At 44.6% G+C, this 119,164-nt stretch overlaps 3 protein-coding genes across 10 annotated transcripts; all 3 read left to right on the top strand.

The window, feature by feature from the left end:
* The first annotated feature begins 6,279 nt into the window (after nucleotides 1–6,279).
* On the top strand, nucleotides 6,280–76,443 carry Rprd2 (regulation of nuclear pre-mRNA domain containing 2). Of its 4 annotated transcripts, XM_042681395.1 has the most exons (12): nucleotides 6,320–6,673; nucleotides 37,020–37,149; nucleotides 45,068–45,168; nucleotides 46,104–46,181; nucleotides 47,422–47,474; nucleotides 50,140–50,266; nucleotides 52,689–52,864; nucleotides 61,484–61,766; nucleotides 63,241–63,498; nucleotides 66,569–66,769; nucleotides 69,941–71,122; nucleotides 71,263–71,440. In XM_042681395.1, the coding sequence occupies exons 1-12, from the start codon at nucleotides 6,469–6,471 to the stop codon at nucleotides 71,349–71,351; spliced, it is 2,883 nt and encodes a 960-aa protein (XP_042537329.1). In that variant the 5' UTR covers nucleotides 6,320–6,468; the 3' UTR covers nucleotides 71,352–71,440. The 4 variants fall into 4 exon arrangements, with proteins under 4 accessions (XP_042537326.1, XP_042537327.1, XP_042537329.1 ...); XM_042681392.1 differs by having other exon boundaries at nucleotides 6,280–6,673; nucleotides 69,941–76,443; XM_042681396.1 differs by lacking the exon at nucleotides 46,104–46,181.
* A 7,424-nt stretch (nucleotides 76,444–83,867) lies between these two features.
* Nucleotides 83,868–100,807, top strand: Tars2 (threonyl-tRNA synthetase 2, mitochondrial). 2 transcript variants are annotated; one of them, XM_042682162.1, is made up of 18 exons: nucleotides 83,868–83,958; nucleotides 84,240–84,436; nucleotides 84,760–84,883; nucleotides 86,595–86,719; nucleotides 89,103–89,220; nucleotides 89,327–89,391; nucleotides 89,615–89,693; nucleotides 91,718–91,864; nucleotides 92,044–92,142; nucleotides 92,546–92,763; nucleotides 93,434–93,596; nucleotides 93,830–93,967; nucleotides 94,100–94,177; nucleotides 97,817–97,917; nucleotides 98,119–98,220; nucleotides 98,393–98,465; nucleotides 98,911–99,025; nucleotides 100,378–100,807. In XM_042682162.1, exons 1-18 carry the CDS (start codon nucleotides 83,887–83,889, stop codon nucleotides 100,524–100,526), a joined length of 2,163 nt encoding a protein of 720 aa, XP_042538096.1. In that variant the 5' UTR covers nucleotides 83,868–83,886; the 3' UTR covers nucleotides 100,527–100,807. The 2 variants fall into 2 exon arrangements, with proteins under 2 accessions (XP_042538096.1, XP_042538095.1); XM_042682161.1 differs by having other exon boundaries at nucleotides 83,868–83,967.
* A 432-nt stretch (nucleotides 100,808–101,239) lies between these two features.
* Ecm1 (extracellular matrix protein 1) lies at nucleotides 101,240–107,707 on the top strand. Of its 4 annotated transcripts, none has more exons than XM_042682251.1 (10): nucleotides 101,240–101,661; nucleotides 102,985–103,047; nucleotides 103,132–103,233; nucleotides 103,367–103,447; nucleotides 103,539–103,616; nucleotides 104,803–105,131; nucleotides 105,328–105,702; nucleotides 106,236–106,456; nucleotides 106,619–106,706; nucleotides 107,383–107,707. In XM_042682251.1, exons 1-10 carry the CDS (start codon nucleotides 101,592–101,594, stop codon nucleotides 107,611–107,613), a joined length of 1,638 nt encoding a protein of 545 aa, XP_042538185.1. In that variant the 5' UTR covers nucleotides 101,240–101,591; the 3' UTR covers nucleotides 107,614–107,707. The 4 variants fall into 4 exon arrangements, with proteins under 4 accessions (XP_042538185.1, XP_042538184.1, XP_042538187.1 ...); XM_042682250.1 differs by having other exon boundaries at nucleotides 103,536–103,616; XM_042682253.1 differs by lacking the exon at nucleotides 101,240–101,661 and having other exon boundaries at nucleotides 102,986–103,047; nucleotides 103,539–103,620.
* Nucleotides 107,708–119,164: the final 11,457 nt, after the last annotated feature.

Here is a 119,164-nt window from a genome sequence, read left to right as displayed (position 1 = left end):
GGTCTTCAGATCTCAGCTTGCTGAGTACTTAGAGCCATTGGCACCAGACTCAAAACTTTTTGTTGTTGTTGCTGATATTAGGGTTTGAGCTTACCCGCTCACTTTTCATGTTCTGCTGTCCTGTATCACTTGAGCTATGCCGCTAGCCCCCCCTCCCCTTTTTTTTTTTTGGCCAGTCCAGGGCTTGAAGTCAGGGCCTGGGCACTGTCCCTGAGCTTTTACTCAAGGCTAGCACTCTACCACTTGAGCCACAGTGCCACTTCCAGCTTTTTCTGATTATGTGCTACTGAGGAGTCGAACCCAGGACTTTGGATTCGATTAGGCAAGCACGCTACCAATAAGCTGCATGCCCAGCCCCTATCACTGCTTTTTTTTTTCAGTTGGTCATGGGCCTGGGCATTGGAACTTGGCCTGGGCACTGTCCCTCAGCTCTTCAGCTCAAGGCAAGCGCTCTACCACTTGAGCCACAACGCCACTTGCGCTTTTTCTGTTTATATGGTGCTGAGGATTCGAACCCAGGGCCTCATTGTGTGCAAGGCAAGCACTCTACCACTGAGCCACCTTCCTAGCCCTTATCACTGCTTTTTATTGGTTATTTTGGAGATGGAGTATCTCAGACATTTCTACCTAGGCTGGCTAAAAACAAGATAGGTCTCAGCCCTTCTTGAGTAGATAGGATTAAAAGCTTGAACAACCAGCAACAGGCTGCCTTAAAACAGCTTTTGAAACTTTCCAAAGCCATGTTCCAGTAGCTCATGCTTATAATCCTAACTCAGGAGATTGAGATCTGAGAATTGTGGTTTGAAGCCAGCCTCAACAATAAAATTTGTGTCTCCAATTAACCACTAAAAAGTGGGAAGTAGAAGAGTGACTGAAGTGGTAGCCAGTCTTCAGAAGAAAAGGCTAAAGGACAGCACCTAGGACCTGAGTTCAAGCCCCAGTAGGATCACACAAAAAATGAAAAATAAGGGCTGGGAATGTGATCACTCAAGTGGTGAAGTGTTAGCTTTGAGCAAAAGAAACTGGGTCAATGCCCAGGACCTAAGTTCAAGTCGCAGGACTGGCAAAACAAAAGTAAGTTTACAAGGAAATTGGGCATCAGTGGCGCACCTGCAGACTTGGTGGATAGTAATAGTCCAGGCAGAAAAGTCTGAGGCTGGGGCCCATGCTCATACATGAAATCTTAGCTACTCAGAAGGCTAAGATGTAAGCATTGTGGTAAGAAGCCAGACCAGGCAGGAAAGTCTGAGACTTTTGCATCCAATTAACCACCAGAAAACTGGAAGTCGCTGTGGCTTAAAGTGGTAGAGCGCAGCCTTGAGTGATAAAGCTTAGGGACAGTGCCCAGGCCCTGAGTTCAAACCCCACAACCACTACCACCAACAGAAAAAGTCTCAGAGACTTAAGCTCCAAAATAATACTAAGGCCAGACTGCTGCAGGTGTGGCTCAGGTGGTCAAGCTTGGAGAACAAGCAGAGTTCAATCTTGGTAATGGCAAAAAGAAAAAAAACACATTCACACTCCAGAAATGAAATAGAGATTAAGTCTAGGAAAACATCTTAAGAGATTTGTGTGAAGACAACCACAAAAATCATGAGAAATTAAATGTCAAAACATTACATGTGGGGCTGGGAAGGTGGCTCAGTCGTAGAGTGCTTGCTTTGCATGCATGAGGCCCTGGATTCGATTCCTCAGCACCACATAAGCAGAAAAAGCCAGAATTGGCGCTGTGGCTCAAGTGGTAGAGTGCTAGCCTGGAGATGAAGAGCTGAGGGACAGCCCCCAGGCAGGCCTTGAGTTCAGGCTACATGACCAGTAAAAAAAAGAAAAAAGCCAGAGGTGGCGCTGTGGCTCAAGTGGTAGAGCACTAGCCTTGAGCTGAAAGAGCTGAGGGACACCGCCTAGGCCCCATGACCGGACCCCCCCCCAAAAAAAAAAAAATTACACATTCCTTGAATGGAAAACTCAATTTTGGAAAGATAAAATTCTTCCCTACTTGATCTCTAAATGTAGTGGCATTCCCAACTAAAACTGCACCAGGTTACTTTATGGAAATTGATGGGTTGAAGCCACGTGCTGGTGGCTCACGCCTGTAATCCTAGCTACTCAGGAGGCTGAGATCTGAGGATAGCGGTTCAAAGCCAGCCCAGGCAAGGAAAGTCCGTGAGACTCTTATATCCAATAAACCACTAGAAAACCGGAAGTGGCACTGTGGCTCAAGCAGTAGGGCGCTCACCTTGAGCTGAAGAGTGCAGGGACAGCATCCAAGCCCAGAGCTCAAGTCCCACGACAGACAAAAATTTTTTAAAAAGGGCTGGGAAGGTGGCTCAGTGGTAGAGTGCTTGCCTTGAATCCATGAGGCCCTGGAGTTTCTGCACAGCTAAGGACATAGTTACTAAACTAGAAAGACAGCCAACCACTTGGGAAAAGATCCTTACTAGCAATACATCAGACAAAAACCTAATAGCTAATATATACAAGGAACTCAAGAAACTAACCCCTCCTAAATAATAGTGTAATTACCAAATGGGCAAGGGAGCTAAGAAGAGATTTCTCAGAAGAAGAGGTAAGAATGGCAAAGAAACATGAGGAAATGCTCACCATCCCTGGCCATAAAAGAAATGCAAATCAAAACAACCTTGAGGTACCATCTTACCCCACTTACATTGACTAATATTTTGCATTTTTTTGTTGTTTTTTTGTTTTTGGTCTGGTCGTGGGGCCTGAACTCTGGGCCTGGGCGCTGTCCCTCAGCTCTTCAGCTCAAGGCTAGCGCTCTACCACTGAGCCACCTTCCCAGCCCCTAATATTTTGCATCTTAACAACAAATGCTGGTGGGGATGTGGAGAAAAAGGAACCCTACTGCACTGCTGGTGGGAATGTAAACTAGTACAGCCACTCTGGAAAGCAATCTGGAGGTTCCTTAGAAAACTAAACACAGACCTTCCCTATACCCCAGTCATACTACTCCTTGGCATCTACCTCAAGCATCATGAACCAGGATATGATAAAGACACCTGCACATCCATATTCATTGCCACAGTATTCACAATAGCCAAGATATGGAAGCAATTGAGGTACCCCACAATAGATGAGTGGATCCAAAAACTGTGGTACCCATATACAATGTAAATTTATACAGCCATCAGAAAAAATAAAATAACGTCATTTGCAGAGGAACTCAGTTGAATAATTCATGTTAAATAAGGTAAGCCAAACTCAGAGAGACAAATGGCACATGTTCTCCCTGAAATGCAGAAGTTAAATCTAAAATGCACTGGGATATGACAAAGTACACAGAATTCTAGGTACTCACATACAGTGAGACCCAAAGAGATAGGAGAGGATCACAAAGGTGCAATACCCAAGCTCCTCCTCATATGTATATAAAATAATACACAAGCTGGGCGCTGGTGGCTCACGCCTGTAATCCTAGCTACTCAGGAGGCTGAGATCTGAGGATTGAGGTTCAAAGCCAGCCTGGGCAGGAGAGACCGTGAGACTCCTATCCCCGATAAACCACCAGGAAACCGGAAGTGGTGCTGTAGCTCAAGTGGTAGAGTGCTCGCCTTGAGCTGAAGAGCTGAGGGACAGCACCCAGGCCCAGAGTTCAAGCCCACAACTGAAGAGCTGAGGCTCAAGTGTGGCTCAAGTAGAACACTAACCTTGAGCAAAAGAAGCTCAGGGACAGTGCCCAGGCCCAAAAAAACCTGCAGTAAAAGACTGAAAGAATGTATTATAAGTTGATGCAGCAGGAGAAGCCTAGAATAACTGAACATGGACCTAAAAAATACCTAGACCCAGCTATACCCTTAAAAATCAATTCAAGGAACCGGGCGCCACTGGCTCACACCTGTAATCCTAGCTATTCATGAGGCTTAGATCTGAGGACCACGATTCAAAGCCAGGCAGGGCAGGAAAGTCCATGAGACTCTTATTTCCAATAAACCACTCAGCTGTAGGTGGCATTGTGGCTCAAGTGGTAGAGTGCCAGCTTTGAGCTGAAGAGCTGAGGGACAGCACCCAGGCCCAGAGTTCAGGCCCCACAACTGACAAAAAAAAAAAAAAGAAAAGAAAAAGTTCTGGGTGCTGGTGGCTCATGCCTGTAATCCTAGCTACTCAGGAGGCTGATATCTGAGGATAACTGTTCAAAGCCAGCCTGGGCAGGAAAGTCTGTGAGACTCTTATCTCCAATAAACCACTAGCAAACTGGAAGTGGCGCTGTGGCTCAAGTGGTATAGTGCTAGCCTTGAACTGAAGAGCGCAGGGACAGCACCTAGGCCGAGAGTTCAAGCCTCACGACACCACCAAAAAAATCAAGGGCTCAGAATGTACATTTAGTGGTAGAGTGCTTGCCCAGCATGCACAAAACCCTGGGTTCGATTCTTCATACCACCTACATAGAAAAAGCTAGAACTAGTGCTGCAGTTCATGTGGTAGAGTGCAGCCTTGAGCAAAATGAAGCTCAGGGACAGTGCCCAGGCCCTGAGTTCATGACCCAGGACTGGCAAAAAGAAAAGTCTCACAGGCTTTCCTGCCTGAACTAGTTTCAAATGCTTATACACAAATCAAAGGCTCCTAAATAGCTAGTATTACAGGTGTGCACTACAGGTACCTAGTGATATTTTAGTCTTCTGTAACAAATGACATCACTGAGGCTCAGAGATTAAGAGACAGAACCAAGGCTCAGGGAAGGTTCATAGCTAAACAGCAAGAACCAGAAATAAGTGGGATGGGAACTCATGATGGGAACATGTCCTAATATTTGGAAATATTGTAAATTGAAAATAAATTGAATACACTGCTATCCTCAGATCTCAGTCTCCTGAGTAGCTAGGATTACTGGCAGGAGCCACCAGAGCCTGTCACTTTTATTTTTTGGGGGGGGGGGGGGGTAGTGTTGCTGAATGGAACACAGGACCTTCTGCTCTTCAAGTATCGCATTTTTTTTTTCCTTTTCCAGTTCTGGGGCTTGAACTCTGAGTCTGGGCGCTGTCCCTCAGCTCTTCAGCTCAAGGCTAGCGCTCTACCACTTGAGCCACAGCGCCACTTCCGGCTTTTTTCTTTTTGCTTATGTGGTGCTGAGGAACCGAACCCAGGGCCTCATGCGTGCAAGGCAAGAGCTCTACCACTGAGCCACCTTCCCAGCCCCTGAAGTCGAATCTTAAGTGGCAAAAATGGCCACATCCTACTATCCTTTCCTCGCTTGGAAAATTTTACAAGAAAGTTTTTCCGCTTCATTTCCTTATCTGCTTCCCCATCCTATCACCCAGATGGCCCAGTGGCTGGCGGTGAATGCTATCCATCCCAGGATCCTGCGGTACCGCTTAGGGCTCGGCTTAGCGCATGCGCACTTTCCGCGACGCGGCAAGATGGCTGCCGACCATTTTGTACTCCGTCGGTACTCGAGTCGGCGTCGGCAGCGGACGCAGCCACTGGAACTAACAGGACCCTCTGAGCCAGTGGGCAACTGCTGGTGGTAATTTCTTGGCTCAGCTGTGTGAACTGGACCGCTCCCAGACCAGCGACACCTCTGGGAAGCAAAAAGCGGGCGAAACGTTGGAGCCCCACCCGCTAACTCCGCTAACCTGCTCGTACGCCCTCCCACTCCCCGTTGAGTGGTTTTTTTTTTTTTGGGGGGGGGGGGGGGGGAAAGGATCTGCTGCGCAGGCGCATAAATAAAACGCAGTGCCTCCTGGGCCCTCGGGGCTAGCGGACTGCTGCGCGCGCTTCCCAGATCCTCCCGATTGGTCGAACGGCCCGCAATCACGCCTCCTCGGCTCCCAAGGTTGAGGAGGAAGCTGAGGGGCAGGGCTGGTCCACGCGTGCGCAGAATCCTGCTGCTCCTTTTCTATTGCGTTGCAAAAAAATCTTGCTTAGGTCGCCTTGGGCCTGTTCTGTGTTGGGGAATCTTAAAAAGGCGAGGGAACGATTCCTGCCACGGAAGGGGCAGTCGGGGGAGTGATAAAAACTTTTTAAGGATATTCACGCCCGCCCTGGCCCCCGCGAGTTGGAGGCTTCGGGGGGGGCGGGGGGTGAGGAAAGGGCCTTCAGCGTTGAGAGCCGTGTAGAGTATCAAACCCATTTGTTTCGGCGCCAGTAGGTTTTGCAGGTCCTGGGTTGTGTGTGTGTGTGTGTGTGTGTGTGTGTTTTAAATTTTATTTTCTGCGCAGATTCTCTCCTGATTACTGACTGGTTTAAACACGACCCCTTCACCATACCGATACACCTCGGGAGCCCGCGCGGCGCCCCTCTTAGGACGTCCGCCCGCCCGCCCGCGCGCGGAGCAGCCGCCAGCGTGCCCGGCAGCTCGTGCCTCCGGACGAGCCCGGCGCGCGCCCTGTCCCCACCCCCTGGCCTCCCTCCCCACCGGCGGCTTTCACGCACTCGCACTGATTGTTTTGCCCGCTCCCGCCGCCGCGGCCGCGGCCGCCAGAGGAGCCAGCAGCGCTTGTGCAAACCGGGAAGATGGCGGCCGGCGGTGGCGGAGGCAGCAGTAAGGCCTCCTCCTCGTCGGCCTCTTCGGCAGGGGCTCTGGAGTCCTCGTTGGATCGAAAATTCCAGTCGGTAACCAACACTATGGAATCCATTCAAGGCCTGTCGTCTTGGTGTATCGAGAACAAGAAACACCACAGTACTATCGTCTACCATTGGATGAAGTGGCTCCGGAGATGTGAGTGTGTGTGTGTGGGGAGGGGGGGGGAGGATCGGCGGCGGTGTGGGGACTAGGAAGGGGAAACTGAGGAAATGTGGCCCGAAACGTTTGGAGAGGCCCGGGGCGGGGGGTTCCCTGACGGATCTCTGTGTTCGGTTGGCGTTGTTCACGTTACCCGAGTGGACCCAAACCCAGGCTCCATTCCTAGCCAGGCTTATTCCCAACTGCAGGGAGCTCATTTCTTGGGTTTTTTTTTTTTAAGCCATTGACTTGGTGTGACCTTGGGCCGTTGGGCCCAGATCCATAGAGCTTTACGGATTTTTTTTTTTTTCCCAGAGCTTTGTAAGGTTGTGTTGTTGATTTTAATGAATCTCCATGGAAATGGTCGCGTCCGTTTATTTCTTACAGGCCTTGACGTGTTAATGATGTCTGGTTTTTCTGATGGTAGATGAGCCGGAATATGTTGGGCCAGTCTGTGGTGTATTTTTTCCCTGATCTGAAACTTGTGATAATGTAATATAACGAGGGTTTATGTGGCTGAATGTCCCTAAAAGTTGTGATGTGTTATTAAAGAGAGACTTAGCTGGATATGAGGTGTGCGTGGATCGGAGGTGACCACCTGCTTTCTCTTTACCTGTGTTTACTACAGTAAAATAGAGGTGTTGATACTAGACATGACTGCAGTAGTGTAGTCAGTATCATGATCAGTACCTTAAAGTGTAAAACGTATGGGACTACGTTTTAGCCCCCTGTAGACACATTTTACAGAACTGAGTTTGAGTTAATAGAGTTTCTTGTGTTTTCATCTTTCTGTCTGTCTGTCTGTCTGTCTATCTATCTATCTATCTATCTATCTATCTATCTATCTATCTATCTATCTATCTATCTATCTATCTATCTATCTGTTTTTTGTCTTTATCCTGTGTTCCTCCTCCCTGTCAGCCTCCCCTCCCCTTTGCTGCTTTATATATAGATAAGAAATTCGCTAAAGTATGGTAGTTTGCAAAAGATGTTAAATCGCCAGCCCGGGTGGCTCACACCTGTAATCCTAGCTACTCAAGAAGCTGGGATCTGAGGATGGAGGTTCAAAGTCAGCCTCAGCAGGAAAGTCTGTGAGACTGTTATCTCCAATAAACCACCAGAAAACCGGAAGTGGCGCTGTTATTCAAGTGGTAGAGTGCTATCCTTGAGCTGAAGAGCTGAGGGACAGTGTCCAGGCCTAGAGTTCAAGCCCCATGACCGACAAAAGAAAAGCAAAAAAGATGTGAAGTCTAGGAGGAAACAGGGAGAAGTCACTGTTGCTTCCTGCTGAGAAGATTCCATGTGTATTCCCTAACTCCATATAATTTGTTTTAGTTTGCTTCCTGTCTGTGGCATGTCATTAGAAAGATCCATCATCTAGTTATTTCTAGGAAACAGATGGATTAAACTTGCAAAATGATAGGCCTAAATCTTAAAACCATTTGTGTTTAAAGTTAGTCTTTGGAGAGTAGTTCTTTGGATTGTTGATTCCTAATGCTAAGAAATACTAGAGAAAAGACAAGATTAGGTAATCTGTATTTGCCAGTAAGAGCTCTAATAGTTACTTTCTGACCAAGAGGTAAAATTAGAACTTGTAATATCAAATATGCTAACGGTCATCATCAGACTCTTACATATCATATATCTGTGATGAGCCCAGCCATTACATTATCATAATCTACTGAAAAGTAGAGTTTTAAATCACTGATTAACATTTGGAAACTAGGGCTTAGAAATGACAAGTTGCTAAAGGTAACATAGTAAAATGGTGGGGGTTGGGGGGACTGGCCTGGCTGAAGTGATAGAGCAGCTGCTTAGCCCTGAGTTAAAGAAATCCCAGTGTCACGAAAAAACAAGGTATAGGTAGGATTTGACTTCATCATTAATTTTGTAAGTAATATTGAATGTATACCAGTGCTAGTAAGTAGAGCTAATGCGAGTATAAAAACATATTCTTCATCCTGTTTAAAAAATATTTTTACCAAATTATGCAAGCAGTTTACAATCTCTACCTTTGCACTTGGGTGTTTTAACTCTGTCATTACATAATTTGCAAGAATAAGTTGGTCTCCATATCCTTGCCTACTCATAAGTAACAACCATATATTTTTTTCCACTCAGCCAGAATTTTTATGCCTCTCTTTAGTCAATATATGAAGGTGGTAATATTCCATTAGAAGCTCTTTTTTTTTTTTTAAGCGTTACTGGGGTATAAATATAAAATAAGGCCTTGCTTGCTAGTCTGCAATTCTACTACTGGGCCACACCCCCAAACCATTGAAATACATTCTATATAGTTTATATAGTTAAGTGCTTTTAGCTTTGTAAAACCTGACACCATTTTCCTTGAGGGATGAAATTAAACTTTTGTCATCTAAGGGTAATTTCATTTACATTCAGTGAACACTTGGGGTAAAGTGTTTTGAGAAATATCTAGCTGAATGGTGAAGATAGAATAATAGCTCATAGGGGCTGGGAAGGTGGCTTAGTGGTAGAGCGCTGGCCATGCATGCCTGAGGCCCTGGGTTCTATTCCTCAACACCACATAAGCAAAAAGAAAAAAGCCAGAAGTGGCGCTGTGGTTCAAGTGGTAGAGTGCTAGCCTTGAGCTGAAGAACTGAGGGACAGCGCGCAGGCCCAGAGTTCAGGCCCCATGATTGGACCCAAAAAAAAAAAAGAATAATAGCTCATGTGTTAGGTTCCTTTTAATTTTATATTTGTACATGATTAGACTTGGTTTGAATTCAGTTGCTGAGTCTGCTTTAGTTAAAACTGAAGCAGATGTCTTTGACATTACTAACTAGTCTTTCTGTCCATTTATTTTTCTGATTTTGCTTCTTACATTCATTTAGTAATTTAGATCTCTATAAATTTAACTAACTGTAATGGCTATTCTTTTTCTTTTTTTTTTGTCGGTTGTGGGGCCTGAACTCGGTCTGGGCTCTGTCCCTCAGCTCTTCAGCTCAAGGCTAGCGCTCTATCACTTGAGCCACAGCGCCACTTCTGGGTTTTTCTTTTTATACTGTACTGAGGAATCGAACCCAGGGCCTCATGCATACAAGGCAACAACTCTACCAGTAAGCTACGTTCATAGCCCTGTGTCTATTCTTTTATCAGATGTTGTCTCGATTGTTTTTTGTTTGTTTGTTTGTTTTCTTATTTATCTGTCTGCCCACATGCTTCCTAAGTATTCTCTACTGCTGAGCTGTATTCTTAGTTCTCAGATTTTTTTCATTTTATCAATCAATTTCATAATTGCAATAAAAGGCTTATTCATAGTAAATAATGGAAATGGGTTATAGTTAGTTTATTCAGACTTCTTTTAATTTGCTTGAGTATAGTATTCATTATATTTTGAATTTTTTATTAGCTTCTATTGTGCAAAGGGATTTCATTTTCACATATCCATATATATATACAACCTTGATCAAATTAACTCTCTGTCACTGTCCGTCATCACTCTCCGCTTGATTACTATTGCTTTTTAAAATGATCTTTCTGTAATATAAACATACCATTTCTTTGCTTTATATCTGATGATACAGTGTTGCAACAGGGTTAAGTTGTGAACTTCTTTTACTTTGGTTTACAAAAGCATATATCATCTGCTCTGCCTGTCTCTCAGACTTTTTAAAGATCCTGTTGCCTTCTCATCTTTTTTTTTTTTTTTGCCAGTCCTGAGGCTTGAACTCAGGGTCTGGGCACTGTCCCTTAGTTTCTTTTGCTGAAGGCTAGTGCTCTACCACTTGAGCCACAGTGCCACTTCTGGCGTTTACTGTGTGTGTGGTACTGAGGAATCCCCCAGGGCTTCATGCATGCTAGGCAAGCACTCTACCACTAAGCACATTCCCAGTCCTCATCATTTATTTTTATTCATTTATTTTTTATTTTTATTTTTTTGCTGGTCCTGGGGCTTGAACTATCTGTGTGGGCACTGTCCCTGAGCCTCTTTGTGCTCAGGCTATCAGTCTACCACTTGAGCCACAGAGTTACTTCTGGCTTTTTCTGAGTAGTTTATTAGCGATAAGAATGTCTCGTACTTTTCTGCCCAGGTTGGCTTTGAACCATGATCCTCAGCTCTGAACCTCCTCTATAGCTAGGATTATAGGCATGAGCCACTGGCACCTGGCTCTTCTCATCATTTAGATGTAAGCTCAGATATTACTCCCTCAGAAGGGCTTCCCTCATCACTTCCAGGCTGTATAATCTTTTTTTTTTTGCTGGACATGGGGCCTGAATTCTGGGCCTGGGCTCTGTCCCTCAGCTCTTCAGCTAAAGGCTAGTGCTCTACCACTTGAGCCACAGCGCCACTTCCAGCTTTTTCTGCTTATGTGGTGCTGAGGAATCGAACCCAGGGCCTCATGCATGGAAGGCAAGCACTCCCCATGAGCCACCTTCCCAGCCCAAGGCTGTATAATCTTATTTTCATTATGTAAAATTACTTTATTTATTTGCTACATCTTTATTTGATAACGGCTATGTTTTGTTTGCTGTTGTATCCCCAAGCAACTAGAATGGCACTTGCGATTTAACAAGCTATTAGTAAATATTTGCTAAAACAATGTTGTGAAATAGTTAATCAAAAACCTTAAAAGCCTAGCCCCGGTGGCTCAAGCCTGTAATCCTAGTTACTCAGGAGGCTGAGATCTGAGGATCTCTGTTCAAAGCCAGCCTGGGCAGGAAAGTCTGTGAGACTCTTATCTCCAATAAACCACTAGAAAACCAGAAGTGGCACTGAAGCTCAAGCAGTGGAGCGTTCGCTTTGAGCTGAAGTGCTGAGGCACAGCTCACAGGCCCAGAGTTCAAGCCCCACAACCAACAAAAACAAAAAACCTTGAGCCCAGTATAGTCACAAATGCCTGTAGTCCTATCACTTAGGAGGCTGAGGTAGGAAGATAGTGAGTTAGAAGCTGGCCTGGGCTACACAGAGAGACATTTTCAAGAAAGCAATGAGCTGGCCAGGCCCAACTGGCTCATACCTTTAATCCTAGATACTTAGCAGGCTGAGATCTGAGGATTGCAGTATAAAGCTAGCCCAGGCAGGAAAGCTGGTGAGACACTTATCTCTAATTATCCAGCAAAAAGGTGGAAGTAAAGCTGTGGCTCAAAGGGTTAGAGCACTAGCCTTGAGCAAAAGAGCTCAGTGATAGGACCCAAGGATAAGTCCCATGATTGATTTAAAAAACAAAAGAAACCCTGAAGATAATGTTTATATTTTAGCACAGGACCTCAAACAGAAAACATTCAAATTATCTACTGTTCAGGTAAAAGATAATCTTAAGATCCTGAATATTCAAAAATAATTATGCCAAAATTTTGTTCCCAGTACAGTGGTGAAAATTAGTAAGTGAAAGATGAACGAGACCTGCCTTTGTAGTGTAATTAACAGGTGCTCTATAGAACAAGGATAAAATAGAAAATGCTGGGCTAGGAAGGTGGCTCAGTGGTAGAGTGCTTGCCTCGAGTGCATGAGGCCCTGGGTTCAGTTCCTCAGCACCACATAAGCAGAAAAGGCCAGTAGTGGTGCTGTGGCTCAAGTGGTAGAGCGCTCGTCTTGAGCTGAAGAGCTGAGGGACAGTGCCCAGGCCCAGAGTTCAGGTCCCACAACCAACCAAAAAAAAAAAATGCTGTGTGTTTGATGTTTCATTCTGGCTTCCTCCTTCCCGCTTTTCCCTCTTCTTTCTCTTTCTTTCTACTAGAACTAGAACCCAAGAGTCTTGTGCCTTTGCTCAGCTTTCTTGCTCATACATGGCATTCTACTACTTAAGTTATGCCTTCAATCTGCCACTTAAATTTTTTTAGGAAAGGTAGAAGGGTAACTGACAACCAGTTGTAGAACACAAAAATATATTCATATTTTCCTCAAAACTATTTTTGAAACTAATTTTGTGTTCAAAAATAGAAAAATAAAGTTGGGTGCCAGTGGCTCACACTTGTAATCCTAGCAACTCAGGAGGCTGAGATATGAGGATCTCTGTTCAAAGCCAGCCCAGGCAGGAAAGTCCACGAGACTCTTATTTCCAGTAAACCACCAGAAAATTGGAAGTTGCGCAGTGGCTCAAGTGGTAAAGTGTTAGCCTTGAGCTGAAGAGTTGAGACAGCGCCCAGGCCCAGAGGTCAAGCACCTCAACCAACAAAATAGATAGATAGGTAGATAGAGAGATAGAGAGATAGAGAGAGACAGAGAGTAGTGGATAAGGTGGCACTTGCCTGTAATTCCAGCAATCAGGATCCTGAGGCAGGAGGATCTAGTTTAAGACTAGTAAGTTTGAGGCCAGCAAAAAACCCAAAACAGCCAGGCATTGGGAAAATAAAGTCCATGGACAGCACCCATATCCTGAGTTCAAGCCCCAGGACACACACACACACACACACACACACACACACACACACACACACACACACACACACACACACACACACACACACACACACACACACACACACACACACACACACACACACACACACACACACACACACACACACACACACACACACACACGAAATGGGTGGGTGCTAGTGGTTTAAGCTTATAATCCTAGCAACTTGGAAGTCTAAGATCTGTACAATTATAGTTTGAAATCAGACTGGGCTTACCAGACCCCATTTCAATCAATAGTTGGTTCTGATGATGCACTTTTTTTTTTTGTTTGTTTGTTTTTGTTTTTTGTTTTTGGGTCTGGTCGTGGGACCTGAACTCTGGGCCTGGGCGCTGTCCCTCAGCTCTTCAGCTCAAGGCTAGCGCTCTACCACTTGAGCCACAGCACCACTTCCGGCTTTTTTCTTTTTGCTTATGTGGTGCTGAGGAATCGAACCCAGGGCTTCAGGCATGCAAGGCAGGCGCTCTACACTGAGTCACCTTTCCAGCCCCTGATGATGCACCTTTGTCATCCCAGCTACATGGGAAGCTGAGATTGAGGAAGATTATGGTTCCAGGCTAACTTGTATAGAAGAGCCTCTGGGACTCCATCCAACTCGATATAGAGTTTAGTGGTATGTATCTGTCATCATGGTTATGATGTAAAATGGATGTATCTCAGTACAGGCATGAGCCAGGGCAAAAAGTGAGACTACCTCAAAAATAACCTGAGGGTAGGGGCATGGCCTAACTAGCAGGAGAGCTTTTAGTTCAAACCCCCGGTATTGGGGGACTGGGAATGTGGCCTAGTGGTAGAGTGCTTGCGTAGCATTCATGAAGCCCTAGGTTCAGTTCCTCATACCACATAAACAAAAAGCTGGAAGTGGCGCTGTGGATCAAGTGGTAGAGTGCTAGCCTTGAGCAAAAGCTTAGGTTCAGTGCCCAGGCCCAGAGTTCAAGCCCCAGGACTAGCAAAAGAAACACAAAAAAACAGTACTGGGGGGGGGTATGTAAAAAAATTAATGATATTACCTTCTACTTTTCCTTTCTACTCATCACACTTTTTCTTCTCTCTCTTTTTTTTTTTTTGGTCGGTTGTGCGGGCTCAAACTCTGAGCACTGTCGCTCAGCTCTTCAGCTCAGGACTAGCATTCTACCACTTGAGCCACAGCACCGCTTCTGGCTTTTCTGTTTATGTGGTGCTGAGGAATTGAACCCAGGGCCTCATTCATGCTAGGCAAGCACTCTACCACCGAGCCACCTTCTCAGCTTTTCAGCCCCTTCCCCCCCTCCCCCCACTTTTTTCTTGGGTGCTAGCCCATCCTGGAGCTTGACTACAGGGTGTAGGCGCTGTCCCTGAGCTTCCTTTTTTCTCGGCTAATGTTCTGCCCCTTGGCTGGTGGTGGTGGTGGTGGTGGTGGTGGTGTGTGTGTGCACGCACATGTTTAATTGGAGATAAGTCTCACAGATTTTCTGCTCTGGCTGGCTTTGAACTGTGATCCCAGATTCAACTTCCTGAATAGCTAAAGTTACAAGAAAAGCCTCAGTGCCTGCCTACTCTTTCCTTTTTTTGGGGGGGGGGGTCAGTCGTGGGGCTTGCACCCTGGGCCTGGGCGCTGTCCCTGAGCTCTTCAGCTCAAGGCAAGTTCTCTACCACTTGAGCTACAGCACCACTTCTGGTTTTCTGGAGGTTTATTGGAGATAAGAGTCTCCTGGAGTTTCCTGCCTAGGCTGGCTTTGAGTGGTGATCCTCAGATCCCAGCCTCCTGAGAAGCTAGTATTACAGGTGTGAGCCACCAGCGCCCTGCACTTTCCTTTTCTTTTTCATTCTTTTCTTTCTTTTTTGGTGCCAGTACTGGGGCTTGAACTTTGTACCTCATACTTTTACTTGGCTGTTTTGTTCAGGGCTGGTTCTTTGTCACTTTAGACACATCTCTACTTGCAGTTTTTTTGCTGGTTAATTAAAGATGAGTCTCTCACAGACTTTACTCCTGGGACTGGCTTTGAACCATGATCTTCAGATCTCAGCCTCCTAAGTCACTAGGATTACAGGCTTAGTCACCAGCACCTGGCTCCTCATCATTCTTCTTCAGCAGTTATCAACTTAGTTTTTCCATTTATCTTCCCTATTTCTTCTCTTATCAGTATGAAGTTAAGTTGTACTTTTTTGATCAATAGTAATGGTTTTACAGTTTGGATCTCAAGATCCTTAAGTAAATCATAAAATGTTTTTTTTTTTTTTTTTTGGTCGCTTGTGGGGCTTGAACTCTGGGCCTGGGCATTACCCCTCTTGAGCCATAGCACTACTTCCAGTTTTCTGGTGGTTTATTGGATATAAGTGTCTCACGGACTTTCCTGCCCAGGTTGGCTTTGATCTTCGATCATTGGATCTCAGCCTCTTTAGTAGCTAGGATTACAGGCATGAGCCACCGGTGCCCAGCAAAACAGTATTTTATAGCTAATTTGTTTTCAGTGCTTATTTTGGGCCAAATACTATCCTAAGCAAATTTATACATATTAATTAAATCCTCAGAATGACTCTTTAAATCAGAATTATTAACTTCCATTTTACATATGAGAACATAGAAGCATCCAGAAGTTAAATAACTTATGGTTAAAAAAAATAACTTATGGTTATAATGCCAACAAATAGGGTAGCCAGGATGCCAAGGTTTTTTTTGTTTTTTTTTTTTTTTCCAGTTGTGGGGCACTGTACCAGTTGAGCCACAGCTCCATTTGGTTTTTGGGTAGTTAATTGGAGTTTCACAGGAACTTTTCTGCCTGGACTGGCTTCTAACCACAATCCTCAGATCTCAGCTTCCTGAGTAACTAGGTGTGAGGCACCAGTGCCTGGTTAGGATGCCAAGATTTAAACCCAGTTATTGCTTTTTTTTTTTCTTTTTTGGTGCTAGACAGGGCCTGGGAACTGTCCCTGAGCTTCTTTTGCTCAAAGCTAGCACTCTACCGCTTGAGCCACAGGGCCACTTCCGGCGTTTTATGTGTTTGCAGTATGAAGAATCAAACCCAGGGCTTCGTGCATGCTAGGCAAGCACTCTACCACTAAGCCACATTCCCAGTCCATGGACTTTTTTTTTTTTTTTTTTTGGTCAAGGGGCTTGAACTCACAGCCTGGGTGTTGCCCCTTGAACTCTTTGGCTCAAAGTGGTTTAAGCCATAATGTCACTTCCCATTTTCTGGTGGTTAACTGAAGATAAGAATCTCCCGGACTTTCCTTTGTGGGCTAGCTTTGAACTGGGATACTCAGATCTCAGCCTCCTGAGTAGCTAGGATTGATTACAGGTGTGAACCTGTGATTACAGACAGAAACTTTTAATAACTTGCATATTTAGTCATACTAAAGCTACACAGAGTAACTAGAATGTCGATTTAAATATTTCCAGTGGGTTTTTTTTGTTTTTTTGTTTTTTTTGGATCCGGTCGTGGGGCCTGAACTCTGGGCCTGGGCACTGTCCCTCAGCTCTTCAGCTCAAGGCTAGCGCTCTACCACTTGAGCCACAGTGCCACTTCCAGCTTTTTCCTTTTTGGTTATGTGGTGCTGAGGAATCGAACCCAGGGCCTCATGCATGCAAGGCAAGCACTCTACCACTGAGCCACCTTCCCAGCCCTATTTCTAGTGTTTTAAATTGACATATAAAATTACACATATTTATGGTATGTTGTGTGTGTATGTATGTGTATACGTATGTGTGGTGGTGGGGTACGCATGCACCAGTACTGGTACTTAGTACTGGTACTTGCACTAAGGTTCTCACTTGGCTTTTTTGCTCAAAGTCTGTGCTCTTATAATTTCACCCACACCTCTGCATAGGCCTGAGCTTCCAGGCCCTCAGCCTATGTGATTTTTGTTGTTGTTGCTGTTGATCAGTGGGGCCTGAACTCTGGGCCTGGGGGCTGTCCCTCAGCTCTTCAGCTCAAGGCTAGCGCTATACCACTTGAACCACTGTGCCACTTCTGGCCTTTTCTGCTTATGTGGTGTTGAGGATTCAAACCCAGGGTTTCATGCATGTAAGGCAAGCACTCTACCACTGAGCCATCTTCCCAGCCCCCTATGTGATGTTTTGATACATACATACATTGTATAAAGTTTAAATCAAATATTTAACATTTCTCTATAGGGAGTAATGAAATTTAAAATCTTTTGTGGCTTTTATATTTTTCCCTCAGTGTGCTAATTTGATATTCTGATAGGCATTTGTTTGGTTTTGCTTAATAAAAGAGAAAGCAATTTGAGAATATTTAAGCTGACTACTAGAAGAAAACTCTAAATGTGAAGCTAACTTAGGCTAAAAATATAAAATTTTGGCCGGGCGCTGGCATGAGCCACTAGCGCTCAGCTCTTTTAACCGTTTCTTTGTAATCTATCCTGTTTAGTAGATCTGTTGGGTTAGACTTGGAGTATACGAATACTACCATAGACACAAACTATTTGATGGAACTAGGATTTGAACCCAGTCCAGTCTTGGTTGGCTTACTTGGCTCGAAGCCCTACTTTTGGCTCTTTATGTTGGAGATGAAATGCATGGACTTTTCTACCCTAGCTGGCTTCAAACTGCAATCCTATGTACTTCAGCCTCCTGAATAGCTAGAATTATAGGAATGAACCACCAGAGCCTATCTTTTGGCATAAAGCTTTCCAACAAAGCTTTCATATAACATCTGTACAAATGAGTCACAGATATGCTAGAGTCAGATAATGACTTTTGAGTGTTGATGATTGTGTTGTTGTTTGGAGATGGGATTTTGCTATGCTGCCCATGCTGACTTTGCACCACTCCTGAACTACTTCGGCCTGTCCAGTAGCTGGGATTATGAGCATATACCTTTGTGCTCATTTCCAAGATGAATTGCACTTTTAAGTACTTAGTTTGCATTTAGTTGTTTCAGCAAATATTTGTTTTCAATTTTTAAAATGTTTATAAAGTTTATATTGGTATAAGCAACACATAGTTTGGGTTTCTTTTCTTTTTTCTTTTTTTTTGGCTGGTTATGGGTCTTGAACTCTGGGCCTGGGCATTGCCCCTCAGCTCAAGGCTAGCATTCTACTACTTTAAGGGCTGGGAAAGTGGCTCAGTGGTAGGGTGCTTGCCTTGCATTCTACTACTTTGAGCTACAGCGCCACTTTCAATTTTCTGGTGGCTATTTGGAGATAAGAGTCTCACAGACTTTCCTGCCCAGGCTGATTTTGAACCACAATCCTCAGACCTCAGCCTCCTTAGGAGTAAAGATTATAGGTCTGAATCACCCAGCACTCAGCTTTAACTGCAGGCTTTTTTGTTTGTTTTTGTTTTTGATTTTATTTATTTATTTATTTTTTGTTGGTCGTGGGGCTTGAACTCTGGGCCTGGGCGCTGTCCCTCAGCTCTTCAGCTCAAGGCGAGCGCTCTACCACTTGAGCTACAGCGCCACTTCCGGTTTTCTGGTGGTTTATTGGAGATAGGAGTCTCACGGTCTCTCCTGCCCGGGCTGGCTTTGAACCGCGATCCTCAGATCTCAGCCTCCTGAGTAGCTAGGATTACAGGCGTGAGCCACCAGCGCCCGGCTTGTTTTTGATTTTAAACATTAGTTTTGTTGTTGTTGTTGCTGTTGGTCAGGGGCTCGAACTCTGGGCTTGGGCGCTGTCCCTGCGCTCTTCAGCTCAAGGCGAGTGCTCTACCGCTTGAGTCACAGTGCCACTTCTGGTTTTCTGGTGGTGGTTAATTGGAAATGAGAGTCGCACGGACTTTCCTGCCTGGGCTGGGTTTGAACCGTGATCCTCAGATCTCAGCCTCCTGAGTAGCTAGGATTATAGGTGTGAGCCACAACGCCCGGCTTAACATTCGTTGTTTTTAAATTTTCAGGTATCTGCCAGGTGCTGGTGCTTCAAGACTACAATCCTAGCAGCTACTCAGGAGGTTGAAACCTGAGGATTGTGGTTTGAAGGTAGCCAGGACAGGAAAGTCTGTGAGAGTCTAATCTCCAATTAATCACCAAAAAAAGCTGAAGTGGAACTATAGCTCAAGTAATAGAATGCTAGTCTTGAGCAAAAAAGTACAGGGATAGGGCTGGGAAGGTGGCTCAGTGGTAGAGCGCTTGCCTTGCATGCCAGAGGCCCTGGGTTCGATTCCTCAGCACCACATAAGCAAAAAGAAAAAAGCCGGAAGTGGTGCTGTGGCTCAAGTGGTAGAGTGCTAGCCTTGAGCTGAAGAGCTGAGGGACAGCGCCCAGGCCCAGAGTTCAGGCCCCAGAACCGGACCCAAAAAAAAAAAAAAAAAAGTACAGGGACAACACCTTGAGTTCAAACTTGAGGACTGGCTGAAAAAAAAAAAAATCAAGTGTAAGCCTGGCTCTGGTGGCTCACCCCTGTAATCCTAGCTACTCAGGAAGCTGAGATCTGAGGATTGCAGTTCAAAGCCAGCCCAGGCAGGAAAGTCCATGAAACTCTTTTTTTTTTTTGGGGGGTCCGGTCGTGGGGCCTGAGCTCGGCCTAGGCACTGTCCTTCAGCTCAAGGCTAGCGCTCTACCACTTGAGCCACAGCGCCACTTCCGGCTTTTTCCTTTTTTTGCTTATGTGATGCTGAGGAATCGAACCCAGGGCCTCTGGCATTCAAGGTAAACGCTCTACCACTGAGCCACCTTTATCTCTAATAAACCACGAGAAAACAGGAAGTGGTGCTGTGACTCAAGTGGTAAGAGCTAGCCTTGAACTGAAGAGCTGAGGTTAGTGCCCAGGCCCAGAGTTCAAGCCCTGCAACCGACCAAAAAAAAAAAAAAATCATGTCTCAGAACTAAGGGTATATGAAATTTTTAATTCATAGGAGCTCAAAGACCCTAGTAGCCCAAGAACTTAATACTGTGCGCAAACTAGCTGCACCTTCACATCTCTTAAGGAAACAAAAAGTGGTTGTTTGGCATAATGTTTTCACCCTACAGATTTTAATGATAGTGCAGTTAGGAAATGCACATCTTGTACAGAAAGTAGTAGAATTTAGCTACTCCTTTTGTGAGAAAGGCAACAATTCCATCTTTTGTTTTAAACATTAGAGCTTTTCTAGATAAGATAAACACAGTTTTTAAAAATATCTCATTCTGCTGAGTGCTGGGCTTATGCCTGTAATCCAAGCTGTTCAGAAGTTTGGGATCTGGGGTTCTGACTCAAATGTTAAAGCACCATCCTTGAGTGAAAAAGCTAAGGGATATTGCCCAGGCCCCTGTATTGGCACAAAACAAACAATGTTCTTTTTTTGGAGGAGGTTTAATTCTGGGGTGTAAACTCAGGATGTCATACTTGCTAGACTGGAATTATACCACTGAGCTTCTTCGGGCTTGAACTCAGGGCTTCATGCTCTTGCTTGGCTTTTTTCTGCTCCTTCCTTCCTTCCTTCCTTCCTTCCTTCCTTCCTTCCTTCCTTCCTTCCTTCCTTCCTTCCTTTTCTTTTTTTTGCAAGGTCTCCTAGATGGCTTTGCTTTTTTTTTTTTTTTGTCATGGGGCTTGAACTCAGGGCCTGGGTGCTGTTTCAGACTCTTCAGCTCAAGGCAAGCACTCTACCACTTGAGCCTCAGTGCCACTTCTGGTTTTCTGGTGGTTTATTGGAGATAAGGGTCTCACAGACTTTCCTACTTGGGCTGGCTTTGAATCGTGATCTCAGCCTCTTGAGTAGCTAGGATTACAGGTGTGAGCCACCAGCGCCTGGTACCTTTGCTTGATAATATAGAATTATTAAGTTTCTGCACTGCACATATCCAATTGTTACTTAACAGTGCATATTGTTCAGAGGTTTCTGTGCAATTTTTTTTTTTTTTTTGGCTAGCCCTGAGGCTTGAACTCAGGGCCTGAGCACCATCCCTGAGCTTCTTTTTGCTTAAGACTAGCACTCTACCACTTGAGCCACAGGGCCACTTTCAGCTTTTTCTGTTTATGTGGAGCTGAGGAATTGAGCCCAGGGCTTTGTATATGCTAGGCAAACACTCTACAACTAAGCCACATTCCCAGCTTCCATGTAATTTTATTAACCAATCTTGACGATGTAGACCAGGCTGAGCTTGAACTCATAATCCTCCTGCCTTAACTGCTTGAGTGCTGTGCTATGATGTGAACCACCATACTCAATCTAACCATTAGATGTTTCTTGTTTGTGACGTCATAAGCCTACAAGTTGTGTTTTTTCAAAATACTGCCGTTAATATAATCACAATCATTTTATAAGCTACATGTTATAAAGCTTAGATTTTGTTAAGATAGTATCTCAATGAAGATGAACCTTCAAACTATATAAATCTAGTTATATGAAAACTTTGTCTGATATCTCTCTCTTTAACATCTTGTCATCTCCTAAGATGCTGTTCCCCTCTCTGATAATCCTTACTAAGAACCAACTCTTCCCCCGCCCCCCACTCTCCCCATATCATTTTTTTTTTTTTTTGTCGGTCATGGGGCTTGAACTCTGGGCCTGGGCGCTGTCCCTCAGCTCTTCAGCTCAAGGCGAGCGCTCTACCATTTGAGCTACAGCGCCACTTCCGGTTTTCTGGTGGTTTATTGGAGATAGGAGTCTCATGGTCTCTCCTGCCCAGGCTGGCTTTGAACCGCGATCCTCAGATCTCAGCCTCCTGAGTAGCTAGGATTACAGGCGTGAGCCACCAGCGCCCGGCTCATTTTGTTTTTTTTTTTTTTGGTCCGGGCTGGAACTGGGGCTTGAACTCGGCTTGGGCGCTGTCCCTGAGCTCTTCAGCTCAAGGCGAGCACTCTGCCACTTGAGCCACAGCACCACTTCTGGTTTTCTGGTAGTTTATTGGAGATAAGAGTCTCATGGACTTTCCTGCCTAACTGGCTTTGAACCATGATCCTCAGATCTCAGCCTCCTCCTCCTCTTCTTCCTCTTCCTCCTCCTCTTTCTCCTCCTCCTCCTCTTCCTCCAAGCCTCCTAGGATTGCAGGCGTGAGCCACTGGGACCTGGCTCATTCTTTTATTATACACCCTATTCTATTTTATTTTATTTATTTTTATTTTTTGCCAGTCCTGGGGTTTGAACTCAGGGCCTGGGCACTGTCCTTGAGCCTCTTTGTGCTCAAGGCTAGCATTCTACCACTTGAGCCGCAGTGCCACTTCTGGCCTTTTCTGATTATGTGGTACTGAGGAATCGAACCCAGAGATTCATGCATGCTAGCCAAGCACTAGTGCTACCACTAAGCCACATTCCCAGCCCCTATTTTGTTTATTTTAATTTAATTTTATGTATACTAGGATTTGAACTCAGGGCTTAATGTTGGCTAGGCAGAAGCTCTACTACTTGAGCCATACCTCCGGCCCTTTTTTGTTTTAATTATTTTTCTGGATAGGAATTCTTGCATTTCACCTGAGATGAGGCCTAACTCTGTGCTTCTGACTGTACCTTATCTATGCTTTCTGTGTGGCTGGGATTCAGGCATGGGTGACCATACTTGGTTACTGTTATATCATTTTAACTGCAACGACAATATAAATTTTATACTATTTCATGTAGGTCTGTTTGCTTAAACTTTAAATCCTTCTGATTAATCCTGCATATCCTCCATAAAAGTTTAAGGTTAGTCAAGCACAAGTGGTTCACACCTGTAATTCTAGCTGAGATCTGAGGATCACAATTTGAAGCTAGCCCAGGCAAGAAAGTCCATGACAGCTCTGTGACACTCTTATCTCCAGTTAACCACCAACAAAAAAGCTGGAAGTGGAGCTGTGGAAGTGACAGAGCTCTTATCTTAGCAAAAAAGTTCAGAGACAAGACCCAGGCCCCTGAGTTGAAGCCCCAGGACTGCCCCCCCCCCCCCAAAAAAAAAAGGTTAATTCAAAACAGTGAATATGAATTTCGTTTAGCCTTATTAAACAGAGACCGTAATTTGGAAACTATTTTGACATTTCAAGTACCTGTTGATATAGCAGCATCTTATGGTTTCAGAAATTCTGAAATTTAAAAATCTCTTATGGTGAGGCTGGGAAGGTGGTTCAGTGGTAGAGAGAGCGCTTGCCTTATATGCATGAGGCCCTGGGTTTGATTCCTCAGCACCACATAAGCAAAAAAATTCCGGAAGTGGCACTATGGCTCAAGTGGTAGAGTGCTAGCCTTGAGCTGAAGAGCTGAGGGACAGCACCCAGGCCCAGAGTTCAGGCCCCACAACTGACAAAACAAACAAACAAACCTCTTACGGTTTGGCTATTGTGCTAATATGAAAATGCATCTCAAGGGATTTAAAAGAGATAGCAATATCTGTGTTACTGTATTAAAAGAAAGGAAACAAATTTTTGAAATTTGAAATTGTAAGGTCTGCACAGGGACACCTCCCTCCCTTTTGCCTAAGTTTCCACCCATTATCTCTTACCTAGGTAACTCGCTGACCTGGAAGCACTCACCTTCCCTTCCTACTAGGTCACATCCTGGGCCACCTCTGGTCACATGCCTCCCATCTGACCTTTGGAGGTTCCCTGACCCTTAGGTCACATCCAGATCCAGTGTGGCCACACCTTTCCCCCACCTGCCCACACTTCTTCCTGTCCCTGGCCTAGAGAAGTTCTGGCCCACAGGTGGGTCACCCCTCTACCTTCTCCCCGCTTTCCTTTTTCAGCCATGCTTCTCCACCATGCATGGCGGGGGCAGCAGTTCAGTAAATTAACTTCTTTTCCTGCCTGAATAGCTCGTGGTGTTCTCTTCATCGGCTACCTAATGAAACAGACCTACCAATTTAATATACCTTACAGAGATTGGATCAATACCAAATTATCTTATTGGGGGGAGGGGAGGAGAAAATTGTGAGTTTGAGAACATCCTAGGTTACATAGTGAGTCTTATGTCTCCAAAGAAAACAGCTTTATTTAAATTCCTAATAACTTGTTTCAGTCTTTTTTGTATATGTGTGTGTGTGTGCGTACGCATACGTGTGCATTTGGGTCCTGGGGCTTGAACTCAGGGCCTAGGGGTTGTCCCTGAGTATTTTTTTTTTAATTGTGAAAATACTGTACAGAGGGGTTACAATTACATGGGCAAGATAATGAGCATATTTTTTTCAAGCATCGTAGCCTCCTCTTTTGTTTCCCCTTCCCATCCCTTCCCATCCTCTTCCCCCCCCCCCCCCCCCAAGTATTTTTGCTTAAGGCTAGTACTCTACCTCTGAACCACAGCTTCATTTCTGGGTTAATTGGAGATAAGAAGTTAACAGACTTTACTGCTGAGGCTGCCTTTGAATGTGGATTCTCAGATTAGCCACCTGATTAGATAGTTTTGTGCTAGTTCTGGGGCTTGAACTCAGAGCCTCGGTTCTTGCTTGGCTTTTTGCCTTATGGCTGGTATTCTACCACTTGAGCCGTGTCTTTCCTTTTGGCTTTATGCTGATTTAATTGGAGATAAGAGTCTTCATGAACTTTTCTGCCCAGGTTGACTTTCGACCTCCATTCTCAGACCTTTGGTTCCCGAGTAGCTAAGATTACAGGCCTGAGCCACCAGCAAAATTTAAAGAAAAATTTTGTATTTCATATTGGAAGATCATTTTCAATGTTTAAAAATATTCAAAGGGATGGGAATGTGGCTTAGTGGTAGAGTGCTTGCCTCGCATGCATGAAGCCCTGGGTTTGATTCCTTTGTACCACATACACAGAGAAAGCCATAAGTGATGCTGTGGCTTAAGTGGTAGAGTGCTAACCTTGTGCAAAAAGAAGCTCAGGGACAGTGCCTGGGCCCAGAGTTCAAGCCCGAGAACTGGAAAATAAATAAATAAACACAAACAAACAAACAAACTTGATAATAAATGAACATATTGGTTCATCCTTATAGTTCCAGCTACTTGGGAGGTTGAAATGGAAAGATCATTTGAGCCCAGGAGTTTGAATGCAATCTAGCAATATGCTGAGATCTTACAAAAAAACTAAACTGTGCATGGTAGCACACATATCTCTAATTCTAGCACTTGGAAGCTGAGGCAGGAGAATTTCAAGTTGGAGGCCAACTTGAACTGCAAAAGGAGTTCCAGGCCAGGAACTGAGTGCATCATAGCTTAAGTGGTAGATCAAAAAAGTCAAGTGATTTAACAAAATGAATAATAGGATGCTGAAATATGTTGGGGCTTGGGGGGAGGGGGTGGGCAATGAGAAAAGGAGCACACAAATGGAAGGAAGAAAGCAAACAAATATATGATATTCAATGTACATTATATGCAGGGTACATTATAAAAATAGAGCTAGGTAACTTGAGGGTAAGGATGGGATGGGGAAAGAAGGGGGAGAAAGATGGAAGGGTGACATTGACCAAGAAGCATTGCACACAGCAAGGGCACCAAATAAAAACAAATACTACACATAAATATTATTTCAGCATAAATCATTAGCTGCCACTGGCTTGGCTGCTTCCTTTGGCTTTGGTCCTTATGCACCAGGCATCCTTACAGTTGTGTGTAATGTAGCTAGTTGGGTTGGATTTGGATTTAATATCTTCTTGCTGTTTTTAACCATTTCAAGGGCTGGGATTGTGGCTCAGTGGTAGAGTGCTCGCTTTGCATGCATGAGGCCCTCGGTTCAATTCCTTAGCACCACATAAACAGAAAAGCCTGGGAGTAGCACTGTGGCTCAAGTAGTAGAGCACTAGTTTTGAGCTGATGAGTCAGGGACAGCGCCCTGGCCCAGAGTTCTGGCCTCATGGCCTACCAAAAATTTTTTTTTTCAAGTGCTTTTTTTTTTCCCCTCCCCAAGACTGGGACTCAAACTCAGTATCTGACACTTTTGCTCATTGGCTGGTTCTCTACCACTTGAGCCACACCTCTAACCCCTTCAAATGCTTTTCTGTTCAATTCAAAATTGTATTCTTTTCTTGGCTAATTTAGGAAAGATGTTCCTAATTGGAGGCTTAGTCTTCTGTTTCCCCCAGGGGTTCTACAATGTTTTTTCCCTGGAGTGCATATTCTTGTCATTTTTTTTCTTTTTCCCTTTTTCTTTCTCCTCTTTTCCCTTTTTTGTAAGCATGGGGTAGGAGGGCAGTGTATCTTTGAACACCAGGCTTTGTAAGCTATATCTCCCAGCACTCTCAGTCTTTTAGCTAAGAGGTGACAGTGGCTTACTTGCAATCCTAGCTGCTCAGGAGGCTGAGACCTGCAAGATTGTACTTTGAAGCCAGCCTGAGCAGAAGAAAGCCTTGCTGGAGGCGTGGCTCAAGTGGTAGAACACAGTGGTCCAAAATAGAAGTGCCAGACCCCTGAGTTCAAGCCACAGTAGAAACATAAGAAAGGAGAAGTTGGGCTGGGAAGTTGGCTCAGTGGTAGAGCGCTTGCCTTGCATGCATGAGGCCCTGGGTTCGATTCCTCAGCACCACATAAGCAGAAAAAGTCAGAAGTGGCGCTGTGGCTCAAGTAGTAGAGTGCTAGCCTTGAGCTGAGGAAAGCGCCCAGGCACAGAGTTCAGGCCCCACAACTGGACCAAAAAAAAAAAGAAAGGAGAGGTTCTAAAATGGCACCTGGCATATGGTAGACACTCATTATCACAGAATGGAATGAACGACTCATCATTTTAGACTAAATAGAGTGTCCCCCCCCCCCAAAAAAAAAAAAAAGAAAGAAAAGAAAAAGGGAAGAAAGAAAGGAGAGAGGAAAGAATGGGAGGTGTTCCCTGATCTGAGAAACATGTAGAGTAGGAATTTGTATTAAAAAAGTCAGAAGTGGAGCTATGGTTCAACTAGACTTGAGCACTGAAACTCAGGGACAGCACCCAGGCCCAGGCCTGACAAAAAAAGAAAAAAAAAAGAGTTGAGGGTGGGGGAATGCAATAAGATAATCAAGAAAGAAATGAAGCCCTGTGTACACACACTTTTAAGAATCCAAACCAGCTGTAGCTACATAGTGAATCGAATTGCTTTATTTTATTTTTCGGTTGAAAATAAAATACCACTGTGTTCTACCACTTGAGCCACGCCTCCAGCAAGGCTTTCTTCTGCTCAGGCTGGCTTCAAAGTACAATCTTGCAGGTCTCAGCCTCCTTGAACTCTGGGCCTGGGCGCTGTCCCTCAGCTCTTCAGCTCAAGGCTAGCACTCTACCACTTGAGCCACAGCACCACTTCCAGCTTTTTTTCTTTTTGCTTATGTGGTGCTGAGGAATCGAACCCAGGGCCTCATGTATGCAAAGCAAGCACTCTACCACTGAGCCACCTTCCCAGCCCCTGAAATTTTATTTTTGAAGGGCAAACTGCAGGTACATATGTCCACAGTTGCTTGGTTGATTATCTTTTGTCAGTCGTGGAGCTTGAACTCTGGGCTTGGGTGCTGTCCCTGCACTCTTTTTTGGGTGGGGGGGAATCCGGTCGTGGGGTCTAAACTCTGGGCCTGGGCACTGTCCCTCAGCTCTTCAGCTCAAGGCTAGCCCTCTACCAGTTGAGCCACTGCACCACTTCTGCCATTTTTCTGCTTATGTGGTGCTGAGGAATCGAACCCAGGACCTCATGCATGCAAGGCAAGCAATCTACCACTGAGCCAATTTCCCAGCCCGTGTCCCTGCACACTCTTCAGCTCAAGGCCAGTGCTCTACCGCTTGAGCCACAGCACCACTTCTGGTTTTCTAGTGGTTTATTGGAGATAAGAGTCTCACACACTTTCTTGCCAGGGCTGGCTTTGAACCACCATCCTCAGATCTTAGCCTCCTAAGTAGCTAGGATTAAAAGCGTTAGCCACTGGAGCCCAGCTAGGTTGATTATCTTTTATCTTTATCTTTTTTTTTTTTTTGCCCTGGGCCTCATGCTCTCAACCTTTTTACTCAAAGCTGGTGCTCTATCACTTGGGTCACATTTCTGCTTCTAGCATTCTGCTAATTAGAGGTGAGAGTTTCATAGACTGCTCAGCTCTGGCTGGCTTTGGATCTCAATCTTTAGAACTCAAAAGACTCCTGAGTAGCTAGGGTTACAGGCATGAGCCAACCAGTATCTGGCTGGGTGTCTACTTTAAAACACTGTGTTAAATGAGAAGAGAGGGCTCAGAAGATGGCTCAGTGGTAGAGTGCTTGCCTTGCATGCATGAAGCCCTGGGTTCAATTCCTCAGCACCACATAAGCAGAAAAGGCCGGAAGTGGCACTGTGGCCAAATGGTAGAGCACTAGCCTTGAGTTGAAGAGCTGAGGGACAGTGCCCAGGCCCAGAGTTCAGGCCCCACAACCGACAAAAATGAATGAATGGATGAATGAATGAATAAATAAATAAATGAGAAGAGAATGAGCCCAATAAAAGAACTCTGGAAACATCAGAGTATGGAAGGTTGGTAACAAGGAAAGATATTTTAGGGAAAAGAGAAGATAAAAGAACCAGGTGGCTTCTCAGAAGCTAAGTGAAGTCAAAGCTTGCTATAGGGAAAGGAACTTGATAATATAGTGCTGAATGGAAGGACTTCTAGTGAAGTAATAGACTGAGTATTTTGCAGCATCTTTCCCCTGAAAATACAACTAAATTCTGCTCAACAAGAATAATTATAAAATAGACCTTTTACGTTAGTATAGATTTAAACATAGAAAAGTTACAAAGATAGTTTAAAGAGTTCCTGTATACTCTGTACCAGTTCTCCTTAGTAGTTTTTGCCTAATTACTTTTTTTCTCCCAGAGTCCCATTTGGAATTACACTCTCTATATAATTGTCTTGTATCTTTAGGCCCTTGTAGACTCTGTTGACAGGTTTTTTGTTTGTTTGTTTGTTTTTTGGTCCAGTTGTGGGGTCTGAACTCTGGGCCTGGCCGCTGTCCCTCAGCTCTTCAACTCAAGGCTAGCGCTCTACCACTGAGCCACCTTCCCAGCCCGACAGGTTTTTCTTTTTGTTTTGCTTTGTGCCGATCTTGGGGCTTGAACTCAGGGCCTGGCCACTGTCCCCGAGCTTTGGTGCTCAAAGCTAGTGCTCTACCACTTGAGCCACAGCTCAACTTCCAGCTTTTTGCCTGGCAAAAAAAGTCTTTGAAATGACAAAAATTCAGACAAAATTTTCAGACTGGGGACATGGCTCAAGTAGTGGAACGTTTGTCTAACAATTACAAGATCCTGAGTTCAATCCCCAGTTGCAAAAAAATAAAACATGAAATGTTGAATAATTCATGGTTTATTGTAATAGAAACAAAAACATAAGGGGAGGGACATACAAAGCAACAAAGAAATAATCTTATAAATGTGTTAGAAACAATAGCAAGAAAGAAAAACCATTTGAGTCATTTTGCCTAACATCAACTTATCTGACCTTTTCTGCTTGTCTCAGACATATACTAGTTATTGCAAATAAGGGAAACCATGGGACCTATTGTTCTTTGCGCCTGGCTTACTTCACTTAATACAATTTTTTCAGAGTCTTTCCACTTCCTAACAAATGGGGCAATGTCATTCTTTCTGATAGAGGCATAGAATTCCATTGTGTAAATATAACATAATTCCTTGATCCATTCATCTACTGAGAGTCATCTGGGTTGGTTCCATATCTCAGCTATGGTAAATAATGGTGCAATAACCATAGTTGTACTGGTAGCTTTAGTATGGTCTTGTTTGTGTCCATGAGACTCTTATCTCCAATTAACTACTCAAAAACAAGAAGTGGTGCTGTGGCTCAAGTGGCAAAGCACTGACCTTGAGCACAAAAACACTCAGAGAAGAGTGCCGAGACCCTGAGTTCAAGCCGCACAACTGACCAAAAAAAAAGATGCTTATCAAATTTCTGGTATAATAAAAGCAGAGATTCACAAAATAAATAAATATAGCACTGAACAGTAATAAGACTGCTGTCTGCCAAAACTAATATGACTTATTGAAAGCCTTTTATGTGCCATTTAAGATCCATCATCCTTAAGAGTTTTTAATCTAATAAGGCTAATGTTTGATAGAGAAATGATAGACAATTTAAAAAATGAAGAAGTAAGTATTGTATGAAAAGGTGATACAATGAAATGGAAGAAAAAAAAAAGTAAAAATAGGCCAGGTGCCAGTGGTTCATGCCTGTAATCGTAGCTACTCAGGAGGCTGAGATCTGAGGATTGTGGTTTGAAGCCAGCCTGGGCAGGAAAGTCTATGAGACTCTTATTTCCAATTAAACACCAAAAAGGGGGGAGCGGGACGGGGGGAGATAGCAGAGAGATTGTTGTACAAGTTGATCACCTCATCTGAAAATTCAAAATATAAAATGGTTCTGAAAGTAAAAGCACTCTGGTCTCAAGCAGTCTCAAGGAAGCAGTCAACATGGACTTTATTGAGAGAATGAAAATTGAATATAGCTCTCAGTTAATTGGGTAGATATAGAGATATCGAAAGTATGGTTAGAATTAAAATCCTAAGGTATAAACATGTCTTGTATGTTCAAGGAGCAGTGTAGCTAGAATAGAATGAGATGAAAATTAGATGATGGCAGATGAGATGGCAGAACATGCAGAGCAAGGTCTTTGTCTTTTATTTTTATTTTTTTGGATGGTCCTGGTGTTTGAAGTCAGGGCATGGGTAGCGCTCTACAGCTTGAGCCACAGCGCCACTTCCGGCTTTCTAGTGGTTTATTGGAGATAAGAGTTTCATGGACTTTATTGTCTAGGCTGGCTTTGAACTTGGATCCTCAGATCTCAGCCTCCTAAGTATCTAGGATTACAGGCATGAGCCACCAATGTCGGGCCATTTGGTAGTAATTGAAAGGAAAAAGCAGATTTGGACATTTGGGTGGGAAAGCTGAGTCATGGGTGAAAGTTACGTTAGAAGAGTGTCTTTGGTTAGTATTAATTTATCCAATAGAATTAGTAATTATAGACCTGCAAAATACTTGTTTAATGTTAACTGTGAAGTTACTGTGCTCATGGAGTTCATGGTGTAGTGGGAAGATGTTTAACAATAATAGATATTTTCAACTGCAAGTGAAAAGTGTGGTATCTAGCTGTGTTTGAGTTGAATGGTTTTTATTTTGTTTCCTGTCTTTTGGTTTTGAGGATCCAACCGAGGGTCTTGTACTTCCTAGTAGAACTCTACCACAGAGCCACATTCTAGTTCTCTATACAGTGTCCATTAAACTACTGATGAAGAGCATAGAATGTAACAATATGAGGATATATATAATTAAAATTTTGGGGGAGGGTCTGGTTGTGGGGCCTGGGCGCTGTCCCTCAGCTCTTCAGCTCAAGGCTAGCACTCTACCACTTAAGCCACAGCGCCACTTCCGGCTTTTTTCTTTTTGCTTATGTGGTGCTGAGGAATTGAACCCAGCGCCTCATGCATTCAAGGCAAACGCTCTACCACTGAGCCACCTTCCCAGCCCTTAAAAATTTTTTTTTGGTTGTGTTGAGGTTTGAAGACCCTGTACCACTTGAACTACTCTATCAGCATTTTTTTTTTTTTTTTGGCCAGTCCTGGGGCTTGAACTCAGGGCCTGGGCACTGTCCCTGAGTTTCTTTTGCTCAAGGCTAGCACTCTACCATTTGAGTCACAGCGCCTCTTCTGGCTTTTTCTGTTATGTGGTACGGAGAGATCGAACCCATGGCTTCATACATGCTAGGCAAGCATTCTACCACTAAGCCACATTCTCAGCCCTCAGCTTTTTTCTTTTGTTGGTCGTGGGGCTTGAACTCAGGGCCTGGGCCCTGTCCTTCAGCTCTTCAGCTTGCACTCTACCATTTGAACCACAATGCCACTTCCAGTTTTCTGTTGGTTAATTGGAGATATAAGAGTCTCAAGGGCTTTCCTGCCAGGGTTGGCTTTGAACTTCGATCCTCAAATCTCAGCCTCTTGAGTACCTAGGATTACAGGCGTGAGCCACGGGCTTTCAACAGCTTTTTAAAAAAATTATTATTAATTTTTTTTGTTGTAAAAACGTTGTACAGTTACATGAGTAGGGTAATGAGTACGTTTCATAGGGAGCATTGTTACCTCCTCCTTTATCCTCACCCCCCCCCCCCCCCACCTTTTTTTAAACTCAGCCTGGCTGGCTTTTTGCACAAAGCTCTATCACTTGAGCCACAGCTTCACTTAGGCTTTTGTGGCTGTTAATTGGAGATAAGAGTCTCATGGACTTTCCTGCCCAGGCTGGCTTCAAATGGTGATCCTGAGATCTCAGCCTCCAGAATAGCTGGCATCACAGGCGTGCACCAGTGGTTCTGGCTTATCAGCTCTTTTTATATTGGTTATTTTCCAGAGAGCCTTACTTCAAATCCAGCCCTTTTCCTGGTTAGAGATAAGGGTCTTAGGTGGTCTTTAGGCTTTTTCTGCTCAGATTTTTCTTCAGATCATCCTTATTAGGTATACTTCACTCAGCTCTGTTGAGTTTCAGTTTCTGATGAAAATTCAGGGCTCATTCCCTGGTTTGTAAACAGATGCTGTGGCTGTCTTCACTTTGCAAGTGTTGGGGAGGCATTAGTGCTTCTGTCTAAGGCCCTACATTATGACCTCTGACATCTTTTAATGATCAGCTTTCTAAGTCCTGTCTCCAAATAAAGTCACTTGGAGAGTTGGGGCATTAATGTATTAATTGGTGAAGGGTATATACATACTAGCAGCAAATTTGTAACTTCAATCAAACTCTCAACATCAGGAAATGAACTGTTATCTAATATAATGTCTAAATAATGGTACTGATTGATTGTTGATACTGGTGCTTGAACTCAGGGTCTGGGCATGTTATTTTTGTTGTTGTTTTTGGTTGTAGAGCTTGAACTCAGGGCCTGAGTATGGTCCCTGAGCTCTTTTGTTCAAGGCTGACACTCTACCACTTTGAGCCACAGCACTGCTCTCTGGCCTGGCTCAAACTATGATTCTCAGATTTCGCCTCCTGAGTAGCCAGGATTACAGGTGTGAGCTACTGGCACCCCGACCTCTCTTAACTTTTTTGCTCCACTTCTAGCTTTTTGGTAGTTAATTGGAGGTAAAGGTCTGAGAACCTTGATCCTCAGATCTCTGCTCCCTGAGTAGCTAGGATTACAGGCTTGAGCTATCAGTTCTATCTGTGTTTATACGTGTTTCATCTCTCAGTTTCACATGCTGAAAGTTTCAACTTAGTGATATTAAGAAATGGTAGAGGCTGGGAAGGTGGATCAGTGGAAGAGTGCTTGCCTTGTATACATGAAGCCCTGGGTTCGATTCCACAGCACCACATTAAGCAGAAAAATGCCAGAAGTGGCACAGTGGCTCAACTGGTAGAGTGCTAGCCTTGAGCTGAAGAGCTGAGGGACAGCACCCAGGCCCTGAGTTCAAGTCCCATGACCCGACAAAAATAAAGAAAAAGAAAAGAAATGAAATGACAGGTCCTTTTAAAAGGTAGGATCTCCTAGAATAGTTATTAGGTTATTGAGGTGGTCACACTTAGGAGTATTATTTGTCTCATGGAGTGAGTTTTCTTTTCCTTTTTTTTTTTTTTTTTTTTTTTGTGGGTCCTGGGGCTTGAACTCTGGGCTTGGGCACTGTCCTTGTGCTCTTCAGCTCAAGGCAAGTGCTCTACCACTTGAGCCACAGGGCCACTTCCAGTTTTCTAGTGGCTTATTAGAGATAAGTGTCTCATGGACTTTGCTGCCTGGACTGGCTTTGAACCGAGATCCTCATATCTCTGAGTAGCTAGGATTACAGGCATGAGCCAGAGGTTCCCAGCTGTTTTGTTTTTTTTTTTTAATTGGTCCTGTAGATTTTATGCCATTTACTTGTTGATGTAACTGGGCCAGTTATCCTGTAGTATATCTCTTTTTCTATATTTGTCTAGTTAGTTCCTTATGATGTAACTACTTTTTATTATTTCTACTACTGAAATTATTTACACCTTTTCTAAAACTCTCCTGGAGAGAAGCTTTTTATGACAAGCACTAAAACTTTTTATATAGTAGGCCTGGAACTCATTATGTAGATCAAGCTTGTGATCTTTCTTTCTTTCCCTCCCTTCCTCCCTCCCTCCCTCCCTCCCTTTCTTTTTTTTTGGGGGGGGGGGCCTGGTTGTGGGGCCTGAACTCTGGGCCTGGGCGCTGTCCCTCAGTTCTTCAGCTCAAGGCTAAGCGCTCTACCACTCGAGCCACAGTGCCACTTCCGGCTTTTTTCTTTTTGCTTATGTGGTGCTGAGGAATCGAACCCAGGGCCTCATGCATGCAAGGCAAGTGCTCTACCACTGAGCCAACTTCCCAGCCCCTCTCTCTCTTTCTTTCTTTTTTTTCTTTCCTCATGGGGCTTGGCCTCTGGGCCTGGGCACTGTCCCTCAGATCTTCAGCTCAAGGTTAGTACTCTACCATTTGAGCCATAGTGCCACTTCTGATTTTCTGAGTACTTTATTGGAGATAAAAGTCTCTTAGACTTTCCTGCCTGGGTTGGCTTTGAACCGTGATCCTCAGATCTCAGCCTCCTGATTAGCTAGGATTACAGGCTCTGAGCCACCGGTGCCAGGCCTGGTGATCTTCTTTCTTAAGCCTTCGGAATGCTCAGATTACAGGCCCATACCTGGCTGAATTTTGAATTTCCATCTCTTTTTGGGCCAGCACTATTTTCTCTGTGGTGTTCTTATAATAGATGGCAGCCATGAGCCACAGTTCTCAAAGGGTCATGTACTCATGAGGGTAAACACTACTCTTGGGAAGCCATGATATTCATTCAATAACATTGGTATATTGAATTCATTTTCACCTTAGAATAATGATTTTATCCGGGTGTAACCCAGTTGTAAGCTCAAAGAGCCCCTTTATATAGGAGTTTTTACTATCAGTGGTTTCAGGCCCCCACTGGGGGTCCTGGAACTCCTGCACATAATTGAAGACTACAACACTTCTGTGTGGAGGTGGAGTGGGGGTATTGGTGCCCACCTTGAGCTTGAATTCAAGGCCTGAGCACTGTCCCTGAGCCTTTTTGCTCAAATCTAGCACTCTACTATTTGAGTACTCTACTTCTGGCTTTTTTGTTGATTAATTGTAGAGAAGAGTTTCTCAGACTTTCCTGCCTTGGCTGCCCCAAACCATAATCCTTATATCTCTCAGCCTCCTGAGTAGCCAGGATTACAGGGGTGAGCCACTGGCACCCAGCTCTACTTTACTTGGTTGGTTTTTTTTTTTTGTTTTTTGTTTTTGTTTTTAGAGAAGATAATTTCCATCTAAGTATTTCTGCTTTTTCTGCAAACATAGCTATTCACTTATCTCCTGAAAGTAATGTGGATAGAAGGCTTAAGAATAGAATATAGGGCTGGGAAGGTGGCTCAGTGGTAGAGTGCTTGCCTCGCATGCATGAGGCCCTGGGTTCCATTCCTCAGCACCACATAAGCAGAAGAAGTTGGAAATGGTGCTGTGGCTCAATTGGTAGAGGGCTAACCTTGAATTGAAGAGCTGAGGGACAGTGCCCAGGCCCAGAGTTCAGGCCCCACAACCACCACCACCACCAACAACAAAAACTATAAAAAAAAGAGTGGAATATGTTGGGGTGGGAAGGTGGCTCAGTGGTAGAGTGCTTGCCTTGCATGCATGAGGCCCTGGGTTCAATTCCTCAGTACCACATAAGCAGAAAAAGCCAGAAGTGGCTCTGTGGCTCAAGTGGTAGAGCGCTAGCCTTGAGCTGAAGAGTTGAGGGACAGCGCCCAAGCCCAGAGTTCCAGCCCTACAACCAAAAAAAAAAAAAAAGAAGAATGGAATGTATTTGAAATACCTTTACGATAATTGAGAAGATGTTAATTAAGAACATATGGAAAGACTGTAACAATTAGGTTCCAGTTGAAGAGGGAAACCAAGTTTATGCAGTCTCTAGCAGACTCCAGCAGCAGAAACAAAGATATAATAAAGGTGTTTAGCTCAGTCCAAATTTAGAATGTGGATGAGTGCACCTGATCAAAGGCTAAATTAGGGGAAGAAAGAAAAGAGAATGAGAGTTTTGAAAAGAGTGATTTAAATAATGTGTCAAATACTATGGAATTGATAGACAAATAATTGAATACTAGAAGAGACTGATGAGAGAAAATAAAGATCTGAGGATTGTATTAGGCATTATGGCTCATGACTATAACCCTGGCTACTTGGGAGGCAGAAATTGGCAGGATTGGTGTTTTGAGGCTGGCCCAGGTAAAAAGTTTGTAAGACCCCCCCCCCCCCTTGGACCAATGAAAACCTGGACTGGTGATAGGCACTTGTCACCCCATCTGAAGGCAACCTAAGAAAGAGGATCACAGATCATGCCAAATAACACATAAATACAAGATCCTATCTTAAATAGCTAAAATAAAATGAGCTAAGAGCATGACTCAAGAAATAGAGCACTTGCCTAGCAGGCAGAAGACCCTGAGTTCAAACCCCAGTACTGCCACCACAGTGAGATCTTAACGAAATTGATGAACAAATATAATGAAAATCGGAGTGCATATGCGGTCTAGTGAAGGGGTTAAGAGTGGTTCTTACCAAATTTGAGATCAGGGAACTTGACTGACTTAGCAAAACATGATGGATCATCCATTGGATATTAAGAGTTCTCCAGCACAATAATGAAACTTGGGAACTCAGATTCTAGATAATAAAGGTATAGTTGTGGGCCTTTGGAAAGTTTAGCCTAGGTATGTATACAGATCAAATTATTTCCAGAACACTCACCTAGCAAACGAAAGTAGCCACAGAATCAGTAAATAGGGCTGAGTAATATCTAGATTAGCTAATGAAAAGGTCTGATTAGAATCTTTCTACCAATCTTGGTCTGTTTCTGCCTCCATTGGAGTTTATTCAAGTCAGTTTTCTTCGACTTCCCAAATAATTGAGAGAACAGTTGTGTTTTATTTTAGCTTCTCTGGAATTAATGGTTTTTGTTTGTTTGATTGTTTTTCTTAGTATCTAAGTGAAGTAATCTACTTAAGGAAACAGAAACCTTAAACAGAAATCAATTTCTAATAGTTTTTATAAACTGATCCATTTTTTTAGTCATTCTTCCACCCATGTAATTACATTCATCCTTTTTATATCCATATAATAAAAGGAATTAACAGCTTGAAAACAATTTATTTGTAATAAGTTGAACTAATTTCAAAATGACCCATTTTGTTCCCTTTGTTTTTTGTCATCTCTAGCTGCATACCCCCATCGTTTGAATCTCTTTTACCTTGCCAATGATGTCATACAGAATTGTAAAAGGAAAAATGCAATCATATTCCGTGAATCGTTTGCTGATGTACTTCCTGAAGCAGCTGCTCTAGTGAAGTAAGTAAATTATTGCTCTTTGGGATCTAAGATTTAGAGTTTTAGTTTGCCCACTCACCTGTTAGCAAGAACAGTAATTGCATATAGTTGAAAATAAAAGGAAATTTTGCCTAAGTTAGCAAGAACAGTAATTGCACATAGTTGAAAATAAAAGGAAATTTTGCCTAAGTTGTTCAGGATAACTTTCATGCTTATTCACAGTTACCTGTGTTCTGGGTTTTTTTGGTTTCTGTTTTGTTATTCCTTTGCTGCTGATTATTGAACCCAAGGCCAGGTACATACGAGGCTAAAGCTTTACTTTGAGCTATGCCCTCCAGTTTCCACTTTTTTATTTATTTTTATTTTATTTTTTTGTTGGTCATAGGGCTTGAACTCTGGGCTTGGGCACTGTCCTTGCGCTCTTCAGCTCAAGGTGAACACTCTACCGCTTGAGCCACAGTGCCACTTCCAGTTTTCTAGTGGTTTATTGGAGATAAGAGTTGCACCCACTTTCCTGCCCAGGCTGGCTTCGAACCGTGATAATCAGATCTCAGCCTTCTGAGTAGCTAGGATTACAGGTGTGAGCCACTGGTGCCTGGCTCCACTTTTTTTTTTAGAGTGTGTGTGTGTGTGTGTGTGTGTGTGTGTGTGTGTGTGTGTGTGTTGGGGGATGGTGTCCTGTGGCTTGAACTCATGGCCTGGGTTCTATCCTTGAGATTTTTTTTTTTTGTCATTATGTGGGGCTTGAACTCTGGGCCTGGGCACTGTCCCTGAGCTCTTTAGCTCAAGATAAGCACTCTACCACTTGAGCCACAGCACTACTTCTGTTTTTTTGGTGGTTAATTGGAAATAAGAGTCTCACAGACTTTCCAGACTTTCCTGCCTGGGCAGGCTTTGAACTGCGATCCTCAGATCTCAGCCTCCTAAGTAGCTAGGATTACAGGCATGAGCCACCAGTGCTGGCTTCCTTGCGAGTTTTTGCTCAAGGCTACAATCTACCACTTGAGCCAAAGCTCCACTTCTGGTTTTTTAGTGGTTAATTGGGAATAAGAGTCTCATGTATTTTCCTACTGGGGCTGGCTTCAATCCATCATCCTCTAATCTCAGTCTCCTGAGTAGCTAGGATTAAAGATTTGAGCCACAAGCGCCCAGTTCACTTTTTCTTTATCATTTATCATCCCAGCTGTGGTCAGAAGCATAAATGGAAGAATCATGGTCTAGGCCACCCCAGGCAAGAAAGTAAGACACTACCTCAAAATAATCAGCGACGAGTGCTAGTGGCTCAAGCCTGTCATCCTAGCTACTCAGAAGCCTGAGATCTGAGGATTGCGGTTCAAAGCCAGCCCAGGCAGGAAAGTCCATGAGACTCTTATCTCCAATAAACCACTAGAAAACCGGAAGTGGCACTGTGGCTCAAGTGGTAGAACAGTAGCCTTGAGTTCAAAGAGGCTCAGGGACAGTGCCCAGGCCAACAAAAATGAAGAAGAAAAAAATTATCAGGGGGCTGGGAAGGTGGCTCAGTGGTAGAGTGTTTGCCTTGCATGCATGAGGCCCTGGGTTCGATTCCTCAGCACCACACAAATAGAAAAAGCCAGAAGTTGCAGTGGCTCAAGTTGTAGAGTGCTAGCCTTGAGCAAAAGAAGCTCAGTGACAGTGCCCAGGCCTTGAGTTCAAGCCTCAGGATTGGCAAAAAAAAAAAAAAGATTAAAAAAGAAAAATAATCAGAACTGGGTGCCAGTGGCTCACGCCTGTAATCCCAACTACTCAGGAGGCTGAGATCTGAGGATTCAAAGCCAGCCCAGGCAGGAAAGTCCGTGAGACTCTTATCTCCAATAAACCACCATAAAACCGGAAGTGGCACTGTAGCTTACGTGGTAGACCACTAGCCTTGAACTGAAGAGCTGACGCACAGCATCCAGGCCCAGAGTTTAAGCCCTACAACTGACAAAAAAATAAATGAATAAATAAAAATAAAACTACTGCCACTAGCCATGACTTGATAAGTTACAGATTACAATTTTTTTTTTAATTTTTATTTATTTTTTTGGTGGGGCTTGAACTCTGAGCCTGGGGGCTGTCCTTCAGCTCTTCAGTTCAAGGCCAGCACTCTACCACTTGAGCCACAGCACCACTTCCAGTTTTTTAGTGGTTTATTGGAGATGAGTCTCAGACTTTCTTGCCTGGACTGGCTTTGAACCACGATCCTCAGATCTCAGCCTCCTGAGTAGCTAGGATTACAAGCGTGAGCCACTGGCGCCCAGCACAAAATAATAATTATTATTATTTTGCTAGTCTTGGGTCTGAACTCAGGGCCTAGGCACTGTCCCTGAGCTTCTTTTTGCTTGAGGCTAGCAGTGTACTACTTGAGCCACAGCACCACTTCCAGCATTTTCTATATATGTGGTACTGAGGAATCAAACCCAAAGCTTAATGAATGCTAGGAAAGCAATCTACCACTAAGCCACATCTTAGCCCTTATTTTTTTAATTTTGAGATAGGGTGTCCTTATAGGTCCTATTTTTTTTTGGGGTGGGGGTCCGGTCATGGGGCCTGAACTCTGGGCCTGGGTGCTGTTCTTCAGCTCAAGGCTAGCGCTCTACCACTTGAGCCACAGCGCCACTTCTGGCGTTTTTTCTTTTTGCTTATGTGGTGCTGTGGAATCGAACCCAGGGCCTCATGCATGCAAGGCAAGCGATCTACCACTGAGCCACCTTCCCAGCCCATAGGTCCTCTATCTTAACCTCCAACTAGCAAGCCTCATGGCCTCAGCTCCCCAAATTCTGGAACTACGGACATGTACCACCAAACCTAGCTAAGAAGAATACTTTTAGGGAATGGAAAGTTTGTTTGATGTGTGTATGTGTGTTTGTGTGTTAGAGCTATAACTTAGGGCCTAGGTGCTCTCTTAGCTTTTTCATACAGAACTGGGGCTCTGCCACTTGAATTACCCCTCTACTTCTGGCTTTTTGGATTTATTGGAGATAAGAGTTGCATAGACTTTCCTGCCAGGTTGGCTTCAAACCATGATCCACAGATCTTGAGTAGCTAGAACTATAAGCATAAGCTACTGGCCACCCAGTTTATGAACTAAAAGTTTACTGAAGAGGGCTGGGAAGGTGGCTCAATGGTAGAGCACTTGCCTTGCATGCATGAGGCCCTGGGTTTGATTCCTCAGCACCACATAAGCAGAAAATGCTGGAAGTGGTACTGTGGCTCAAATGGTAGAATGTGGCTCAGGTGGTAGAAGTGGCAGAGTCCCGTGACCAACAAAAAAAAAAAAAAAGAAAAAAAAATGAAAAACAAATGCATATACATTTGATTATAACAAGATTAAATTTCTGGGCTGGATAAGTGGCTCGCTGCTGCTTGCCTAGCTTACCCAAGGTACTGTGTTCAGTCCTCAGCCCTGAGAGCAGTGGGGGAAGGAGGAAGATGTTTAAGGGATGTTAGCAATTGAATCAAATCAGAATATGGAGAAGTTAATGTCAGCTACAGGGTGGGTAGCACAAGAACCATACCTAATAGGGATTAAACTGGCAAGGCGTGATAGGTTTTATATGTTTGTGGCTCACTGAAAACATGAGGATTTCCTTTATATCCCTGGTCACAAGTTTAGTAACCTTACTTGCTTATATAGTGTAACCATTTGGGGGATCTGCTTTTAATTTGAACTAGGGTTACTAATTCATTAAATGAGAAAAATAGAGGGCAGGGATGGGGGTGTGTGTAACTCATGTTCTAGAGCACTTACTTACCTAGGAAGTCTTAGGTTGAATCCTCATTACTAGAGATAGAGAGAGGGATATTTGTATACCCATTATTCACAGTAGCTAACCACAATAGATGAAAGAAAGAAAGCAGTCCAAATGTGTATTTAGTGAATAAAATGTGATACATATATATGATAGAATTTTACTGGATCTTAAAAGAAAGGAAATTCTGATACATGTTAAACAAGTATTATAAGATTCTACTTATATGACTTAAATAGTTAAATCCAGAGACAGAATATAGAGTGGTTATTGTTAGAGGAAAAGGAGAATGGGGGCTGGGAATGTGGCTTAGTAGTAGAGTACTTGCCTCACATGCATGGGGCCCTGGGTTTAATTCCTCAGTATCACATGAAAAGAAAAAGCAAGCCGGAAGTGGTGCTGTGGCTCAAGTGGTAGAATGCTAGCCTTGAACACACAGAGGCTCAGGGACAGTGCCTAGGCACTGAGTTCAAGCTCCAGGACCAGCCAAAAAAAGGGAGAATGGGAGTTATTGGTAAATAGGTATAGTTGGTTTTGCAATGAGAAAAGAGTTTGGCTGCCTAACACATTAATGTACTTTACTGAACTATACATTAAAAATGGTTAAGATGAGCTGAGTGCTGGTGGCTGAATTGCAGAGGATCTAGGATTGAGACCAGTTTGTGCAGAAAAGTTTGTGAAACTTCATCTCCAAAATAACCAACAAAAAGCCTGGCTGGAGTATGGCTGAAGTGGAACTCGCTAGGCAGATGAACAAGCTGACAAGCTTGAAGCCTTGAGTTCAAACCCTGGTACAGGCAAAATGGAATAAGATAAAGGTGGTAAAGATGGTAAATTTTGTGTGTGCCTTTTACCATTACTTTTTAAAAGACAACAAAATTTGGAAACATGCTACAAAATGACATGAGCTTTGAAAACATCATGCTGAAATAAACTAAGAATAGCACAAATACTGTAGGATTGCATTTGTATAAAATATCTAGCCCAGCAGCTGTGGCTCATGCCTATAATCTTAGCTACTCAGAGATCTGAAGGTTGTAATTCTAAGCCACCCTGGTAGGAAAGGCCATGAGACTCTTAGCTCCAATTAACTCAGAAAAAGTTGGGCCTGTAGCTCAAATAGTAGAACATCAGCCCTGAGTAAAAAAAAAAAAAATAAGGAAGCTGGGTGCCTGTGGCTCACGCCTGTAATCCTAGCTACTCAGGAGGCTGAGATCTGAGGATAGCTGTTCAAAGCCAGCCCGGGCTGGAAAGTCTGTGAGACTCTTATCTTCAATATCTTCGAAAACCGGAAGTGGTGCTGTGGCTCAAGTGGTAGAACACTCGCCTTGAGCTGAAAAGCGCAGGGACAGCGCCCAAGCCCAGAGTTCAAGCCCCATGACCGACCAAAAAAAAAAAAGCAAAAAAAACCCTAAGGAACAGCACCCAGGCCCTGAATTCAAGCTTCAGTACTAGCATACTAAATAATAATAATAAATAAGTAAAATATCTAGCCAGTGGCTCACAGTTATAATCGTAGCTTCTCAGGAATCTGAGGATTGAGGTTTGAGGCCAGGTTGGGCAGAAAGTATGCATGAGATTCTTACCTCTAAATTAACCAGCAAAAAAATGTGGGCTGGAGGCATGGCCTCCCTTAGAGCTCTAGCAGTGAGGGGGAAAAACAAAGCAAAAAACCCCCAGCAAGAGCATGAAGCCTTGAATTCATGCTCATCCCCCTCCCCAGCAAAATGTAGAATAGGTAAATCCATAAAGATAGAAAGTAGATCAGAGGCTACCAGGAGCTGGTCAGAGAGAGGAAGGGCAATGAGAAGTTAGTGTTCAATGGACAGAGTGATAAGCCTAAATGTGGCTCTTCTTTTCCCTACATTTCTATATTGAAACCTTACTACCCCATTTTGCTACTATTAAGAGTAGAGCTGTTGAGGGGTGATTAGGTCATGATGGCTGTACCCCCATGTTTGGAATTAGTGTTTTTTGTTTTTTTTTTTAAAGGGGTCTGAGAAAGTTAATGAAAAGTTTTGGCAACATTGGCAGTGGTGATTACATACCTTGTGAGTATAATTGGTGCCACTGAATTACGCATTTAAGAGATGTAGCTCTGTGACAGAGTGCTCACCTAAGTGCTCATCCAAGTTCATTTATAGGGGAAAACAGGAAGGAGGAAGGAAGGAAAGATTATGACTGTGTGTGTGTGTGTGTGTGTGTGTGTATGTATTGTAAGATATATATGATAATTCTACCTCTTATTTTAGTTTTTATTTTTATTTTTTTTCCTGTCATGAGCCTGAACTCAGGGCCTGGGTACTGTCTTTTGCTCAAGGCAAAAAAAAAATGGAACCAGAGCTCCATTTCTGGCTTTTTTGGTAGTTTTAGTCTGACAATCTTGTCTTGCCTGCCCCAGCTGGTTTCGAACCTTGATCCTCAGACCTCAGCCTGCTAAGTAGGTTGGATTACAGGCTTGAGCCACTGGTGCCTGGCAAATTATGGCAGATTTTATGCTACATATATTTACTTAAAGTTTTAAAAAAGGAAAAAGCCAGGTATGTGGCTACTCAGCAGGTAGAGGTACTAGAGGGTTGCAGTAGGAGGCAAAAACGTAAGACCCACTCTGGGAGAATGGGGGAGGCAAAAGGACTGAGGGAGGGTTTCAGGTGGTAGCTTGCTTGCTTAGCAAGCTGGAGGTTCTGAAGCAAATCCCCATTCTTCCCAAAATTAAATGCCAAAGCAGCTAATGATTAAAAAAAAAAAAAAAGCCAGTGCGATTGGGCTCATGCTGTGATCCTAGCTACTTAGGGGGCTGATATGTGAGGATCACTGTTCAAAGCCAGCCTTGGCAGGAAAGTCAGTGAGACTCTCACTGCCAATTAGCCAATAAACCACCAGAAAACCAGAAGTGGTACTGTGGCTCAAGTGGTAGCCATGAGCTGAGGGACAGCACTCAGGCTCAAAGTTTAAGCCCCATGACTGACCCTCCCCCTTCCCCCCCCCAAAAAAAAAGTGGTACTTAAACTGACAGACTTGTCAACAGCAATAGTGAAAGATAGAAAATGTTTTGTATCATTGATAGTAGCTTATATGAAACCAACTCAAGCCCATTTTTGCCATTCTCCCTTCTAACATGTGAGAATGCTACAAGAAGGCCTTTACTAGACACTGAGGCTGCCTAGTATCTTGATCCTAGACTTTTCAGCCTCTGTAAGAAATAGTTTTTTTGATGCCAGGTGTCGGTGGCTCATACCTGTAATCCTAGCTTAACAGGAGGCTGAGATCTGAGGATCACGGTTCAAAGCCAGCCCAGCCAGGAAAGTCCTCGAGACTCTTATCTCCAATAAACCACTCAGAAGACCTGAAGTGGTGCTGTGGATCTAGTGGTAGAGCTGAAGAGCTCAGAGACAATGCCCAGAGTTCAACCCCCACAATGACAAAAAGATAGAGAGACAGAGAATGGAAAAGGAAAGAAAGAAGTCATTCTTTTGGTTTTTTGGTTTTTTGTTTTGTTTTGTTTTTTGGTTGGTCATGGGGCTTGAGCTCTGGGCTTGGGCGCTGTCCCTCAGCTCTTCAGCTCAAGGCGAGTGCTCTACTGCTTGAGCCACAGCGCCACTTCTGGTTTTCTAGTGGTTTATTGGAGATTAGATTCCTGCCTAAGCTGGCTTTGAACCGTGATCCTCAGATCTCAGCCTCCTGCGTAGCTAGGATTACAGGTGCGAGCCACCAGCGCCTGGCCATTCTTTTTGTTTTTTTGTTCAGAAGCTGGGTGCTGTCTCTGAGATCCCACACCCACCGTCCTCCCCCAAGGCTAGTGCTCTGTTTGAGCCACAGCTCCACTTCTGGCTTTTTGATAGTTAATTGGAGATACGAGTCTCATGGACTTTTTTCTTTTCTTTTTGTCTTCTTTTTTCTTTTGTTGGCTGTGGGGCCTGAACTCTGGGCCTGGGCCCTATCCCTCAGCTCTTCAGCTCAAAGCTGGCGCTAGTCTACCACTTGTGCCACAGCACCACTTCTGGCATGCAAGGCAAGCACTCTGCCACTGAGCCACCTTCTCAGCCTTTTTTTTTTTAAAGAGTCCTAGAGAACATTATCAACTACCTCTTTGCTTCCCTTTTTGCTCATCATTTTGGCAAATTACTGAAAGATGACGGTTCCAATGAAAAGGAGTAAGTCAATATTTTTATACTGTTTTTCTTTAGGGATCCATCTGTCTCTAAATCTATAGAACGAATCTTTAAAATCTGGGAAGATAGAAATGTATACCCTGAAGAAATGATTGTGGCACTTAGAGAAGCTTTGAGTAAGTATCTTTTTTTCCTCCTTAAAAATTTTTTTTTATCAGTCTCTACAATTCTATATACATAGGAGATAGAGGATTCTATTATGTAATAAAAATTTTAATCTGGCTTTAAAACTAAATACTTGTAAAAATCTAGATCTGTTTGAATGAAAAATTTAAGTAGAATTAGTTTTGGGCTGAGAGATTGGATTTTATTTCTATTGACTGAAAACATCAAGCACATTAATTGATAATGGCTATCTGATTATTTTCATGCATTTGCTTTAATTGAACATTTTAAAACTGTTCCTTAATTGTATTTAATAAACATTACTCTTGTCTTCGTGTTGGAAAGTTTTGGACAGTTTTTTACTCACCAAGCTATTTGGTAGTAAGTATATATGAAGTCTTTTTTTTTTTTTAAAGCATACATTAGCTATGCAAGGGGAAGGATTTTACCGTGACATTTCCATGCATGTATACAATATATTCTAAGTAATTCCCCCATCATTTATCTCCCTTCCCTTCCTAATAAAATTTCAGTCAGTGTTTTCTTTTTCTAAAGTTAATCTAGTTCTTAGATATTTGATGCATATAATTAATCAAATAGAAGTTGGTGATAATCTACTACCATGACCATTGTTTGATTAGAAATTTGCTTTTAAAATAACCATTTTCTAAGAAGCTGTTAAATTCTTACTTGAGTGTGTTAACTGGAATCTTTAAGCCTCCTACCCTATTCTTTGCACAATGAGGAATTTCATTGATTATAAACATTGTTTGACAGCTTCTTAGATCTAGTGGGTGTTTCTATTTTTTTATAAAAATGAAAGAAAAGGAAAGAGAAAAACTACAGTCTCGGATTGCCTTTTTTCATGCTGCAACTTTGGCACTGAAGTGGACAAACAGAACAGCTTCCCATAATGCCAGATTGCAAAAACTGAAATGTTTTCCAGGTACCTCTTTCAAAACTCAGAAGCAGCTGAAAGAAAATCTGAACAAACAACCGAATAAGCAGTGGAAGAAATCACAAAGTAAGGAACAAAATCTCAACTAATATAAAATTATCTCCTCTTTTGGAGCAGAAGAAAATGTAGACCATTTGACATCGTACCTGGCATAAACCATGGGCAAGCCTGTGTTTTCCAGGCCTGGGAGGCTCCCAGTTACTTACATTAAACAAGCCATGATGAAGTTACTTCTTAAAAATTCTCTTAAACAAAGGAAAAGCAGAAAAAGGGTTTTACTGAGTGAAGATTCACAAGTAGTTGGGGGATTAAAAGAAGAAGAAAATACTTGATAGTGCCCAGGCAAATTCTTAGGTTCAAAGATGTATGAAGTTAGAGGCAGCTGACATTAAACAACAGAGCTGAAGAGGAGACTAGGCATTAAGAAGCATGTCTGTGGTAGCCATGAAATCCTTCTGATTTGGGGATACGCTCTGCCAAGTTAGACTTAAGCCTCATATCTCATATCCTGGCAAGAAGCTCATTTTCTCACAGGAGCTCCTATTATATTGACCATATTTACCCAGCATGTGATCAAGGGAGTGAAATACTGCATGTGATAGGCTGCTATGGGAAAACTGAGGAATACTGAGAGACTTGAAGGTGTGAAGGGAACAAGGTAGAAGACAGAATTGGGAGGTGAAACAAGACAGTTGGGAAGGTTTTGCTCCATCAAGCATATGATGTTCATCGTGATTAAGAGTGTTGTCTGACTTTTTTTTTTGTTCATGAGTTGCATGCTTAGAAACAACAAGAGTCATCATTTCAGCCAAAGTTCAACCACAGTGATACTTTACTTAAGATGTCCCTTGCCTTTTTGTTGTTGTTGTTGTTGTTATGAATTGAGTCAGCAGAAAAATCCAAAACTAAATATGTGGGAATAGAGTTGATATTTTTTTCAGCCAGTGGTCAGGATTAATTGGATATCCTGTTCCTAAACACTTACTTTGAGGTATTGAGATCTTCTTATACTCAGTGAGATTAGGAAAAGAAGGTACTTTATGTATCTCATGTCTCCAAATCAGCAATTCTAGGACTCCCAAGAGTCTGCTGGAGGTAAGTTGGTCAGACTTAATCTAAATAGTGTATTTTTTTATTACCATACTTAAGAGTGTTTAAATTTCATAGTCCATTACTCTAGGAATTATGATTTAATTGTGCATGTTTGCTATGTATTTGAAGAATATTCCCTTAACCTAAATTTTTCCTGGATTTAGTAAATTCTATGCATTGGTATTCTCAGTTACCTTTTCTTTAATTCCAACAGCATCCTCGAATCCAAAAGCTGCTCTCAAGTCTAAAATAGTCGCTGAATTCCGAGTAAGTTACAAAATGTTTAACTACAAGAAAGCATTATTTACCCATTTTTAGTTACAATTTCATCTATAGGCCAGTAGTACTTAGATTTACTCTGTTATACTATTACATTCTAAACAAGCTTAAACTGTTCTAAAGATGCCAGATTGGGATTAGATTTGTTAGGTTTATCTGTTTCCCTAATGGGAGAAATAACCTTCCAAATACTTGTTATGAGCTGAGTTCTGTGTTTCATGCCAGAAGGAAGCTCATCTTTCTTTTCTTTTTTTTTTTTTTACTTACCTGGGACTTGAACTCAGGGCCCGAGCACTGTCCCTGAGTTTCTTTTGCTCAAAGCTAACCCTCTACCACTTGAGCCATAGTGCCCACTTCTGGCTTTTTCTGTTTATATGGTACTGAGGAATCAAACCCAGTGTTTCATGCACGCTAGGCAAACACTCTACCACTAAGTCACATTCCCAACACGCTCATCTTTCTTTGAAGCTCAGTTAAATTAGCAATCTCAAATAACAAAGATTGTTTTACCTAATCGGAATTGTTTTTTCTGTCTGTTCTGGGGCTTTGAATTTGGCCTGGGTACTGTCCCCAAGCTTTTTCTCTCAAAGCTAGCACTCCATCACTTTGAGCCATAGTACCATTTCCTGTTTTTTTTTGGTGGTTAATTGGAGAGAAGTCTCACAGACTTTCCTGTCTGAGCTAACTTCAAACTGTAATCCTTAGATCTCAGCCTCCTAAGTAGCTATGATTATAGGCATGAGCCACTAGCACCTGGCTAATTGGATTTTTTTCTTTTATTTATTTATTTTTTTTTTTGGCCGGTCATGGGGCTTGAACTCTGGGCCTGGGCATTGTTACTCAGTTCTTCAGCTCAAGGCTAGAGCTCTACCACCTAAGCCACAGCACCACCTCCACCTTTTTCTGCTTATGTGGTGCTGAAGAATCAAACCCAGGGCCTCATGCATTCAAGGCAAGCACTCTACCACTGAGCCACCTTCCCAGCCCCCTAATTGGAAATTTTAAAGGTTGTTAGTGGGCCTTTGTCTCTCTCTATATCCCATCCTCTCTCCCTCTCTCTTCTCTTTCCTCTCTCTTCTGCCCTGCGTCTTTTTTTTTTTTTTGCCTTTGTCTCACCTTTCTTTCTTGAGCCTGCCTGCCCTCCCTCCCTTCCTCCCCCTTCCCCTTTCCTCCCCTTCCTTCTTCCCTTCCTCTCTCCCCCTTTCCTACCCTTCTTTCCTTCCTCCCTCCCTCCCTCCCTCCTTCCCTCCTTCCTTCCTTCCTTCCTTCCTTCCTTCCTCTCTTCTTCCTCCCCTCTCCTCCCCTCCTCCCCCCTCTCCTTCCCTGGTTGGTCATGGGGCTTGAACTCTGGGCCTAGGTGTTGTCCCTCAGCTCTACCACTTGAGACACAGCACCACTTCCAGGTTTCTGGTGGTTTATTGGAGTCTTGTCTCATGGACTTTCCTGCCTGGGCTCACTTTGAACAGTGATCCTCAGAGCTCAGCCTCCTGAGTACTTAAGATTACAGGCATGAGCCACCAGCGCCCGGCTCTCTTCCTTTTCCTCTTGGTCTTCTTTTGCCAGTCCTGGGACTTGAACTCAGGGCCTGGGTGCTCTCCCTGAGCTTCTTTTGCTCAAAGCTAGTACTCTACCACTCTAGCCACAATGCCACTTCCAGCCTTTTCTGTGTACGTGGTACTGAGGAATCGAACCCAGGACTTCATGCATGCTAGGCAAGCACTCTCCACTAAGCTACCTTCCCAGCCCCTTGCCTGCCTTTCTTGCCTATCCTGGGGCTTAAACTCAGATCATGGACACTGTCCTTTGGCTTTGTTTGCTCAAGGCTAGCACTCTACCACTTAAGACACAGCACGACTTCCTTTTTTTTTTTTTTTTTTTTAAGTGCTTTATTGAAGATAGAGTCTCAATGGCTTTCCTGTCCAGGCTGGCTTTGAACCATGATCCTTGCTTACTTCGGCAGCACATATACTAAAATTGAACCATGATCCTTAGATCTCAGGCTCCTGAGTAACTGGGATCACAAGCGTGAGCTACTGGCCACCTTTGTCCATTTCATTCCTGATTCTGTATTCATAGATTAGCTATAAGTAACTAAGGAAATAGAACTTATGTAAAATATTTTTATTTGGGGGGGGGGGCATTTTTTATGATGGTACTGCTTTGAACATAGGACCTCCTGCTTCCTAGCAAAGTTTCTCCACATCTTCAGACTTTTATTTCACTGATTATTTTTGAGATAGGGTTTCAGTTTTACTATAGGTCCACACCTGTACCATGATCCACCTCCTTTATACTCCCATTTTAGTTAAGATGATGGGTGTATGTCACTGTGCTCAGTTATTGGTGAGAAAGGTTTTATGCCCAGACTGGCTGTGAATCTTGATTCTTCCAATCTCACCTTTCAAATAGCTTGTATTGTAGGCATGAGCTACTGCTGGTGCTCAGCAAAAAATATGATTTGACATGAGAATTGATCATGACATCCTTGACTTTAAGAAAAAGTAGGTGTTGTGGGGTTTTTTTGTTTTGTTTTTTTCCTCTTGGAATTTCATTAGGCTTTAGTGGTGTTGTGTTTGTTTTTTATTTACGGGAGAGGTAAAATAAAAACAATTAAATGATCTGTAAGTGAAATATGACTCTGGTCTGCATTCAGTCTCAGGCCCTCATTGAAGAGCTATTACTGTATAAGCGTTCAGAAGATCAGATAGAATTGAAAGAGAAACAGTTATCAACGATGAGGGTGGATGTATGCAGCACAGAAACTCTAAAGTGCTTAAAAGGTAAGATATCCTTTTAAATAGAATATTTCTGGCTTTGCTTTCCAGTTCTGCCATTTTTAGGCACTCAAACTGGTTGACCCCAATAAAGTTTAATCCCCAGCAAAGAGAGAGGGAGAGAGAGTCATAAGTAAAATCATAGGTAAACTCTTTCTTTTTTTTTTTTTTTTTTTTGCCAGCTCCGGGACTTGAACTCAGGGCCTGGGCACTATCCCTGAGCTTCTTTTTACTCAAGGCTAGCACTCTACCACTTGAGCCACAGTTCCCCTTCTATCTTTTTGGTAGTTATATAAGTCTCATGGGCTTTGAAGCCAGGCCTGGCTTTGAACTAGGAATCTCAGATCTCAGCCTTCTGAGTCACTGGAATTATAATTGTAAGCCATTAACATCTGGCTTGCTGGCTTTTTTTTTTTTTTTGCTGGTTGTAGGGCTTGAACTCTGGTTCTGGGCGCTGTCCCTGAGCTCTTCAGCTCAAGGCTAGCGCTCTACCACTTGAACCACAGTGCTACTTCTGGCTTTTTCTGCTTATGTGGTGCTGAGGAATCGAACCCAGGACCTCATGCATGCAAGGCAAGCATTCTACCACTGAGCCACCTTCCCAGTCCCTTGCTGGCTTTTTTTAGATAGGGAATCTCTTGGACTTTTCTACTAAAACTGGCTTTTGAACTACAATCCTCCAGACCTCAGCTTCCTGAGTAGCTAGGATTTTAAGCATGAGCCGCTGGCACCCAACTACAATGATTATATTTCGTGACTGTGGTTAACTGGTTTGTGTTTAGATTTATATAGGGTCACTGTAATATCTTGTCATATCTATATTCTCTGGAAAGTATGTCAAGTTATTAAGGCTGAGTGCTGGTGGCTTACGTCTGTAATCTTAGCTACTCAGGAGGCTGAGATCAGAGGATCATAGTTCAAAGCCAGCCTGGGCAGGAAAGTCTGTGAGACTCTTATTGCCAGTTAGCCACCCAAAAAGCCAGAAGTAGAAGAAGCATGTCTCAAGTGGTAAAGTGCTAGTTTTAAGCAGATAAAGGTCAGGGACAGCTCCAGGCCCTGAGTTTTAAGTCCCACAACTGGCAAACTGGCATCCCCCCCCCCCCCAACCCCCACTCCTCCAAGTCTTTTTCAGATAGGAGTCAGGATTTTTTTGTTGTTGTTGTTGGTTGTGGGACTTGAACTCTGGGCTTGGGCACTGTCCCTGAGCTCTTCAGCTCAAGACTAGTGTTCTACCACTTAAGCCACAGTACCACTTCCAGTTTGTCAGGTGGTTAATTGGAGATAAGAGTCTCAAGGATTTTCCTGTCTAGACTGGCCATCAACCACAATCCTCAGATCTCAGCCTCCTGAGTAGCTGGGATTGCAGTTGTAAGCCAACAGCACCAGGCTTCAAGAATATTTAGTATGTGGGGCTGCAAAAGTGGCTCAGTGGTAGAGTGCTTGCCATGCATGCATGAGGCGCTGGGTTCCATTCCTCACACCACATAAGCAGAAAAAGCTGGATGTGGCGCTGTGGCTCAAGTGGTAGAATGCTAGCCTTGAGCTGAAGAACTGAGGGATAGTGCCCAGGCCCAGAGTTCAGGCCCCGTGACTGGCAAAAAAAAAAAAAAAAAAAAGAATAGTACAATAAACACAGAGATCACTTCTATTTTTTTTATTGTGAAAATACTGTACAGAGGAGTTACAGTTACATGAACAGATCACTTCTGTTTTTACTTTTTGTGAACCTTCATTTTCTTATCTAAGAAATACATCTTACCAGCTTTGATGCAGACAGTATAATGCAGGTAAACAGAATTGTGCCTCATTGTTATTCCTCAATAAGAGATTTATGAAGAAAAGATATAATCAACAAACTGTTTTAGTTGAACTTGGTTTTCTTTGTTTTAATCACAAGTACCTTCACTATTACTTTACAAGGTTTAAATTAATCTGTGTCAAGCTTTATTAATCTTTTTGTGACTATGATTTATAGGTACTTCTTGAAGGTAAAACTATATCTAGATATATTTTTTGTACGTTTTTTATTTTAAAAATGTACAGAGGGGTTACAGTTACATTAGCAAGGTAATGAGTACATTTCCTATTGAGCATTGTTGTCTCCTCCTTTGTTTTCCCCCTACCATCCCTTCCCTCCCACCTCCACAACTACCCCCCACCCCCAGTCTAGAAATATTATACACCTAAGAACCTAGTTTGATGGTAGCTGCCTGTAAACCTAACACTTGGTAGGAAAAACAAGATCATCACAAGTTTGAGGGAAACATGGGCTACATAGCTACACCCTGTCTCCAAAAAAAAAAAACCAAAAAACAAAAAAAAACCAGTTACATACTGAGGTAACAAGGTTTATAGAAAGGAGTTTCAAAAGGTAAATTTTTTACTTTTTGTTTTAAATCTAGAAATAAATACTTTTTCATTACTTTAGATAAAACAGGAGGAAAGAAGTTCTCCAAAGAATTTGAGGAAGCAAGTTCTAAACTGGAGGAATTTGTGAATGGATTAGATAAGCAGGTGAAAAATGGACCCTCACTAACAGAAGCACTGGAAAATGCTGGAATTTTCTATGAAGCACAATACAAAGAAGTAAAAGTAGTAGCCAATGTAAGTAATTATAACTCTCTTATATTGAATGCTGTGTGTCAAAGCATTATATGTTATATGTGGTAACTATGAGAATAAGCATTATCTTTATTTTACAGATGAAGAAATGACTTTACAACAAGAGAGTTAGTGATCTTATACACAGATTAAGATGTAGGAGGCTTTTATATATTTTTAAAAATATTATTTTGTTATTAAGGTATTATACTAAGGGGTTACCTTTTCATAAGTCAGGTAATGTGTACTTTTCTTTTTCTTTTCCTTTTTTTTTTATCAGTTGTGGGGCTTGAACTCAGAGCCTTTTTTTGCTCAAGGCTAGCCCTATATTACACTTTGAGCCATAGCACCACTTATGATTTTCTGGTAATAGATTGGAAATAAGAGTCTCATGGAAGCCGGGTGCTGGTGGCTCACACCTGTAATCCTAGCTACTCAGGAGGCTGAGATCTGAAGATCACGGTTCAAAGCCAGCCCGGGCAGGAAAGTCTGAGACGCTTATCTCTAATAAACCATTAGAAAACTGGAAGTTACGCTGTGGCTCAAGTGGTGGAGCCCTCGCCTTGAGCTGAAGGAAGCAGGAACAGCGTCCAAGCCCAGAGTTCAAGCCCCACAACCGACAAAAAAAAAAAAAAAGACCGCCTAGCCTGGGCAAGAAAATCTGTGAGACTCTTATCTCCAGTTAACCACCTGAAAACCAGAAGTGGTGCTGTGGCTCAAGTGGTAGAGCGCTAGCCTTAAGCTAAAGAGCTGAGGGACAGTGCCCAGGGCCAGAATTCAAGACCCATGACCAAAAAAAAAAAGTACATTTCCCCACTCCTCACATAATTGTTATGTGATGGCATACACAGCTAATCCAACCCAATACTGATGAGGCCCAGGCAGGAGCATCCTGGGTTTGAGGCCAACTATACAAAAGTACTATACTTACTAATTTTTTACTTCTTACTTGATGGATTTTGGATATTGACATCCACATTCTTTCTGTCAGTTTTCCAACTTTAGGTATATGGGTATGAATGGGTTAGTATGGTCATGGTGCTATTGATTGAGCCAAGGGCCTTACACATGCTGATAAACACACTGCAGTACCACCAAGCTGAAAAATAAATGGAAGGATGGATGGTGAACCAAAGGATCAAATTATTGGGTTAATCCTTATCTGATGTAACTGGTTTATGGATTGATTGGTTGATTGATTGATTGATTGTGCCAGTTCTGAGGCTTGAACTTAGGGCTTGGGCTTGTGTGCTCAAAGCTAACACTCTACATTTAAGCCAGAGCTTCAGTTCTAGCTTTTTTGTGTGGTTAATTGGAAATAAAGATCTCATGAGCTTAACTGCCTGGTCTGGCTTCGAACCATAATCCTCAGATCTCAGCCTCCTAAGTACCTAGGATTATAGGCATGAACCCCTAGTGCCAGGCTTGGTGTCCTGGAAAATTGGATAAAGGTAATAGTGATACTTCAGTAAGCCAAGGAACAACAAGTACTAATACAGCTAGTACTAATACACCAGAAGCTAGGAAAAAGCAAGCATGAATTCTGCCCAATCTCAGGGAGTGCGTATCTCTATTGGCTAGAATTTTGATATTTGAACTTCTACCCTCCAAACTTATGAGATAGTAAGCTTTTCTTTGTATTGTTTTTGTCATATATGTATGTGAGAGTGCATGTGAGCTCATGCACATGCGCCAACAGTGGAGCTTGAACTTAGAACCATGTACTTTCATTTGACTTTTTCACTCAAAACCAGTGCTCTGTCACTTAAACCATGCCTCCAGTTCCAACTTTTCACTGGTTAATGGAAGATAAGAATTTCACAGATTTGTATTCCTAGACTGGCTTTGAAACATAGTCCTCAGTTTCACCCACCCCTCCTCCCTTCCTAAAACTATTTTAACAGCTTTCATTGTTCTGTTTCCTATACATGCAAACAAACTACTTCAACCATATTTGTCCTCATTCACTCTCCTCGTTGGCCTAAAAAACCCTACCAATACTACCCACCTGCCAACAGAGCTTATTTTCTGTTAACAGCTTTGTTGTTGTTGTTGTTGTTTTGTTTTTGTGCCAGTCCTGGGGCTTGAACATGGGACCTAGGTTCTGTCCCTGAGTTTTTTTTTTTTTTCCCCTGGCTTTTGGGTAGTTTATTGAAGGTAAGAGTCTTCATGGCCTTTATTTCCTGGTCTGGCTTTGAACTGCGATATTCAAATCTCAGCCTCCAGAGTAGCTAGGATTACAGGCATGAGCCACTGGAACCTGGCTTCTTACTAATACGTTTTAGAATTATTCACCCACTATCTTTTTCCCTTCTCACTTCCCCTTTTCCTCCTATTTAGTCCCATAAGTCCCATAGCTAAATTCATTCTCTGTATATGTGTATTTCTGTCTGCGAATATGTATGTCTTGGGGCAGACTTCCACATATGAGCAAAAATATACAATATTTGGCTTTTGGGGTTTTTTTTGTGTGTGTGTATGTTTGTTTCTAGTCAGTCTTGGAGCTTGAACTCAGGGCCTGGGCACTATCCCTGAGTATCTATTGCTCAAGGCTAGCCCTTTACCACTTTGAGCCACAGCTTTACTTCTGGTTTTCTGGTGGTTACTTAGAAATAAGAGTCTCACAGACTTTCCTGCTCCAGTGGGCTTCAAGTCATGATCCTTAGATCTCAGTTTCCTGAGTAGCTAGGATTACAGGCATGAGCCACCAGCACCCAGCTGACACTTGACTTTTTGAGCTTGGTTTATCTCACTGAAGATTATGTCCTCCAGTTTTATTTTCCTGCAGATAGCATGATTTTTTTTTTGTTGTTGTTGTGGGGCTTGAACTCTGGGCCTGGGTGCTGTCCCTCAGCTTTTCAGCTCAAGGCAAGCACTCTACCACTTGAGCTACAGCGCCACTTTCGGTTTTCTGGTGGTTTATTGGAGATAGGAGTCTCACGGTGGTCTTTCCTGCCCGGGCTGGCTTTGAACCCCGCTCCTCAGATCTCAGCCTCCTGAGTAGCTAGGATTACAGGCATGAGCCACTGGCGCCCGGCTAAAAATGTGTTTGTTTGTTTTTGTCAGTTGTGGGGCTTGAACTCTGGGCCTAGGCGCTGTCCCTGAGCTCTTGACATCAACGTGAGCGCTCTACCACTTGAGCCACAGCGCCACTTCATTTTTCTTAAGACTGTAATATTCTATGTATATAAGTGTGTGTGTGTGTGTGTGTGTGTGTGTGTGTGTGTGTGTGTGTGTGTATACACATCTCACATCTTTATTCATTCATCTGTTGGGTACCTGAACTGATGGCACCATTTAGCTTAAGACAGTAAGTTTTTGTTGATGTTGTTTTTTAATTGTCTTTAGGTAGTTGTACAAAGGAGTTGCCATTTAAGAAAGTAGTTTATTTATTAGGTTGGTCGTGGGACTTAACTTTGGGCCTAAGCCCTGTCCCTCAGCTCTTCACCTCAAAGCGAGGGCTCTACCACTTGAACCACAGCACCACTTCTGGTTTTCTGGTAGCTAATTGGAGATAAGAGTCTCAGAGACTTTCCTGCCTGGATTGGCTTTGAACCGCAATCCTCAGATCTCGGCTCCTGAGTAGCTAGGATCTAGGCATGAGCCACTAGTACCTGGCCAAAAAAAAAAAAAGATAATTTATTAATAAAATATATCTTGATAAATTTTTATTGTTTTAAGCCTTGTATGTTATAGTAGTTTATTATCACAGATTGAGAAAACTAGTGATGTAATTATTATGTTTTTTGGGATATTTGGAAACTGCATAAATATCCTGTTTCTCATCAGAATTTGTTCGCTCATATATATCCATATAAATTAATAGTTTGGGGTTGTTTGTGTTACTAGGGATTGAACCCTGAATCTTGTTTATGCTAGGCCATTTTCTGGAATCTTTATTTCTTCTTCCACATCCCTATTCCCACTTAATACCTCCCCTTCTCTCTTCATTTGGGCGGGGGAGGGGGGGTGGGGGGGGGTGGGGAGGAGGGCGTGGAAGGGGGTATGGGTCCTGAAGCTTGAATTCTGGGTCTGGGCACTGTCCCTGAGCCTCTTTTGCTCAAGGCTAATGCTTTGCTACTTGTGCCATGGCACTACTTTTGGCTTTTTATGAGTAGTTTATTTGAGATAAGAGTCTCATGGACGGGGCTGGGAAGGTAGCTCAGTGGTAGAGCGCTTGCCTTGCACGCCTGAGGCCCTGGGTTCGATTCTTCAGCACCACATAAGCAAAAAGAAAAAAGCCAGGAGTGACGCTGTGGCTCAAGTGGTAGAATGCTAGCCTTGAGCTGAAGAGCTGAGGGACAGTGCCCAGGCCCAGAGTTCAGGCCCCACAACTGGACCCCCCCCCCCCCCAAAAAAAAAAAAAAAAAAAAAAAGTCTTATGGACTTTGCTGCCTGGGCTGGCTTTGAACCTCAATCTTCAGATCTCAGCCTCTTGAGGAATTAGGATTACAGCCTGGCTTCTTCATTTGTTTTTTTTTTTTGGGGTCCGGTCATGGGGCCTGAACTCTAGGCCTGGGCGCTGTCCCTCAGCTCTTCAGCTCAAGGCTAGTGCTCTACCACTTGAGCCACAGCGCCACTTCTGGCTTTTTTCTTTTTGCTTATGTGGTTGCTGGGGAATCGAGCTCAGGGCCTCAGGCATGCAAGGCAAGCGCTCTACCACTGAGCCACCTTCCCAGCCCTTCATTTGTTTTTGAAACAGGGTCTGACTACTACCTTTGCCCAGGCTAGCCTTGAACTCTCCAGTTTCCTGCTTCTACCTTCTGCCAGGATTCATTATGACAAGTATTTTGATGCTCAAATTGACCAAATTTTGTCCATTGGACCTTCTTTTCAAATCCCTTTTTGTGCTCTTTTGACCTGACCCTATCTTTTGTTAGATGATCTTGCTGTACAGCCCAGACTGGCCTCAAAATTCTACTCTACTGCCTCAGTCTTCCATATGTTGGGCTTACAGGCATATATATACCACAATACCTACCTACCTTCCTGTCTCCCTCCCTCCCCTCCTCTCCCCCTCCCCCCCTCTGTCTCTCTCTTTGTGCTAGTCTTGGGACTTGAACTCACAGTCTGGGTACTGTCCCACTTGAGCCACAGCTCTACTTAAGTTTTTTTGGTGGATAACTGGAGATAAGAGGCATATAGACTTTCCTGTCCAGGTCCCCATCATTTTTTTTTTTTTTTTTTGGTCCGGTCGTGGGGCCTGAACTCTGGGCCTGGGCACTGTCCCTCAGCTCTTCAGCTCAGGGCTAGCACTCTACCACTTGAGCCACAGTGCCACTTGGGGCTTTTTTTTTTCTTTTTGCTTATGTGGTGCTGAGGAATCAAACCCAGGGCCTCAGGCATGCAAGGCAAGCGCTCTACCGCTGAGCCACCTTCCCAGCCCCCATTTTTTTTTTTTTTTTTAAACCAGTCCTGGGGCTTAAACTCTGGGCCTGGGCACTGTCCCTGAGCTTCTTTTGCGCAAAGCTAGCACTCTACCACTTGAGCCACAGCACCACTTCTGACTTTTTCTGTGTATGTGGTACTGAGGAATCGAGCCCAGGGCTTTATGCATGCTAGGCAAGCACTCTACCACTAATTCATATTCCCAGCCCTCCCCATCATTTTTAAGCACTTCCTCACTTTTAGAACAAGATGTTCCAGGCTCACCTCTTTACCTAGCCCTGGAATCAGTTATTTCTCTAGATGACATAGTGCATTTTGCTGAAACAATGTTTAGAAACCAAGATCTAAGCAATAAATATCCTCATTAGATATCACTGCAGCTAGGTGGTACCATTTAGAAAGCCAGAAAAATATGTGTCTATATATACATATTTAACCTCTGTACACATTTATGTGTGTGTGTGTGTGTATATATATATATATATACATTTGTGTGTACATACATATTTCAAACAATGAGGTCACAGTGTTATTTCAGTCCAGCGAAACAAATTTTGTTTCTAGTTTTCTCCCTTACTTGTGATTCTGAATGTTCTAACACTTTAACAAAATCTTGATCAGACTTCTATCCCTGTCAACCACCTCTGTGAGCTTTCTCATCTTTAGACTCTGAAATCCCTTGAAATGCCTCTCACCTATGCAGACTTCCTTTCAGCCCCAACTGATGGGTTTGGGATTTAATAATTGAAGAAAGAAGGGGAAAAGGTTTTCCTACACTGTGAACATATTAATTATAGCTATTTGGGTTTTGTCAGATAATTCCAACATTAGCTTTATTTGTTGTCGGTGTATTGTGAATGTATTTTTTTCCTTTTTAATTATTTGGACCTATTAACTTGCTAAATTTTTTTTGAATGCTGAACATCGTATGTGAAAGATTGTATGGTGTCTAGATGTATATATGGTACATGCGCATACGATAGGTACTAGGGATCTATCTTACTGCCTTGTACGTGCTAGGCAAATATTTTACCATTGATGTACAACATTAGAATTTCTATTTGTTCTTGATAGGAGCATTGATCCTTTGGAGTGAGGCACTCACTGTTGGTTTATGCCTGTAATCCTAACTACTCGGGAGGCTGAGATCTGAGGATGTCAACTTAAACCCAGCACAGGCAGGAAAGTCCAGGAGACTTTTTTTTTTTTCTGTTCGTCATGGGGCTTGAACTCTGGGCCTGGGCGCTGTCCCTCAGCTCTTCTGCTCAAGGCTAGTGCCTTACCACTTGAGCCAACAGCACCACTTCCAGTTTTCTGAGTGGTTTATTGGAGATAAGAGTCTCATGGACTTTACTGCCCCGGCTGGCTTTGAACCACTATCCTCAGATCTCAGCCTCCTGAGTAGCTAGGATTACCAGCGAGACTCTTATCTCCCAAATTAACCACCAGAAAACCAGAAGTGGAGCTGTGGTTCAAAAGTGAAAGAGCTCAGGACATCACCCAGGCCCGTGACAGCCAGTAAAACGGGAAAGGAAAAGAAAAATAGCACACAGACTTAAGACACTGACAGTTAAGATAATCAGGAGATGAATAGAATTTAATCATATAAAATACTGATATTCAATTTTGATGCTAATATTGAAAAGTGATCAAATGTAGGTCATTGTGTTAAGTACCTCCAACTCAATGTGTTGACTATAGCACTTAAATTATATCTCCTCAAACTGATAAATCCCATCCAGACTTAAGGAAATTATCAGATAGATCTCAATCCACAGACAGACCTTCAAAATTGTCAAGGTCTTTAAAAACAAGCAATTACAGGAAATTGGACCTTAAGAAAGTATAACTACTAATTGTAATGTGGTATCATTAGTGTGAGCCTGAATCATAAAAGAGACATTAGGTAAAAATCAAGGAAATCTGAATAAAGTATAGACTTTAATTAAAAAAATTATCAGTAGGGCTGGGAAGTTGGCTCAGTGGTAGAGCGCTTGCCTTGCATGCATGAGGCCCTGGGTTCGATTCCCCAGCACCAAGTAAGCAAAAAGAAAAAAAAAGCCAGAAGTGGCGCTATGGCTCACGTGGTAGAGCGCTAGCCTTGAGCTGAAGAGTTGAGGGACAGCACCCAGGCCCAGAGTTCAGCCCCATGACCGGACCCAAAAAAAAAAAATATCAATATAGGTAACTTTTTATTCACTGCTTTATTTCTAGTGCCTATAAGAGTAACTAGCATATTTGAGACTGTTAGTAAGTATAGTTGATTGTATGAATAGACAGGAATGAGAGTGAATGATAACTTTTAGATTTCTGAGTCAGACAATTGTGTACATGATGATAATCGCTTAGGAGGCACAATAACTGCTTGACAGATAATTGTATTTTCTTCTTTTGTGCTAATGATGTTAATAACTGGGATTTAGTTCAGTGGCAAAACACTTGTCTAGCAAGTACAATGTCCAAGGTTCAATCCCAGTACCAAAAAAGAAAAAAACAAAAAAAAATACAGTTTTAAAAAAACCCAAGGGGGACTGGGAAGGTGGCTCAGTGGTAGAGCACTTGCCTTACATGCATAAGGCCCTGGGTTCGATTCCTCAGCACCACATAAGCAAAAAAAAAAAAAAAAAGCCGGAAGTGGCACTGTGGCTCAAGTGGTAGAGTGCTAGCCTTGAACTGAAGAGCTGAGGGACAGCACCCAGGCCCAGAGTTCAGGCCCACGACCGGACCAAAAAACAAAACAAAAAAACCCCCAAGGGCCTGAGAAGGTGGCTCAGTGATAGAGTGCTTGCCTTGCATGCATGAGGTCCTGGGTTTGATTCTTCAACACCAGAAGTGTTCAAAGCCAGAAGTGGCACTGTGGCTCAAGTGGTAGAGTGCTAGCCTTGAGCTGAAGAGCCCAGAGTTCAGACCACACTGATGAACAAAAAACAAACAAACAGCAACAACAACAAAAATCCCCAAGCCAGGTGCTGATGGCTCACACCTATAATCCTAGCTACTCAGGAGTCTGAGATCTGAGGATCATGGTTCAAAGCCAACCCAGGCAGGAAAGTCCATGAGACTCATTATCTCCAATTAATGGAAGTGGTACTTGAGCTGAAGACCTCAGGGACTGTGCCCAGGCCCAGAGTTCAAGCCCCACGATCTCGACAAAGAAAAAGCAGAACATTGCTTAATGTATCATCCTCGCTTGGCTCTTATGCCAGAGAAATAAGGTATCTTTTTCTCTTCTAGGCATATAAAACATTTGCTAATCGGGTAAACAATTTAAAGAAGAAGTTAGATCAGTTGAAGTCAACTCTTCCTGATCCTGAAGAATCACCAGTCCCTTCTCCAAGCATGGATGCTCCCTCTCCGACTGGTTCTGAGTCTCCATTTCAGGGAATGGGAGGTGAAGAATCACAGTCACCAACCATGGAGAGTGAGAAATCTGCCACCCCGGAACCTGTGACTGATAATCGTGATGTGGAAGACATGGAGCTCTCAGATGTGGAAGATGATGGGTCAAAAATCATTGGTATGTCCTTATGTGCTTAATAGATAGCTTATTTCTATATTATTCTGTATTTCTAATTTCTATAAGTATTCTAAATATTTCAAATTCTACTTTAATTTCTATACTCTGGCAATTAATCAACCATAGACAGACATAGAGTTTAGTATATATAATTAGTACATCAACTTAAAACTCCCCAAAAGGAGTTGGGCACCATGGCTTATCTTCTAAGCCTAGCTACTTAGGGTAGGCAGAGATCTGAGGTTTGCAGTTCGAAGCCAGCTGAGCAGAAAAGTCTGTGAGATTATTAACCTCTAATAAATTACTCAGAAAAAGTTGGAATTTTTTTTTTTTTTTCCCCGATCATGGAGCCTGAACTCGGCCTGGGAGCTGTCCCTCAGTTCTTTAGCTCAAGATTAGCACTTTACCACTTGAGCCACAGTGCCACTTCTGGCTTTTTCTGCTTATGTGGTGCTGAGGAATCAAACCCAGGGCCTCATGCATACAAGGCAAGCACTCTACCACTAAGCCACCTTCCCAGCCCTATTCCAGAAAATTCTTTTAAAATTTTAAATTAAACCAGGCGCTGATGGCTCACACCTGTAATCCTACTTAGAAGGCTGATCTCTGAGGATCACAGTTCAAAACCTGCAGGGGTAAGAATGTCCTTGAGACTCTTATCTCAAAAACTCGAAGTGTCCCTGTGGCTCAAGTGCCTTGAGCTGAAGAGCTGAAGGACAGCACCCAGGCCCAGAGCCCAAGCCCCATGACCAACAAAAAATAAATAAACAAATACACTAATACTGAAAGTATGTAAAGGGCCATTACAGGTAGACACTGGTGGCTCATGCCTGTAATCCTAGCTACTTAGAAGACTGAGATCTGAGAATTGTGGTTTGGAGCCAACCTGGGCAGAAAAGTGTCCATGAGACTCTTACCTACAATTAACCACTGAAAAAACCAGAAGCAGAACTGTGACTCAGAGTGGTAGAGTGCTAGCCTTGAACTAAAAGAGCTCAGGGAGAGTGCCCAGGCCCTGAGTTCAAGCTTTACAACTTAAAAAAAAAATCATTAACAAGATGTAAAGTTATTGGGAAATTTTTTAAAGCACATATCCATGGTGTAAATGATTATAAATTGTAAAGAATGTGACTTTAAAAAGTAAAAGAGCTCATGTTACTCAGGAGACTAGGGTTATGGTTCAAACAGAGCCAGGGCAGGAAAGTCTGTGAGACTCTTTAATCACCAAAAACAAAGCCAAAAGTGGAGCTTTGGCTCAAGTGTAGAGCATTAGCCTTGAGCAAAAAAAGCTCACAGACAGTGCCCAGGCCCTGAGATGAAGCCCCAGGAGCAGCACCAAAAAAACAAAAAACAAACTATATATATAGTGGTTTTTTTATTCTCTGGTCAGAAAATATTAGGACATATTACTTAATGTTAGAAGTAAAGTCTAGAAAAGAGTGAATATAATATTGTCTCTTGTTGATTGAAACAGTGGAGGACAGGAAGGAAAAACCTATGGAGAAGTCAGTCTCTACTTCTGTACCTACAAAGCCAACAGAAAGTACCTCAAAGGCCTCTTCGTGTGCCCCTGTTCCTGTGACCATGACAGCAACTCCACCTCTTGCAAAGCCTGTGAATACTACTCTTCTGCCCTCTTCCCCAGCTTTGGCTTTGCCAAACCTGGCTAATGTGGATCTGGCAAAGATCAGTTCCATCCTTAGCAGCCTGACATCAGTCATGAAAAATACTGGTAAGTAACCCAGTGAAGAGGATACAAAAACTGATGGCCATCTTTTTTTTTTTTTTTTTTCCATTATTTGTTTTTTTGTTGGTGGTAAAAATTGAAATTTTTTGTTAAAAATACAATAAAACCAAATACTTTAGAAAATAAACAGATGCCTACAATTCTATGCTAAAGGAAGCTACTTATATTTACCCATAAAATTATATCTATGTTAGTGTTTGAGGATTAAATCTTTGTAATAATTTTTCTTTAATAATAGAAACATATTGTCTATATTGTCTTAAAAATAGCTACCTAAAAGTGAAGTACATAGGAACATTTTATGTCATTGAATATTAAATACATTTTAATAGCTATCTAGTGTTTGATAATTTATCTTTTATTATTAGATGTTTATGTTTTTATCTTTCCACTGTTAAAAAGGCATACTATAATAAACAATCTGGATGATAAAATGTTATGAAGTCTTCTTAGATGAGTTGATGAGTAGGGCCAGGTTTGGTGGTATGGGTCTGTAATCCACTCAGAAGACTGTGGCAGAAGGATTGAGTTCAAGGCCAGTATGGACTAATGAGACCTTGCCTCTAAAAGAAACTAAAGAATTGATCAGTAGATACATATTTTGGGAAAGTTTTTGGTTGGTTTTATTAAAACTGTAAATGAAAATACACAAGAGTAGCTGGACATAGGTGGCTCATACCTGTAAGCCTACTCAGGAAGCTAAGATCTGAGGATTGTGGTGCAAAGCCAGCCCAGGCAGGAAGGTCCATGAGACTCTTACCAAAAAGCTGGAAGTAGCATTGTGGCTTAAGTAGTAGAGTGCTAGCTTGAGCACAAAAGCTCAGGAACAGTGTCCAGGCCCCAAGATCAAGCCCCAGTACCAGCACAAAAAAAGAAAATACAAAACTGGGCACCTGTGGCTCACACTTGTAATCCTAGCTTCTCAGGAGGCTGACATCTGAGGATCAGGGTTCAAAGCCAGCCTGGGCAGGAAAGTTCGTGAGACTCACCTTCAATTAACCACCAGAAAACTGGAAGTGGCGCTGTGGCTCAAGTGGTAGAGTGCTTGCCTTGAGCTGAAGAGCTCAGAGACAACACCCAGGCCCAGAGTTCAAGCCCCACAACAAAGAAAAAATACACACGAGTATGTCACTCTCATGTACTCTCCACTTAGCTACAATGTGCTAACCACACCAAATCTTAGTTTATCTGTTCCTTACCCAGTCTGGATTCTTTTGAAAGGAAATCACAATCACTTAATCAAATCATAAATACTTAGATATATTCCTAAAAGATAGAGACACTCAAAGATGGTCATGTAGTGCTAGTACCAGTGGCTTACAGCTATAATCCTAGCTACTCCAGAGGCTGAGATCTCACGATTGTGGTTCAAAGCCAGCCTGAGTAGGAAAGTCTCTCCAGTTAACTCTAGTTAACTACCAAAAAGCCAGAAACAGAGCCAGGGTTCAAGTGGTAGAGAACTAACCTTGAGCATAAGAGCTCAAGGACAGTACCTAGCCCAAGTTCAAGCTCCCAGGAATGTCACCCAATAAAGGGGGAGGGAGTATGTAGATTTTTAAGATTTGGGTTTTTTTAAATGTTATAACTAAATTGGTATGTAAGAATGTACTAATTTATGGACCTAATGTATGGGTATTTCCGTTGTTCCTCACATTCTCAGTTTCATTTTAATTGATGTCCTATTCAAACCTTTTAAAGTTGTTTGTTTTAAGACATTCTTTGGATTAAAAATGTTAACTTTTTTCATTTTATTTCTTGTAAAATCTTTGCTCATAGTTTCATCATTTTTAACAAATCAAATGTTTGTTTTTGTTATCTTTATATACCTTTTTTATTATGTTAATCTACCCAATATTTTAAAATGTAAACATATAGAGGTTGCTTATATAAATCTTGTTTTAAAGGCCATTTCAGAAGCAAATTACTAACCTAGCAAGAGTTCTGCAAGAGTTCTGCAGTTGGAGTGACTCTGATCATTTAGCCATCTGTTTGGGGGATTTTTTTGGTTTTTTTTTTTGATTGGTCATGGGCTTGACCTCTGGCTCTAGGCACTGTCTCTCAGCTCTTCAGCCCAAGGCTAGCTCTCTACCATTGAGCCACAGCGCCACTTCTAGATTCCTGGTGGTTTACTGGAAATAAGAGTCTCATGGACTTGGCTGCCCGGGCTGGCTTTGAACCATGATCCTCAGATCTTAGCCTCCTAAGTAGGATTACAGGCATTAGCCACCAGTGCCCAGAGCCATCTGTCTTTACTGGGCACCAGCAAGGCTCTGAGGCAGGATTCTGAAATATCTGATAGAGGAAAAAGACCCAGTATTGATGGCTCATGCCTGTAATCCTCACTACTCTGGAGGCTGAGATTTGAGGATCAAGGTTTGAAGCCAGCCTTGGCAGGAAAAGTCTGTAAGACTCTTAACTCCAAATAACCATCAAACCCAGAAGTGGAGCTGTGGTTTAAGTGGTAGAATGCCAGCTTTGAATGAAAAAGCAGAAAGAGACAGTGCCAAGGCCTTCCCTAAGTAAAAGCCTCAATACTGGCACACACACAAAACAATGTTAAGCCAGGTGCTGCTGGTGGCCCACACCTGTAATCCTAGCTACTCAGGAAGCTGAGGATCACGGTTCAAAGCCAGCCTGGGCAGAAAAGTCCATGAGACTCTATCTCCAATAAACCACCAGAAAAATTGGAAGTGGTGCTGTGGCTCAAATGGTAGAGAGACAGGCTTGAGCTAAAGAGCTGAGGGACAGCTCCCAGGCCCAGAGTTCAAGCCCCACGACTGACAAAAAAAAAAGAAAAAATGTTAAGTATATTTCCCTAGTTTATTTTTATTTGGGCTCTGAAAACTAGTAGGTATTTATGAAAATAGCCGAATACTTGTTTGTTTTAAGGATGTTCCAAGTAAAAGGAGCAAATCTTAAATTTAATCTTCAGATTTTTTTTCTTTGTATATGTTATAATAAGGAATCCTTTGTGGATCATTGGCGGATTAGACAAGTGTCGAATTAAAAGTGCAGTTTGAATTGCATTTTCTTGAGTTCATCTTTCTGCCACCAGGGGTCAGTCCTGCATCGAGACCTTCTCCAGGAACTCCCACCAGTCCCAGCAACATCACCAGTGGCCTGAAACCACCTGCACCTGCCACAACAACTTCTCACAACCCTCTGGCAAATATCCTCTCGAAGGTGGAGATCACCCCAGAGAGTATTCTATCTGCTCTTTCCAAAACCCAGACTCAGTCAGCCCCTGCACTACAAGGTAAACTGGCATGTGCCAGAGGGACTTGAATTTTGAATGTTACGTCTCTGGCATAATACTGAATTCCAGTCCTAGGAATCCAAAGCCAAGAAATGTATACCATTAGTCCATTATTACCTTATATTTATTATTTATGATCTAGCATTTATAGAATGTCAGCACTGAAAGAGACTTTACTCTCTAGTCTGATACCATCCCTTTCATTTAAGGGGCAATATAACCTGATTAAAGTCACATATGTATTTATCCAATTAGGATTAGTGTCCAGTATTCTTTCACCTACTCCATGACATCTCTAGGGACTACATTAATTCCAGGTTTTAGTACAGGTTAGTAAATGTTGAGCTTCATATGCTTTATTTTATTTTTTTGGTCCAGTTGTGAGGCCTGAGCTCTGGGCCTGGGCGCTGTCCCTCAGCTTTTCAGCTCAAGGCTAGCGCTCTACCACTTGAGCCACAGTGCCACTTCCGGCTTTTTTCTTTTTGCTTATGTGGTACTGAGGAATCGAACCCAGGGCCTCGTGTATGCAAGGCAAGCACTCTACCACTGAGCCACCTTCCTAGCCCCTTTTTATTTTATCTTAAAAGATATAGATGAACTTTATTATACAGAACTAAATATTAAGTGATAATCCAGTTTCCATTTTGGGATACCAAAGAATTGATGATACAGTAACCTCAACACTTAAGAGTCTGAGTCAAGAGAATCTTGAGTTTGAGAACAGCCTGGGCTACATAGCAAGACTCTGTCTAGAAAAACTAAAAGGAAAAACCAAGGACATACTACAGCATATCTAGTACTACTAGTTCTAGGGCCAGTTCATTTAAGAAATTAACAGCCAGGGCTGGGAATGTGGCTTAGTGGTAGACTGCTTGCCTAGCATGCATGAAGCCCTGTTCCTCAGTACCACATAAACAGAAAAGACTAGAAGTGGTGTTGTGGCGTAAGTGCTGGAGCGCTAGTCTTGAGCAAATAAGCTCAGGGACAGTGGCCAGGCCCTGAATTCAAGCCCCACGACTGAGGGGGAGGATTTTTTTTTTAACGTTCTCCTCACTCCTTTTCTTTCCTCAGTCTGGGGTTTGAATTTGCTTGGCAGGTGCTCTACCACTTGAGCCACACATTTAGTTCTGATTCTTTTAGTTCTTTTTAATTTTTTAAAAATTATCTTTAAGCAGTTGTACAAAGGGGTTTCAATGCAACAAATCAGTTTCTTAAGTACAGTGCATCTTTATCAATGCAGTTCCTCTTTTACTATCATTCCAAAGTTAAAAAAATCTTAAACTCATTTTGTGTTTAAGCTTTTCCTGTAGATACAATTCTTAAAGAGAGGCTTTTCAGCCAGACAATAGTAGCTTATGCCACTACTCAAGAAATTTAAGATCTGAAGATTGCAATTCAAAGCCAGCTCAGGTAGACAAATTTGTGAGACTCTTCAGTTAGTTAGCAAATAGAGGTACAGTTGTGTTGGGCTGGGTCCAGTGGCTCATGCCTGTATCCTAGCTACTCAGTGGGTTCTAAGCCCAGCCCAAGCATGAAGTATGTGAGACTCTTAGCCCTAATAAACTCCTCAAAAAAAAAAAAAAAAAAAAAAAGCCAGAAGTGACACTGTGGCTTAAGTGGTACAGCACCATCCTTTAGCACAAAGAGGCTCAAACACAGCACCCAGGCCCTGAGTTCAAGCCCCAGACCTGGCAAAAAAAAAAGTAGAGGTGTAGTTCAAGTGGTAAATCTCTAGCCTTGTCCAAGAAAGTCGAGTGAGAGGCTTTTGTTCAAGCCCCAGTACCAGCACTAAAGAGGAAGGAGGAAGAGTCTGCTGTGCTCCAGTAGACAAAGCCTATCATCCTAGCTACTCAGGAAGCTGAGATCTGAGAATCAAAGGCAGCCAGGCAGGTCTGAGAGATTCCTATCGCCCATTAGTCAGCAAAAAGCTAGAAGTGAAGGTATAGCTCAAGTGATAGAGGGCTAGACTTGTGAGAGAAAGTCCTGTTAGAACACATGGCCCCAGAGTTCAAGCCTTAGTACAGGTACCTACCCCTCCACACACAAAACCAAAAAAAAAAACCCTTTTCAGATTACTACAACAGTATCATAGCATGATATGAACTCATCAGGCAAAATCTTGAATAGAACTAAATGAGAACTCTAGAACATAACCTTTGTGGATAGTAATACGGTTGTTTGCTAACAGGAAGATTTCTCCTTAACTTTTAAGAGAATTGTATCTAGCAATGTAAAGAAATATATTTACTCAAAACCTGTAAAGCAAATCTCTTATAATTTTGTTCTTATTTTGTCATCCACAGCTCTATTTGATAAGATTTTTCTACAGCTTGTTAGTGGTGAAAGATAGTTTTACCTAGGTAGCGAGATCTGAAAATCACAGTTCAAAGCCAGCCCATAAAGTCCATGAGACTCTTCTTCAATTAATCACCAGAAAACCAGAAGTGGCACTAAGCTCAGAGTAGTAGCTAGTCTTGAGCAGAAGAGCTCAGGGACTGCACCCAGGCCCCAAGTTCAAGCTTCATGACCAACCACAAAAAAAGAAAAGAAAGAAAATCTGAGTAGTATCCAGGCACCAAAAGCTGGAAATGGAGCTGAGGCTCAGGTGGTAGAGTGCTAGCCTTGAGCATAAAAGCTCAGACGGTACTTAGGCCCGGAGTTCAAGCCCCAGGACTAGCACCAAAAAATAAAATAATGAAAAATAAAATACTGGCTTAAAGCTGGAAGCATGGCTCAGTGGCACCTGTCTAACAAGCAAGAAACCCTGAGTTCACATCCCTGTACTTTGAGAAATGAAAGAAAAAAGAAATGCTGGCTTAAAGTGTTGTTTTAAGAATAATTTTGCTTCCATTCTCTTCCTACACAGCTTTATTTAATCTGTGAATGATTCTGACATTAAAATCCTCCCCTTCCTGTTGCCTTTTATTGTTGGCCTTGTTCTGGACTGTAGTGGAAACATTTCAATGATTTGCTATCTTAGATTGATAAATAGGACCCATTTCTGTGACATTTTGGCATTGCTTGCTTGATGTGAATTCCCTTTCGCTTCATATTTTGAAGTCTTATCTGGTTCCCACCAGAATGAAAAGATAATATCTAAAAAACTGACATTGTTTTTATTATACAGTAGAGGGGTGTTTTCTTTAATTCCGCTAATCTTTGTTTCTACAGGCCTGTCATCTTTACTTCAGAGTGTTACTGGGAATCCAGTTCCAGCGACCGAAGCTGCATCCCAGAACATTTCATCCTCCCCAGCCAACACAACAGTGTCTACCATGAAGGGAAGAAATCTGCCCTCCAATGCCCAGTCATTTATTCCCAAAAGCTTCAGCTATTCTCCTAATTCATCAGCTTCTGAAGTCTCTTCAACTTCTGCCAATAAGGCATCAATTGGGCACAACCCAGGGCTCCCAAGCACTACTTTTAAACTACCTGCTAATTCTCTAGGGTTTACAGGTACCCATAACAGTAGCCCTGCTGCCCCACCTACTGAAGTTGCCATATGCCAATCTTCAGAGGTTTCCAAGCCAAAGCTAGAGTCAGAGTCCACCTCCCCAAGCCTGGAAATGAAGATCCACAACTTCTTAAAAGGTAATCCTGGTTTCAGTGGCTTAAACCTAAACATCCCAATCCTGAGCAGTTTGGGGTCCAGTGCCTCAACAGAGAGTCATCCATCAGACTTGCAGCGTGGCCCTACTAGCACCTCAATGGACAACATCGATGGAACCCCGGTAAGGGATGAGCGGAGTGGAACACCTACCCAGGATGAGATGATGGACAAGCCCACGTCCAGCAGTGTAGATACTATGTCCTTGCTTTCTAAGATCATTAGCCCTGGTTCCTCAACACCGAGCAGTACAAGGTCACCACCCCCGGGGAGAGAGGAAAGCTACTCCCGGGAGCTCTCCAATTCTTCGTCTACATATCGACCCTTTGGCCTGGGCAGCGAGTCTCCCTATAAGCAGTCTTCTGATGGAATGGAGAGACCATCTTCCCTGATGGACTCTTCCCAGGAAAAGTTCTTTCCAGATACTTCTTTCCAAGAAGATGAGGATTACCGAGATTTTGAGTATTCGGGGCCTCCACCTTCTGCTATGATGAACCTAGAGAAGAAACCAGCCAAATCGATCCTGAAGTCAAGCAAGCTTGCTGATGCCACCGAGTACCAGCCAATCCTGTCCAGTTACAGTCACAGGGCTCAAGAATTTGGGGTAAAGTCTGCCTTCCCTCCATCTGTGAGAGCTCTCCTGGACTCTAGTGAGAACTGTGACCGTCTCTCATCTTCCCCTGGTCTATTTGGTGCCTTCAACATAAGAGGGAATGAACCTGGGTCTGACCGGTCACCATCGCCGAGTAAGAATGATTCATTTTTCACCCCTGACTCCAACCACAATAGCTTGTCTCAGTCTACCACTGGGCATCTCACTTTGCCACAGAAGCAGTACCCAGACTCTCCTCACCCAGTTCCACATCGTTCCCTTTTCTCTCCGCAGAGTACCCTTGCGGCTCCCACGGGCCACCCACCCGCATCAGGCATGGAGAAAGTCCTGGCCTCCACCATTTCTACCACCTCGACGATTGAGTTTAAGAATATGCTTAAAAATGCCTCGCGCAAGCCCTCCGATGATAAGCATTTTGGCCAGACCCCCAACAAGGGCACTTCCAGTGATGGTGTCAGCCTGTCCAACCTCACCCAGCCCAGTTTGACAGCCACTGAGCAGCAACAAGAAGAGCACTATCGCATAGAAACCCGTGTCTCCTCCTCCTGCTTAGACTTGCCTGATAGCACAGAAGAAAAGGGGGCCCCTATAGAAACTCTGGGTTACCATAATGCAGCCAATAGGAGGATGTCAGGGGAGCCAATACAGACGGTAGAGTCCATCCGAGTTCCTGGGAAGGGAAATAGAGGACATGGGCGTGAGGCTTCAAGGGTGGGTTGGTTTGATCTGAGCACATCAGGCAGCTCTTTTGACAATGGTCCCTCAAGTGCCTCTGAGCTGGCATCCCTTGGGGGTGGGGGCAGCGGAGGCCTCACTGGTTTTAAAACAACACCATACAAGGAACGGGCACCCCAGTTTCAGGAGAGTGTCGGCAGCTTTCGTTCCAACAGTTTCAACTCAACATTTGAGCATCATCTCCCCCCATCCCCCTTGGAACATGGGGCACCCTTCCAGAGAGAGCCAGTGGGGCCGTCACCTGCCCCGCCCGCCCCGTCTAAGGATCATGGTGGTATCTTCTCTCGAGATGCGCCCACTCATCTGCCCTCTGTGGATCTTTCGAACCCCTTCACAAAAGAGGCGGCCCTGGCTCACGCGGCCCCACCGCCGCCTCCTGGCGAGCACAGCGGAGTTTCTTTCCCAACCCCACCCCCTCCACCCCCTGGGGAACATAGCAGTGGCGGCAGTGCTGTCCCCTTTGCTACTCCGCCCCCTCCGCCCCCGGTTGACCACTCCGGGGTTATTCCCTTCCCAACCCCACCACTGGCAGAACACGGAGTGGCAGGGGCTGTGGCAGTATTTCCCAAGGACCATAGTTCTCTCCTTCAAGGGGCCCTGGCTGAGCATTTTGGGGTGCTCACAGGACCCAGGGACCATGTGGGCCCCACCCAACGGGACCTCAACGGCCCTGGCCTTAGCCGTGTACGCGAGAGCCTGAGCCTGCCCTCCCATTCTCTGGAGCACCTGGGTCCAGCCCATGGAGGAGGAGGAGGTGGGGGACTCGGCAACAGCAGCAGTGGCCCCCTCCTGGGTCCCTCACACAGAGACACCATCAGCCGGAGTGGTATGATTTTACGGAGTCCCAGGCCAGATTTTAGGCCCCGGGAACCTTTTCTTGGCAGAGACCCATTCCACAGTTTAAAAAGACCCAGGCCACCTTTTGCTAGGGGCCCTCCGTTCTTTGCACCAAAACGCCCATTCTTCCCTCCCAGGTACTGATTTGGAACCATGGGAAAGACAATTTGAACAGTTCAGAGAGCATTGGAAGTAGGAGTTTGGTTAATTGTTGTTTTTATTTGTTTTCCCTCCCTTGATTTACTTTTTTTTTTTTTTTAAATGAAGGGCCTCTTTTCCAAATTAAAAAGCTACACATATTTTACTATTCCATCTATCCTCTCTCCCACTGCACTTACTACCTTCCTTCCCCAAGTTGTTTGTATTTTTAAAAAGAAGAAATAAACACAACCAAAGCCACTGCATTTGGCCAGGGTTCTGGGGAGTGGAGAGGAAAACTAAGTTCTGTCCCATCGAATATGACTACATTGAAATGAAACTTCCCTCAGTACAGGTGATGACGTGCAATGTTGGGGTGTTACTTTGGGCTTGACCTGTTTAGTACTCCAGGGTTCCTGTCCCCTTCCTTTCTTGTACTTGCTGTCCTGCTGATAGCCAAGAGCTGATACTTTTGAGGAAGGAAATATGGGAGACCTTGGGCCTGTCCAGTTTTGTTTTGTTTTTAAAGGTACTGAAATTGAGTTCTTTGCCCTGCTAAAAAAAAATTAATTTTTTAATCACTTCTTCCTTTAAAGTACTATCAGGCCGTCATGTTACTTTGAGGTACTCTAAACCTCACTGTTCAAGTGGAAAGTTTTCCTTTTGTCCGTTGAATGGAATTCAGGAAGCTGAATAGAATTTCAAAGTTGAAAGTGTGACTACAGTATAAAAAGCTAAGAAAGGAACTGTGTTTTGTTTTTGTGTGATGTGATCTGATCTTTGTAAAAGAAAGATTAGCAAATGTTCCAGTAGTTCCCACACATCTTGTATAAGCCCTTGCCTACTGCTTCTCTTTCTTTTTCTTACTCAGTTACCATTTCTGTTTTGGCTACAAAGTTCCCATGGTTGACAGTTGACACAAAGGTGCAATTGAAATATCCCTGCATTTTTAAACAATAAGTAGACCTTAATTTTACCATTGGTCTCCCTAATGTGATGCTCAGCGGTGGTTTTCAGTAAACTTTACCTGTTAGAGAAAGGAAAATATTTTGTCTTTGTATTCCTTTTCCCCTTTCCCCAGTCCTCAATTCACCCTTGTTCTTGGTATTTCAAAGGCGATTTGGTAGTATCTTTGTATTATACCTCTTCAAGTGTGTCTTAGAAACAGGTTGGCATTACTTTGCAGGTTTTCACAGAGAAATAGAAGGACTTGATAAGTCCAAATTGACACCCCACTGCAGCTAGCAGCTTGATATATTTCAAGGCTCAAGCTTAGCTAAGTCTCCACCTCCCTCCCCCCAATAAGAAGTAAAGAACATTTGTGCCCTTAGTCATTTTACAGGAGAAGTGTTTCCTTCTCCCTGACTTAAAAGATTTGTTTGTATTCTACAACCAATACTTGGGAAAAGAGACAATCACTGTACTTGGAGCGTTTATATCTTTGTATGTAGGGACACTAAAAGGCAAATACTGCTTATTACAATTTTTTAATTTAGTATTTTACACCAAGATATACACTGATAATCTCCAGCTAGATGAATAAAACAGTACTAACAGTTTTTAAATGAATCCTAGCAAGATTCATGTATTCTCTCTGAAGTTAGTATAGAACTAACCCATAGGGTACTACAGGAATTTTTTGGATTTCTCTGTGAAATAAAAGATGGAAGAAAGTGAGCAATGTAGTAGAAGACCATTCTTTATCTCAAATCTGCTTTTAAAAGAAGGAGCAGCCTAAACCAGGTGTGCATTATAGCTTGGGAGTTTGTGTTATGTATTTCATGTTATTTATTTTAGTTCACCTTGTGTTCTGTGGTTAGGATGTGGCAGATCATTCATCTCCTTAATGCCTATCTGGTCTTAAGCCAGCTGTTCTTAACTTTAACCCTCTCAAGCCTCTGCCCTGTCTGTAGCTCTCCCCACAAAAATGCATGATATCATGACCTTGTGTGTGGGATGGGGTATATAGTATAGCAAAGCAAAAGAAGTAGAGTTATATTGAGTATTAAGACATTTGTATAGCAAAAACAAAACAAAAAAAAAGCATAAAAGAAAGTGGGGGTGGGAGTAGGGTATTCTATTTTACTTGCAAAGTTGACTTTTTTTTTTGTAGAAATTAAGTGGGATGATTTTCATTCTAGAATAAAAGAATGTGAATTCTTTCTGCTGCTCTTGTTTAAGCTAAATGTAGTGTTTACTTGAAAAGGCTCACTGACCGTTTGATTTTATCAGAAAATGTGGGGATATCAGGAAAGTAGCTTCCTGGATGTTGGGACAGGGTAATTGTCCTCAGAAGTGTGATGGCTGATACATGAAAGGAAGACACTGTACAGGTCAAAGATGGACTTTTAAGAGGTGTGTGTGTTTTGTGTGTGTGATAATTCGGTTTTACCACAAGATCCTCAGTACATTTGTTTCAGGATGGAAGTGAGGATTTGTATGAGACTGCTGGCTATTAAGGAAGTCTGTCTACAACAGTAAAAGAAGACGACAATGTATATATGTGATATAGTGAAACAAAAAGAATTCTGGTATTCATAAAACATGAAACAAAAGGGTTTTATTCTTTCTGTGTCTGTGATTTAAACTCTGTGACCATGCTCTGACTTTTGTATTTCATCCAACTTAAAAAAAATAAACATATTTTTTAAAGAATGTATTAATATAGCGTGTCTTAGCAAGGACATGATTCCATATGAAACCATATGTGAAGTTGCCTAAGGTCCTTGGTGCTCACTATAAAATCACAGACAAAGAATTCTAGTGAAAATACTAGTACTGCTTAAAATTTAGTGATACGGTATCAGAAATAAGGTCCCTGAAGTATTTTGTAAGAGATTTCTCTTAGATTAAGTAAGAGAGGGCTTTCTCCCTGCTCCCTTATGTTCTCCCTAGAGTCCAGGTAAATCATAAATTGGTTTAATTAGAGAGGGTAAAATGAACAGAATAGGACTCATCCTCCTATCACCAGGAATATAATGTGATACATAGTACAGCAAACCTTTCTCTGTCTAGACCTTGTGAATATGATAAATTTCCACAATTGCAGAATAATCACTATCAGTCCTGAAGTTACCTGTTCATGCAGAATTAAGCTTCAGCTGTTACAATTTTGAAGCTGCTGTAAATTACTGCTTCCTCCCTTTTTTAAAAAAATTGGTGGAGTGCCTGTTAATAGATAAGTTGGATTGATATTTCTCACGTGTTTAGTTTGGAAAACAAAAACAACTACATGCTTTAGAGGCAACAACGAGATCCTTTTGAAATGTGTATTAATATCATTTAATAAAATAACTAGTTCTAAAGGTTTGACATTTTTCTTTGAGGTTGGGGCTTTGACCAAGGGCCCCTGGCTGCTCTACCGAATCAAATAGGAGACAGCTCTCCAGGAGTGGAAACTGCTGCTTTGTGGTTCAGACCTGTGGTTGGAAAGTCTAAAATTTCTCCAACGAAGATCCAACATGACTGCCCAGGGCTGAGAGTGAAATCAACTACAGAGTGCTGAAAAGCCCGGATATGTCTCTGGAGATGCAATTGTATTGGCTTTCGGTGTAAGGGTATGTGGGGAAGGGAAGTGAGAATAGTGTGTACTGAGCAATTATCGGGCACACAGAAAGATGTCATAGAGCACTCATCCCTTCCTCATGACCGCTTGCACTTACTTCTTGCCATTCCTTTTTTTAAAAAAAACTCTGTCCTCAATGTTTTGTTTTCCAGATTAATAAAGTATAGTTTTCTTTGTTGTGTGGTTGACTTTCACCTCTGACCTTGATCTTATCCAGCTGCCCCTTTGACTTTTAATGGCATTGAAGGCCATCTGAGCCAGATCTTCAGGACTTGTGGGTTTTGTTTGATCTTTTGTATAATTGTGTAGTGGGTGGGGTTGAGACCAAGATGCTCAGGGAGTGGTTGGTAATGAAGTGGGATATATTGTACGAATAATTATTTCTGTGTCTTCCGAAAGTTGTACAATTGTGAAGCAAGTAGTATTTTTAAAACATAGAATTGAAGAATTGAAGCATAGGATTGAAGAAGGGTGTGGTGTGGTAAGGGTCCTACCCCCACATCTAACCTTCTCACTGCACTTTGGCAATCAGGAGTGACACTTTACCCTTCTTTCTCACCCCATTGTGTGTGTGTGTGTGCGTGCGTGTGCGCGCGCGAGCACCAATACTGGGACTTGAAATTAAGGCCTGGGTATTCTACCTTAACTTTTGCTCAAGGTAGGCATTCTACCAGTTGAACCACAGCTACACTTCTGGCTTTTTGGTGGTAATTGGACATGAGAGTCTCATGGACTTTGCTGCCCAGGCTATCTTTGAACCATGATACTCAGATCTCAGCATCCTGAATGGCTAAGATTAAAGTCATGAGCCACCAGTGCCTGGCTCCCTTTTTTCATAATCCAGTGAGGCTTAATATATGGAATGTTGGCATTAAGGGTTAAAAGATATTCAAAACAGCCCAGGCCAGGTCACTGGCAGGGTAGAAGGCTCAAAATAGCATTCTTGATTACGTGAATATGTGTGTCACAGGACACTTTAGAAATAGTCGCAGCCTGGGGACACACCCAGCAGGTGAGGGCGCACGGAGGAACTGGCTGCCTTTGGAATCTGGCTCACCCTTGTCCCTTGGGACTTTAGTTTTGTCACCTGGTTCCTATTGCTACTAAGGAAGCAACAGCTTCAAACTTCCTCTTTGGCCTTTGTGGATATGTTATTGAAAATGGCTAACTTCTTCCTCCTAAATTGTTTAAGCTAAATGTCTAACTGGTATGAGTTAGCTCCTCCTGTGTGTAGACCTAGTAACACCATGAGAATGAGTTCGGGGTATTGGGGCATTTCTAATTCTTATGAGTAACTATAGACAAGTCTGGTCAGTGGCTGTTCACAATTGCTGAGTAGTAAGTCATGAAGGCTGCATAGAAAAAGATACTAAAGGCCACCACGTAAGAGAGAGCTCTTAAGTAAATAACCTGTTCTCCCATGTAGAAGCACATGTGCATTATAGGAAGAAACAAGTGGAACATAAAACCAGATATCCAAATTACCTCTCATGCAAACAGCTTTGCTTAACTGCAAGTTTAAGAAGGGGATATAAGGCTGGGATGTATTCAGACACATATTCTATGATTGGGAAGAGGGGGTTTTAGGAATTGAACTGAGTTTGCTCTACCACTGAACCTCATGCGAACCTTTTTTTTTGTTGTTGGTTTTTTTTGTTGTTGGTTTTTTTTTTTAAGATGATTGGGTCTTCCCTTTGTTCTCACCTAGGCAACAGTCAAAAGTTGAAAGTACAAAGTGGGTGGAGAGGTTAGTGAGCCCTGCAGGACCAACAGAAACAAATAGACTGTACCTGTTTTTACTCAAAAGGGTGTTGGCTAAACCAGTCTACCCTGTACCTGTTCAGGTTTGTAGCAAATTAAAGGTTCCAGCAAATTTACTTCTTTATCCCCATTGTATCCCCTTGTGGTTTTGTTTTGTTTTTTCGTCTGTTTGGGGGCCTTAACTCTGGGCCTGGGCACTGTCCCTCAGCCCTTCAGCTTAAGGTTAGTGCTCTTACTACTTGAGCCACAGCATCACTTCCAGCCTTTTCTGCTTATGTGGTGCTGAGGAATCAAACCCAGGGCCTCATGCATGCAAGGCAAGCGCTCCACCACTGAGCCATCTTCCCAGCCCCATCTGCTTGTTTTTTAATCCTTTGCTGATTAATTTATGGTAAAAAAAGGACTTCCAACTTCCTACATTTGGTTGGGTGCATGTGGCATTTCAGTTGAAAAGAGATTGTCAGCATCCAGTATCCCCCTCTAGATTACAGTTGGAGTAGTCAGCTATTGCTGAGCACTGTAGAAGTTAATTAAAAGCTGGGTCCCATCCAACACCTTCCACTGACACTATGAAGCCCAACTTCTATACTCTCCCCTGTGCCTTTAGCAAGTGACCACTACTTTGGGCCTGAAAAGCACTTGCTAGAGGTACAGTTAATTGGTAAAACACTTGCCTACACCCTAGGTATTATGTCCAGCACTACACACAAAAAAGATAATAAAAGCATGAATCTTTTTATATTGTACCTCACGCATTAGTTTCTTAATATCATTTTGGTACAGAAAAAAATGATATTCGCTTCTAAGAGTTAATATAGGTTTGGAGGTATGTGCTGATTCCACTAAGTAGAAAATTTATCTTCAACAAAGTATTCTTAACAAATATTTTATTTATTTTTTATTTTTTTATTTTTTGGGTCCAGTCGTGGGGCCTGAACTCTGGGCCTGGGCGCTGTCCCTCAGCTCTTTAGCTCAAGGCTAGCGCTCTACCACTTGAGCCACAGCGCCACTTCTGGCTTTTTTCTTTTTGCTTATGTGGTGTTGAGGAATGGAACCCAGGGCCTCAGGCATGCAAGGCAAGCGCTCTACCACTGAGCCACCTTCCCAGCCCCCTTAACAAATATTTTAAAACTACAAAGACTCACCAGGTACTGTAGCCCAGTACTTAAGAGGCTGAGACAGAAGGATCTTGAGTTCCAAGCCAAAACTTGTCTCAAGAAATAAAAAAGTTCTTTAACCAAACTTTTTAAGCCTTTATAAACTAACTTGGAATATCTCTGCTAAGAATGAAGTAAAGCTGAGAAGTTACTAAAATTTGACTTATGCTTGTAAGACAGCCTTTACTGAGGATTCCTCTGTCCTGAACGTCTGTGGAAATCTTTTGGTGTTTTTCCTTCATACCTTTCTTTGATCTGGTAGAAAAAAGTTGGAAGACACCTTTTTTTTCTTGGCTTTTTATTGGAAACACCTCTTTGCTCTATATATTAAAGTCCTCTTTGGCAGCAAGAATCTGAATTGCTACTCAAGAGGAAAAGGAAGCCACATTGCCAAATGTGATACATTATGACTAATCTGGTTCCAGAGAAGCAACAAGGCATAACAAAAACAACTCAGATGGACCAGGCATGATTTCAGGATCATTTCTCTGTTTAGCAGGAAGCTTAAGCCAGTGGCTCACACCCCTAATCCTAGCTATTTAGGAGGCTGAAACCTGAGGGTCATAGTTCAAAGCCAGCTTGAGGAGGAAAGCCCATGAGACTTTTTTTTCTTTTTGGGTCGGCCGTGGGGCTTGAACTCTGGGCCTGGGTGCTGTCCCTCAGCTCTTCAGCTCAAGGCGAGCGCTCTACCACTTGAGCTACAGCACCACTTCCGGTTTTCTGGTGGTTTATTGGAGATAGGAGTCTCACAGTCTCTCCTGCCCGGGCTGGCTTTGAACCGCGATCCTCAGATCTCAGCCTCCTGAGTAGCTAGGATTACAGGCGTGAGCCACCAGCACCCGGCTGAAAAGGGTTGTTTTTTTGTTGTTGTTGTTGTTTGGGTTTTTTTTTTTTAACTGTATTTTTTTGTCTTTTCTTTTTTGGTACTGGGGATTGAACCCAGGACGTTGCACTTGCTAGGCAAGCGCTTTGCCACTGAGCTACATCCCAGCCTGCCCATGAGACTTTTATTTGTAATTAACAGCAAAAAGCTGTGGAGCTGTGTGGTAGAGCACTAGCTTTGAGGGGGGAAAAATAGCAGTATAGTGCCTAGGCCCTGAGTTCAAGCCCCAAGACTGGCAGAAAGGAAGAAAGAAAAGGAGGGAAAGAAATAGAGCATAAGAGTTGACAGTTCTAGGAACTAGAGAGTCAAACATCACATAGTAGGTATAATGTTTTCTGGAAGGGGTGAGGTGGAATGAGCAACAAGAAAACTTGCAGGAAGACTAATTGTTGAAATTCCCTGAGGTCAAGGCATATACTAGTCAAAAGTTGTAGAAGAATAATAAGCCATTAATTAAAGCCATTGGGTTTAATTGGCTGACTTGTTATAAGAGGTGGCATGAATACCTCTTGGCATTGCTTCCTTCCTCCACTGCAACACAGTATACAGAGGGGATGATGTAGTAGCTGATCGACATCACTCCATCATCCAACTCAGACACTGTATACAGTAAGCAGTAAATGTTCCAGGGGGTGAATAAAGGGAGCTGCCATCTAAGCGCAGCTACTTAATTATTCTGCCATCTCTACAGTCTGGATAAAAGAGGGCCAGTGGAATGATTACCATCAGTGTCTGTATTCTGTAAAGCTTCACCTAATAATTATTGAGCACCTACCATTTTATTATCTACAGTGTAACATTCCCCAGCCCCTTTTGGTACAGACCACAAGAAAAGTTTGGCCTGCCATTATGACCCTTATGAATGCTATTTTAAAATTCTTGCTACTTTCAATTGTACATATAGCTAATTTTTCTCTCTCACAGTCTTGTCTCTTTCTCTTTGTATTTCAGGATGTCCAACATACCAGAAGATGGAGCCAAGACTCATAGTGAAGCTTATGACTCACATCAACTACCCTCCCCAGAGAGAACTTCCTACCTCTCTGCAAACATAATTAAAGGGCTTTCTCTGACAACTCTGCTACCACAACCCTTGATTCCATCATCAGTGAAACTTAAGAACCAACTCCAACCATCCCTAGCCCCAGGTGAGGGGACTAATTGGGTATTACTGTGGGCCTAATAGCTGCCCTCAAGTTCATTTCCCTTCCTTACTGTAAATCTAGACAATTCTGTGTTTACTGTGTAAAATTAGTTAAATAGAACTAGTCCTGTATCCTAGATAGAACAAGATGGGAGAGAGAATAAAGGAAGTTGAAAGCTGGGATAAGAATGAAAGAAGGGAGACTGGGAAGGTGGCTCAGTGGTAGAGCACTTGCCTTGCATGCATGAGTCCCTGGGTTCAATTCCTCAGCACCACATAAACAGAAAAAGCCAGATGTGGTGCTGTGGCTCAAGTGATAGAGCGCTACCCTTGAGCTGAAGAGCTGAGGGACAGTGCCCAGGCCTGGAGTTCAAGCCCCATGACTGACAAAAAAAAAAAAAAAAGAAAGAAAGACGGCTCATGTACAGGAGTAGCAAATTTGTTGTGAACCTCTCACAGGTGACTGTGGAGTAGGTGAGGAGCAAAATCAATGACTAGAGGTAGTATGGTGTGCTGGAAGAGTGAATGCCTAGGACTCAGAAGCCAGAATTGGCACTTACTGGTTGGCTTTATTTTATTATACCAGCACTGGGGCTTGAATTCAGGGTCTGGATATTGTCCCTTAGCTTTGTTCCTCAAGGTTGGTGCTCTCCTACTTGAATCACATCTCCATGTACAGCTTTTTGGTGGATAATTGGAGATAAGAATTGCATGGACGGGGCTGGGAAGGTGGCTCAGTGGTAGAGCACTTGCCTTGCATGCTCGAGGCCCTGGGTTCGATTCCTCAGCACCACATAAGAAAAAAGCCAGAAGTGGCACTGTGGCTCAAGTGGTAGAGTGCTAGCCTTGAGCTGAAGAGCTGAGGGACAGCACCCAGGCCCAGAGTTCAGGCCCCACGACCAGACCCCCCCCCCCAAAAAGAAAAAAAAGAATTGCATGGACTTTTCCTGCTGGGTTGATATTGAACTGTGATTGTCAGATCTCAGTCTCCTTAGTAGGATTACAGGCATGAGTCAACAGTGCTCTGTGCTGGTAAGCTTTAAGTCATTTATCATCTCTGACCTTAAATTCCACATCGGTAAGATTAAGAGGTCTTGGGGCTGGAAAGGTGACTCAGTGGTAGAGTGCTTGCCTTGCATGCATGAGGCCCTGGGTTTTATTCCTCAGCACCACATAAACAGAAAAGACCAGAAGTGGCACTGTGGCCCAAGTGGTAGAGTGATGCCTTGAGTTGAAGATCTGAAGGACAGCACCCAGGCCCAGAGTTCAAGCCCCACCATGGACAAAAAAAAAAAAAAAAAGAGATTAATAGGTCTGCAGGACTATGACTCAAGCCTGTAATCTTAGCTATCTTATCCCCAACAGAAAAAGGCGGAAGTGGCTCTGTGACTCAAGTGGTAGAATGCTAGCCTTGAGCAAAAGGAGCTCAGAGACAGAGCCCAGGTTCAGAGTTTAAGCCTCAGAACTAGCAAAAAAAAAAAAAAAAATCTTTAAGCACCAAGAGTAGGAAGGGATTCGAAGAAATGACCTGTTCAGCCCAGGGCTGGTGGTTCACACTTGTAATCCTTGCTGCTGGGTAGGCTGAGATCTGAAGATTGAAGCCAGCCCAGGCAGGAAGTGAGACTCTTATCTCCAATTCCTCATTAACACCAGAACACCGGAAGTGGTACTGTGGCTCAAAGTGGTAGAGCAGCACTCTTAAGAAGAAGAGTTCAGGGGCAGGCCCTGAGGTCAAGCCGCAGACAACGGACAAAACAGACCAACAACAACAAAAAAAAAACAGTTCAGGTTCTTTGTTCCAGCCTTAAAATTGTTATATCCATTTATTACAATGGCTTCTTGTTGATGTTGTCTATTATCTTATACCAAGCACTAGGCTAGATGATTTACATAAATTTTACTTAGACAGTTGAATTACATTATTTATTTATTGCCAGTCCTGGGGCGTGAACTCAGGGCCTGGTTTTTTGTTGTTGTTGTTGTTGTTGTTTAATTCAAGGCTAGTGCTCCTCCTCTTGAACCACAGCACCACTTCCGGCTTTTTCTGTTATGTGGTACTGAGGATTTGAACCCAGGGTTTCATGCATGCTAAGCAAGCACTCTATCACTAAACCACATTCCGAGCATCAATTTATATTTGTTTTGTAGATGGGAAAACAAAATTCAGGTAAATTAAATTATTTACAAAAATTACTTCTTGACAGGTCCAGGGTTTGTTTATATTTGTTTATATGTCTGGTTCAAAAATCTCTGCTCTTGTTGCCTGCCTGCCCCTGCCGGTCTGCCTGCTTGTCCTAAGGATCATATATTAAAAACATTACGACTAAAGGGAAATTAGTATCATTTCTGGTCTGTTTCCTCTCCCTTTATTAAGAATTCTACTTACTCAGCGGCAGGACACCTTACTGCTACTTGGAGCTGTCAGCTGAAATGTGGCGGGTTGGGGGAATTGCAGGTGTGTGTAACAATTTCCATCTTCCGGGCAGCAGGAACTATTCTCGAGGCTGCTTGTGTTGTGTAGGGTGTGCCTTTTCGGAGTTCCTCGGAGGGCGTGCCAGACTCGAGTGGCATCTCTGTGGCCAATAGGGGGGGATGTTGTTGGTGTGGGAGCCAATTAGGAATCTAGTTGAGGAGAAGCCCCGCTAATCTAAGGGCGCCGGCACCAGTTTGAAGGAACATGGGGTTGTATCGGAGGTGGCCCCCTTTCTGGCTCCGGCTCCCGCGATCGCAAGCCTGCAAGTTACACACGGTGCGTGAGGTACCCGAAAGTTCCAAACGAACCATCGAACCCAACCAAAGCCCAGCGTGTAGGCTCTGGTCCCAGTGTCATACTCCTCGCGCCTGCGCTCTCATCACGGGAGGAGGCCACCCAAGCCCTCTCCTAGGGCCCTCCCAGGCCTAAGACCCTGTATCACCCAGTCCTCCTAAAAGTCCTGGGATTAGTAGCTCAGGGCACTTAACCATAAATCCACCCCCAATCCAGAGGAGTCGTAGGATGTGTTAAACTTCCTAACGTGTCTTTCCCTTCAGGCATCTGTGCCTTCCCCTCCACATTGGTTGAGCGAGCGATTTGGCCTTTTTGAGGAGCTATGGGCTGCTCAAGTAAAGAGGTTGGCAAATATGGCACAGAACGAGCCCCGGATGATTAAGATTTCACTTCCTGGAGGCCAGAAAGTGGATGCTGTGGCCTGGAATACAACCCCGTATCAACTAGCCCAGCAGATCAGGTATCGGGCCCCCTGTCCCTTGAGTTCCACTGCACCTAACTAGAGAAAGAAAATTTGGTCTGCTTGATTGTATTTTGTCCCCATCAAGGTGTGTATGTGTTGTGTGTGTTTCCCCCTTGAGATATGATGTATATTAAATTATTTAAATTTTCACCAGCTTCAGAGTTCTGCCCTTCCTGTATTGTACATTAAGGGAAAAAAATAAGTTTTAATACTCTAGAAACTCATTTTCCTTTTGAAGATTTAGACTCGCTGGGATACTGGCCTCTCCCCTGTGGGTTGTAACCTTGACTTTTCTTCATTTCCACCCCCCTCTGCTGAAGTTCAACACTGGCTGATACTGCAGTGGCTGCTCAAGTGAACGGTGAGCCTTATGATCTGGAGCGGCCCTTGGAGACAGATTCTGATCTCAGATTTCTGACATTTGACTCCCCAGAAGGGAAAGCGGTAAGCTTCTCTGTACAGAGAGTACAATGGCTAGAAACTAAGATATTTAATCAGGAAATTCTAACATTTATTACTTCCTCCATTTGCAGACTGTATTGACCATCTGACTCTTCCTGGCTAAGCTGGAAACATGATAAAAGTTTCTACTTAGCCTTAGTCTATTAAGCAAACATTATTTGTACTAGTGAAATGGAGTGATACTAAGTTGAAAAAAAGTAGAATAATATACCAATTCATCCTTTTCAATCCTTGAACACATACAATATAAGTCATCCATGGCTTATTTATATTCAATTTTAACATGGTTTCCACAACTGAGCACACAAACAGTGTGCTCTCTACTCTTTGTCCTTGCTTGTTAGCTTGAGTAACTTATTCCTTGTCTATTAGCATCTTAGAAAAATAGAGTTCTTTTGTCATCTATTGGTAGTAGCCAATCTTAGAAGATTAGCTCTGTCACACTAGATTCCTCCGCTATGAAAAAAGTTCAAACATGGGCTGGGAAGGTGGCTCAGTGGTAGAATGCTTGCCTCGTATGCATAAGACCCTGGGTTCGATTCCTCAGCACCACATAAACAGAAAAAGCCAGAAGTGACGCTGTGGCTCAAGTGGTAGAGCGCTAGCCTTGAGCTGAAGAGCTGAGGGACAGCGCCCAGGCCCAGAATTCAAGCCTCATGACTGACCAGGAAAAAAAAAAAAAAAAGTTCAAACAACACTAGAGGATAGCTCATTGTTAAGAGTGCTTGTCTGCCATGTGCAAGGCCTTGGGTTCAGTCCCTAGCACCATAAAAAGAGCAAATAAAGCTGACCATTAATGGCTCACTTCTGTAATCCTGGATTCCCAGGAGGTTGAGATCCAGAGAATCACATTTCAAAGCTAGTCTGGGCAGAGAGGTCCACTAGGTTCCACCTCCAGAAATAGCCAATAGAAAGCAGAACTGGAAGCATAACTTATTTGGTAGAGCACCAGTTGAGCAAGTAAACCAAGCATGTGTAGGCCCTGACTTTAAACCCCAGTACAAAAAGGTACCAAACATATCTCTAAAGAGCTGTTGTTTGAGACAGCATCTCACTATGTAGCCCAAGCTGCCCTCAAACTCAAAATCCTTCTGCTCAGCTATATACCATCATGCCTTGGCTAGGAACCACTAGTAGTATCCTAAGAAATCCTAAAATGTTATAGGAGAACCAAAGAAGACTAGCTAGTCCCCTGCTTCTGTGCTCCAAAAGTAGGAAGCAACAAGGACTGATACTAGTGTTCTCCTCCTTGCTTTTGTTGTTGTTCGTGGGGCTTGAACTCATGGCCTGGCACTGTCCCTGATCTTTTTCACTCAAGGCTAGCACTCAATACATTGAATTATAGTGCCACTCCCAGTTTTCTGGTGGTTAATTTGGAGATAAGAGTCTCACAAGGACTTTTCTGCCCAGGCTGGCTTTGAACTACAATCCTCAGATCTCAGCCTCCTGAGTAGCTAGGATTCTAGGCTTAAGCCACAGTATCTGGCTTCTGTTTGTTTTTCTATCCTCTTCCCTCTGCCTAAAACAAACAAACAAACAAAAAACTTAGTGGTCACCCTTGAAATCTAGGCTTTCCATTTAATCTTAGAAGAACTGGCTCATTAGATTCTTCTGGTTTCCTCAGATTCTCTGAGTGGAGATTCAGGGCTCAAGGGAGACGTTCCTGAACTCACAGACTCTCTTGTGAACCCAGGTGTTCTGGCACTCTAGCAGCCATGTTCTGGGAGCAGCAGCTGAGCAGTTCCTGGGCGCTATTCTCTGCCGTGGTCCAAGTACAGAGTATGGTTTTTACCATGATTTCTTCCTGGGAAAAGATCGGTGAGTAGTACAGGGAAGAAGGAGGGTGATCCTGGGGTGTCTTCAGAAGCCCTTTTCTGGGACCTTGGGCATATTCTGTGTGTGGGGGGGGGGGGGGGGGTGGGCCTAGGACTTGAACTCAGGGCCTGGGTTCTATCCCTGAGCTTTTATTGTTCAAGGCTAGCACTCTATCACTTGAGCCACATCTCTACTTCTGGATCTTTTTTTTTTTTGGTCAGTCATGGGGCTTGAACGCTGGGCCTGGGCGCTGTCCCTTAGCTCTTCAGCTCAAGGCAAGTGCTCTGCCCCTTGAGCCACAGCGCCACTTCCAGTTTTCTGTTGCTTTTTTGGAGATGAGTCTCACGGACTTTCTTGCCTGGGCTGGCTTTGAACCGTGATCCTCAGATCTCAGCCTCCTGAGTAGCTAGGATTACAGCTGTGAGCCACCGGTGCCCAGCTCTACTTCTGGCTTTTTTGGTGGCTAATTGGAGATAAGAGGCTCCTGGACTTTCCTGCCCAAACTAGCTTTGAACTTCAACCCTTTAATCTTTGTCTCTTGAGTAGGATTACAGGCATGAGCCATTGGCACCCAGTAAGACCTCTTTAAGGCCCAACTGTAACATTGGTACCAATTTCTTTACTAGATCATGTTCCTCTTCTAACTCCGCTTGAAATTTATTTAGTCATCATGCATTCTTCTAATATTATTTATTTATTTATTTTTGGTCAGTCATGGGGCTTGAACTCTAGGCCTGGGTACTGTCCCTGAGCTCTTCAGCTCAAGGCTAGCACACTACCACTTGAGCCACAGTGCCACTTCCGGCCTTTTTTTTCTGTTTATGTGGTGCTGAGGAATCGAACCCAGGGCCTCATGCATGGGAGGCAGGCACTCTCCTACTCAGCCCTAGATGGCTTCAAACTTTTAATTCTCTCACCTTAAGTCCCAAGTGCAAAATACTGGAAAGAAAGGTGTGGGCCATGCACTGAGTTTACTTTGTGTATGTGTGTTGGTCCTGGGGCTTGAAATCAGGGCCAGGGCTGAACTTTGTGAGTGCACATGTGTGTGTCTATGTGAGTTCTGACACTTGAACTTAGGGCCTGGACACTGTACCTGAGCTTTTTCACTCAAGGCAGTGCTCTACAACTTAAGTCACAGCTTTACTTTTGGCCTTTTGGTCATTAATTGTAGACGAGCATCTCATAGACTTTCCTACCCAATTGGGCTTCAAACCATAATCTTTAGATCTCAGCCTCCTGAGTGGTCAGTATTATAGGCATGAGCCATTAGTCTCAGATCCTGAATTTTTTTTTTTTTGGATCAGATCGTGGGGCCTGGACTCTGGACCTGGGCGCTATCCCTCAGCTCTTCAGCTCAAGGCTAGCGCTCTACCACTTGAGCCACAGTGCCACTTCCGGCTTTTTTCTTTTTGCTTATGTGGTTCTGAAGAATGGAACCCAGGGCCTCAGGCATGCAAGGCAAGTGCTCTACCACTGAGCCACCTTCCCAGCCCAGATCCTGAAATTTTTTGCTAAAGGTTGGCACTCTAAGATTAGCACTTATGGCGGTTAAGTGGAGATAAGAATCCCATGGATGGGGCTAGGAAGGTGGCTCAGTGGTAGAGCGCTTGCCTTGCATGCATGAGGCCCTGGGTTCGATTCCTCAGTACCACATAAGAAAAAAGCCGGAAGTGGTGCTGTGGCTCAAGTGGTAGAGCGCTAGCCTTGAGCTGAAGAGCTGAGGGACAGCGTCCAGGCCCAGAGTTCAGGCCCCACGACTAGACCAAAAAAAAAAAAAAAAAAAAAAATCCCATGGACTTTCAGTCTGCCTGGGCTGGCTTTGAACCTGATCCTCAGATCTCAGCCTCCTGAATAGCTGAGATTACAGCACTGGTGCCATGCTTCAAAAGTTACTTTTAAGGTAGGTCTTAATCTATGCCCAGGCATAAATCACAACCTTTGCTGGGATGTTCCTCCTTATACCTCTCCCTGTTGATAGGTAAAACAGCTTACACAAATGCACCCACTCCATACCTGTGATAACAGGTGTACTCTACCTCGTTCAGCCCAAGCTGTCCTCAAATCGAGATTCTCCAATCTCTGCCTCCCAAGTAGCTAGGATTACAGACAAGCAACTGTGTCCAGCTTGCACTCAACTTTTAACTTTATGTGAAGAGCTTTCCTCTGGCTATAAAATATATACCCTGTGTTTCATCTCCAGCACTATACCAAAAAGAGAGAGAGAAAGAAAAGGAAAGGAAGGAAAAACTAAAACTGATTGCCAATTTATCTTTTTTCTCTGGGTTTGTCTGTCTTTACCAGTACTTATAGTCTTTTTTCTTGGCGGGCAGGACTTTACTCTTGTGTTGCCTCTTAGCAGAAATCAAGCACATTCTTCCTTTTCCAGGACAGTCCAGGGCTCAGAGTTGTCTGTTCTGGAGCAGATTTGCCGGGAGATTGCAGCTGCTTCGCAACCCTTCCGGAGGCTGGAGGTATCTCGGGATCAGCTTCAGCAGCTCTTCAAGGTGTGCTGACAGTATCAATTTAGGAGGAAGATGGAGGTGTTAGGGAAAGGATAACTTTCTCTAGAACATCTTTGTAGCTTCACTCTTCTGTTCTGTTTTCTTCCAGGATAACCCCTTTAAGCTCCGTCTGATCCAGGAGAAAGTAGCAGGTCCGACAGCAACAGTGTATGGGTGAGCAACTGTCAAGATTAAGGAAAACAGAATCAGAGACACAGAGAAAAAAAAGCCAGGGAAAAAAATGTGAAAAGGAATTGATTTTGATTAGCTATTTCTCCCTCTGCCTGTAGGACAGTTTCTTCATCTTTACCTGTTTGTGTTAGTTAAATACCCATGATGGAGAAAGCTAGACAGTCAAGAATCTGGACACCGCTGACTGACTTCCTCTTTCTCCCAGGTGTGGCATGTTGGTTGATCTTTGCCGGGGCCCCCACCTTCGGCACACTGGACAGATCGGAGGGCTGAAGCTTCTAACGGTCAGTTGTGAGAGTGAAGTTAGATGGATGCTGCTGTTTTCATAGGAGAAAGCAAGAGAGTAAGAAGCTGATTCTTTCTCCTAGCTCTTCTCTGCTCTCATGGCTAAGGAGAGAATCCAGAAGGATAGAGACTTATCCCCACATTCTAAAGTCTCCTAGTATGATAGCAGATAATGGACACCCTACCAAAGCCCTGAAGTCATTTTTTTTTTTTTTTTTTTGTCGGTCATGGTGCTTGAAATCTGGGCCTGGGCGCTGTCCTTCAGCTCTTCAGCTCAAGGCTAGCGCTCTACCACTTGAGCCACAGCGCCACTTCAGGCCTTCTCTGCTTATGTGGTGCTAAGGAATCGAACCCAGGGCCTCATGCATATGAGGCAAGCACTCTACCATTGAGCCACCTTCCCAGCCCCCCTGAAGTCAATTTGAATTCCCTAGTCTTACAGCTTTATTAAGGGAGATGATCAGAGTAGATAGAGTCTTGGAAGACAGATGGAGCAGACTAATTAGGGTCATACAGGAAATGACATAGAACAGGCTAGATAGGGTCATACAGGGAAGGCATCTGTAGAGAGGGAATATGGGAAATAGATAAATACCATCTTGACCAGCACCAGAAGAATACTCTAAAACACAGTCATGCCTTCAATGAAAATACATCATGAAGCTGTGTGCTGCTGGCTCAGGCCTGTAATCCTAGCTACTCAGGAGGCTGACATCTGAGGATTGTGGTCCGAAGCTAGCCAGGGCAAAAAAGTCCATGAGATGTCTCCAATTAACCACCAGAAGACCAGAAATGGCACTGTAGCTCGAAGTGGTAGAGTGCTAGCTGTGAGTGAAAAAGCTCAAGGACAATGTCCAGGCCCTGAGTTCAAGCTACACATGGACAAAAAGAAAAGAAAAGAAGGAAGGAAGCTTGAAAGAAGGAAGGAAAAGAAGAAGGAAGAAAGAGGGAGAGTGCTTGCCAGCATGCATGAAGTCCTGGGTTCAATTCCTTACCACCACCTAAACAGAAAAGGCTGGAAATGGTGCTGTGGCTCAAGTGGTAGAGTGCTAGCCTTGAGCAAAAAGAATCTCAGGGACAATGCCCAGGCCCTGAGTTCAAGCCCCAGGACTAGCAAAAAAAAAAAAAATAGCAGTAGACAATGGCTTATGTACAGCATAAAGCTCTCCATGGAAAACCTGGCCATCTACTTAACCCACTCTGCCATTAATGTGCTACATGGCTTTGGGTAAATCTTGACTATTTTTCTTTTTTTTTTTTTTTTTTTCGGTCGGTCGTGGGCTTGAACTCTGGGCCTGGGCGCTGTCCCTCAGCTCTTCAGCTCAAGGCGAGCACTCTACCACTTGAGCTACAGTGCCACTTCCGGTTTTCTGGTGGCTTATTGGAGATAGGAGTCTCACAGTCTTTCCTGCCCGGGCTGGCTTTGAACTGTGATCCTCAGATCTCAGCCTCCTGAGTAGCTAGGATTACAGGCGTGAGCCACCAGCGCCCGGCTTTGACTGTTTTTCCACCTATAAAGTGAAACCAACTAATGTAGTAGCAATATTTAAGGAATAGGATTAAAAAATACAGTACTAGTATTGTTGTTTTAAAAAAGCATAACAGCTTTTGTGTTTCATGTGTCTATGAACAGAATGTGGTATGGAAAGGTGACCTTACTGAAGTTCTATGGGACCTTGGTAAGGGATAGATAAATAGACTGCCATTTGATCAGAATTGAGTTACCCCTCTAAGCAGTCATTGATTAGACAGTAATAGAAGAAAGTATAGGGATGCTGATACGACAGTGAGACTGGGGAGAAAAAAAGATCACTGGTTGAGATTAGGCCTGAGTCAGATAAAACTAAGGCTAAATGTGGCCAGGACAATCCAGAAGATGCAGCTGCCAGCCTCGGGTAGGCAATAGGATGGGATTGTCATCAAGGCGCATTCTTGTGATGCTTCCATCAAGAAAGACCTACAAGGCTAGAGAGAAAGGTCACCCACTTTCAGTCCTCCTCATGTTCCCTCTGTCCTGTCACAGAACTCAGCCTCCTTGTGGAGATCCTCAGGGGCTCCTGAGATACTGCAGAGAGTGTCAGGCATTTCCTTTCCCACAGCAGAGCTGCTAAGGGACTGGGAAACACAAAAGGAAGAAGCATTGTTGCGGGACCACAGGCGCATTGGCAAGGTACAGAACTTGGGAACCATGGAGGGTATGGAGAAAAGAGAGGTGGTGGAGGGAGGAAGGAATCTTGATTGTGAAGTTGGAGCCAATCTAGTCAAACAGATTGAACAACCCTGTCATTCATTTCTTCTGCTTTTAAAGCCTTTTCCTCCTTGAAGTGATAGTTGGCATTCTGTTCCCAGGAGCAGGAGCTCTTCTTCTTCCATGAACTGAGCCCTGGGAGCTGCTTCTTCCTGCCAAGAGGAACAAGGGTGTATAATGCTCTAGTGGCTTTTATTAGGGTAAGAGGCACCTAAGTCCATGGGGGAAGACTAGGGGTACGCTAAACCAAGGAGTTTGAGGTAAAAAGAGGATTGAGCCAGACATAGTGATACATGCCTGCAATCCTAGCCTTGTGTGAGCTAGGGCAGGAAGAGTGTGAATTTGAGGCCAGCCTGAGCTACAACAATGAAACCCTGTTTTAGTATTAAGAGTATAACCATAAACATTGTAAAGTGCTGTTGACTTTGGTAAGGCAGTTCAGTTGTGTGTTCTGCAGTTAGGGGAGACTATAGAGAATGGGACTTGCTACATAATAGCTTGTTTGTTTTCAGTATGGTCTGAGACCCCAGGAAAATTACCCAGCTGCTCCCCTGCTTCATCTCCTTGCGTTTCACTGACCTCCTTCTATATCCTCCTTACCAGGCTGAATATGCCCGCCGTGGGTTCTCAGAGGTGAGAACTCCTACACTGTTCTCTACAAAACTCTGGCAACTATCAGGCCACTGGGAGCATTACAAGGAAGACATGTTCACCCTGCAGCCCCCAGGCACAAACAGGGCTGCCAGTGCCCAGAGTGGCCACTCTGCCAGGCCTCCCATAGACACACTTGCCCTCAAGCCCATGAACTGCCCTGCACACTGGTGAGCTGGGAGCGAAGAGGCCTGGATGAGTCTTCCTGGGACTTGGGTTGCTAAACGTAAAATAACAGAAAGAATAGGACATCTAATGTGAGCCTTGAATCTGCCTTGACGCTAACGTTGGTAAAATCATGCCACCTCTTGGCTCTCTGTCCCCTTTTAAGTAACATCAAGGCTCAGTGTCCATTATAAAACAGAGGCCAGTAAATGATAATTAGTTTTTTGGGTTGTTTTTTTTTGATCGATTGTGGGGCTTGAACTCTGGGCCTAGGGGCTGTCCCTCAGCTCTTCAGCTCGAGGCAAGCACTCTACCCTTTGAGCCACAGCACTTCCAGTTTTCTGGTGGTTATTTGGAGATTAGACTCCCAAGGACTTTCTGCCCGGGCTGGCTTTGAACCGGGATCCGCAGATCTCAGCCTCCTGAGTAGCTAGGATTACAGGTGTGAGCCACCGGCACCCTGCAGTGATAATTATTTCTGGGTAACTAAGAGATTGACTTTTGGACCAGACACCAATCAGTCTGTGATGGGTGAGCTTGACAAGACATATATGTGTATGTTAAGATAGAAAGAGTGCTAGCTGACAGTGCAGAGAAATAGCCAGACTTGGGGGAGAAGCATTTTTTAGGGCTAGTTCTCCCTGTGGCCCTAATCCTTCCCCGCCCCAACCTCAGCCTGATGTTCGCCCACCGGCCCAGATCTTGGCGGGAGCTGCCCATTCGCCTGGCTGACTTTGGAGTCCTGCATCGAGCAGAAGCCTCTGGCAGCCTGGGAGGGCTGACCCGGCTGTGGCGCTTCCAGCAGGATGATGCGCATATCTTCTGTGCACCAGATCAGGTTGCCCTTCCCCAGCTCCCCCAAAACATGTCTTGAACACTTGTCATTCTCTCTGCGTACCTTGGACTACCCTGATACTCATTTTCTTTCTGTATACTACCAAATGTGTCCACTCTCTGCTCCCAACTTTCTTCTGCTTCCTCTCTAATTTTGCCCTGTCTTGCCCAAACTACCATTACCTCAGGTGTCTGGCTAGCCCATAACCTACCTCTATCCCTATTTCCTGCCTCTAGCTGGAAGCAGAAATCCAAGGCTGCCTTGATTTCCTCCGTTCTGTGTATCAAGTCCTTGGCTTCTCCTTCCGCCTGGCATTATCCACCCGGCCATCTGGCTTCCTAGGGGAGCCCAGCCTTTGGGAGCAGGCTGAACAGGTGAGCAGGAGTCAGGAAGCAGAGGCACATAAACCACTCTCCAGTGGAAGGTGAGGGGGGGGCGGGCCTATGGGATTGGAGGGGTGTCTTACTCGTGAATTTTCGGGGGCTGAGAGTTCATTTCCTCTACAGATCCTTCAGCGGGCCTTGGAGGAATTTGGAGAACCCTGGGACCTGAACCCTGGAGATGGTGCCTTCTATGGGCCTAAGGTAAACTTCTAGGGATCTTGCTTAGAGGGTTTTTTTTGTTGTTGTTGTTGTTTTGGGTTTTTTTGTCGGTCGTGGGGCTTGAACTTTGGGCCTGGGCACTGTCCCTCAGCTCTTCAGTTCAAGGTTAGTGCTCTACTACTTGAGCCACAGGGCCACTTCTGGCTTTTTATGTTTATGTAGTGCTGAGGAATCAAACCCAGGGCCTCATGCATGCGAGGCAAGCACTCTACCACTGAGCTACCTTCCCAGCCCCTTGCTTAGAGTTGTATTTTGTTTTGCCAGTCCTGGAGTGTGGGCACTGTCCCTGGGCTTCTTTTGCTCAAGGCTAGCAGTCTACCACTTGAGCCACAGTGTCACTTCCAGCTTTTTCTGTTATGTGGTACTGAGGAATTGAACCCAGGCCTTCATGTATGCTAGGCAGGCACTCTACCCCTAAGCCACATTTCCAGCCTCTTTGCTTAGAGTTTTGTTGATATAGATTTTGTTTTGTTTTCTTAAACATTTAGTGACATCAAGAAATTTTCATGCCAGAGGCCAATGGTTCATGCCTGTAATCTTGGCTACTCAGGAAGCTAATTTCTGAGGATCGCAATTCAAAGGCAGCTAGGGTAGGAAAAACTATAACACTCTTATTTCCAGTTAACCAGCAAAAACCTAGAGGTAGAAGCTGTGACAGTGCCCAGGCCAGGCACTAACAAAGGAGGACTTGGGACAGAGCTTAGTGAAAGAGTGTATGATAGCATGTGCAAGGCCCTACGTGTGAGCCCCAGCCTGAGTGTATATACTGGGATGTAGCCCAGGGGTAGAGCACTTGCTTAGCATAATTAGGGCCTTGGGCTTAATACCCTAATAACAGGATGGTAGAGGGGGAAAGTAAGGAAAATGTATCTTATTGACTTCATCAGTAGTACAAGGCAAATATTTTTATGTTACTAAGACAAAAAAATTCAGAAAGCCTAAACAATGTGTTCAAGACAGTGTTCAAGTATGTATTACATTAAATCAATCTTAGGGGCTGGGAAGGTGGCTCAGTGTTAGAGTGCTTGTCTTGCATGCATGAGGCCCTGGGTTCGATTCCTCAGTACCACATAAGCAGAAAAAGCCAGAAGTGGCGCTGTGGCTCAAGTGGTAGAGCACTAGCTTTGCTTGAGATGAAGAGCTTAGGGACAGTGCCCAGGCCCAGAATTCAAGCCCATGACGCACAAAAAAAAAAATAAAAAAAAAAAAAAATAAATAAATCTAATAAATAGTTTGCTGATAGCACTAATGGCTCACACCTACGATTCTAGCTACTTAGGAGTCTGAGATCTAAGGCTTGCAACTCAAAGCCAGTTTGGGCAGACAAATCTGAGACTCTTATTTCCAAATATCCAGCAAATGAACCTGATGTAGAGGTGGTAGAACATAAGTCATTAAGCAGAAATAACGCTGAGTGAAAACATGAGGCCCAGAGTTCAAGCCCAGTATCTACTACCATACAAATACAAAAAAAAAAAAGTTTGCTAAGATACTGTGTTTTTGTTTGTGTTTTTTTTTTTGCCAGTCCTGGGGCTTGAACTCAGGGCCTGGGCACTGTCCCTGAGCTTCTTTTGCCCAGGGCTAACACTCTACCACTTGAGCCACAGCACCACTCTGGCCTTTTCTGTTTATGTGGTGCTGAAGAATCAAACTCAGGGTTTCATGGATGTTAAGCAGGCACTCCTAACCCTAAGCTACATTCCCAGCCCTGAGCAAAATAGAATCAGGTGCCAGTGTCTGACACCTGTAATCCTAGCTACTCAGGAGGCTGAGATCTGAGGATCATGATTTGAAGCCAGCCCAGGTAGGAAAGTCTATGAGACTCATCTCCAGTTAACTGCCAAAATACCAGCAGTGGAGATGTGGCCCTGGTAGTAGTGAGATAACTTTGAGCAAAAAAAAAAAAAACAATGCAGCCGGGCGCTGGTGGCTCACGCCTGTAATCCTAGCTACTCAGGAGGCTGAGATCTGAGGATCGCGGTTCAAAGCCAGCCCGGGCAGGAGAGACCATGAGACTCCTATCTCCAATAAACCACCAGAAAACCAGAAGTGGCGCTGTAGCTCAAGTGGTAGAGCACTCGCCTTGAGCTGAAGAGCTGAGGGACAGCGCCCAGGCCCAGAGTTCAAGCCCCATGGCTGACCCAAAAAAAAAAAAAACAACTCAGTGATGGCACTCAGTTCAAGCCCTAGGACCAGAAAAAAAAAAAGCAAGATAGAGGGAAAAGCTTGGAAATTCTTGAGGAGTATGTCAGAGAGCTGCTGACTAGGACAAAGGATGCTGGCAGCAGCAAAGGATCAATTGAATCTTGAAACCGTGACTTCCATGGTGACATCAGTCTCTGATTTTGCATCCATGTGGTATGTGACATGTTGGGCAGCTCTGAGCAGTTCTTCTACAGGGCAAGGAGATAGTAGGATGTGGTACCAACAGGGTGGGGTTAAGCCTTAAGACAGTGACAGACAAACAATAGAAAATGTTACAACTGAGTAGGAAAGATACAAGGCAAAGGTTCCTATGGGTCACAAGGAAAAAGAAGGAAACTGAGTTGAAGAACCAGTAATAGGAGTCAGTCACTGTCTTTTTTTTTTTTTTTGTCATGGGGCTTGAACTCAGGGTCTGGGTGCTGTCCCTGAGCTCTTTTGCTCAAGGCTAGAACTCTACCACTTTGAGCCACAGTTCTACTTCTGTTTTTTTTTGTTTTTGTTTTTTGCTGGTTGTGGGGCCTGAACTCTGGGCCTGGGCACTGTCCCTCAGCTCTTCAGCTCAAGGCTACCGCTCTACCTCTTGAGCCACAGTGCTACTTCCAGTTTTCTGAGTGGTTTATTGGAGATAAGAATCTCATGGACTTTGCTGCCCTGGCTGGCTTTGAATGGTGATCCTCAGATCTTAGCTTCCTGAGTACCCAGGATTACAGGCATGAGCCATGGTGCCCAGCTTTTAGTGTTTTATTGAAGATAAGAGTCTCATGGACTTTTCTGCCCAAGCTATCTTCGAACCATGGTCCTCATATCTCAGCCTCCTGAGTAGCGAGAATTACAGGCATGAGCCATCAGTGCCTAGCAGGAGTCATTGTCAGCTGGAAGAACAAGAGACAACAATCATATTAGATGTTTGATGACTGTGTCAGAGGTGGAACTGATGGATAAGATGACAGTATAAGGGGCTGGGAAGGTGGCTCAGTGGTAGAGCGCTTGCCTTGCATGCATGAGGCCTTGGGTTCAATTCCTCAGCACCACATAAGCAGAAGAAGCCGGAAGTGGCACTGTGGCTCAAGTGGTAGAGCTGAGGGACAGTGCCCAGGCCCAGCGTTTATGCCCCACGACTGACCAAAAAAAAGAAAAAAAGATATGGCCATATTGTGAGTAGGAATGAAGATATCTGAGATGAGGAGCTCAGGAAATTGAGAGGCAAGGATGACATCCCCTAACATCCTGATCTAACATGGTTATTAGGTGGAGAGAGCCACTGAGACCCCATGCCAGAGTGAATGAATCAGATTGGAGTAGAAAGGTGAATGGCTCCACGTAGCGTGGCGTACACGTGGGTAGAAGAGTTTGCTGAGGAAGCTATGGAACTGCTGGTTCTTGGTTTCTCTCATTGCCCTCATCTCTACCCTCCAGATTGATGTGCGCCTCCACGATGCCCTCGGTCGCCCCCATCAGTGTGGGACAATCCAGCTCGACTTCCAACTACCCCTGAGATTTGGCCTCCAGTACAAGGGGTACCAAACCCTGCCCTACACTGGCCCCCTTTCCCTTGACAGCCCATGAATAGGAGAACTCCCCTTCCTTTGATCCTAAAATGGGAGCCACATCCTCCACACGCATACCCAGCTTACAATGAGTATTTCCTCAAAACTGGAAGATGATTTGGGGCGCATGGTTTGTGACGCTTCCATTCCATCCACCTGTTTCTTCCCAAGGCAGGCAGGGGCCCCAGAGCGTCCAGTCCTCATCCACCGGGCAGTGCTTGGTTCTGTGGAAAGGCTGTTGGGAGTGCTGGCAGAAAGCTGTGGGGGGAGATGGTGAGTCCTCTTACGCTGGATTTCTGTTCTGGCCCTGGAATTAAGTAGTTCACGCTCCAGGTCCAGTCCCTCTTCATATCCCAGCTTGTTTTCTTCCCAGTTCTGCTTCATCTAGGCACATTTCTGGCGAGAGCCAGCATGAATAATTTGCCACACTGTTCACTCTCACCAGGCCACTGTGGCTGTCCCCGTTCCAAGTGGTGGTGATCCCTGTGGGGCCAGAGCAAGAGGCGTATGCCAGACAGGTGAGGGGTTGGGACACATGGGCTTCCTGTTGCTCCACAGTGGGAAGTGTGGAGCCCCGCTCTGGGTAGGAAGAGGCTGTTCAGGGCAGTGGGAAGAGCATTGCCCTTGGAGCCCCAAGACTGAGCTGGAGGTTAAAAATCTGCAACTGCTCTCTGCCTGATAGAGATGTGTGACACGGTGAATACTGCCAACAGAGCCCTTGGTTAAAAGTGGGCTTGACTGAATGTTAGTTTATTTTTCCGGAGCAGCTGGTTGGGTGGAGTTGTGCAGGCAACGTCCAGCGAAGAAGAATGGAGGCAGACAAAGTCGATGGTGTGGAGTGGCCGCGGTGTATAGATGAGGAGGAGGGTGTGTGAGAGCCTGAGAGCACTGGGGGGGGGGCTGAGTGCTATTGATCCCGATTCCTCCATGAGTCACTTCCTAGTCACGCAACCCGTGTCCCAGGTACAGCAGAGTCTCCAGGCCGCAGGACTGGCCGGTGATCTGGACGCAGACTGTGGAATGACCCTTAGCCGGCGGGTCCGCCGGGCCCAGCTTACTCACTACAATTTTCAGTTTGGTAAGAGAGTGGGTTAACTCAGGACTTCAGAGCCCTGGGATCTAGTTTTTTGTGTTTTTGTTTGTTTGGTTTTTTTTTTTTCTTTCTATTAAGTCTATTAAGTTTGCTTATGTGTTTATTTAGATTAATTGGGGCTCATTTCCTGAGCTGGGTAGGAGCCTGACTCAGTTGCCCTCTTAAGTTCCTTTAAACTGCGCCTCACACAACCACTAGGTCCCTCAGAACAGTTTTATTCTAATTAACCCCACTCTAAGGGGGTTCTGATAGGCTGATTACCCAAGCAAGCATTGGAGAGAAAGGGACAAGAAGGGTTAACAGGCATTAACCGAACTCAGGTAGCTCCTGTAGCTCGCATCTATAATCCTAGCACTCAGGAGGTAGAAGCAGGAGAAGCACAGGTTCTAAGCCAGCCTGGGCTTTATAGTGCAGCCCTATCTCAGAAAACTAAGGGCTAGGGATGTGTAGCTCAGTAGTAGATGCTCAACTAGTGTGTGCAAGGCCCTGGGTTAGCCTATAGCTCCAAACAAAACAAAAGTGGAAAAAATAACAAGGCCTTCCTAATTTTAGCCTTGTTTATTTCATCCCTAGAGATGAGGAGAAAGACCACAAGGAAAATAGTCTAGCACTGCCTTTTTTTTTTTTTGTCGGTCTTGGGGCTTGAACTTGGCCTGGGCGCTATCCCTCAGCTAGTGCTCTACCACTTGAGCCACAACACCACTTCCGGTTTTCTGGTAGTTTATTGGAGAGAAGAGTCTCACAGACATTCCTGCCCAGGCTGGCTTTGGACCGTGATCCTTAGATCTCAGCCTCCTGAGTAGCTAGGATTACAGGCGCTAGCACTGCCTTTCTTCTGCTTTTTTCACCCTCCAGAGTTGAGTGTTCTTGAAGGCTAGGAGCAGAAACACCTCAAGCAAATCACCTGCTTCTGTAGTAGTACATACTCCCATACTGCCAGGATTCTAGCAAGCTACCCCTCAGTGCCATGGCTGGCACTACTTCCCTTTCCTCCAACATCCCACCCACCCCTCCACCCCATTCATGTGTACAAGTTATCGTTGTGTCTTCCAAATCTGTTTGTTTTTCTCCAAATGACCCTAGTGTCTGACCCCTGGGCTTGTGACCAGAAGTGATAAGGCCGGAGATGGGAGCCTGGGCCAATTCCTTATCTCCTCAGGATGGGCAGTGAACTGCAAAGCAGGCACAGCTAAATATATACTTCTTTAAACCATATCATGTTCTCTCCCACCCTTCCTAGGGATTTAAGTCCCCTAAGGTCCTGCAAAGCAAAAGAAATATCCCCAGTGGATGAACTTGTCTTGACATTCCCAAACCTTCCTTCCTCTTTCTTGCAGTAGTTGGCCAGAAAGAGCAGAGTAAAAGAACAGTGAACATTCGGACTCGCGATAATCGACGACTCGGGGAGCGGGACTTGACTGAGGCTGTGCAGAGGTTGCTGGAGCTGCAGAACACAAGGGTCCCTAATGCTGAAGACCTTTTTTGAGCCTTTGTATGCAGATGAAGCAGAAACCCATTAGCTTCCCTCCCACAGGAGATCCTGATTCCTTACAACTGCCAATCTCTGCTCCCTTGAATAATGGACTTGGTTAGGGGCTCCACAGAGGGAGGGAAGCCATACTACTTGGCTGTGGGGAGAATGAAATGAAGGCAAAAAATAAACTTGAAGTTGGAGTTGTGTTTCAGAGTAGATCACCTGCTTAACAAGTGTGAAGTCCTGAGTTCAAACCCCAGTACTGCTGTAAATAAACACAAGTGGAGCTCCGGGATATGTGTCTTCATTTCTGACTTCTAGAGAAGGGTAAAAGAGGGGCTGGGAAGATGGCTTAGTGGTAGAGCGCTTGCCTTGCATGCCTGAGGCCCTGGGTTCGATTCCTCAGCACCACATAAGCAGAAAGAAAAAAGCCGGAAGTGGCGCTGTGGCTCAAGTGGTAGAACGCTAGCCTTGAGCTAAAGAGCTGAGGGACAGCGCCCAGGCCCAGAGTTCAGGCCCCACAACCGGACCCAAAAAAAAGGGTAAAAGAAAAGTTCCACTTTGTCTTCCTCTTTTGTCCCAGAGTTGGGGGAAAGGGACAGCAGTCCTTTTACTAGTAGGGGGGGCACTTCAGGCAGCTGTCCTTTTTCTCCACCCCCAGTTCAGTTGCTTCTAAGATCCCTTCTCCACAAAGGCAGCATGTAAGTTGAGAAACTAAGGCCAAACTAAGGGCTCAAGTGTCCCATGCTCCATGAATCTCTGAATCAGTTTCTCCTGGGTTTTGTGAGTGTTCCCCTCCCATCACCTCCATTCTTCTCAATCCTCTGAGCAGGCTTCAGGATGAGTTTGGGAGGAGTGGCTGCCAGAGGAGGAGCAGCTGGGACTGAGTCATGGCAGGAAGCTAAGGAGGGCGGGAGATAACACCAGACAGCTTATAAAGGGAGACAGCTGCCCAGAAAATTCCATCAGCAGTAGCAGTAACCAGAGGAACAGGCTTCCAGCAGCCCAGACCTTCAAATCCAGATCTGCCTGAGACAACTCCGCTTCTGGGTGGCGGCGACCAGTTCCTACCCCAGGATGGGGACCATATCCAGAGCAGCCTTGGTTTTTGCCTGCTTGGCTCTTTCTTCTGCCACCTCTGAAGGAGGTGAGTAGGGGTGGGGTCGGCCCTGGGGAAGGGACCTGGCTCTGGACAGCTCATCCGCAGCAGGGTGGTTTGCCCTTCCTTTTCTGAGCAGTCCATGGTATGCTTGGGGCACTGCTGCCTTTAACCAGGGAGGCAGAAGCAGGAGAGGGGCTCCTGGAGATTGCTAGTAAAGGAACACAACGTCAGGGTCAGGTCGACAACAGAGGGTAGGTGAAATCAGAGTAAGGGTCAATGCCTGAGCAGATCTATATGGAGGGGGCTATGAAGCAGGTAAGAAGGGAGAAAGGATCTACACAGGACACTAAACTGGTCTGCTGACCCAGGGAGCCTTAACTGACTCCTTGGTTAGAGGAAGAGTCAGGGTAAATCCACCCGCAGACTTTTCTACCTGGCACTTACATACTACCTGCTTTGATCCCTAACCAAATGGAATTCCAGCAGAGAGGACTGTTAAAAGATGTAAATAGATCAAATCCATTTCTGGTGGAATTCTGTCGTTGTCCCTCCCAGTTCTTAGTCTTGGGCCTGTGGATGAGCTGTAATTGATTCCTGTCTGACTCAGTCCCTCAAGTCCTAAGTTGAGACCCAAACCAAGGAAGAGCTAAGACCACAGGGAAGTGCTTCAGCTGCCTGGGCCCCTCCCCAGAAGATCTAATGATGTACAAAGGCCTAGAAGGCTAGGTAGGGAAGAGGATGTGCATAGGTGAGCTCCCCCTACCTGTTCCAAGTCAGACTTAAAAAGATAGACAAGCACCACAGTGAGCCCTAGATGGAGCACAGCCATAGCCATAAGCCCTGAGGGGGAGACACTGAAAGAAAATTAGGGACTCTCTTCTCAAGTCTCACTTGTCATATTCCTTTCAGGCTCAACCTCTGAGCCAGGTAGAGGTGAGGCCATCAAAGTATCACAGATTTTCTCAGGACCTAGTCAGTGTAGGTGTGTTTGTGGAGGAGATTATTGGATGCAGGGAAGGTGCCATACTTAAGTGGCTTCCATGTCTTAATCTTCTTTCCACACTTAGTCCCTTGTTCAAAATTGCCCCTGACAGCTAGAAGTATAGGCTCAAGCCTGTAATCCTAGCTACTCAGGAAGCTGAGATCTGAGGATCCCAGTTCAAAGTCAGCCTGGGCAGGAAAGTCTATGAAACTCTTATCTCCAATTAACCACCAAAAAGCTGGAAGTGGAACTGTGGCTCAAGTGGTAGAATGCCAACCTTGAGTGAAACACCTAAAGGACACCACGCAGGCCCTGAGTTCAAGTCCTAGAACTGGGACCAAACCACAACAAAAACCCTGCCTCTCACCTGCGTGTCTTCCCTCCAGGCCTTAGGACTCCAGAAAAGCAGGAGGTGAGACCAGAACGCCTCACTCACAACCTTCAGGAAGGTAAGAGTTTGGGGGAGCAATCAAGGAATAGGGAGTCGAGGAGGAGGAGCTGTGGGCTCTGACTCTACCCCCACTTGCTTCTAGTTGGCTATGCAGCACCCCCTTCCCCACCCTGGACCCGAAGCTTCTCTATGTATCAGCCTGACACCATAGAGTATGACCTTCCCTTTGAGGAACAGCATGAAGGTAAGGCCCCACCTGCCCTGCTCAGCGCCCCCTCCAGGTCTCTAACGACTCTGCTTCCTGCTCTTCTCAGAGAGGAGAGAGGAAGCCTTACCTCTCCTATAGCCTGGCTGCTCACACTCTCCTCTTTCTATAGTACAGCCCCTTCTCTCGCCAAAAGCCATCCCTGTGCAGAAGGAAGTGCTGGCCCCGCCCCAAATCCCTGTTGAAAAGAAAGGTGAGCTTGTGCCCCCCCCCCCATCCCTCGGCCCTGTTGATGCTGGTCTTGATCTTCACTCCTGTGTGTGCTCACGTCTGCCTTCCAGCAGGTTCCCGTTTCTCTCAGGAAGCAATTTCCCCCCAAGAAGAGCTGCCCCCTCCCCAAAGCTCTACTGAACAGAAGGAAAGTAAGTAACTACCCCCCTACCCCGGCCCCTAACTCCACTGACTCACTCCAGAGCCGGCTTTGGAAGCAAACAAGATGGTAGGTTCTGTCACTTAGCCGAGTAAGAGTAAAGGAGTTGTTTACTCTCTTCATGCATACAACTGAGAAAACGGAGCCTGCTGGATAAATGATGTGATTGAATGACATATAATAACCCCATACTGAGTTCCTCTTTGCGGATGGCAACCAGTCAGGTTCCTGTTTCCTTTGTTATGTTTTGTTTTGTTTTTGACACCAGACATAGCCCAGGCTGCTCTCAAACTTTTTTTTTTTTGGTCGGGTCGTGGGGCCTGAACTCTGGGCCTGGGCGCTGTCCCTCAGCTCTTCAGCTCAAGGCTAGTGCTCTACCACTTGAGCCACAGCACCACTTCCGGCTTTTTTCTTTTTGCTTATGTGGTGCTGAGGAATTGGACCCAGGGCCTCAGGCATGCAAGGCAAGCACTCTACCACTGAGCCACCTTCCCAGCCCAATGAGTACATTTCTTATCAAGCATTTTTTTTTTTTGGGTGCGGTCGTGGGGCCTGAACTCTGGGCCTGGGTGCTGTCCCTCAGCTCTTCAGCTCAAGACTAGCACTCTACCACCTGAGCCACAATGCCACTTCCGCCTTTTTTCTTTTTGCTTATGTGGGGCTGAGGAATCGAACCCAGGGCCTCGAGCATGCAAGGCAAGTGCTCTACCACTGAGCCACCTTCCCAGCCCCTTGCTCTCAAACTTTTGATCCTCCTGCACAACCACTCCTGGCTGATTCCTATTTTCTAGAGATGCCAATCCTAAAGTGAGTTTTGTTCACACATTTCTACCCCAGTTGACCCACCTCCCCCACCTCAGGAGATCTCCCAATCCAAACAGAGACACGGTGAGTGACACATTGATGTCCCTCCCCCTGCATGAGCATCTAGGACCCTGAGGGCAGGACATAGCACAGGGAGCAAAGATTTGAGAGGAAGGATGGTTGTAAGGGTAAAACCTTGCAGGCTTCCATTTTCTTCCTTTTAGTCAGTTATTCCAAAAATAAGCACAGATTCCTTTCTTCCCCAATTCCCTGATGTCCTCCCAATCCTTTCGCCTCAAGTTCTTTCAATCATGCCCGCTCTCTTGGCTAGCCTTTGTCTGTCCCTCCCTCCCATTCTGTGTTCCTCATTCTAGAAAGGCCAGCTCCCCTCATGAGCCAGAGCCCTCCAGAAGAATCTCCATCCTGGAATCCGGCGGAGCACTGCCCGCCGCCGGCTCGCGCTCGGGGCGGCTGGGCCCACCGGCTGGACGGCTTCCCGCCGGGGCGGCCTTCCCCCGACAATCTGAAGCAGATCTGCCTTCCGGAGCGCCAGCACGTGGTGTACGGGCCCTGGAACCTGCCGCAGACTGGCTTCTCCCACCTCAGTCGCCAGGGCCAGGCCCTCAACCTGCTGGAGACCGGCTATTCCCGCTGCTGCCGCTGCCGCAGCCGCGGAAACCGCCTGGACTGTGCGCAGCTCGTGGTAAGGGTTGGACGTGAGGCCGGGGGGGCCTTGAACCCCGGGCCTCCCGCAAGCCTCCCCAGGCTGCCCAGAGCGCAGGGAACAGCACTGGCGTTTGCTCCCTGCCAGCCAGGCGACCCTGGAGGGGGGGGGGGGGGGAAGGCAAGAGTGGGGACCCCGGGGCGTGCTGGCTGACCCGCACCCCCTCTCGCTCTAGTGGGAGGACACAATGACCCGGTTCTGTGAGGCCGAGTTCTCGGTCAAGACGCGACCCCACGGGTGCTGCAAAAAGCAGGGGGAGGCGCGCTTCTCCTGCTTCCAGGAGGAGGCGCCTCGGCCGCACTACCAGCCCCGGGCCTGCCCCAGCCAGCAGCCCGGCATTTCCTCGGGCCCCGAGGTGCCTTTCCCCCCCGCGATGCCCACCCTGGATAACCTCAAGAACATCTGCCACCTGCGACGCTTCCGCGCCGTGCCCCGCCACCTGCCGGCCGCCGGCCGCCTCCAAAGGCAGCTGCAGGCGCTGCTGCGGCTCGAGGGCGACTTCCAGCGCTGCTGCCGCCGGGGCAGCAACCTCACCTGTGCGTGGAAGGCTGTAAGTGCCACGCCGCCAGCCCCGCCAGCCCGCCCGCCTGCCGCCCGGCTCCAGCCCACCGTGCCAGCCCGTCCACCCGCGCGCTTCCCACCCGGAGCATGTTCGTCTGCTTGTGATTGTCCGTCCACCCGTTGTGTCCATCTGTCATCCGAATCTGTTCCGTCTCGAGCCTTCATGCTACAGTCCTGGCTTCGTCCACCTGTGACCCCCACACGCGCACCCCCCGGCTGCCAGCCAGCCAGCTCTGGCCCCTCACCTCGGCCTCTCCTCCTGCTGTGCCGGCTCGTCTCCCACGGCGACAGGGCGCCTCCTCTGTGCCCCCTGCCCTGAGACTTCCACGTGTCCATGCTGCCTCCTGCCCTCTGGGTCTTCTTCCTCCCATCTGAGCCCCTGGGGCTTGAGCCCCTCATTTCATAGCTGGGGGTGATAAGAAAGTAGATGGTGAGGAGAGAAGGAGACAAGTAGCTAGGTTTCTGACTCTCTCTCTCTCTCTCTCCCTCTGTCTGTCTGTCTGTCTCCCTGCTCCCCCACAGTGGGAAGACACTCTGGATAAGTACTGTGACCAGGAGCAGGCTATAAAGACCCATCCCCACTCGTGTTGCCACTACCCTCCTAGCCCTGCCCGTGATGAGTGTTTTGCCCGTCGGGCTCCCTACCCCAACTATGACCGGGACATCTTGACCCTTGACCTCAGCCGAGTGACCCCCAACCTCATGGGCCATCTCTGTGGAAACCAAAGAGCTATCAGCAAACAGTGAGTCTTGCCCCGATCCTCCCGCCCTCTTCTCCTCCCAGAAGCGTCCCTCCTAGGTGCCCTCGGACGGAGCGCATGCAGACCATAAGTGGGTCTTGCAGTACCAGTTAAATGCCATGGCTGTAAAGACCCTGATCTCTACCTTTTTCACACCAACCATAGCAAACAGATTCCTGGGCTGATCCAGAACATGACTGCCCGCTGCTGTGACCTGCCGTTTCCAGAACAGGCCTGCTGTGCTGAAGAAGAGGTGTGTGGGGAAGGGGATACAAGGAAGCAGAGAGAGAAAGCTAGAAGTGAAGGCTACCAGTGTGTGTGTGTGTGTGTGTGTGTGTGTGTGTGTGTGTGTGTGTGAGAGAGAGAGAGAGAGAGAGAGAGAGAGAGAGAGAGAGAGAGAAAGAGAGTCCTGGAGTTGGGTGCTGTCCCTGAACTTTTTTGCTCAAGGCTAACACTCTACCGTTTGACCATTTGAGCCAGAGCTCTACTTCCAGCTGTTGGATGGTTAATTGGAGATAAGTGTCTCACAGACTTTCCTGCCTGGGTTTGCTTTGAACTGTGATCCTCAGATCTCAGCCTCAAGTAGCTAGGATTACAGACATGAGCCTGCCTCTTCTCTTTACTATCTCAAAGCAGCCCACTAGTAAGGAGGACTAGTGGGAGAGATCTTTTTCTTGGTTCCTGAAGTCTTCCTTCCTGACCTGGCCTGTTCCCCATTCCTAAGCTCCTACTACAGCTTCTCTAGGCCTCAGACATCTGGCATCTCCAGATGTGCACATCTGTCAGTCACAAGGAATCTAGCTATGTGAGGCAGCCTTGTACTATCTCTGGGCCCCAGGAAGAGATCCCAGAGGAAAGCTGACAGAAGAATGAGCAGCCCCCCTCCTTTGTACCTTATCATCATTCCTGATCCTTACTCTTCTCTTCAGAAATTTGCCTTTGTCGATGATCTATGTGGTCCCCGACGGAACTTCTGGAAAGATACTGCCCTTTGCTGTGACCTGACTCCTGGGGATGAACAGACCAACTGCTTCAACATCAATTATCTGAGGAATGTGGCTCTAGTGGCTGGGGACAGTGGAGATGCCCCACACCAGGGGGAGCAGAGCCCAACTCGGGGAACAAATAGCAGCCCCACCCCTGGGTCCAAGGAAGAATGAGTCAGCTCAGAGCCTTGGAGGATCAGATGGGGGGAACCCCACCCCACTCCACCCTCCCTGAACACTCATTACAATAAACACCTCTTGGATTTGGCGTCTTCATTGTCTGTAACATACAAACACACCCTCCTAAGCCTGCTTGGATTTCCTTCAATGACTGATCCACTACCTTGCCCCTACTGACTGAGCAGAAGACGTTCCACAGGCTGTGGTAGGACCAATGCTAACTGGCTTATCTTTACCACTTGTCATCTTGACCTTATGTATTTGAAAAGGATACCATTTTGTTAACCAGCTGTCAAAGATATAGTTCATGTCCCTGATAATTCCCAGTTTGCCACATCCCAACATGATATTTTTATTTTCTTATTTTTGATGTTCTTTTGTTCCAGCGCTGGGGCTAGAACTCAGACTCTTGCACTCACTTAGCCCTTTTTTTTTCTCTTCTTCTCAATGGTGGTGCTTTATACCTTGAGCCCTAGCTCCACCTCTGGCTTTTTATACTAGCTAATTGGGTAAGAGTCTCACAGAGGAGGGGGAGGGTAGTTGTGGAGGTGGGAGGGAAGGGATGGTAGGGGGAAAACAAAGCAGGAGGCAACAATGCTCAATAGGAAATGTACTCATTACCTTGCTCATGTAACTGTAACCCCTCTGTACAATATTTTTACAATAAAAAAATACAAAAAAAAAGAAGTCTCACAGACTTTTCTTTTCTTTTTTTTTTTTTGGTCCGGTTGTGGGGCCTGAACTCTGGGCCTGAGCACTGTCCCTCAGCTCTTCAGCTCAAGGCTAGCACTCTACCACCTGAGCCACAGTGCCACTTCCGGCTTTTTTCTTTTTCTTATGTGGTGCTGAGGAATCGAACCCAAGGCCTCAGGCATACAAGGCAAGCGCTCTGCCACTGAGCCAACTTCCCAGCCCCCTCTCACAGACTTTTCTGCCCAGGCTGGCTTCAAACTGTGATCCTCAGATCTCAGCCTCCTGAACAGTTAGGATTACAGGTATGAGCCATTGGCACCTGGCCCAACCTGGTATTTTCTTTTGGAATGCTGGAGTTCAAATCTGGGGCTTTGAAAATGATAAGTACATGCCCCTACCACTGAACAACATCCCCAGCCCAGCCTAACATTTTAAAATCTTCACTTTGACCCTTGGAGGATCATGTGTTGACTCTAGTATTCATTTTATAGGGGTGTGTGTGTGTGTGTGTGTATGTGTGTGTGTGTGTATGTGTGTGTGTGTGTGTGTATGTGTGTGTGTGTGTGTGTGCTGGGGCTTTAATTAAGAGCCTCCAGTTCCCCGTTAGCTTTTTTTACTCAAGACAGCATTCTACCACATAAGCCACAGCTCTACTTGTATAGCATTTTACTGGTTAGTTGGAGATAGGTATCTCATGGACTTTTCTGACCAAACAAGCTTCAAACTGCAACCATCAGATCTCAGTTTCCTCAGACAAACAATGCACAACTGTTTTTTCTATTTGTTTTTTTGAGGTCTCACTGTCTGTTCCAGGTTTGGACAATGTTCCTACCACAGCTTTCTAGTATTCATGGATTGAACTGAATATGTACTATACAAGATTGGAGAATACATTTTTTAAAAAAATACACAGCCAAGGCTGGGAATGTGGCTCAGTGGTAGAGTGCTCGCATAGCATGCATGAAGCCCTGGGTTTGATTCCTCAGTACCACATAAGCAGAAAAAGCCAGAAGTGGCGCTGTGGCTCAAGTGGTAGAATGCTAGCCTTGAGCACTGATAGGCTTATGGACAGTGCCCAGACCCTGAGTTCAAGCCCCAAGACTGGCAAAACAAAAAACAAAATCCCACAGCCAGCCAGGCACTGGTGGCTCATGCCTGAAATCTTACCTATTCAGGAGGCCGTGATCTGAGGATCATGGTTTGAAGTCAGCCCAGGCAGGAAAGTTCCTAAGATACTTATCTCCAATTAACCACCAAAAAGCTGAAAGTGGAGCTGTGGCTCAAGTGGTAGAATGCCAACCTTGAGTGAAACACCTAAAGGACAGCACCCAGGCTGAGTTCAAGTACCAGTACCAGTACACACACACACACACACACACACACACACACAGCCCCTACCCAGAAGTTATTCAGTCCATGTGATATAAGGCTGTTGAGGATACCAGTGTGCTCTTTTGGGAGCAGCTTCAGTGCTTTGAGGATGGCCTCTCAAGGTAGCAAGGTCGGAGGAATAGAAAGTTCCAGGGGCAGTGGCCATAACAGGCAGAAAAGTGGCTTTATAGACCAGCACCAAGGCTGAAAGGACTTTACAGTTGGTGGTCTTCTCAGATGTGTCTGACACAAGTTGTTTGAAGAAGAGAGTAGGGTTGATTCCTGCCTCATTCACCCAGATCAAGCAAGACACCAGGTGCGCATTCACAGGCGTGGCCGTATGTCTGTGCACATGCAGGTTGTTTTCAACCTAGGCTTGACTGAAAGTCCCCATCATTCCAGGTGGGACATTCCATTCTGGACCTTAACAAAAGTGCCCAGCCCTAGCCCCCCGCCCACCCCCCCAGGAATTACAGCCTGATTTTTACTTCTTTGTTTCCTTGTTAAGACCCATATAAACCCGGCTCCAAAATCCAGTCCCATGCACAACCTCCAAACCCGCAGGAAGGTCTGTGCCCCTCACTGGCAATACACAGTCCTAGCCTGTTGACAATTGAGTCTGGCCTTCTCCTTTTCTATTCTCCTCCTAACACATGTTGCCAAAGATCTGGGAGAGGAGTAACTGGGCCCCCTCCACCCGCCTCCTGGACTCCTCTCACCAGCCTTCTACCTTCTCTTTCTGAGGACTTTCTCCATCAGAGCGCAGAGCCCTCTGAGCTTACTTTGGGCTAAACAGCCACCTGAAAGACCACGTGGCCTTTGCCTACATAAGCTGAGCATGCCTCGTGGACAGCCACCCCGCATGGCCTGAGGTATTATTGGCCCACTGTGGGACTCTTGATTTCCAGGTGGGAGGCTCTTTGCCACTTGGTGATGGATTCCACCCACCATCTAAAGGTCTTCAGGACAAGGTAACCAGACATGGTCCTTGGTGCAAGCTCCCCGACCCAGACTCTGAATTCAGAACCTTGGATTTTACTTTTACTGATTTAAACCATTCTCTAACAAAACGATGAGGAGTCCAAGGTCCCTGCACACAAATCCTCATCCACCTCCACTCAGACGCCATCCCCCTGCTCTCCCGCCCTGTTCACCAAGTCCTTCTCTGTCATAAGCCCCCCCCAGCCATCTCCTCTAGAAAGGTAACTTTCCTTGTCTTGTAGCAAGCTCTGTTCCCCTCCTTTCTCTCTGTCTCTGTCTGTCTGTCTGTCTGTCTGTCTGTCTGTCTGTCTGTCTCTCTCTCAGTCTCTTTTTCTCTCTCTTACAACCTTCAGACTAGAGATCATTTGCATCGCCTCCATTCCCACTGACAGCACTTTGACATGTGTCCTTGAAAGTGAGATGCAGGCAGGGTCCCAGGCCCCCTTCTAGGTTTCCTCTAATGGACTAGCTGTCCTTTATCAGTGGTTCCATAAGTGCAAGTCTTTTCCCCATCCTTGCCATTATAACTACATTCTTCCTCTCTGCAGCTGGTCTAGATCCTCTACGTGAAAACTGTCTGCTCCAAGCATGGAAGCAGTTAGACAGATAGCATATCCACAACAAACCTGATCTTTTTCCCTTCAGGACTCAGGACACTAATCCATTACTTTTCTCTTTCCTGAGTCTACTCACTTCAAAATCTAGATTCTTAACTTCTTCCTTAAGGCAAAACACCTCTGTGAGGTTGCTATGGGTCCCTGGAGGAACCCTCCTTCCCCAGTTCTCAGCAGGCCCTGGAGATGGACCCCACTAGGTGAGATTTCATGTCATCTCCACTCTCCTTCCAAGGTTTACCAAAATTGTCTTAAAGGCTTTTCTATTCTGGTTATTTTATTTGGTGTTTCTAGCATTGACCATGTGGTTCTAAACTTACAGCTGGATTTTCATTTTTTTTTTTTTAAACTTAAGCATGCCTGAAAACTTTTGTGCACAAGTGCCTATGTATGAACATGTTCAAAGTAATCTCATAGGGCTGGGAAGGTGGCTCAGTGGTACAGCGCTTGCCTTGCAAGCCTGAAGCCCTGGGTTCGATTCCTCAGCACCACATAAGCAAAAAGAAAAAAGCCGGAAGTGGCTCAAGTGGTACAGCACTAGCCTTGAGCTGAAGAGCTGATGGACAGCGCCCAGGCCCAGAGTTCAAGCCCCATGACCGGACCAAAAAAAAACAAAAACAAAAACAAAGTAATCTCATAATACATAAAAATTGCCATCATGTTGTAAACATTATTTGCTGGGGCTGGGAATGTTTCTTGGTGGTAGAGTGCTTGCCTCACGTACATGAAGCCCTGGGTTCAACTCCTCAGTACCATAAACACAGAAAAAGCTGGAAGTGGTGCTGTGTCTCAAGTGGTAGAGTCCTAGCCTTGTGCAAAAGAAGCTCAGGGACAGTGCCCAGGCCCAGAGTTTAAGCCTCAGGCCTGGCAAAACATAAAAGAAAATTATTTACTTTCTTACTGCAATTGTAACTAATCCTTGTGTTAAAGAAGTTAATGATCAACTATGCTACTTGTTAAGAGGAAAAATCTTGGGACTGGGAAGGTGGCTCAGCGGTAGAGTGCTTGCCTTGCATGCATGAGACCCTGGGTTCGATTCCTCAGCACCACATAAGCAAAAAGAAAAAAGCCGGAAGTGGCGCTGTGGCTGAAGTGGTAGAGCGCTAGCCTTGAGCGGAAGAGCTGAGGGACAGCACCCAGGCCCAGAGTTCAGGCCCCACAACAGGACCCAAAAAAATAAAAAATAAATAAAAGGAAAAATCTTTAAGTAGGGCAAAGAAGTTCATTAGATTTGGGTGCAAATAAATGTGTCTAAGAATATTGACATTATACTAAAAATGTTATTTAACTTCAAAAGTTTTGTTTAAGAGTTAATCCAAGTTGGGTGCCAGTGGCTCACACCTGTAATCCTAGCTAATCAGGAGGCTGAGATCTGAGGATCACGGTTCAAAACCAGCCCGGGCAGGAAAGGCGATGAGACTCTACCACTAAGCCACCTTCCCAGCCCAAGGCCATGAGGCTCTTATCTCCGATTAACCACCAGAAAACCAGAAGTGGCGCTGTGGCTCAAGTGGTAGAGCGCTAGTTTCTTTTTAACAAGATAAGAGCCCTCACTCAGAATACCACCTGGGAGCATGTCAAAGCCATGCTATTACTGCAGGCTGTGCTTACAGCACACTGCCCTGCCCAGTGCAGACCTGGACTCCGAAGACCTGCTCCAGTGACTCTTCCACAGCTCATGCCAGGAGGAAGTAGCCAGAAAAGACCACAATGTTCCTCCACCTTCCATACTTCAAGAGTTCAAATGATGGGAATCTGCTTTGTTCTCAAACTCAATGTTGCTCCCCTCTCAGCCCAATCTTTTTGTGTGTCTAAAGATGGAATATGGGCTGGGCACCAGTAGCTCACGCGTGGAATCCAAACTACTCAGGAGGCTGAGATCTGAGGATTGCAGTTCGAAGCCAGCCCGGGGAAGGAAAGTCTATGAGACTCTTTATTTTTTTTATTTTATTTTTTTTTGTGAACACACTGTACAGAGGGTCTGTGAGACTCTTTATTTTTATTTATTTTTATTTTTATTGTTTTTTGAGTCCGGTCGTAGGGCCTGAACTCTGGGCCTGCGCACTGTCCCTCAGCTCTTCAGCTCAAGGCTAGCGCTCTACCATTTGAGCCACAGTGCCACTTCCGGCTTTTTTCTTTTTGCTTATGTGGTGCTGAGGAATCGAACCCAGGACCTCAGAGGCATGCAAGGCAAGCGCTCTACCACTGAGCCATCTTCCCAGCCCTCTGTGAGACTCCTATCTCCAATTAACCACCAGAAAACTGGAAGTAGTACTGTGGCTCAAGTGGTAGAGCACTCGCCTTGAGAGGGACAGCGCCCAGGCCCAGAGTTCAAACCCCATAACCAAAAAAAAAGATGGAATATGGGCTGGGGATGGAGCTGAGTAGTGGAGCGCTTGCCTTGCATGCATGAGGCCCTGGGTTCAATTCCTCAGCACCACATAAACAGAAAAGGCCAGAAGTGGCACTGTAGCTCAAGTGGTAGAGCGCTGGCCTTGAGCAAAAGAAGCTCAGGGACAGTGCCCAATCCCTGAGTTCAAGCACCAAGACTGTCAAAAAAAAATGGAATATGAAGGGTTGATTCCTGCCTTATTCCCCCAGGTCAAGCAAGTCACCAGGCTCACGAACAGGTTTGGCCACTCCCCTGTCTGCAGGCAAGTTATTGCAACCTCTGCCTGACTGAAAGTCCCCATCATCCCAAGCAGGACATTCCATTCTTGACCTAACTGAAAGTGCCCATCCCTAACCCCCCAGTAATTACAGCCTGATTTTTTTTATTTTTGGGTTGGTTGTGGGGCTTGAACTCTGGGCCTGGGCGCTGTCCCTCAGCTCTTCAGCTCAAGGCTAGTGCTCTACCACTAGAGCCGCAGTGCCACGTCTGGCCTTTTTTGTTTATGTGGTGCTGAGGAATTGAACCCAGAGCCTCATGCATGCAAGGCAAGCACTCTACCACTGAGCCACCTTCCCAACCCCTACAGCCTGATTTTTCTTCGTTAACATGTTAAGACCTATGTAAACCTGGTCCCCAAATCCAATCCCTTGTACAACCTTCAAACCCATGGGAAGGTGCGTGCCCCTTACTGGCAATAAACAGTCCTAGCCTGTTGGCGAGAATCAGGCCTATTCCTTTTTCATTCTCCATTTTCCTAACAGGCTCAAAATAAACGTATTAGTTAAGTTTAGGAGCCGTAGATATGAGACTCTAAACTCCTACTTGGAAGTCAAGCTTGAGTTAAAATTTTTGTTGGAAAGGAAAGGATATACAAAGCATTAGATACATGCAAAGTTTAACCAACGTACACAAACAGCCCTTTTTGTTAGTGTGCTAAGTATTCTGTAAATAAAGAAGCCTAAGCCAGGCACTAGTAGCTCACACTTGTAATCCTAGCTACTCAGGAGGTTAAGATCCAAGGGTTATGGCTTGAGGCCAGGTGGGCTAGGAAAGCCCAGGAGACTCTTATCTCCAATGAACCAGCATTAAGTACAGAAGTGGAGCTCTGGCTAGTGCAGTGGTAGAGCACTAGGCTTGTGCAAAAAAAAGCTTAGGGAAGCCGGGCGATGGTGGCTCACGCCCGTAATCCTAGCTACTCAGGAGGCTAAGATCTGAGGATAGCGGTTCAAAGCCAGCCCGGGCAGGAAAGACCATGAGACTCCTATCTCCAATAAACCACCAGAAAACCAGAAGTGGCGCTGTAGCTCAAGTGGTAGAGTGCTAGCCTTGAGCTGAAGAGCTGAGGGACAATGCCCAGGCCCAGAGTTCAAGCCCCATGACTGACAAAAAAAAAAAAAAGCTTAGGGACAGTGTCCAAGCCCTGAGGTCAAGCTCCTGAACTAGCAAAAACAAACAAACAAACAAAAAAACAAAAAAACAAAAAAACCCACAAGCACTAAAACAACATCTCAAGGATATTAGCAGCAGTGGAGACTTGAATGTTCATTGATGGAAGAAAATTTTTCTGGAGGCGGTAATAATACAGAAGGTGTGGTATGTTTGAAAAACATAGCACAGCTGTAATTCTAGCTACTTAGAAGGCTGAAATCTAGAGGCTTTCCATTCAAGGCCAACAGGGCAGAAAAGTTCAAAGGATTCCATCTCCAGAAAAACCAGCAAAATGCTGCTAGAGGTGTGGCCCAAGTGGTAGTGCACCAGCTTAGTGGGGATAAACGTAGGTGATGGCTTCATTTCTGAAGCAATACCTGAAGATACCTGAATGTCAAATACCTCCACACATGGGCCAGAAAATATTTATGCCTGTTTCATTGCGCACAGTTCTTTGGGAATTTCTTTTTTTTTTTTTTTTTTGCCGGTCATGGGGCCTGAACTCTGGGTCTGGGCGCTGTCCCTCAGCTCTTCAGCTCAAGGCTAGTGCTCTACCACTGGAGCCACAGCGCCACTTCTGGCTTTTTCTGTTTATGTGGTGCTGAGGAATGGAACCCAGGGCCTCATGCTTGCAAGGCATGCACTCTACCGCTGAGCCACCTTCCCAGCCCCTTCTTGGGGAATTTCTGTAGGTTCCCTTCATATAATTCTGTCTGTCAGAGGTGATAGTGTGTACTCAGGAAGTGGCCTGTGCACACAGGTCTAGTGACCTTATTTATCGTTAAGGAATGCTGATGACCTCCAGAGCCCCCCCTGGAGAACTTATACCAAGACCTCTGTGTGCGCTGAAGAAGTCAGCTAACGTATTCTCCATTTGCCTGTGCTCAGGAAAACTCCACAGCAGTGGTTCAGGGCTGCCACCCTCTGCTGCTTCATTGCTGAAGCACTGACATACTTACAACTCTTATTTGTCTGCCTTGGCCCGCCATACTGCTTCAGACCTGAGAAAACAGGTGTGATACATCAAATTTATAGTCAGCCATTTTCCCTGATTTTTTTTTTTTTTTCTCATAATGTGGCAGAGTCCAAGGGTTCCTGAGACACAGGTTTCTGGCATCATGAAAATCCTGCCCTATGAAAAAGCATAACAGGGCTGGGAATGTGGCTTAGTGGTAGAGTGTTTGCCTAGCAGGCATGAAGCCTTGGGTTTGGTTCCTCAGTACCATACAAATATAAACAGGAAAAGCTGGAAGTGGCGCTGTGGCTCAGGTGGTAGAGTATTAGTGTTGAGCAAAAGAAGCTCAGAGACAGTGTGCAGGCCCTGAGTTCAAGCCCCAGGACTGGCAAAAAAAAAAAAAAAGAAAAAAGAACAGAAAGAAAAGTGCAGCAGTGGAGCTTACTGGACATTGATCAAAGTGAACTATACAACTCCTGAGGAGAGACAGGAAGGAGGGACTGAGAGAGAAGGAGGGAACAGAAGACGCTGTAAGAAAGGAAATGTAGGGCTGGGAAGGTGGCTCAGTGGTAGAGTGCTTGCCTTGCATGCCTGAAGTACTGGGTTCGATTCCTCAGCACCACATAAGCAAAAAGAAAAAAGCCGGAAGTGGCACTGTGGCTCAAGTGGTAGAGCACTAGCCTTGAGCTGAAGAGCTGAGGGACAGCGCCCAGGCCCAGAGTTCAGGCCCCACAACCGGACCCCCCCACCCCAAAAAAAAAGAAAAGAAAAGAAAGGAAATGTACTCATTACCTGACTCATGTAATTGAAATCCCTCCATACTGGGCTGGGAAGGTGGCTCAGTGGTAGAGTGTTTGTCTTGCATGCATAAGGCCCTGGGTTCAATTTCTCAGCACCACATAAGCAGAAAAAGCCGGAAGTGGCACTGTGGCTCAAGTGGTAGAGCACTAGCCTTGAGCTGAAGAGCTGAGGGACAGCGCCCAGGCCCAGAGGTCAGGCCCCATGCAGACAAAAAAAAAAGGAAATCCCTCTGTACATCACCTCTATAATAACAATGCATTTTTTAAATCCTACCCTTGTTCTAATCTTGGCCTTATTCTTTCAATATAATAGTTATAATTATTTAGTAATCCCTCTGATCACTTCAATATCTGGAGACCTTGTAAGTATTTCTATGATCTTTTGTACTTGCCATTTTTCCTTTCTTCCTTTTTTTTATTTTTTAAAATTTTGAAAATACTGTACAGAGGGGTTACAATTACATGGGCAAGATAATGAGTACATTTCTTTTTTTTTTTTTGTCGGTCCTGGGGCTTGAACTCTGGGCCTGGGCACTGTCCTTCAGCTCTTCAGCTCAAGGCAAGCGCTCTACCACTTGAGCTACAGCGCCACTTCCGGTTTTCTGGTGGTTTATTGGAGATAGGAGTCTCACAGTCTCTCCTGCCCGGGCTGGCTTTGAACCGCGATCCTCAGATCTCAGCCTCCTGAGTAGCTAGGATTACAAGCGTGAGCCACCAGCGCCCGGCTCATGAGTACATTTCTTATCAAGCATTGTTGCCTCCTCCTTTGTTTCCCCTTCGCATCCCTTCCCATCTCCCACCCCCTTCCTTTCTCTTTTTTTTATTTTTATTTTTAGCATGTATTAGTCATACGAAAGGGTTTTTTCTTTTTCTTGGGCTTGAATTCGGGTCCTTTTACTCTCTCTTGGCTTTTTCTGCTCAAGACTGGCACTCTGCCAGCTTGAACCAGCTCCATTTCCAGCTTTTTGGTGGTTAATTGGAGATGAGTCTCATGGACTTTTCCTGGGCTGGTTTCAAACCGTGATTCTCAGATCTCAGTCTCCTGAGTAGCTAGGATTACAGGCAGGAGCCACCAGAACCAGCAAAAGAGTTTTCACTGTAACCTTTCCACACATCTATCCCATCAAACTCACCCTCACCCCAATCCCTCATCCCAACCCCCCTTCTGAAAGAATTTCAACTGCTGTTATTGTTCTTGTTTTATACATGTAAACAGAGTAGACCATGTTGATCCTCATCCAACCTCCTCCTTAACCCTGCATCCTCCCACTCGTACCTCCTTAACAGTCTAGCTCTAAAAGTTTATGCCATTTATTCTCTTTCCCTGACCTTCCAAGCCCCTGTTGGGCCACAGCTTTTATTACAATTCCTTATGCCATCTTCTTACATAATTGTCATATATTTCACAACTACTATTTGTCCTCCACCTTTCTTTTTCCTCTTCTCTCTGCCCCCTCATCTTCCTAATAGTTCCATAATTAGAAGTATTATATGTATGTGTGTAAATTTATGGGTACACGTATATGTGTATATTCACATATGTACACGTTCGTGATTCTTTGAGACAGAGATATTGCTAAATAGCTCAGGTTGCTATTCTCCGGTCTCAACCCTCTAAGTGTTGAGATTATAGTCTGGCTTTCCTCTGCTGCTTTTTTTTTTTTTTTTTCCCCTGCTCCTGGGGCTTGAACTCAGAACTTGGGCGCTGTCCCTGAGTTCCCTTTGCTCAAGGCTAGCACTCTAACACTTGAGCCATAGCACCACTTCCGGCTTTTCCTGTGGTTAATTGGAGATAAGAGTCTCATGGACTTTCCTGCTTGGGCTGTCTTTGAACTGCAATCCTCAGATCTTATCCTCCTGAGCACTAGAATTACAGGCATGAGCCACCAACTCCCAGCTCTCTGCTGCTTTTAAGGTCAGTTTTCAAGTTGTTGGGGTTTTTTTGTGTGTTGGGGGGAGTTGGTGGTACTAGGGTTAGAACTCAGGGTCTTGTACTTGCTAAGCAGGTATTCTACACTTGAGCCATGCCTTCAGATTCTTAGATAGTGTTTATGCCAGGTGCTGGTGGCTCACTCCTGTAATCCTAGCTACTCAGGAGGCTGAGATCTGAGGATGCATGTTTGAAGCCAGCCTGGATACCAAAGTTCATGAGACTCTTATCTGCAATTAACCCACTAAAAGAACAGAAAGTGAAGCTGTAGCTCTAGTAGTAGAATGCTAGCCTGAGCAAAAGAAGAAAAAAAAATTTTTAAAGCTTAGGAACAGTGCTTAGGCCTTTTTTTTTTTGGCCCTGTTTTGGGACTTGAATTTA

This window comes from Dipodomys spectabilis, unplaced genomic scaffold (genome assembly GCF_019054845.1).
Source record: "Dipodomys spectabilis isolate Male_0828 unplaced genomic scaffold, ASM1905484v1 ptg000069l, whole genome shotgun sequence".
Taxonomy (NCBI): domain Eukaryota; kingdom Metazoa; phylum Chordata; class Mammalia; order Rodentia; family Heteromyidae; genus Dipodomys; species Dipodomys spectabilis.
This window is presented reverse-complemented; position numbering and strand designations above follow the sequence as displayed.

Bases quoted from the DNA above. Each gene is read 5' to 3' on its own strand.
- Rprd2 (XM_042681392.1), top strand. From the start codon at position 6,469: ATGGCGGCCGGCGGTGGCGGAGGCAGCAGTAAGGCCTCCTCCTCGTCG. The intron at 46,182-47,421 runs GTAAGGAACAAA...TAATTCCAACAG, and splicing joins GCAGTGGAAGAAATCACAAA to CATCCTCGAATCCAAAAGCT. The intron at 52,865-61,483 runs GTAAGTAATTAT...TTTCTCTTCTAG, and splicing joins AAGTAAAAGTAGTAGCCAAT to GCATATAAAACATTTGCTAA.
- Tars2 (XM_042682161.1), top strand. From the start codon at position 83,887: ATGGGGTTGTATCGGAGGTGGCCCCCTTTCTGGCTCCGGCTCCCGCGA. The intron at 83,968-84,239 runs GTACCCGAAAGT...CTTTCCCTTCAG, and splicing joins AGTTACACACGGTGCGTGAG to GCATCTGTGCCTTCCCCTCC. The intron at 99,026-100,377 runs GTAAGAGAGTGG...TCTTTCTTGCAG, and splicing joins TCACTACAATTTTCAGTTTG to TAGTTGGCCAGAAAGAGCAG.
- Ecm1 (XM_042682250.1), top strand. From the start codon at position 101,592: ATGGGGACCATATCCAGAGCAGCCTTGGTTTTTGCCTGCTTGGCTCTT. The intron at 106,457-106,618 runs GTGAGTCTTGCC...CACCAACCATAG, and splicing joins CAAAGAGCTATCAGCAAACA to CAAACAGATTCCTGGGCTGA. The intron at 106,707-107,382 runs GTGTGTGGGGAA...TCTTCTCTTCAG, and splicing joins CCTGCTGTGCTGAAGAAGAG to AAATTTGCCTTTGTCGATGA.